The 144,179-nt window shown below is 41.5% G+C and overlaps 6 protein-coding genes and 2 non-coding genes across 13 annotated transcripts in view; 2 read left to right on the top strand and 6 right to left on the bottom strand.

The window, feature by feature from the left end:
• The window catches only part of rps12 (ribosomal protein S12), a 4,337-nt gene extending 2,919 nt beyond the window's left edge, over window positions 1-1,418 (bottom strand). The window contains exons 1-4 of the mRNA XM_076272114.1: window positions 1,358-1,418; window positions 1,187-1,233; window positions 444-560; window positions 129-231 (exon numbers count right to left, since the gene is read on the bottom strand). Of these exons, the coding sequence (XP_076128229.1) occupies window positions 129-231; window positions 444-560; window positions 1,187-1,200 (234 nt within the window). The 5' untranslated portion in view covers window positions 1,201-1,233; window positions 1,358-1,418. The remainder of the gene's footprint in view (window positions 1-128; window positions 232-443; window positions 561-1,186; window positions 1,234-1,357) is intronic.
• Window positions 306-389, bottom strand: LOC143110926 (small nucleolar RNA SNORD100). Its single transcript, XR_012984479.1, has one exon. It is a non-coding gene; the product is annotated as a small nucleolar RNA SNORD100 (small nucleolar RNA).
• Window positions 649-723, bottom strand: LOC143110912 (small nucleolar RNA SNORD101). The gene has a single exon (XR_012984466.1). It is a non-coding gene; the product is annotated as a small nucleolar RNA SNORD101 (small nucleolar RNA).
• Window positions 1,419-2,461: 1,043 nt separating the features above from the next.
• Window positions 2,462-7,550, top strand: LOC143109402 (SH3 domain-binding glutamic acid-rich-like protein 3). The gene is made up of 3 exons (XM_076272115.1): window positions 2,462-2,643; window positions 4,931-5,098; window positions 7,416-7,550. Exons 1-3 carry the CDS (start codon window positions 2,599-2,601, stop codon window positions 7,476-7,478), a joined length of 276 nt encoding a protein of 91 aa, XP_076128230.1. The 5' UTR covers window positions 2,462-2,598; the 3' UTR covers window positions 7,479-7,550.
• A 7,387-nt stretch (window positions 7,551-14,937) lies between these two features.
• On the bottom strand, window positions 14,938-23,053 carry LOC143109450 (Fc receptor-like protein 5). Its single transcript, XM_076272186.1, has 6 exons — window positions 22,830-23,053; window positions 20,245-20,601; window positions 17,279-17,560; window positions 15,714-15,959; window positions 15,524-15,625; window positions 14,938-15,396 (listed from the first exon to the last, which is right to left on the bottom strand). The coding sequence occupies exons 1-6, from the start codon at window positions 23,020-23,022 to the stop codon at window positions 15,332-15,334; spliced, it is 1,245 nt and encodes a 414-aa protein (XP_076128301.1). The 5' UTR covers window positions 23,023-23,053; the 3' UTR covers window positions 14,938-15,331.
• A 37,814-nt stretch (window positions 23,054-60,867) lies between these two features.
• On the top strand, window positions 60,868-112,824 carry LOC143110495 (sterile alpha motif domain-containing protein 9-like). 6 transcript variants are annotated; one of them, XM_076273406.1, is made up of 6 exons: window positions 60,868-61,018; window positions 63,951-64,040; window positions 65,304-65,405; window positions 79,383-79,454; window positions 79,692-79,780; window positions 107,316-112,824. In XM_076273406.1, exons 5-6 carry the CDS (start codon window positions 79,777-79,779, stop codon window positions 112,175-112,177), a joined length of 4,866 nt encoding a protein of 1,621 aa, XP_076129521.1. In that variant the 5' UTR covers window positions 60,868-61,018; window positions 63,951-64,040; window positions 65,304-65,405; window positions 79,383-79,454; window positions 79,692-79,776; the 3' UTR covers window positions 112,178-112,824. The 6 variants fall into 6 exon arrangements, with proteins under 6 accessions (XP_076129521.1, XP_076129522.1, XP_076129523.1 ...); XM_076273409.1 differs by lacking the exons at window positions 60,868-61,018; window positions 63,951-64,040 and adding exons at window positions 64,428-64,849; window positions 64,963-65,055; XM_076273407.1 differs by lacking the exon at window positions 65,304-65,405.
• LOC143109727 (uncharacterized) lies at window positions 81,763-86,579 on the bottom strand. The gene is made up of 6 exons (XM_076272537.1): window positions 86,415-86,579; window positions 85,978-86,077; window positions 84,636-85,288; window positions 84,343-84,551; window positions 83,904-84,063; window positions 81,763-83,188 (listed from the first exon to the last, which is right to left on the bottom strand). The coding sequence occupies exons 1-6, from the start codon at window positions 86,491-86,493 to the stop codon at window positions 83,037-83,039; spliced, it is 1,353 nt and encodes a 450-aa protein (XP_076128652.1). The 5' UTR covers window positions 86,494-86,579; the 3' UTR covers window positions 81,763-83,036.
• A 9,253-nt stretch (window positions 112,825-122,077) lies between the features above and the next one.
• Window positions 122,078-144,179, bottom strand: part of sh3bgrl2 (SH3 domain binding glutamate-rich protein like 2) — a 22,206-nt gene continuing 104 nt past the window's right edge. The window contains exons 1-4 of the mRNA XM_076272775.1: window positions 144,125-144,179; window positions 135,263-135,448; window positions 126,195-126,275; window positions 122,078-124,172 (exon numbers count right to left, since the gene is read on the bottom strand). The exon at window positions 144,125-144,179 is cut by the window's right edge and continues 104 nt beyond it. Of these exons, the coding sequence (XP_076128890.1) occupies window positions 124,158-124,172; window positions 126,195-126,275; window positions 135,263-135,448; window positions 144,125-144,169 (327 nt within the window). The 5' untranslated portion in view covers window positions 144,170-144,179 and the 3' untranslated portion in view covers window positions 122,078-124,157. The remainder of the gene's footprint in view (window positions 124,173-126,194; window positions 126,276-135,262; window positions 135,449-144,124) is intronic.

Consider the following 144,179-nt stretch of genomic DNA (forward strand, 5'->3'; position numbering starts at 1 on the left):
GCAGAGTTTAAGGCAAGAACATTTTTCAATTTCTCAACGACCATGTATATCCACAAATCTTGTCTGGGCCACGCCTGTATTCAGACACACTGCCTGTGGACTAAGCATTGCGATATTCTGAAACGTACCTTGATGAGGTTGATCTGGTGCTCAGCACAGAGGGCTTCCACCAGTTTGACATACATGGGCTCGTCACAGTTGGATGCCAGGACGCAGAGGTGAGCCTGGCGCCTGGAAGCCATTCAAACAGACCCATCAGAACTTGCAACCACCATAGTGATGTCAATGCTGACTGATAAACTTTCAGCATCTCAGACAAATATTGGGTAACAATGGCAATTATCCTCAGAGACTTCAGTAGAGGGAGCCAGATCATCATCAGTGATACTGCATTTCCTTCAGACATTTATCCTATAGAAAGGTGTAACTTCAGGAACACTCACTTGTCGAGAGCCTTGGCGGCCTCGCGGATTCCACGCGCCAGCCCGTCGTGGATGAGGGCGGTCTTGAGCACCTCGGGCAGAGCGGTGTTGACATCCATCACACCTCCGGCAGCGATGCTGTATGAAACACGCGAGATGGAAGCAATACATTACGATAATGTTTGCCTAGGCGAATTGAGCATACTAAGACTATTTAGGCCTCGGCATTTCAGATTGCGTCTCTCACTCATGATTAAGAGTGAAGGGGTATCCGACTAAAGAATGAAATCATCATATCAATGCCGGGGCTGAGCGATGTAAACTTCCAAGAGGCCAATGTTCACTTTCCACATTGGGTTAGCTTACTGGCTAACATCTCAAATAAAAACTATTAAGCAGCTTCTGTATGTGTTCCAATTAGAAGAAAAGAATACACCATAAGAAAGAAAACTCAAAGATGTACAGGGTTTGCATAGCACAAACATTCGACCAACGTCACATCAATGACAAATAAGCGGGTAAATTAGGTAGCACGCAACATCCCAATGGAGCAACGAGTGGCTTCCATCCTCGGTTCGGAACATAGACACCGGTTTCAACTTTAAGGTTACATGTCTGCTTGAATGAGCTAATATACATTCAACCCGTGTAAATATTTTATTAAACACACGCATTAATTGAGCAAAACCTGCAGCAACAATCTAATGTTGTACTTCTGTGTAGTAATCTATGTAGTAGTCTACGGCGATTTTGGTCACGCTTACCCTTCCTCGGCCATTGTAGATTTGTGATGGATGGTGGACTTAAAATTCTGCAATAGTCACAAAATATGATAGATATGTTATCACTCATGGTATAAAGTTCAATTTGAAGTTACTAAGCACGAAGATGGTTAATATTTTCAATAGATTGTCCTGGAGGTATAGAAAACTCACCCAATCCTATCTCTGACAGCGGGTAAAGAGGACGTCATCAAGGCGACAACATTGCTTTATTAGTCAAAGGGCCCCTGAGTCATTGAGCTGCCCAGTGCATTGCCTGTAGAAGAGTGTTGCTAGAACCAGAGCCCGTCTTATTAGACATTCTCTGCTAGAACTCAAATGACATAGGCTATCTTATGAACGAATGTATGCACTGCTATTGTGGTGAATGTAATGTAAATAATTGTAAACTTAATTTATTACGTGTTTTATCCTTTTAGATCAATGCAATCGTAGGTATTCTGCGTAGGCTACATGGGCCAATGTTCTGCTCTTGTAAAAAATTGGATTGGATTCTTTTCTAAATCAAATTTGTGACTTTTAATGGCATTTAAAGGCACTATATGATAAAAAATTAAAAAAAAGATTGATTGAATTCAGGGAAAGCACTTACAAAGTTGCAATAATTCCAACATATATTAGTATTTTGTTGCTGTTGTTGTTTAAGCTCTTAACAATAATAAGCCATTGAAAAGGCCCGCTTCAGTTCATAGATTAATCACCAAAAATATTTGATAATTCATTGTTATTAGGGAATCATTCAATTTGCTAGATTTTAGTGATCAATTATTAACAATAAATGATTTACTATTTTGAATGTTTATCAATCATATTACTGATCAATTTGTTTGGTCTTTAAAGAGTCTATCTTCTATTCCCCTTGGGGATCAATAAAGTATCTATCTATCTATCTGAGTCTGTCATCATCAAAATATATTCCAAAACACACATTAATTGAGTCAAATTATACTTGAGTGCTTATAGGACCTAAACAAAGTTACAGCAGACGATGCCTTAAAACCAGATGAGTGCAAGGGCCCAATTAGTTGTTTCATTTTTACTAAATCTGTAACTCTTGGGAAATCAATTGAGTCCACACCTATGCAGTCTTACATTCGCATACGCCAAGCTCAGACATGTCTGTGTGTGTGTGTGTGTGTGTTGTAGCCTAGCTATCCTTGAGGTATAACCAAAGAAGGATCTTGCAAGTTGTGTGGAGGTGTGGCCTCCCAAGTGAGCCATGTCAAAACCTGCTCACCTGGCTGCTGCTCCTACTCACACACACACACACACACACACACACACACACAAGCTTACACACCTCAGCACACGCCACGCCATCCCATTCCAACCAGCCTAAAGCTGCACTGAATCTTGAAACTCTGCACTAGTCGTCGTGAAACTCCTCTACAAACATGGTTCTCACAATCTACTTCAGCAGCGTCAGTGGCTCCAGGGAGGTCTGTAACTCAGTTGTTATTTATTTGTTTGTCATTTTTCTGTGTGTTTCAGTAAGGCTGTGTGGCCACTTGCTACACAACAAGATGTTTGGTCACAGTCAGTTCATTCAGGCTCTCAGTAGGATTGGTGAGCCACTCTTTTCTAAAAGATGACTCGTATGTCTCCTTCTTATATTTTTTCTGCATGTATAGTCACTGCTCTCTGGTAGTGGTTGTTTAAGTCCAAATATTTTCCCCCCTTTATTATTTTTGAGTGGCTGATTGAACTGAACTTCTTTAAAGATGAGTGCCAATAAGCAAATAAACAGTCTACAACTCTGTTTGACTCTGATTAGGATGCTCAGGGACCTCTAAAGAGACAGATGGATGGATGGGTGTCCCTGCTTGCATGAGCCTAGTCTTGTGATAGCTAGTCAGTAATGCTTACATTTGTAACAGCAGGCTTGCTGTGGGGCATACTGTATTCTCTCAGGTGCAGGTCATCTTTATGGCCCTGGTTATGTGTAAAAAAAACTGTTTTTGCTCCATGTGCTAAAAATGATCTTTGTATGCTAAAGGTCTTACAACCATCATTTTAAAGAGCCCATAAATGTTTTGATTGCTCATTTTTTTCATATGTCGTCCAGCCTGAACATAGAGGCTAGATGCATCTTTTAATGGATCCGCAAAACAGATAGCTAGAGGAGGGATTGCTTGTAAAAGATACTGCGTTAAGCTGGGGTTTCATCAGTGAGTCTGTGTTTGCCCAACCCTATAGCATTGTCAAATGACCAGGTTGAAATACCTCATAATTCTGGCTGCTGTTTGTGCACACCCACCATGTAAACCACATGAAATGGGGTTGATGCCATTAGCCTACTTCAGGCCAAGTTCAAGGACTGACTTGATGCATCTTGTTTTTTATACACTCTTAAAATGAATGTGTTAGAAACAACACAAGCTTTATTTTGCCTATCTGGACATAGAGATGTGTTAAAAACAACACAAGTGGTGTTATTTTCAACATATTTGTTGTAAGAGTGAACACAGTAACAAAAGCAAAGTTTTAGAAACAACACAAATTGTGTTGTCCCTATATCTAGACATAGATATGTGTTAAAAACAACACAAGTTGTGTTATGTTCAACACATTTGTTTTAAGAGTGTATGGCAGCTGTACAGTTTGTGTTGTGCTTGAATGATTGACTCAAACTGGATTGTAGCTGGCCCTGATGATGCCTGATGATAAAATCACCCCCTTGGGCTACCCAACTCATTTTCCTTCACTCCAATCTGTCGGATAGGTGTGCCCCAAACTGTCTAGACTGGTTCACTGGGTGTCTTTTGGATAGGGAGGTTGTGTGTTTTACTTGTCTAGTGGTTGGGAGACAGACATACATACAAACACCTGACTCTCAGCCACTTAACTGGCTCACTGGCTCAGTAATACCTTTCAAAGAGCTCTCCCAGTGTAGTCAAGCAACAGCCTCTATGTGCAACATAGGGGTGACAAAGATATACTGCAGACTAGTTTGTGCTTGTCAATACTGCCTCAAGGCTCACTCTCTTACAGTGTTTCCCATACATTGACTTATTTGTGGCGGCCCACCACAATATCAATATTGACCACCACACAATGATTTTCCAGGTTTTACTAAATTGTACTTATATATGGTTAGCATCATAATCACGCTGCACTAATTTGTTAAAAAACTGTTGCATTCAAGTTAATTCTGCCAACTTACCACCACAAATAGAATTCAATTCTGTGGGAAACACTGCTCTTAGTTGTGTGCTTGTCAATACTGCCTTAAGGCTCACTCTCTTAGCTGTTTCACTTGGTATCAAACTCAACACTCAATCACTCAAAGCTGTTCTCGTACATGTTATTTATTTTATATTATATTTATATTTATTTATTTTATCTCGTATGTGCTGAAAGCATGTTGTGAAGTAGAAACAGTATTGTAGTCTTTTTCTTGTCAATACAAGATATGCCTCCCTTATACATTGTGCTGTTGATAATTTATCATAAGATTTTCCTCCCATCATTTCAACTACCAATAATTGTATGTGACTGCTGCCATCCCTCCTCCTCCCCCTCCTCTCTTCTAATGTGACTATCCTCCTCCTCCACCCCCTCCTCTCTTCTAATGTGACTATCATCATTCCTCCACCTTCCCCTCCTCTCTTAATGTGACTATCATCCCTCCTCCACCTCCCCTCTCTTCTAATGTGACTATTTTCATCCCTCCTCCACCTCCCTCCTCTCTTCTAATGTGACTATCATCATTCCTCCACCTTCCAGCTGAAGCAGCAGCAGTCGGAGATCTTCCAATATCTGGATGCCAAGCAGATCATGTACAAGGCCGTGGACATCACACAGGACACCAGTATAAAGGATGAGATGAGGAAGCGGGTGGGAAACCAGACCGCCATGCCCCCACAGGTCTTCAACGGGGATGCCTACTGCGGGGTGAGTACCCCCTGACCCCCAACCACCTGACTACACTACTGCTGCTTATAGCAAACATAAGGTCAAAGGTCAGGCAGCTTGGTGCTGTAGAGGGTTGCAGTCAAGCTACGGTCAGGTCCACATCCATCTAAAAATGCTCTGCAAATGCCAGTCAGTCATGGAATTGTTCTGTTACCTACATTCTAGCATAGCAACCATGCAAACACTGTTACGGGCATGCACAGGTATGTGTTCTGAGAAAATCAAATGTGCCATATTTGGGCACAATCATGGCCTAACCCACTACTACATCCCCTCATTTCCTGTCTTACTCTCACTGAAGGGCAAGAGCATCCTTGTCAGAAGGACAGTGAATTTTTATATGTAGAGTTGTTTTCTATAGCAAGAGTATAGCACTTTGAAGTAAAGCAAGAAGGCAGTTTGTTATTGTACTGAAGGCATCGAAGGCACAATGAGATCAGCTCCCTCATTGTTTCACTGCATTAGATGAGATCAGCTCCCATATCGTCTCACTGCATTAGATGAGATCAGCTCCCTCATCCTCTCACTGCATTAGATGAGATCTGCATTGGATGAGATCAGCTCCCATATCGTCTCACTGCATTACATGAGATCTGCATTAGATGAGATCAGCTCCCTCATCGTCTCACTGCATTAGATGAGATCATCTCTCTCTTATCGTCTCACTGCATTAGATGAGATCTGCATTAGATGAGATCAGCTCCCATATCGTCTCACTGCATTACATGAGATCTGCATTAGATGAGATCAGCTCCCTCATCGTCTCACTGCATTAGATGAGATCAGCGCCCTCATTGTCTCACTGCATTAGATGAGATCTGCATTAGATGAGATCAGCTCCCATATCGTCTCACTGCATTAGATGAGATCTGCATTAGATGAGATCAGCTCCCTCATCGTCTCACTGCATTAGATGTGATCAGCTCCCTAATCGTCTCACTGCATTAGATGAGATCAGCTCCCTCATCGTCTCACTGCATTATAGTGTATGAGTGGAAGCGACTTGTGGCTGTTTCTTCTTGTTTGGCTTACATCATATGTGCAGAGTCTGTGATCAGGTGATTACTTACACAGCACACCCCAAACAGCAAATACCATTATATAGTGCACACACACACACCCAGTGCAGTTCAGTAAACACACACACACACACACACACACACACACATACACACACTTGCACACACACACACACACACACACACACACACACACACACACACACACATATAGACATAATTACCAGTCATTCTCACCATTCAGGTGTATCTGGAATTCTAGCACAGCAGGACACTCCCAGCACACCACACGGCTCTTTGAGTGTGTGTGGAATGTGGCCTTACCTTACCTTTCATAGGTGATGACTTTCCCTTTAAGACATGATGCCAGATCCCTCAGGGCGGGACCCTTTCTTACTGTGACACTCCCTCTGTTAAACCTGAGAGACATTCTGACAAGTGTTGGCCTCTCTCAGTAGGCGCGACTCATTAATAGAGTGACTTGAAAAGTATTTCATCATTACATCCTAACTGCTTCTTAATTACAGTGATGCCTATGTATTTTTCTGGATTAAAACACACAAAAAAAGCATACAGCCTGTTAATAAGCAATCAAGCCATCAAGACAATAGTAGAATAACAACAAATGCATTCAAATCTAATCAATAGGGGGCCGCTGTGGCCTACTGGTTAGGGCTTCGGCTTGAAACCGAAGGGTTGCTGGTTCGATCCCCGACCAGTAGGAAAAATGTGGGTGGGGGAAGTGGTTGAGCACTGCTCTACCATGCCCACATCCATGGCTGAAGTGCCCTTGAGCAAGGCACCTAACCCCTCACTGCTCCCCAAATGCCACTGTAAGGCAGCTCACTGCTCTGGGTTAGTGTGTGCTTCACCTCACTGTGTGTTCACTGTGTGCTCTGTGTGTTCACTAATTCACTGATGGGATAAATGCAGAGGCCCTTGTATAAAACTATTTTACATTACAATGTATTGTAATATACAGTATATACAAGCGTATTCAGTGGTGCTGCAAATCATCTTTCACTTGCATGCCTGGACATTTTATCTTCAACTTGTTTAGGCATGCTTTTGATAATTAGTATTTGTTTAACACTAGAGCTGCCAAGGATTTCAAAACTACTACTACCAAGGCAGCCATTTTGACCATTGGAATTTAAACCCAAAATTTCACCAGCAGAATTATTTTTCTATTTTAAGAAAGTCGTGTTTTGAAAAAAAAAAAATATCAGTGATAAAACTCTGTTGTCTTCCTTTTGGTAATTGTCTATCATTTACAGGATTACTCCCAGTTCTTTGATGCCAGAGAGGATGGCAAAGCAGAGGTCTTCTTCAAACTCTAATTATGAGCAGTGCAGTTTCCTCTGATGTGCAATATCATTTTGTTGTTTGATAAATAAACTGTTTGCCTTTGAGACATTTATTGACCCGTATTTTATATCCATATATACACACACATTGTGATATACTTAATTAGCAACCATATATATTTGTATTTGTTTAAATCGAGAACATGCTGTTGGACCTGGTTGACATTATTTGTCCATTCCCTTACAAAAATGAAATGTTTGGGGCAGATTTGCAGCAAACTTGTGGGTGATTTTGTGGGAAACAAATGAGTTCACTAGAAAACATTGCCAGAAGTTTGCTAATGTTGGCCGCTACAGGCAAACTTCCAACAAAGTTCTGGCAACGATGAGAAGTTTGTCACTAGTGGCAAATCTGTTTGCCGGTGATTTGCCACCACACTTGGCCAATAATAGACCTCTGAAGTTCGCCTACAAAAAAGCTGCCATCTTTGACATCCGGTATCTGGCGATTTTTCCTATGGGAAAATAACATGGGGATTTTGAATAATCGCACCTGTTAAAGTCTCGTGGGGATGAAAAAGTCTGAAATGCAGACGTTTTCCTGAACACACTTTTGTCCTCTGCCTTCGAGTGGATACTGTGATCTCCGATAAGTGAAGGCGGCACACTTAGATTTTTGCTACCCCAGAGCTAACTTGCAATGCAATTTGCCATAGGTAGTTAGCTTCAATTAACAACCGGATCTCCTTATATGGGCAAAGATGGCCGTTTTGGATCTTTTTTGTAGGCGAACTTCAGAGGTCTATGGCAACTTCCAATGAACTTCTGGTGACAAACCTAATTTGCATATGACATTGCTGCAGATTTGCTGTAACATTGCCAAAAGGTAACCGCAACTGTTCGCCAGAAACCTGACATTTCTGTAAGGGTTACCGTGTTTAATGTTTCACATCATTGCCAGTATTAGAGTATTTTTACAATCCAGCAAGCATTTACCTATATTTAAAATACTTTTTTCTTTCTAAACTTCTAACACTGTGATCTAATGGTGAGATCTAAACAGGGTCACATATCACTTACTTTTATTAAGTAAGTGTTTAGACATCTCAATATAAGATCAGTTTGCCTCTCAAGACAAGGATAGGACACAAATGCATAATAAAGTGTGTATATGTAACTAACCTGTGACAAGATCACAGCCCAAAGATGTTGTGCAAAGCTTTTATTATTATTATATTTTTAGAACTTTACAATGTTATAACTTTACAAATTCTCTGAATTTGTTTCCTCTAAAGAATTTTAGTAGTAATCAGTGATTATGAAATGTGATAAATGAAACCAATGACTCCAAGTGGTGTATAAAAAGTAAACACAAAGGGGAACACAAAAGCGTCGCTTTTTACTGTGTATGACCATAATGTAACTGGGAAAAAAAACATTTAACAACTGGCTATGTGTCCGATTGAATTGAGATTCAGCAAGTCAAGCGGGATTAAAATCGGAACACAGAGCAGGAGAAGCAAATGCGTTGCTTCAGACATGAACAAGTCACCAATGAAGCAAAGTGCCTTACTGTCACTAGAGGGCAGCATTGCACTAACCAGACACTAACACACAGTTAAAGGTGGCACAATATAAAATTACGATTATAGGGATTATATTATGATAGATAGGGAGAGCCGGGATGATTGAAACAACTTCACAACAATCAATCAGTCAAACAATCACTGCTCTTCCATTTCCCTTCTTCTACCTTCACATACTCCTCCTGCTTTCACTATCTCCTTTGACTAGACTATAGCCTTGATACTGATACTCAATTTAAGTGAATCCATATCCTAGCCTACTTCAGATATTCAGAGTAGCAGCCTACTTGCGTTTACCACTTGTTTATTTCCATGGCAATGACTGATATAGGCTACGAATAAAGTTTATCAAAAATAAAGGTCCAATATTATATCTGATAAGGTAGCATGTTAAATTGGCGATGTTTTTATTTATTTTTAACCACAAGCTCCGCGACCCACTTTTGGGTCCCGATCCACCAGTTACGAAACACTGCTTTAGAACATCCACTGGTAGGTGGAGTAAACAAACAGCACTCAAGTAAAAGTCATGTTACTTTATTATTATAATGGCTTAATGTTACTTTATTATTATAATGGCTCAAGTAGAAGTTCTAGTACTCACACAAATACAAATACATACTGGAGTGAGAGTAAAAAATTGTAGTGAGTAACTTCATATTTTGCTTTTTTTTTTGCAACATGTTATTTGCAGCGCAGTTATTGTCATTACTAAAACTAGATGTACCGCAGAGCGGTACAAAATATGACCGCCGCCCAGTCCAGCACATTTTTTCCACAAAAAGAAATCACGCTGAAAGGCCTATATGATTCTAACTGTCTCACTAAATTGCATTATCCACACTCAATTCTCACTGGTATCTGCTAGACAACAAGTCCCAAAACATGAAAACATTTTATACAACCCCACCTCCATCTTGCCTGTTCATAATTCTGAGAAATTCTTGATTGTTTGTGTTATGTTTATGTTATGTGTGTGGGTGTGTGTGTGTGTGAGTGTGTGTGTGTGTGTGTGTGCGTGCTTGTGTGTGTGCCTGCGTATGTGCCTGTGCATGGAAGCGTACATATGTCTACTGTGTGAGTATATGTCATACGTATGATTACTGTGAATGTGTGTGTGTGCGTGTGTATCTGTTTGTGCACATGTGTGCACATGAAATGGGTTAACATGACCCCTGGAGGCAAATATAAAAAAAAAAATGGTCATCCTAGGCCCTACAGTTCTCAAGATATTCACAGAGAACTGTGTCTGGCCAGGGTATATGCAGGAATCATAGAGTTGAATTTACTACTTTTTACTACCTTTTTTACTACCTCCACAATATTTTTTACTACCAACACGACATCAAGCAGCAGCCCTTTTTTTTTGGGGGGGGGGGGGGTACCACTTACTACTTGCTATAAGGTATAAATCATAAATATTAGGTAGACTAATAATTTCTAATTGTGATCATTAAGTATGGTCATTGTCAATGACAATGTTTTTTTGTAGTGTCGAGGAGTTCAGTTTCAGTTGTCCTTACCTTAACCCTAGCCCTTGAGTTATCCTAACCAGCCCTTAGCCCTAATAAGGTGAATGATAACCTTGGCACAAATGACGCTAAAACACCAAACACGTGTGGTGAAAAATGAAGAACAAACACCACCGACTACCCCGCCCCCCCAAAAAAAAAAAAAAAAAAAAAAACAACTCCAGTCTAAGGATAGGCCCAGAAATCTATTTATATGGATATATAAAGCCATTATTATTAGTATTGTTGTTGCACATTTGACACAAAGCAGTCCGTGAAAACATGCACATCAGTGGACTGCTTTACTAATGCAAAATTGAAAACTATGATTTCATTGCATTACTCAGCATGGATGCACGATGCTTGGATGATAAATACTTCCCAAAACAACAGTTAGGTAGGTAGGTAAGGAGTGTAAATCAAGTTTAATCACAATTTGATAAAATATAGATTATTTAAGCCAATGATTTGATTCTTTTCAATACTTCAAAATGTGTAGCAATGCGATTCGATGCATTACTTGTCTGTTGTCGATAGGAAATTATAGATTTTGGTTAGTTTTCATGGATTCAAATGCCAATATTATAGGCTAAATTATAGGCCAAATACTGAACATTGACTGTGGAATCAAGTAGGTTACAGAGTTTCTTTCCCCCCCTAAAACCTCCTGTCACTAGCTAGATGCTTTCAAATTTAACATGGTTTTAAACTCATATGTTGCAGTTTTCTGTCACTGCAATAAAACTAGCCTATTTGGAATATTTTGTAGGCCTGCTGTTCCTTTTATGAGAACAATTTAACTGATCAAGTTTTCATAGGCTATTGAATGATTTAAATGTGAATGCCATAAACTTAATTCGCCATTAACTTTAGCGTGGTTCTTCACGCAGTTGTCATCTAAATGCAGTGTTTTGTAGGCTATTCAAAGAATTTCACGTTCATCACTCAGTTGTGGTGTAGGTCTGTCTTGAGTGATCGCTTTCCCTTTAAATGTCTGGGACTTTAAATAACGGGACTTTTAAACTGCATGCTGGTTTTGTTGTTGGACAGTACCGTCTTTGATTCCGTTTTCTACCGTTTTAATAAATGACACGCGCACTTGCGTGGTTAAAACTAAGGAATTGTTTTCACTCGTTTTCTTGCAAATCCGTAACATTAGATACTAGGTCTAGGTTACGTTAAAAAAATGTTGTCGGTTACTATGTCAGTGACTAGTACGAACTTTGTTACTGATGGGATAGATGGAATTTTATTGCACGGTTCTAGATGATCACAGTCAGATGGCAGCGCTACCGTCAGCTGAACAAAAGCTTACACTAGTCAAGTCCACAGTTGTTAAAACTTCCAGCTGAAGTAGCCTAGTGTAAACTGAGAGAGTTGCCTCCTAACGGAGTGAGTGTAGCCTATATTTTTTTAGCTGCTATCAGAGTGATAGGCTTGCCTAGGCCTACATCTACCGCTCCTTTGCTACATGAACAAATATTATTAGATGAGTGACAGAAGCACCGGACACCGGACCAGCAGGCCCATATGATAAACGCTGCTCTGGTAGCCTGCGGTAGGGCCTAGATGACGTGAAAAACGCGAGAGTCGCCGAAAAGCATCCCTGCATCCTGTAATATCAACTGAAGCAAAAAGGCGAAAATGTTGTTTGTTGGCGTCGCTGATAGGCTGTCAACCACGGAACTCTACACAGTTTACTTCTACGTCATTGCTATCGACTCCGACTCACTCAGGTCCTGTTAGCACGTACAGTATATATTTTTTAATTAGGCAAGATGAAGTTAAAACATGTAGACACAAATATTAAGCAAAAAATGTAAACTCATATTGAGGTGGTGATGAAAAATTTACTACCAAGTCAAATTGCATTTATTACCTTTTACTACCTTTCAAGGGCCTTAATTTTGGTAGATTCTATTTACTACCTTTTACTACCTTTTACTACCGCGCGGACACCCTGCTGGCCTACCCTCCTTTCGGGGGGTCCAGTCCAGCGGGGGGGCTATCCATGTGGGGGTACATGCCCACCAAGTTTTGTGTACCCCGGTCTTTCAGTGTCCCGGGAATCCTTGTTGGTGTACGTCACTAAATGTACACATAAATTATTTTATTGTAAGGCCCCCCCATGAATGAAAGTACACAAAACTTGGCATGCATTCGGAGGGTGTCATAATGATCCTACACTTTCAATTTCGTGCAGTTTTGACCATATCAGCCAGAGATATTGTGATGAAAACACCTACATTTTTGCTTTTTAATTTTTAACTAGGTGGCGCTATACATGAAATAAGTGGTAATGGGATGGGTTGACATGGCCCCTTGAGATCAACATACAAAAAAAAGGTGGACCCCGGTCTTTCAGTGTCCCGGGACTCATTGACGGAAATTTGGACATGCGAAAAAAAAAAAAAAAAAAAAAAAAAAAAATCTGACTAAACCTATATGACCGCCGCTTCGCTGCGCGGCGGTCATAATAACATAACATGCCTTGACTTACATTTTAAACTATGATAAATCTAGCAAGTGTAACAAATGCTCCAAAGTAAATATCATAATACTTAAAAATACGAAAGTTCTGTGAAACAAGAGCAATAAACAAATATTATATTTTATCAAATTCAAAAAAAACTAGATGTACTGCAGAGTGGTACAAAATATGACCACCGCCCAGTCCAGCACATTTTTTCCACAAAAAGAAATCACGCTGAAAGGCCTATATGATTCTAACTGTCTCACTAAATTGCATTATCCACACTCAATTCTCACTGGTATCTGCTAGACAACAAGTACCAAAACATGATTAGTTCATAGATTTCACATGTAAAATTCATTTTATACAACCCCACCTCCATCTTGCCTGTTCATAATTATGAGAAATTCTTGATTGTTTGTGTTATGTTTATGTTATGTGTGTGGGTGTGTGTGTGTGTGTGTGTGTGTGAGTGTGTGTGTGTGTGTGTGTGCGTGCCTGCGTATGTGCCTGTGCATGGAAGCGTACATATGTCTACTGTGTGAGTATGTGTCATGATTACTGTGAATGTGTGTGTGTGTATCTGTTTGTGCACATGTGTGCACATGAACTGGGCTAACATGACCCCTGGAGGCAAATATACGGAAAAAATGGTCATCCTAGGCCCTACAGTTCTCAAGATATTCACAGAGAACTGTGTCTGGCCTACCCTCCTTTCGGGGGGTCCAGTCCAGCGGGGGGGCTACAGATCAAAACGAAAAATGACAGTTCCATGCTATCCATGTGGGGGTACATGCCCACCAAGTTTTGTGTACCCCGGTCTTTCAGTGTCCCGGGAATCCTTGTTGGTGTACGTCACTAAATGTACACATAAATTGTTTTATTGTAAGGCCCCCCATGAACGAAAGTACACAAAACTTGGCATGCATTCGGAGGGTGTCATAATGATCCTACACTTTCAATTTCGTGCAGTTTTGACCATGTCAGCCAGAGATATTGTGATGAAAACACCTAATTTTTTGCTTTTTAATTTTTAACTAGGTGGCGCTATACATGAAATAAGTGGTAATGGGATGGGTTGACATGGCCCCTTGAGATCAACATACAAAAAAAAGGTGGACCTCCTAGGCCCTACGGTTCTCGAGATATTCACAGAAAACTGTCTCCGGCCACCTACAGGCCAGTTGGTGTATAGTAACATAAATGAATTTATTGTGTGGCCCCCCATGAACGGAATTCCACGAAACTTGGCGTGCATTCAGAGGGTGTCATAATGATCCTACACTTCCAATTTCGTGCAGTTTTGACTATGTTAGGTCACAGATACCTGCGATTACAACACCTCATTTTTACTTTTTTGTGTTTAACTAGGTGGCGCTATACATGAAATGAGTGGTTATGGAATGGGTTGACATGGCCCCTTGAGATCAACATACAAAAAAAAAATGGTCCTCCTAAACCTTACGGTTCTCGAGATATTCACAGAAAACTGTGTCTGCCCTACCCTCCTTTCGGGGGGTGCAGTCCAGCGGGGGGGCTACAGATCAAAACGAAAAACGATGGTTCCATGCTATCCATATGGGGTTACATGCCCACCAAGTTTCGTCTACCCCGGTCTTTCAGTGTCCCGGGAATCATTGACAGAAATTTGGACATGCGAAAAAGAAAAAAAAAAAAAAAAAAAAAAAAAAAAAATCTGACTAAACCTATTTGACCGCCGCTTCGCTGCGCGGCGGTCATAATTATAAACCACTTTGAAAAACAATAACTAAGATATGAAATAATAAAATTAATAAAAACATAGATAAGAAACAATCAAAAGAGTAAAATATTACTAATTGGCTAAAATATATGTTTAGTTATCTAAGAGGTATCTTAAGGGACATAAAAAGACAGAATCCACAATGTAAGTGGGTGTTAAGTCATGAAGAGCTTTATATACATGTCTCAAGATGCTACCATAGATATTAGAAAGCTAGATAATGCATTGGGCTCCAGAACGTACGTAAATAGCGACGCCATCTTGGTGGGGGCAACAATCACTGGAGGCCAATGGAGAAACGTGTCTCTGATTGGAAATCAGACAGATGTCTCTGATTCCTGGCAAGTGTTGCCCAAAGACAGTAAAAGAGTTGCCCCAGCAATATTGCGGCCACGCTTATGATGCTACCTAATAGAACTCAACGGACAATGCAGTATCTAGCTTTCTAATATCTATGGGTGGTACATCATGAAGAGCTTTATATACATATTTTGGGGTGCTGCATCATGAAGAGCTTTATATACATGTTTCGGGGTGCTGCATCATGAAGAGCTTTATATGCATGTTTCGGCCTCTGAAACTTCATGTTTTCCCTTGTCTTCATCTACTTTGGATCGACCTGCAAAACGACAGAAGACAGAAATTCAACAACTGCAACACTGTTCACTGTTCATTCAGTATACTGGATCCTGTGTGGAAGCATCCAATCATTTTGTCAACCAAATATGAAGTAGTAGTTGTCTTACTCTTAGATTTCAAGCAATGGACCACCAGCATGACGGTTACCAGCAGATATGGAGAGACCACCACTAGAGAACTGACCAGTCTGAACACTGAGATGGGAGATCCTGAAAAAACAAATGGAAGACGTTCACGAGTAAACATTGATGTTTATGAATAAACTGATACATGTAGTAGTTTAATAAAGTGCCTCACTGATGACTATGACCCAACTGTGTGGTGTCCTTCCCAGCTCTGGGTGTTTGCACTTGTAGTGGCCCTCATGTGCCTTTGAGATCGAAGGGATGCTCATCTCTCCTGTAGTCGTGGTCTGGATGAGTGAATTCTCTTTATAGAACTCAGCACCGTTGACTGAGGTACCGTTCCGAGATAAACAGCGCAGAGTTAACGAATCTCCTTCAGTCACGGGGTGGGCAGGGCTCTCCAGAATCACAGTGTTATCTGAATAAGAGTGAACACAAATGAACACCCCTGGCGTGTCAGTGAAAAAACTAGGTGTGGTCAGGTGCATGATCACAAATGTACTATTTTAACGCCACTAAAATTGATAACCCCACTGACCAAGAAAAACCTGATCTAAAGTGAAATGTGCATGATCTACACAGCTATCGTGCTAGAGTGCACCGTCAAGAAATCTAAAAATTGGCGAGACCTTAACAATGAGTCCTTGGATGAATATCCTTAGGATTTTTATAATTAATAATATTATTTTATGTGTTGCTTTTTCCATGTTTTTGATTGTAACACCTTTTCAGTCAGTAGTGTAAGTAACTAGACTGTTTTGTAGTTGAAGTTCAAATACTAGACGAGTGATAATTATATCATGTCTTCTGTATTCTCCTATGTGTAAAAACATAATCATGTTGCCCCTTTCCCTCTTTATGTTCTGATTTGAACAGTTACAATTAACTAATGTTTGACAATAGTTTTGGACACCAATAACCAAATAATCACTGCTAAATTGTAGGCTATCTTGCTACCTGCTTGTAAGGCCCTATATGTCATTGATGAATACAAAATGATTTTATTTTACGGGGGCATCCATAGCTACTGGTTAGGGAATTGGATTTGTAACCAAAGGGTGGCCATTTCTATCCCTAACTGGGAGAAAACATTTGGGTGGGGGGAGTAATACAGCACCTTCCCACATCTACAGAGGACCTCCTGAGTCCTGACCTCCAACTGCTCCCCGGGCTCCAGCTTCAGGTGCGTATGTGTTCTCCTAATGTGTGAGTGCTCCTGATGATGAGCTCATTGCTCCTAGTGTGTGTCACTGCCTCCGCATTTATTAAAGGGACACCAGGTAACGTTTTCGTGTTAATTAATCATCTTCGTAAGTCGGTATATGGTTAAATGACTCAATACAGGGCGAATTAAGACTCTCTCGCCCGCCCCTACTACCTGTAGGAAGAATATCCCGTTTGCAAGTTCGGTGTATCCTACCCGCCGACCTTCAGTCTCACGAAGTCTGAGACATCGCGAGAAGCAGGATCAGTTTGCATCCTGCATCCCCAGCACAGAGGCAGGCTAACGAAACGCTAGTGATTGTTGCAAACGTGTGTATAAAGGCAGAGCCGGCGAAGAAGCAGCGAAAACCCTTGATAGAAGATGCAAAGAAAAGGAAAAGAGCTTCAGACCGAGCGAGGGCTCGCACACGTATCAACACGTACAGACGCAAGGGGGAGCTTTGTAGAGAGAAACTATCAGGCTTGCCTGGTGTCCCTTTAAATGCAGAGGGCAAATAAAGTAACTTAACTTACATTTTGTCACAGTAATGTGGACAAGATTGCTATATTGTCCAGATTCAGACTCACACCAGTACAGCCCAGTGTCATGAGGGGATAGGTGTCTGGTGCTGCATGTGAACTCTTCTTCTGAAGTCCACCCGGAAGGACACTCTGTAATTTCATATTGTCCTGTCTGCCATCTTAGCTTCCACCTGGTAGAGTTGTTCTGCAACTCACAGCTCACAGAAATAGTGCCATTTGCAAAATGTTGGGATCTGTTGGGTCTGATGACCAAAGAGGCTGGAGAAGACAGACCTGAGATACAGGAAAGAAATAAGTAAGGAAGGGGCAAATTCTCCCATGTGCATAAGTCAGGAAAAATGCGCAACTAAGCACTTTTCTACACTTGACTTAAATCTGTCATTTACGTGCCATGGAGGCAGTTACAGTACACGCTTTGGCAGTAGGCTACATGTTCAAAGAACTTTACAAAATAACATGCCAGTATCAAATGTGGTGCTTAACATGCTGTTGTTTGTCTGTTTAATAAAGTATCCTCATAACTAAAGTAATGTCAGGATATATGCCACCTTGTGACACAATAATGGGGGGAAAGAAACATAATGCAATTTCGGCATGTTAAGCACCAAATTGGGGAGGTGTGAAGTGGCAAAGCACTTTTCAGCCAGCGCACGTTCTGCCATTCACTTAAGTCTTCTTTCCAACTTGGCCGAAGTCATGCATACACTTGCACAGACGCCTGCACTATTGAGCAACAGTTATCATTTATATTCTTCTGTCTCTGATTCAATTATGCTATCGTTATGCCAGTCTCTCTACTGCAAGTGTCAGTCTACAGCAGGGGTGTCAAACTCATTTTGGTTCAGGGGCCACATACAGCCCATCTGATCTCAAGTGGGCCGGACCAGTGAAATCATTGCAAAACATCCTTTGACAACTCCAAATCTCCAGCTTAGTTTTTTTCAGTAGGCTATGCTTTACCCTTCAGCCTACATTTGTAGCCTACATAATCACAAGGGATATATTAGATTATTACACAGAGAGGCCAATGAAATTGAAATAAAATGCATTTCACTCTCATTAACAACTGGTTTATTTTTATAGTTGAGTGGATAGGCCTACATTTTTACATCTGACCACCTGAACCAACTCACCACACTAAACTCAAGTGGGAGCTATGAAGAAAGTTAACATCCTGCCTTAAAAATGTAAATGTTCAAATGTATGAAAAATAAAATGAATTTAACAAACATAAGTTAGCAGTGCATGAGCAATACGATCAACTGATACGATTAGGTTACATCAGATCAAATAATTTTGTAGGCTAGGTGGCGGTGCTGTGTAATAGGCTATCCACCATAAAGGCCAGATCCTGCACCCATTCCGGGCATTTAAATTGCTACTGGTCTGCCTTTTTTCTCCAAGAACTGTCCAATTTCCTCTCGTAGTTCAAAGAAACGCTTGAGTACGGCACCTCGGCTTAACCACCGTACTACAGCGTGGTATGGTAAGCCAGACAGAATGCCATTATCACTAAGAAAACAGTCAAACTGACGGTGAGTCAGACCTCGCGACCTGATTAAATTTACAGTTTGCACAACCACACTTTAACATGATCCAAGTTTAGTGTTTTACAACACAACACTTCCTGGTGCAAAATACAAAAAAATTACACCTGGCCGGCTATTTTCATAAACTGACATTTCACCCTCTCCGTTTTCAAAAATAATATTGTGCACACCTGTCAGTTTTCAGAAATGTTTTCGTTTACACTAACCCATGTATATATGCCCTCAAGAGCATGCCAAACCTGTAGGTGGCAGTGTAACAAGAAGCTCAAGCCCACGTTAGCCAATCAGAATCCCGAAAATAGCAACAGCAACAAATCACTTCCTCTTTCTCTTTTAAACTGTATTTGCAATTGCAAACAGACGAAAAGAGTTTGCACCAACAAAAATGTGACTGCTACTCTGAATACATCCTTGATCACCATAGCCAAATGAAAATGTAGGTTGCACTTTTGGCGCAGATGCAAGTTCTGACGCATAGGCCTACCTGACGTTAAACCTCCGTTTTTGTCAGTTTACATGCAAACGTGCAACCGAAGTTTTCCCAAATCTACACTCTGGAGTTTTTAGAAAGAATCGTTTTCAGAGGCGAATTTTCCGTTTGCGTGTAAACAAAGGGAACATCACAAACGAAGGGAAATGTCAAAATAACCATGTACGTGTAAACATGGCCTAGGCCTACTACTGACATCAACCAATATGCTGTTTTACCTTGTACCCTCAGAAGTGCTTAACGGAAAAGAAAAAGTGTGCAAGAAGCAGAATCCGCGCAAGAGTTGTTTACATTGACAGACTTAAGTGCAGATTGTGCAGAGGCTGAAAAGTGCTTAGCCAGAGACTTTCTATTCTAATGAGACACAGCACTCAAAAAATCCTCCATAGAAGTGCATGGGGTTAGTTTGTAACGTTGTCTACACATATCCCAACACCTTCCTCACCAAACGTCGACATGTGAATACATTGAGCCAATCAAGTGGTGTGATGTGAAGAGATTGTGCCAATCATGTGGTGTGATGTGAAGAGATTGTGCCAATCATGTCTTGTGAACTCGCCGCTGGAGCAAGGTTGGTGTCGTGAAGCCTTGCGCACGCGCATTTCTGCCGAATAGGATGCCCGATGAGTGCCCAAAAAGTGTTGCAATATGGCCGACGAGTGGAGGGACTTGCCTAAAAGGATTTTGGCTTAGCTTAGTAGTTTATTTATGTAGCACATTTTTCACTCACAGCGGTGAGAAACATCAGCGTACCCGTTACTAGACAACCAGTGAGGTACTTAAAAACACACATGACATACACAGGTCCTGAGCGATTTCTCCAGGCAGACAGATGCTGGAAAGCTAGTCCGAATATAGTGTACTTAAGACTCTCAAAGCTTTCAAACTCAAACTTTCATTTAGAAATGATTACTTACCACTAATCGAAAGAGGATGAACATTGCTGAAACCTGTCTGATAGGTTGGATCTCCTCCCTCTGCTCTGCACACATAAAACCCAGTGTGTTGAAGAGCAGCAGGGCTGAGAGTGTAGGAGCGTCCAGCTCCTTTGCTGCTGTCTGGGAGGAGCTTTGCAGAGTAATGTTTTTGTCTCAGGCCAACATAAGGCAAGTCCTTGCTGAAGGGAACAACTCTGTACCAGAGGAATGTCCAGTTTAAGGAGGTGTTCCCAATCACACAAGCCAGGGTCACTGAGTCCCCCTCAGTTACCCAGCTGTGTGGAAATATCATGAGTTGTGGTTTGATGCTCAATATTGAGGAGGGACCATTACGGACTGAAACACACACACACACACACACACACACACACACACACAAACAAACGCATTATGTTTAGTCTGATTATTTGTAGCACTTGTATATTTTAGACATGTACAGACTAGAGAAAAGAGGACTACTGTATAACAGAGCCACAGTGGTTAATCGGGAGCAGTGTGCATTTACTGGGCTTGTCACTGTTGATGTGGTAGAAGCTATCTTGCCTAGCTTGGGTAGCCTATGCTATGCAGACATAAAGTAGCCTTACTTTGCCTAAAGCCATCCTTACACCAGAAGACTTTGACAAGATTTGGGAAAGATTCTTGAAAGATTGTAGTCTTGAGTAGAGTAAAGCTTAAATGGGGGGCATTAGTTAATCTTTCAAGAATCTTTCCCAAATCTTTCCCAAAATTGTCAAAGTCTTCTTAACATAAGTTGTCCCCCAGATAGCAAGAGGCTGGCGGACTACTTTCGGCCCACTGGGCGCAGATCTGGCGGTCCGCTGGCGGGTTGCAGACAAATGGCCCAATATTTTGCCACTATTGGTCTAAAATCTTTCATTTGTTCAGTTACACTCCAAATATCATTTTAATAACATTTCATGTCTTTTCTTAATATTCATGACAAGTTAAATTTAAAGAAATAGTCGTCCAACGGTGGACCACTAGGGGCAATCCACTGGCGGTATACCACCAGCGGTCCGCTATCTGCCAATCTGATTTTGCTATCTGGGTCAATGATGGATAGGTAGCTACCAGGCTGCCAAAGTTCACATGCAAGAATAATCAAAAATGTCAAACTAGCAACAGATTACATGACATGTTTACATGACTCCATTGCCAGCAACAGTGTGTATTCCTATTACAGTTTTTTCTGATTGCTTAAGCACATTTTTTGTAACTATGGCTTTTTTTGCAAAACTCTACACACAAATAGGAAAACCTCTCACCCAATCAGCAAAACATTGTAGTTCTCTTGCAAAAGCCAACACACCTTGCTTAACTCTTCACACATTCATAAAAATTGTGTTTTCGTATCAAACAGTAAACACAAGCCATCACAATAATAAGCACACAATGTGCCAACTACACACTGATGGTATGAATAAAAAACACATCTGGCTTTTGCTTTCTCTGTGCACAAGGTAGACTATGTCAGTTTGAGGTCATACTTGTGTCATAGTTCTGTAAACATACAGGGATCCAAACTTCAAGTATTGGTGTTTATTTACACACATCAAAACAAACACAAGTATGTTTTTCCAAGTCAAAACACAAAATAGCAATTTCATTGAGACAAAAAAAATCAGTCTACATCGTGTCGTCTCTCTCAAAATTTCGTCTACATCACGCAATGTCCTAGTCCAAGGCACCAGGGAAAATATATTCTGGAATGCCGTATCCAGGCCTGACATGACAATAACCCCACATGTAGACTGATTTTTTTGCCTGTAAAAGGGCTATTTCTTTCTCTTCTTACCCTTCCTCTTCCCCCTCCTCGTCCTCCTCCTTGTCCTCTTCCTCTAACTTCACCCCCTTGTCCTTGTCATCCTCTGCCTCTCACTTCTTCACCTCTGCATCCTCTTCCTCCTCTTCTTCCTCCTACTTCTTCACCTCCACGTCCTATTCTTCGGCCTCCTCTAATTCTTACTCTTCCCACTCTTCCTGCTCCCTCCATTGTACCCATTGTACATTACATGTGGCTTATTTATAGTGCTTAGGCTGATTGCAAAGTGAACTAATTATCTAAAACAGTTTTCACATGAGAAAGTGTGCCAGAGAGTTGGCAAAATAGTGTAAATAGTGTAAATAATGTGTATAGATTTGCTAGGAGTGTGTTGATCATTTGGAAATTGAGTGTAAAGCAGTAAGTTGTGTTTACAGTTCCGCAAAAAGAGTGCTGTGCAGTGGATTGTGCCACCAGTTGTGCAAAGTGTGTGTTACAAAATTGCAAACTGAGTGCAAAGCAGTGTTTGTGCTTTTAGTTTTGCTCAGGGAGTGGTTTTGCTATAAGAATGAATAGTTTTAGAAATTGTGCTATAAGAATCACGGTTGTGTTTAAGCATTCAGAAAAAACTGTAACTCCTATCCAAAGACTCATACCCCACCTGTCTGACAGATAGTGAAGTAGGCATGCAATGTACTTTAGTAACCCCCCCATAATTTCCCGGTAAAATTAAGTGCCTCACTCCGGCTCTGCTGTATAATCAACTGTTTCAGTAAACAAGGACTGAAAAATATCTCACTGATAACTGTCTTCCAGCTCCCTGGTGACTGTCCCAGCACTGAATGTTTACACCTATAGGAGCCCGTATGTGCCTTGGACACTGCAGTGATAGTCATCTCTCCTGTGGTCTGGCTCTGAAGGAGTGAATTATCTTTATAGAAATCAGCAGTGGAGTTGGCGGAACTGTTCCAGGATATGCAGTGTAGAGTCATAGGATCTCCTTCAGTCACAGGGTAGGCAGGAATGTCCAGAATCACGTTGTTGTCTGCATTAGAGTGAACAAACAGAACACTCGCTGAGGTTGTCATATTAGCACTGTTCACCCGTGTTTTGACAGTATAGCATGCTAATCATCACACACACAATGTTAGTTATGACATGTTGTGTCCCCTCAGGTCTAGCAGTGTCTTTGCCGGTGTGGGCCAGGCTAAAGGAATTAGGGCACACCTGGAACAGGGAATACGGGTACTAATGCGGCCTTTTAAAGCAACAGAATGTAGTTCCTTTACCCTAAAATAATGACTTCTAACTCAATTTGATTTTATGCTGATGGAGAATGGAGTCTCTGATATTGCTGATGCAGTTCTGGAATGGCTGATGGTACTGCATTATGTGATGTTGTCACAGGTAGGAACATGGCCCTTTAATTGAGTAGGCTACCTCCTTAGTGCTAATTGCCCTTTAATTGAGTAGGCTACCTCCTTAGCGCTAAATGGCCCTTTAATTAACACTTTGAGTGCCAAAAACGTAATATTGCATTTTTTGCTCCCATGCGTTGAGTGCCAAAAACGCAATATTGTGTGTTTAGCTTTTTTTCTAAATTACGAAAATAGACACTGTAACACACCTTATGTAGCCTAGAAATCTAGACGCGCCCCTAGCGGCAGCAAATTACATTTGCTGCCAGGGCTAGTCTAGCAACTCTCCGTTAACTTGTGAGCTCTAGAAATCGAAACTAAATCTGGCATTGAAATCGTGTATAGAGTCGTTTGTTGGGCTTAACATAATGATTGATGGCAGAGTTGCAACGGTTTGGCTTGAATTCCCTGCTACTTGAAAACAAATATCGTATTGCGTCCTATTGCGTGCAGAGGGAATTTGAAAGACAACTGATTATCCCGACCCTCGGACTGAGCACTGCGAACGGTGAGTGTCCAGACCCTACATGTAAATGTGGGTCTGGCTCGCCAGGCTACACCTTATGTGCAATTTTGGGAACTCTATGATAAATAGAACTGAAATACATGACAATCGAAAACTCATGAAAACTCAGAAAAACTATATTTATCTTACACAAGTCCTTTGACCCAGAAATGTAAAGCGCATATAAAAGACGCTATGTCTCCATTTGGGGCAGTCGTGGCCTACTGGTTAGCGCTTCGGACTTGTAACCGGAGGGTTGCCGGTTTGAACCCCGACCAGTAGGCACAGCTGAAGTGCCCTTGAGCAAGGCACCTACCGCGTGGAATTCAAAGTGTTAAGTAGGCTACCTCCTTAGGACTAAATGGTACCCAGTATGTTTACACTAATTTATTACACGAATTGAGTAGGCTACCTCCTTAGCGCTAAGTGGTACCCAGTATGTTTAAAATTGGTGTAAAGGGGAATTCCTACAGTACATTGTGTAGAAATTGTTCCAATGGAAGAGGCAGCTTTATGTATGTTATGTGTGCCTTTGGAACAGCCTGCCACAGGAGAGCTGAAGTTGGCACAATCAAAACAAAACTTTTTAAATAAATCTTAAGACATGCCTTGGACTTTCTCCAACCTTTCATTTTCCTTGATCTATTTTCACAATTAATATTTAGCATTTTATCAGTTTAACCTACATTAGTATTAACTTAGATAATCCACACATATTAAAAAATCCAAACATTAATGTCCATAAGTAGTTATGAGTAAAAAAGTGGAATTCCACAGGTAAAAAGTATTGAACACGCCTACTGAAATTTCTTAAATACTTTGTGGAAAAGCCATTATTTGTAATGAGAGCTTCAACGCATTTCCTGTATGACTAAACTAATCAGTTGCAGTATTCATGTGTGATTTTGGCCCATTCTTTTAAACAGCTAGTCTTTTAATATTGAAGATTCCAGGGGTCCCTCTTGTAAATCCTGATCTTTAGGTAACTTCCAAAATTGTTCAATTGGATTAAAGTGAGGGCCTTGATTTCCTTTCTCTGAAACCAATTGAGAGTTTCCTTTGCTGAATGCTTTGGATCATTGTCCTGCTGGAAGGTCTAGCCACGTCTCATACTCATCGTCCTGGTGGATGGCAAGATTCTCCCGGGAAAAATCGCTCCTTCAACCGTGTGAAGTCTGCCAGTACTATGAGATGAAAAACAGCTCCACACCTTGATGCCTCCACCTCCAAACCTCACTGTTGGTATGGTATTTTTAGGGTGATGCACAGTGCCCTTTCTCTTCCAAATATGGTGTGTAGTATGACATCCAAAAAGTTTACATTTTCTCTCACCTGACCAGAATACATTCTCTCAGTATTTAATAGGCTTGTCCAAATGTTGTGTAGCAAACTTTCAACGAGTTTCGACATGTTTTTCTTCAGTAATAGAGTTATGTGGGGTGAGTGTGCATAGAGGCGGTGGAGTGCATTACCTATGATTTTCTCTGTAACAATTGAACCTGCTGCCTCCAAGTCTTTCTGGAGCTTTCTCCAAGTGGTCCTTGGCTCTTAGGCTACACTTTTGACTATCCTTCTGACTTCCTGGTCAGAAATCTTGTGAGGAGATCCTGTGCATGGCCGATTGATGATGCAGTGATGTAGGGCTGGGCAATATATCGGTATTACGACTACGACCGATATATTTTTGAAAACGATATGTAGTTGAGACAATATCGTAATACCGGTATTATGTCAAATAATGGGCCATTTTATCAAAGCCACTTGCTCTTCTGTGTTCAGACCATTCAGATAGCCGCAGCTCTGCTCAACTGCGCCCCTTGCGTGTGCACGTTCTCCCTCGCAGCCATGCTCGCAGCACTACAAACTTTCAAACATGACGGACACTGAGTCAGATTTTGTTTACCTTGATCAGAGGTTGGTGCTGATGCCTATTCCGTCGGCACATCAACGGCTAGACCGAGAATTCTCGTTGTGAAATCAAAATTCCACTGGAGCTCCAAGCGGTTTTGTACACGCAGATTTAAGTTACAACACTGTTTAGCAGCTACAGCTCTTCGACTCACGGTAAAATGTCATTTTTGGTACATAGCCTAGCTAATTTAAATACACTGATGAATGCTTGCGTTTAGCGACAGTAGCAGATCTATATGGAAGCATATGAGTAGCTTTATTCAAATGAGAATGCAATCTGCAATATGCAATTCAAAATGACATTACATTATGCAATTGACAATTCATTATGTAATTTAATATTGCAATTTGCAATAATTTCCAACAAATTGTATTTTAATTTGCAAAGTGACAATGCAATCCTAAAATCAATTTGAATAATTTTGGTTAAAAAATAGAATAAACATGGATTGAATTGCATTCCATTTTGCCATGGTACTTCAGTCTCAAAATTCAAATGGCAATTCCTTTTGCATTTCAATTTTCAATATTCAGTTTAATCATTTAACTGTCAATTCGTTTTGCAATTTAATATTTAAAGTGCAATGTAGGATTGCATTTTTAAAACATATTTGGCAAAACTGTCAATGCCAGCTTGAAAAGATTTTGGATTATTTTGGGCAAAACGTTTTGCCATCGTTTTGAGGCATTTTATTCAAATGGAAAAGAAATAGCGCCCCCCGTGATTGCATTGCACTTTGGTCACGCTCTTTGTGTTGCAAAATTCAAATGGCCATTCAATATGCCAAACGCATTGCAATCTGTCAAGTCTCTCGTCAAGGCGGGAACTAGGCTACGTCACTTCCGTGTTTACGTCTTACCCAGTTAGTGCTTGCAATGGAGAAGTTTGCAGCTGCACTAAGGTCTCTGGCTGATTATGTAGAACACCACCGTGTCAACGAGTCTGACTCAACGGACAGATTACTGAAAATGGACGACAGAGTGGGCTATCTAGCCCTACTTGTCCGATTTGATGTCAACCTGGTCCGTTCAAAGATTTCTGAGGCCTTACAGCTAATGGGCGCTAGACGGTGGGGAGACCTTCTGTGGATACCACTGGAGGGAATAGAAGGTTACCTCTCCTATTAGGGAGATCGCGGAGCTCTTTGGAGTTCACAGGACAAGTAGGGCTAGATCGCCCACTCTGTCGTCCATTGTCGTTAGTTAGGCTAAAACTCACAGCCTTTCCTTGCCCTGCTCTCTCTCTCTCTCTCTCTCTCTCTCTCACACACACACACACACACACACACACACACAACGGAGACTCCCCTCCGTGGTCTGGCTAGCCTCATAAGCAAACTGGGGGGTGCGGTCGCTCCGGGCCCACGTTTGGCCAAATCTATCACGCTGAATTGTTGTATACGATGGTTATTTGTAGGCTACTAATTGCTGGGGTGAGGGGATGCTACTAAAGATGCCGCTGGTTGGCAAAGTTATCAGCAGCAACATAAGAGCCTTAATAATGTAAGAACACAGCTGGGTCTCGCGGACACTAGGCCTACTCGCGGTCACGGTTAACATTATTCATCAACTGTGACATGATATGTTTGCGCCGCCAACACCCCCCCCCCCCCAAAAAAAAAATGTGCCCCCTTGAAAATCGCAAATGCCCCCTCTGTTACTGTACTCTACAGCCGGGTCTGTCGGCCAGAGACTGCAAACTCCTCCATTGCAAATGCTAACTGGTAAGAACAGAGAATGTCTAATAAGACATTAGCCCGTAGACGGGCTCTGGTAAGAAGACGTTAACACGGAAGTGACGTAGCCTAGTTCCCGCCTTGACGAGTGACTTGACAGATTGCAATGCGTTTGGCAGATTGAATGGCCATTTGAATTTTGCAACACAAAGAGCGTGACCAAAGTGCAATGCAATCACGGGGGGCGCTATTTCTTTTCCATTTGAATAAAATGCCTCAAAACGATGGCAAAACGTTTTGCCCAAAATAATCCAAAATCTTTTCAAGCTGGCTTTGACAGTTTTGCCAAATATGTTTTTAAAATGCAATCCTACATTGCACTTTAAATATTAAATTGCAAAACGAATTGACAGTTAAATGATGAAACTGAATATTGAAAATTGAAATGCAAAATGAATTGCCATTTGAATTTTGAGACTGAAGTACCATGGCAAAATGGAATGCAATTCAATCCATGTTTATTCTATTTTTTAACCAAAATTATTGGAATTGATTTTAGGATTTCATTGTCACTTTGCAGATTAAAATACAATTTGTTGGATATTATTGCAAATTGCAATATTAAATTGCATAATGAATTGTCAATTGCATAATGTAATGTATTTTTGAATTGCATATTGCAGATTGCATTCTCATTTGAAAAAAGCTACTCATATGCTTCCATAGATCTAAACTCCTCAGGGAGACAACCTAAACGCTGATTTTATTAAGAGGATATGCACGCGACTCGCGAGCAGTTAGGGCATCATTTTTTATGATTCCTGAAACCCCATTCAATCTTGCATAGGGATTTTCCTTACGAACCGGAACATGCAAAAATGAACGCATACAAAACGACGGTAGCGTCTATCACACTCTTGATGAGTGACTCAGTTACGTTGTTTAAGTAGCCTAATTTTTTAAAACTTTTTTTGTTGTTGATAGCAACATGTCTAGGCCATCATAGTCTACATTTGCTTGTCATCTAGGCCCTATCAAACCCTTACAGGTAAAAAAACTGCATTGTGTGACAAAACGGCAGGTTTTTTCAATATTGTTGTGCCCAAAATAGCCTATTGCATTGTGCAGTACAATGTAGGCCTGCGTTGTCAGTCAGGGTCAACTTTTGGTCTTTTGTTATTTGCGCAGCTTTATCAGAGCAACTGTAGCCTATGCCTATTGTAGGCCTATGTTATTGTTTACACTTTTTTGCACAGCTCTCTTAGAGCAGTCTGAAATTAATATAATTAAAACTGGCTGTGTTGTCATAATTGTTGTGTTGAGTGAATATATGAAGCACTTCGCTCTTTCTGTTTGAAATATCAATATCGTATCGATATCGTATATCGCCAATCAGCCCCAAAATATCGGGATATCAGTTTTGGTCCATATCGCCCAGCCCTACAGTGATGTTCCTTCCACTTGCAGATAATGGCTCCAATACTGCTCACTGGATGATTCTTAAGTTTTGAAATGCATCTGTAACCAGTTCCATTGATATGTGTTGCAACAATAATGTTGCAAATGTCTTGGAAGAGCTCTTTGCTTTTACCCATTATGAAATGTTTCTTGTGTGACACCTTGGTAATGAAAAACCTTTTTATAGCTCATTAATATGTACTAATCCATCTTATATTAATTTGCACAGATATGAGGGATAATTACTCTCTAACTACGTATAGATTCCAGCTCATTCCTTGCCATTCCTTGCCTTTGTGTACTGCTTTTTCTTAGCGTGTTCAATACTTTTTCCCTGTGCCATTCCATTTTTTTACTCATAACTCTACTTATGGACATTAATGTTTGGATTTTTTTATATGTGTGGATTACCAAAGTTAAGTAATGTCTGGTGAAAATTCCATGCAAATAGCCTCACTGGAAGTATACTTACTGAAAAAAATGTTGACATGTTCAATACTTATTTTCCCCGCTGTATTTTATTAATTAGATTAATTTTTTTAATAAATTGACAGCCCTACTTATTATTTATTTTATTTTGTTTTATTTATCTCAATTATTATACTATATCTCTTGTTCTTGCATTGTTACTGTAATCTCGGCTTCACTGAAAATGAGTACCCTCAATGAACCTCCGAGAGTAAATAAAAGTTGAATGAATGTATTGCACATACCTGTCACAATTTTGACAGCATTGCTATATTCCCTGGACTCAGACTCACACCAGTACATCCCACTGTCATGAAAGGACAGGCTTCTGATGCTGCATGTGGACGCTGCCTCTGATGTCCACTCCTGAGGACACTCTGGTCCTTCGGGTCTACCTGTCTCCCATCTTAGCTTCCATCTGCCTGACTTGTCCTGTGCCACACAGCTCATGGAGAGAGAGTTGTGTACGAAATGTTGAAGTCTGTTGGGTGTGATGACCAGAGAGGCTGGAGGAGAAAGACCTGAGACACAGTACGGAAACCGAATAGAATTATGTGAGACATGCAGACACATTCTTATCTCATGCAGAAATACACAAACAACTTTGGAAATGATTACTCACCTACAACCCAAAGACGCTCAGCATTGCTGTAGTCTGTCTGATAGGCTGGGTCTCCTATCTCTGCTCTGCACACATAAAGCCTAGTGTGTTTAGGAGCAGCAGGACTGAGAGTGTAGCGTCCAGATCCTCTGCTGCTGTCTGGGAGGAGCTCTGCAGAGTAATGGCCCCATCTGTACTGGACATAGGGCAAGTCCTCTCTGTAGGGAACAACTCTGTACCAGAGGAATGTCAATTTGGAGGAGGATCTAACCTTACATCCCAGAGTCACTGAGTCTCCTTCATTTACCCAGCTTGTTTGCAAACTCAGAAAGCTGAATGTTGTGATGCGACCATTATGGACTTGCATGAAAATACATGGAGAAAAAGAGAGAGAGAGACAGAAGGGGGGGGGGGGGGTGAGAGCAGAATCATTATTTTCTGTTTGCGTACTTTAAATACTTGTTTTAAGTATTTCTAACATGCTCATGAATATATTCATTTCAGATATGGAGAGTTCATCCACCTGAACAATGAAATGTGAGATCCTGTATAATAGGCTAGGCAGATATACTTAATTCATATGGACAACCGGCACATCTGGGAACTTTGTATGTGCTGCCCCCTTGTACCGTTTCGATTGAATGGAAACCTATGGAGCTGCATCGAAGTAGGGAGCGAAAAGGGCTTGTACTTACTAAATCTTTGAACAAACGTGAATAAAAGGCACAAAATAAGGTTGGTGTGAGAGTCATCTGTGTTCATGGGATTAAGGTGACCATTACATTACTATTTTTTGCTATTTCCAGTTTACTAACAGGAGTGTCACGAACGAGTAGGCTATAGTCACAGTCAAGCTGCCTGTGGCTGATAGTATAACTAAGTTTGGCAAGCTTAACTTTATGTCATAATGTCAACTAAACATAAGTCAACCCTTAATTCCATCACTTGAAATACAAACGTATTTCCTACAACTAGGTGAAATAATTGGCTATGTTATACTAAAGTTCCACAGTTAGCTAGCTAGCAAGCTAACGTTTTGCATTGGATAGTATGGTAAGTGTTAGCTACGGGCTAAATTTGTCCTCAACATTGGGGTATTGGAAACAAATTAGGTTGGTAATGTACATAGGTTCGACATGAGTCAGTTATATACATATTTCTTCCTAACCGTTGTGTTAGTAAAAGGATTAAATGTCTTGTGAATTAATAACTAGAAGTGATGTGTGACTACTAGCTGTCTTTCCCATTGGAATCAATGATATAATGCTAACTTGTCTTCCCCTAAAAAGGGGCGTGAACCTGTTTAAATGCATTATATGACGTTGCGCCAGTTGTGAGAATCCCCAAAGAGAAGTGTTCCAACAGCCATACAAACACAGCACTCACATACAGGGGCGCCTGCAGGAATTAATGCTATGGTACGCACACCCATCCCCCCCCCCGCAAAAAAATAATTCACTCGTGAACAATATTTGACCGTTTTAGGTCGGTGCATTGGTCTGTCAGCAAAAAAGTAGCCTACATAGCATAACAACATCCACATGCAATAATACAACGACAACGTCAACGACAAATAATACAACGACAACTTGATACAGCCCTATACAGGCTAAAGTTACCTTTAGTTTTGTTCTAGCGTAACGTGACGTCTGGCTTTAGTGCAGTCTAACGTTCTGACAAGCACACCAATTGCCTACCTTGTTCTTGTCCATCTGGAATAACTCCTAGCTTTGCTGCCTCTATCCTTTCTGTTTTCGTTGTTTAAAACTTGTGATATCCATGATGAGTATTGAGTTAGTAAATTAGCTCAACATTGTATGCTGATAACCATATATAGATAGCCGAGTAAAAGAAAACAACAAGTAGCCTATTGCGTGCCTGCGTGTGTATTCTCTCTCCTGCTCAAGCAAAATGTGTGCACGTTAATTTTGATAACGTGTTCACTAACTTTACGTAATAGAAAATGGTAAATAGCCTGATGGCATTTGGCTAATGGGATACTGTGCATAGTTGGGAAGGTATGGTAGGCCAATTTGGTGTGAATACACACACACACAAGGGAAATTTTCTCTCGCTGTTGAGTAGCCTGATGGTACGCACAGTGCGTACGGACGTACACCTGCAGGCGCGCCTGCTCACATACCACTCACATGTATTCATAAATTATTCTAAAAATATTATTCCTCTATAAAATCAAATTATTAATGAATGTGGCATCTGTTATATGAGAGAAGAGGGAGTGTGAAGTGTCTCACTCATGACTTTGACCCAACTCTCTGGTGACTCTCCCAGCTCTGGGTGTCTGCACTTGTAGAGACCCTCATGTGCCTTTGAGACTGCAGGGATGGTAATCTCTCCTCTAGTCTGGTTCTGAATGAGTGATCCGTCTTTATAGAAATCAGCACTGGAGGTTGAGGGATTGTTCTTGTATAAACAGCGCATAGTCAAAGGATCTCCTTCAGTCACAGAGTGGGAGGAACTCTCCAGAATCACATCACCAGCTGAATGAACACATAAAACAGGTCAAGCAAAACACACAGATAGATAGATAGATAGATAGATACTTTATTGATCCTCAAGGGGAAATTCAAGGATCAAATAAAAGGAATGGTCCGGTGTAAAAACAACCTAGGGTCTAATCAGGGAAGATAATGAGTCCAAACTTTAATTTGGGAGCAAAGTAGAGGTGGGTGATATGGACAAAAAATAACGATAATTGTTAATTAGTCGATATCCTTTAAAATTTTGTTTTTAAAAGTCTGAGTTACTTTTCAGCTCATTGTTTATGAATAGCATCATTACAATAATAACCAATAACCTGTGACTTTTTAACCAAATCAACCAATGCATTGTCACATGTCTATGACACATTTCCAATTCGGTCCCCACTTGTGTAGCAATGGCATGGTCTAGACCCAGTGATTTTCAACCACTGTTCCGTGGCACACCAGTGTGAGATCATCAGGGGGGTATATCAGAAAGGAGGTTTAACAAACACTGAGACTGTCTAAATATGTGGCGACTTACGTTATAAACTTAACCTAAATAGTCGGCTGCTGTAAGCTACAATCAGATTTTTTTGTATACCCCTGTTGTCTCAATGATAATAACATCTCATTTCAGACTATATTTCAAAGTTTGACGTTCATTTGGATTATTAATATAACATCGTATTTTGTCATTTTTGGCGAAGACATGCATTCCGTTAGGGATATTGAACATATTTAACATTCTCTAGCCATCGTGATTTCGAATTGGTGCAGTTTTCAGCACAAAAACTCATTTTATTCTTTTGCTCTTTTGCATTGCTCTATGCTGTTCTGTGGTGCTTTCTGCCTCTTGGTTGCGCACGCATGTTTTCGTGACGTTCCATAGAAATCCATGTATACTTGACCGTCTGCCAAGGAACGAGACCTTACTTGGTAGAGAATAGCCTAATTGAACGTAGTGTAAATGCTTAGAATAGCCTATTAATGTCAAAAGCACAATATATTGTAACGATTTGATAGCGACACACACAGTGGTCACCGCGGCACTCCTCCTCTCCTGGCGGGGCCCTAGGTGGCCTTTCCAACCGTCGACACTGTACCAAGCACCGGGGTTCGAGGGGGGTCAGATGAAGCTGCACCAACGCCGCTCCGCTCCGTCGATTCACCGACCAGGACAAATAGGCACCGACTCCGCAGCAACCGGACCACGCTGAGCTCTCCCGCTGCAGCTACCGTCTTCGGCATCCCTCCTCGTGTTGCCTCCTCGCAGAGCCGTCCTGCTCTACTCCCGGCCCGTTCCACTCCCTCGCGGCCTCAGCGAAGGCACGGCCCCCGAGGTGGCCATGCTATCGAACTCCACACCACAAACTTTTTTTTTTTTTTTTTAAAGGCGCCGGCCAACAGGCCAACTAGAACGGGCGCCCACACAGCACGGTGCCTCTCACACGCACCCAAACGTTTTAAAGTTCAGAGGGCCTTTCCGTCGAAGCTGCCCCACTGTCGTGAGTTCGCTGCCCCCAGCGCCTCTGCCAACCGTCCGTCATCCAGGAACCTCTTCCTCGCCGCTCTCCCTCGGCTCTGCTCACGCGTTGCGGCCACCGCCAGCTCCAGCCTCAAACCACCCGGCGCGGAGTCACTGCCCAGGTTCTTCAGGCCCCTCTTCCGGCAAGATCTCCTCCCATGGCAGCAGGCAGGTCCAGACGGCAGCACCTCTCCTCCGTCGGCAGTAGTGATAGAAGGCCCCGAGCTTTTTAGCAGCCCTTACAAGGGCTCTCTCTGGATCCTCTTGCATGGGCCTCCACCCAGTGGTGAGGTCTCCCGCTCCCAGCTTCTCTCGCTGAGCGTAGGCCATGTTCGAAAGTCGCTTCTGACACCAATGTAACGATTTGATAGCGACACACACAGTTGTCCAATCAAAAGGTTTATTAGCTGAGGAAACGAGAGCAGGGACACAGACCCAGAACACAATACACACGGAGCAGGTCAAGTACACACACACGCTACATATACAGGGGTGGACGCAGCCCCCACACAAAGAGGATCACACACGAGGGAGAACTAAAAGGGAAACATGTTACAATAACATTACACTCAAAACTAAGGAGAAATACAGACATAAACCCCAATTGTTCGCTCCTGCATCCCAGCATGCCCTGCGTGGGAGAACGCTACGCAATGTCTTGTGCGCCGACGTTACAATTAAATAATTTAGTGGACATATTGACTGCTTTGAATGATGCTTTCTTAAACTAGCCTACTGTACCTTGTCACAGATTGAGGGGGTCATAGACCCCTTGAGAATCCCAAATGTCATTTTCCATTTTAACGCGGGTTCTGCTGTGGGCCAAGTTAAACCTTGTTTACGCTCCAGCATCGGAATCAGGGTAAGATAGGGGTAATGAGTGTCGGAAGGCATGGGTATCCTCTATCCCCGAGTACCAAGTTCTCCTGTAATTGCACATATAACATTAAGATACAGCAGGGGTGGGCAAACTGCGGCCCGCGGGCCGGATCCGGCCCGCGGGCCGGATCCGGCCCGCCAAGCACTTTCATCCTAGCCTGGCCCTTACCGCCTGTGACTACGAATTCTCTAAGTCATACAGTCTGGAACAAAGTAATAATAATCTGTCTCCGTAATGGGCGGATGCTTATTTTGAGGTTTAAAATCATTGGAGTTCCCTTAACCAATCAGCAACGTTTGGTAATGACGTGTGCTGTGCGCCGGAGTTCAGGCTTTTACGCTTACCACTTCCGCTTCAGGCTCTTCTGCTCTCAGTAGTAAACAGACCGCTGGCTAGTATGCAGGCTACCTGACCGCTAGGGCAGTCTCTTCGTAGTGGATATATCTCTAACTTGCGCCAGCCACAGACCGAGAGTTGTATACCAAAAGCGTCACGTCGCCGAGATTATATCAGCTCTTGTCACACGCCAGTTTTCCCTGTTATCTCTTCTCGCCGCTTATCAGACGATTGTTGTTCTACGCAGCCCGGTGACTTCGTCGGAGCTTACTTTGTTCTCCACGGGCTGTTCAGACTACACTCTCGGATAAGTTGGATTGTACTGACGACCTACGTGTTATTTAACCTGGAGCTTGCCTCGGCATAAAACAACGCAGCCTACCTTGAGCCACGCTCGGTGACTGGCTAACGTTACTGTCCACAAGCACGGTAGCCTCGCCTGGAGCCCAGCTCGGCCACAGGCTAGCCTCTGTCAAACACAAACACGGAGCGGTTTACCTTGAGCCCAGTTCAGTAACCGCTAGTCCCAGTCAAGCACAATCACAGCAGCCTTATCTTGAGCTCCGCTCGGTAACAGGCTAGCTCACGTCAAGACACACCGCCTCGCCTTGAGCCCTGCTCGGTAGGGTAGCTAACATTCCATTCCTTAAGTAGGCCTAGGCCTATGCCGCATTGATTTTGTTAAGGTAATTTGAGAGTAGGGGGGAGAATAACGAGCAGCAAACGTTTATTTGAAAACATGATAAGTAGTGATGCATGTAGTAGCCTACACTTGTGCGTTTAGGTTTAGCTATCACCATCTGATAAATCAAACTTTTCCCAAAGCCAGTTGGAAGGAGAGTTATAAGACGTCCTTGCCATTTATAAAATTGACAAGACAAGCCTCTTGTTCCTGCTTTAATTGCGTAATGCCCTCGAGAGTTGAGACAACTTCGTGGATAGCTTCTAGCGTCTCTTCCTCCGTCGCCATTGTTGCTATGCTGTTGAACTACAAGCTTCGCTGGACTACAAGCAACTCGGCAGGCAAGTTCCGCGTCATCACTCAACTGTTCACTGATTGGCGCGGTCGTACGCGAACCGCATACTGTCGGTTGGGCCAGACTACGTGCGAGGCTGAAATCAAATTTTGGCCGGAAGTACGTAGGATGGTAACACCAGGCTACTTTCATCCGGCCCGCCGAGCATTTCATTTAGTGATCAGGCTGCTCGCTATTTTTTTCCTGCGATAGAGACGACGTTGGTTAGCTTTACTGCAAACTGCTTTTCACTCTCCTTAGATAACGTTTACAATGTCAATGTCAAAACATCATGTTAAATAGTTTTACATGATGTTATCTCTAAGTTAACTCTTAGTTATCTCCTTTGCAGCAGATCTAACGTGAACATTATGCAATCCATTTAATTGGGAAGGCGTCTGCACTCACGAGAGGGAGAGAGAGCCGCAGGTTCCAGCTGGCTTGTGATTGTTGATAATTGATATCTCCTTCTTATAAGAAAGTTTTAAAAGGAAATCATGAAGGCAACAGTAGTTCCCAATACTGACCATTTAAAAACTGTGAGAGCGCCCAGCCGTAGGTACAGCACTAGCCATAGCGGAGCAGGCAGAAGATCATGGCGAAATAAACGTGAATTAAAGTGACTGTCTTAAAGCGACAGTGCACAATTTATACATTTGTATACAAAATACTTTTCATGCTAAATTATAAGCTATAAAAAATGTATTTTTTTACGCGTGTGTCGTGGGGGGGGGGGGGGTTTGGGGTTGTGCGGCCTGCCGACCAATTTTCAAAACCCAATGTGGCCCTTGAGCCAAAAAGTTTGCCCACCCCTGAGATACAGCATACACATTAATTAGTCTGTAGTGTATCTGATAATATTCCAGTAAGGTATAGGCCTAACGCACCCTGTTAAAATGTGTCGCTCAAATTAGATTCCTGGTACATCCTGGCATTGTGTACTGGCCCTGGCCATTTCGCCTCCACGTTTGTGATAAGATGTGAAGCATCACATATCATCTGGCAATTATTAAAATAAGAATCCATTAGACCTACTTAGACATGTATGCTGTGGAAACCTTTTGACATAATCTGCCTTGCATCCTATCCATGAAGCAGATGATGTTAGGAAAGCCTGACATAGCCAAGGCCCATTAACTGAAAGCTCACCAGCAAAGATAACCTATTGTTGGTGCATATTTGGAAAATTTAAAAAAGTGACGCTGACCTGCCAGTTGGTGAAACTACACTTTAATGATCCTCGTGGGTTTGTGGCCAGGAAAATTAATGAAGTTGCGCAGGAACTACTTTTGCTTTGCAGTTTTGCTGATATACTCTAAAAAGTGATGTGTTAAAATGACATTGCTTAGTGTGCTCAGGAACAACACATTTTGTGTCAATTTCAACACCGCAATTATGTGAAGACAGCCAAATTGTGTGGCTGGCTGGGTGGGTTAAAAAATACAGGGTTTTTTTTTGTTAGATAGCTGAAATTTGTCTTTAACCTTTCACCCAGCCACACAATTGCTGTGTTGAAATTGACACAAAATGTGTTGTCCCTGAGCACACACAGCAATGTGTAATTTTAACACATCACTTTTTACTGACAAGGCTGAACGGCAGACGTGTTCATCTCACTGTAGCCTAGGCTTACTGTCAAGACAACCTTAACACGATTTCCGATTTAAAATATCTTGCTCCCAAAAGTTTGAACTTGTTATCATCCAGAAGACCTTATTTATTTTTTAACACCAGGTCATTCATTTAACATCATGTCCACACTATTTACCTGTCTTGTTAAAACAGCAGGACAAATATTGATATTGATACCTTGTCATCCAGAGTGACATGCAGTGAACCAATTACAACCCCCCCCCCCTCCCCCCAGGAGCAACTCAAGTTCAAGTCAACAGCTCAAACTCAAGGGTCAACACATCACAGTTAATTTAATCTCTACCTGTAATGTTTTGTACCTGTCACTGTAATGTTGACAACATTGCTGTACCATCTATTTTCAGACTCACACCAGTACACTCCACTGTCATACTGAAGTAACCTGATGGTGCTACATGTGAACTTTGACCCTGCCTTTTTTGTCCACCCCGAGGGACACTCTTGTCCTCCATATCTGTCTGTCTTCCATCTCAGTCTCCATCTCTGAGCGACTATCCCAGTAGAGCATCTCAGTGAGAGAGAGTCGCTTGAGAAATGTTGAGCTCTGTTGGGTGTGACTGAAGGCATGCGGGGAAACCATTGTGAATCTGAGACAGAGGAGAAACAGGTGCCATTTTTGATTGACTTTTGATTGACACATAGAGAATCTCAACACAAAACTCCTTCAGGGATGTTTTACCCACCTGTGACCCAAAGAGTCTCCGCATCACTGTAGTCTGTCTGATCGGTCAGTTCTCCTCCCTGTGCTCTGCACACATACTGCCCCGAGCGTTCATGGGTAGCAGGACCGAGAGTGTAGAGCCCTCCAGCCTCTCTGCTGCTGTCTGAGAGGGGTTCTAAAAAGGAACCGCTTAATGCATCCTTAAGATCACCTCTGACTCTGTACCAGAGATATGTCCAGTTTAAGGAGGAATCTTTAACCTCGCAGGACAGAGTCACTGGGTCGCCTTCATCTGGCCAGCGGTGTGGAGAAACTTTGAGAACTGGCTTGATATTCAGCGCTGAATAATCAATGAGGAGAAGGCACATAATCCATAAGATAGAATAATCAATAAGGAGAGGGCACATAATCAATAAGATAGGACATAACTACACACAGGATCACAGAATCATCACACACTCAGGCAAACGCACAAATGCACACACACACAGTTTTACAGGTGTGTTGTCAGGATGGGCAATTGTATTTTTCTGATTTGTCTGAGAGTCCCCTTTGTTTAACGTTTTAGGGGCCAGGCTGATTACTGCTTAAAAAACACAATATTGCTGTTTGCATAAGTTCTTTGCTGAGTCATGTCCTATAGCAGCCTGGAGTCCTGGACTATGCGATCGCAGCCCGTTCATTTCGTCAGACGAGACGAGGTATGTTCGTCAACAACCTTTTTTCCCATGACTAAGACAAGACGATGACGAGACTGCACCAATGTCCTGAAATACTGACTAAGACTTTATTAACATGCATTATTGTTGACAAAAAAAGACGAGACTAAAATGTTTTGCATTAAAGGAACCATATGTAAGATTGAGGCCAAAACTGGTACTGCAATCACTTTCAAAATACTGAAGAGCGGTGTATCCCCTCCCCCTCCCCCCTGACTCGAGGTTGCCAACCCTGATGGCGAAACACTACTGACTTCATGATTAGTAGATAGGTGGAGGGTGGCGCATCAGGCTAAAACACAACATGACATGACAAAACACAACATCAACACCAGTTGAGGGCTGCAACTTCACTTTTTAAATGACAATATCCCAGCCGTACTACTGTTGTCAGTGATATAAGTATTTGAAATGAACATGATTTCTTAATGTCTAGTGACATATCAGGGCCATTTTATGATAAATTGAAATATTTTTCTTACATACGGTTCCTTTAAATAAGAACTAAGATGAAATCTTTCTCCATTTTCATCTACAAAATGAGAAGACAGAATCTAGCTGTTACGCTTTCAAAATATTCCAAATTAGTTCATGTGCAGCAGCTTTCCTCTAGGCTAGGCTACGCGCTGTTGCTGCTACCCTGTGGCTGCAACACGAATCAGTAGCGAAGATGGGGCGGTATGCCAAACGCTTTCCAAATAGTATAATTTTTTCGACCAGTAATATTGTTCAAAACAGCACCAAACTTCTTCAGTAGCTTGCTCAGGGTTCCTACACATAAAACGAAGCACCAACGACCTAGTTAGCGAACCCAGAGTTTATCACAGAAGACTTTTAAGAACACTTACCATACTGACTCCCTACCAGCTCCTCTCGAAGGAAAGTCCGTACAAGTCGATTATCAAATGCTAAACTATAGGTAGTCCATTGAAGATTTGTTCCAGAAAACCGTGTATACTGTACATTTCACCATTCACCATGATCGTGAATGAAGTGTCAATTTTTAACTGGGACCCACTGTACTTTGTTGTTTGAGGTAGTTTGCCCAAATATAAGTTCATAACAGACTATAAAAACTTTGGAATTACACGGCTTATTTGACGTGTTTTAATGCAGAAAAACACCTTTTGGTCCATTTTCGCAGGAATTACGCTTTAACTGTAAACGCACTGACTTTAAAAAAGTCAGAAGGAGCCATTGTAACTGAAGAGATACTCTTGGGGAAAAATTGAGATGTGTGAAAGACTATTTTAAGTATATATACTCTTTTGATCCCGTGAAGGGAAATTTGACTGAAATGGTAATCAGAAATAATTTGTTATTAACAAAAGACTAAAATGTTTTGACTAAAACTTGACTAATACCTTGGGTTCTCTTTTGACTAAAACTAGACTAAAATGACGAGACTTTTAGTCGACTAAAACTTGACTAACAAAAATGATATCTGAATGACTAAATATGACAAAGACTAAAAAGGACATTTCGTCACAAGACTAAGGGCTGTATTTTGGGTCACCAGCGCATGGCGTAAAGTTCGTTATTCACCGGCGCGAAGTTGAATTCGTTATTTTGCACCTTTATTTTTTAAGCATTGCGCCCAGGGGTGTGGCAATTAACAACCTAGGGAGGGACCTGGCGCGTTGTCTAAAAATCGCTATCATACACCACCTAAACCTGGTCAGAAGTCAATGGCGAGTTGTTCATACCTTCTATCATTCATGAACGCACAACAGCGCACGTCCATGCAAAGCATTACAAATTGCACGATTACAATGGTAAACATAATTAGAATAAAGATATTACGAAATACTGTACATCTCATGATGAGTAGTTATTCACCATCATTTGCAAATTGTTAATGACGGTTAAAAGTGATTAGGGGAGAGGCGAGAGACATGTATGGAGCACAGCTGAAGACACACTGTCACGAGATATAAGCAACTCCTCTGCAGGATAAATGTTGTTTTATTCAGTCATTTGAGCAACATTAGGGTAAGTGTTGCTTTTTCCAGCCTATGTTTTCGATGGTAACCCATTGTCAGTCAATAGTGAAAGTAACTGCATATAACTGTCTTGTCGTTGACTGACTCCTTGGTGAAGTTAGTTTCACTTTGCCAATGAGTTCAAATAATAGACGAGTGCAAATGCGTGAAGGCTATGCTAGGTTTTAGTAAAGCATGGTTTAAGAATGACTATTCCATACGGTCTCGCAAGCAGCCTCCTTCAAATGCGCAGTTGAATGCCAAAATACCGATGCATTTATTTGACATATCGCGCGTTGCGCCATTAAAGGGAATGACAGATGTCATTCTCATTGGTTTAAAATGATGTTACGCCCCAAACACACCCATATGACTGATTAAAAGACCTAGGAACACCTTGTTACGCCATGCGCTCCACTTTTGAGAACGAAACCCCTCCCAATGTGAACTGGACATCCTACTAAATTTGAATAGACTTTTGACGAGTGACGATGCACTTTAGAATGTCATGATAGGGCCCTACGACTAAATTAAAAATAGGTGACAAAATTAACACTATGCAGCCCTTTTACTCCCCATAGCGCGGCCCCTCCCCACAGTGTTGGAAATGACGACGATGACCTGACATATACTCCCCACAGTGCTGGAAATGACGATGATGACCTGACATTTGCCATGCGTTCATGAGCATGGGGAAAACATTTTACCCAGTGTCAACGTCACCTCATGTGGGAATAATACATGGTTTCCCAGTTGTGGACTTGTTGTAGTTCAATTGTGCAATGATTTTAATGTGAACTTGGCAATTGACCCTTCGCTAAGCCACACCCGAAAACCGCCACAGGCCAATCGTGGCTTAGCAACCCGTCACTAGGCACAGGAGGTCTGGCAAGCTTTTCGAGTTTTGCCATGTTAACCTGTGGAGACTGAAGGACTGTGGGTCATGAAGGGCACTTATTTGGATGTGTGGTGCCATAACCCACGTAAAGACACAGTGAAATAACATGTTACACTATAGAAAAAATGGCATATTGCATGATATTTCCATAACCGCGAGATACACGCTTCACGATGACGGCAAGAAGTTGTTAACAGACGTTCACCAAGATATATAGCCCATCAGCAATCTATTTAAAATAACACCTACAGTATTTCAAGTACCATTCATATGTTGTCAAATATTGAAGTTGTGGGAAGTACATAGCTTAAATGGTATGTTTCTTTCGTCCCCCATGCCCTTCCATTCATTCTGGCTGAGAGACGAATGAAACAAAACGCACATTCGACTTCTCACGGTTTTGTTCAGAGTTGAAATTCCAACTGTATTTGACAGAGGACAGATGTAGGTTGCTAGTGGCAAAATATTAGCTTTCAGTGTGGTACGATGTCTTTGTAAATGACATTTCATTGAAAAGTCCCGGTCCCGGGACTTAGCGAAGGGTGAATTAGCAGTTTTTGTCACTTGAAAGCTGCAAATCCTTTCACAGACGTTTCTCAGGTTTGATGTCAATAAATAGCAATGTTAAGCTGATCGGCTGACTTACCTACTAAATGACATCTGAGTAATAGGCAGACATGTGGACTCGAGTCACATGACTTGGACTCGAGTCAGACTCGAGTCATGATTTTAATGACTTCAGACTCGACTTGATCAAAATCGGCATGACTTGCGACTCGACTTGGACTTGAATACTATTCACTCGAGGAGTATATGGCACTTACAGTAGGCTACACATGGCTGACTCACTTTGGGACTTTTTGGATTAAGAGATAAGACCCAATCCAAGCACATTAAAGGGACACCAGGCAACGTTTTTGTGTTAATGTGATATTGACCGTGTAAGGTTCGTGTAAGGTGTGATATTGACCTAAAGTGTGTTGAAACACGATACAGAGTGTGAACGTAGATGTCTCATAGCTCATCTCGTCTTGTCCCCTGCACTCAGAAATCTGTTTTAAATAGGAAAATTCCTGGAAATCTTGGCTAGAAGCTAATGGTCTAGTCAGATTCAATGATCTATGCTAGGCTGGAGCTAAAACTGGTATCGCCAGACTCGGAGAACGGCTGAATGAACTGGAGAAAGGTAAAAAATTGTTTAACTCGAGGGGAGGTGGAAAATGAGTGTATTCCCCAAATGGTGGAATATCCCTTTAAAGCCCTCCTCAGCATTCAGAGAGCATGTACCTTCAAACACAATAAATAAAAATATACACAAGTTAATACGTACCTTCAGCCTGTCTACACTGAAGAAGTTCAATGAGCACTGCATGAAACATAAGAACTAAGTTACTTCTTAAACATTCATTCAAATCTTTCATAGATTTATTTACATGGGTCATTCTATAATTCAAGGTACGTACAAGTGTAGAAAAACAGCTCAACTCTCTAATCTCAAACTATACCACATGGCATGTACAGTGTATAAAACCACAATTTCATGGATTTTAATCATATTAAAGGTAAACTATGCAGTATTTGCAATTTCCTTACTGTTTTCTCGGTTTTTGCTTCTTTTTCGCTGGCTCTGTCATGACGAATGTCTGAGAAACTCCATCACTACCTTCTTCTAGCCGGTGCCTGGCGTGTATGTGTATTTGAATGCAGTAAAGCAATTTGTTACACTCGTTATACTTCCTGACACTGCGCCGTCGGCCCGCCGGCCCACAGTTGCAAGGGTGGTTTTTCCGCTCACAGGCGCTAGGGGGAAGCGAGACGGCCACCATTCAACCCGAAAAAAGTCATATAACCATTCCAATGATTCTGAAGCTTTTAAATGAAGGTACATTAAGCTAATAAACTTGCATATTAAGCTAAAAAACCTGCATAGTGTGCCTTTAAAAAAATAATATCAACAAACATCTACCAATATCACAATAACAAAGTTGACAAATACTACACCTACTGTTGGTGAATCCTCAACATTCTGTGCAAATTACATTACATTCCTCACTGCCTATCCGAAATTTGAAAATAACAAAATGTTGATCTCGGAGACACGAAATGTACCCCGAATTATAGAATGACCCATATATAGAGAGATATATTTTACAAGTATAAAAGCAGTACAATACATGCAAGAACATGGGAAATTGTGACTCTGATTTGGTGAATTTCTGTAGACAAATGATACATTTCCCCTCAGCACTCATGACAGATTGTCAAATCCATCTATTGCTTAAAATGCATGTTGTGGCAAAATTTGAGCCAAAACATCCTTAAAAAGCATAAAGTTGTAAACCACATTGTGTTGTCCTTCTAAATAAAATAGATGTACCGCATAGCAGTACAAAATATGACCGCCACTCAGTCCTGTACATCTTCTCCGCGAAAATAAATCAAGCTTGTCAATTTGTCTCCATCTCCTACTCCATCCCCTACTCTTGCAACTTTTGTGCATGCTTGTATCTGCGTTTGTGTGCATGTGTCTGTGTGTGCCTGTGTGCGTACGTGCGTGCTTGTCTGTCTGTGCATGTGGATGCGTGTGTGTGTGCATGCCTGTATGTATGTGTCAATTTGTCTCCATCTTCTATAGAGCCTGACGAATATGGGATTTTGAAGGCTGATACCGATTTCGAGTTTTTCAAAAACTGATAACAGATATATTGGCCGATAGTAATTTTTAACACAATGTAAAAATTTTCTCCCATAACAAGGTTCTAATCAAGGTGGGGCATTATGTATTTGAATGAGCCTTACTATTGAGTTTCCTAATGAAAGGCTCTTTTTTTAAGAAATAAAAGAGTGTATAGAATAGAAAGAATAGTAAGAATAAAAGAGGTCTTTGTTCTGTGATAACCACTTTGCCACAAACTACTTTGTGAGCAGTTTATGCTTAATGACTCCTTTTATGCAAGCAAAACATTTTACAAGTATGATCAGTTACTTTACTTTATTTTTAGCTTTCGTAGCCTAAGCCGTGCTCTTCCTTACTTGAAATGCTGTCAGAGAGTTCTCATAGCGCTCGGAGTGGCATTTTAAGAATGTAACCAAAAGGGTCTGACACAGGCACATCAAAAAATTGTATGCACTTTTATCGCGGGCATCGGCTCAATTTGCCACTCAACCTGCGACACACACACACACTCACACAGAGAGAGAGAGAGAGAGGTGTCACTCACCAAGCAGCTGAAATGCGGAGGAGATCTCCATGCTGTGCTGATGCAGAATGGCCCTGACCTCATTGGGTGTGTGTGCTATTAATCACTCCATCTCACATGTTATCACCTTAGATGGCCAATCAGAAGAGGCCTCAGGTGTGACATATCAGACATGGGTGGAGTTAAAAATGGAAAGACTGAGAGAGGGCAAGAAAGGGGGAGTAAGAGAGGCTATTAGTCTTTGTTCTGATTGGCTATTAGTCTTTGTTCTGATTGGCTGTTCTGATTGGCTCTTAGTCTTTGTTTCTGATTGGCTATTAGTCTTTGTTCCGATTGAAGTGAAATATTGCTTGTCTTTTAATGTCTCTGAATGACAACATGATAAACAACCATGGTCCATGGTACTTGACTTGACTCAGTTATCATTAAGGCACAGCTATCCGGTGGAAATATTGGTGTGTGTGTGTGCACGCATTCCTGTGTGTGTGTTTGTGTGTGTGTGTGTTGGCATAGTGAAACAGAGATAGTGATGGTAAACCTATGGAGTACTGCATAAATCTTTGAAGTGTCAACATTTAATATTATAATGTCCACATAATCCTTAAGTTATACTAATTATTAGGTCATGTTGTGGGTTGACAACCTCAGGGTGTCCTGTTTACTGACACTTAGATTCACACCTCTGAGTGGAAAAACAGTACGGAGATGGCACAGATAAAACCATAAGATAAGGAACTATCTGCTATCTGTACATCTCTCACACGTGTGTGTGTGTGTTTGTGTGTGTGTATGCAGATGTACTTATATGAGTCTCAATGTGTGTCTGACTGCTTGTGTGTGAGTCTGTGTGTGTGTGTGCAGATGTACTTATATGAGTCTATTAGAAATGGCTGTATTTACAGATAAACTTTGTTTGTTTGGCTTTTTTATGCTTGGATTTTGTGAACACTAGCGTGTAAAAGACAAATAGAAAGCTCTTATTGTAACCCCAAAACACATCTGAAATATGAGCCAACTATATATATACAGATATAACTATACAGATATATCTAACATTAACAAGCAAGCTAACTACCCTCCACTGCACTCTCCAAACCTTGGGAAACACTGGCAAGCTTTGACTGAAACATGTGTTGATTGAGTCATCATGGGCTGAGGACTGGAGGGGCTGAATAGTGGGGACTTTTGTTCTTGTACTTTATCTTAATTATATTTACGTATGTCTTTGTCTTTTCCATCGGCTATTCCTTTTGTTTTTATTCGTGTAAAGTATATTGAATTGCCTCTATATGTTGAATGTTCTCTATTTGAATTTGCATTGCTTTACCTTGCCTTGTATGAGAGAGTGTTTAAATAGTGTGTGTGTGTGTGAGAGAGAGAGAGAGAGTGTGTGAGTACTGATAAGTGCTGACACACGTCATTATGGGCTGACTGCTGTTCCTATCTGTGATACTCTCCAGATTCTGCTGAAGGTGGCAGATGACCTCAGCATCCTTCTGAGGAACTAGAGCAGCTAACCTCACACACACACACACAAAGAGAGAGAGAGAGACTCACACAGAAATATTTAGACAGAAAAGTGGTGAGAATAGGCTCCAGGAGTACATACATACATGCAGTGATGTGGATTAGTGCAACACACACTCACACACACGCACACATGCACACACACATGTACATCAAAGGATAACTCCTTAACTCCCTTTTACTCTCTCAATTGCTGTTTTTTTACTCAGAGGTGTGAATCTAAGTGTTAGAAAACAGACACCACCAAATACCTTCTGTGTTGAACAGACAGAAGTATTTGTATAAAATACAGTATAGAAGTATAAAGTGATATGAAGCCAGCTCTTTAAATGTTGGATGTTAAACTTTAAAGATACTCAATCAAAAATGTATTTAATATCATATAACTTTCCCATCCCTCTCTTGGTTTTGCTGCAACAAAACACGCACTTGTGCGCGTGCACACACACACACACACACACACACACTGATGTGTGATGACTGTAATAATTTGATGTCAGTGTCTACAGAAAGAATAGCAGATGCTATCAGAACAGCTGTCAAAGCCATGGATAGCTTTCAGGAGTGTTAGGGCGCGTTTACATGAAACCAACGGGTGTATTTTTTCTTACCGCTTTCAAACCTTTAACGATTCCGGCAAGAAAAAAAAAAAAACTTGCGTGTACACACAGAGGTGAAAGTGGCTAAAGGTGCTGTAGTGCATATGCCAGGCCTGTATGTGGCACTGTAAGGTTTCTGCCGAAAAATTCCAAAACCCTGGAAGAAGGGGTGGAGCATGCACATAAAAGATGAAGAAGATGGCAAACGGACGTGCTAGAAATGACTCCTTGGACTGACAACGAAGTGGACTTGCTCCTTCGAGTCACCCTCAACTACAAAGCGAAGAAGTATCAGGAGAATGTTGACTGGGAGTCACATGCTGTTGTTAATGCACTGCCGCTGGTCGTCGAAATGATGCAGCATTTCAAGGTTTTGTTCGAGTAGCCTACTGTTAACAAATGCAGCAGCGCCTGCAGTACACACACGATTCTGTGATCCAACATTGTTGTTGTTGTGACTAGGGAAGACTCGAGTCAGGTGAGGTCAAGTGCGGAGGCAGGGTTTAGGTCAGAGGTTAGGGGTGGGGTTATGTCGTCATAAAATTGCCGGCTTTGCCGTTTACACGGCAAAAGTTAGCCAGCGTTTTTAAAAAATCCCACTTCGGAAGCCGGTTGCAAAAACTATTGGTTACAGCCTCCTAAAATGCCGGCGTCATGTAGACGCAAGGCCTAACCGATAAAAATAAAGTCACCGGCTTAAAAAAAGAACCGGCGTCGTGTAAACGGCCCCTTAGAGAGCAGCCATTGAGGACACTGACTCCATGAGCAGTTCAGAATTGTATGCAGCTGTTATACTGTAGTGCTTATTGAGATGTTGCTTAATGCAGTAACACTTTATCAGTGTTCTCCAACAAAACAGACAACATTACAGGGGAAGTGAAGAGGCCATGGGAGGATTTTCACAGCAAACTTAAAGGCCTCCATCCATAACATGATTCAGAAAGCTCTGGAGTGTGGACAGAAGCTATTTTCTGACAGACTCAAGTGCAGATGAGGAGGAGACAGGGCTCAAATCAAGCACCCCAACAAAGTGGTTGGTAATAAAGGCAGTAGAGTACGCTATGTGAAATATTTCAGTGTCTGTAGATAATGCTCATTCTGAGGCAAGAATAAACATTGTTGTTGCAGAGGTAAATGTTTGGTTTCATCTAAATGTATATAGATTCTTTGTTCCTATTGAGCTTTTAATGAGTGTGAATGTTTGTGAGGAAAGAGTTGTTGTGCTAATGTCTGTCTGATGAGAAGGGAGTCTCATACACAGCAACTTTGCTTTCTCAAATACAGCATAGTGCCTTACTGCCACTAGATGGCAGCTTTGCACTGCCTATAGTCATAGCTCAGGCATGTGAAAATATTGAATTTGTGCCAGTAAACCCCACTGCTGTACTTTCGAGCCATCTAGATTTCTGTGACTATACAGGCCTATGTTTAGTACAATATCAATGTGCTAAGAAGAAACCGAAACTTATTGTGATAAACAGAAGCAGCAACGCCTGCAAACGTCAAAAAATTTAGAAATGTATTTACAGCAAAGGTAGACCCACATACATTGTTTCCTGACTGTTGATGCTGTTTATTGTCAGTTTGTAAAGTTTAGGTGTTAAGGCGTTAAGTAGGAAGTAACATTAGGGATATCTGATCAATATGATAAGGCTGAACCAATGATTTCAAAGTTAGTGCCCGTCATGATGCAAGTGTTGCAAATGTTTCCCTATTGAGAACTGCCAGACTCTCTGTACAAATTAAATGTACACGAGAGTCTGGATATTTCCAGGCTAATTAAAGAGGGGATTTTTGTAAATTATTGTAAAAAAGGCCAAATTAAATTGATAAAAGCAGTAAAACTGTAAATATCCAAGAGGGGGGAAAACTTTTGCACAGTTAATACCATAATGTCTGCATGGTGCTGGATCTGATAGAATGCAATAAGACGATTGCGTGTGGTTGGGGATCATGAAGTATTGTTTAAAATTGAACAATGATAAAAGATATATGTTAAACATGAATCCATAAGTTTCTTATTATGACCGCCGCGCAGCGAAGCGGCGGTCATATAGGTTTAGTCAGATTTTTATTTATTTATTATGACCGCCGCGCAGCGAAGCGGCGGTCATATAGGTTTAGTCAGATTTTTTTTTTTTTTTTTTTTTTTCTTTTTCGCATGTCCAAATTTTCGTCAATGAGTCCCGGGACACTGAAAGACCGGGGTACACGAAACTTGGTGGGCATGTAACCCCATATGGATAGCATGGAACCATCGTTTTTCGTTTTGATCTGTAGCCCCCCCGCTGGACTGCACCCCCCGAAAGGAGGGTAGGGCAGACACAGTTTTCTGTGAATATCTCGAGAACCGTAAGGTTTAGGGGGACCATTTTTTTTTTGTAAGTTGTTCTCAAGGGGCCATGTCAACCCATTCCATAACCACTCATTTCATGTATAGCGCCACCTAGTTAAACACAAAAAAGTAAAAATGAGGTGTTGTAATCGCAGGTATCTGTGACCTAACATAGTCAAAACTGCACGAAATTGGAAGTGTAGGATCATTATGACACCCTCTGAATGCACGCCAAGTTTCGTGGAATTCCGTTCATGGGGGGCCACACAATAAATTAATTTATGTTACTATACACCAACTGGCCTGTAGGTGGCCGGAGACAGTTTTCTGTGAATATCTCGAGAACCGTAGGGCCTAGGAGGTCCACCTTTTTTTTGTATGTTGATCTCAAGGGGCCATGTCAACCCATCCCATTACCACTTATTTCATGTATAGCGCCACCTAGTTAAAAATTAAAAAGCAAAAATGTAGGTGTTTTCATCACAATATCTCTGGCTGACATGGTCAAAACTGCACGAAATTGAAAGTGTAGGATCATTATGACACCCTCGGAATGCATGCCAAGTTTTGTGTACTTTCGTTCATGGGGGGCCTTACAATAAAATAATTTATGTGTACATTTAGTGACCGTACACCATACATGGGCAACATACGGCCCGCGGGCCACATCCGGCCCGTTGGCTTTCCCTGACCGGCCCGCGTAAGGTCCGTGAAAGAACAATAGTCAAGAGCCTAGCATAGAGATAATGCATGCAAATCAATATCGTTGTTTTTATTTTGAAAGCGACTGCTATTTGTACGCCCATACATTTGTGCGTGGATGCATACGACGTAAACACCCTCACTGATGTGCTGGTGAATAGAATTTATGCTTCTGCGTCGACACAATGCAGTTGCCTTTACGTCGGCGTAAACCTTTCAAAGTTTTGTGTCTCTTATGTCTGCGTCGCTCACCACCGCAAAGGTTGTTAGAACGAACTCCTACTGCTGCTCGTTGGCGATACGAAGTGTTCATTTCAAAACGTTACTGGCAGATAGACAGTTTACAATCGGATAACCCCGTAATTGTAACCAAAATATGTCTGAGTTTATTTGCAAAGCTTATGTTAGCGAACTAGTATGATGCTACTACCCACAGGTTGCTTGAAGCAGCCGGCTCAACACACAGAGCGAGTTGACCAATCACAGTTATGTGCAAGTTAAAGCAAAAACATAGTCTACATTTTTAAAATAGTTTTCTTTGTGCATGTTGATTAACTAATGATAGCCTACAAATTTTTTGTAGTCTAATTCTGCATAGAGTTAATTTAATGATGGTAATGATTTAATGATGAAATATTGCTGAGTGTTGATGAAATGGTGGCACAGGCCTATCGGTTGTACTGACTCCTTCACATTTTCATGACCTAGCCTAATTATATAGATATTGTAGTACTTTTTTATATCAGTCTTTGAAAACTGAAAAAAATGTCAATGTCAAAAAATCATTTTCGAGAATGAGGATTAAATACTGGACATAGACTAAATATTGCTGTTTTTCCTTTGTCTCCCTCACATTTTCATCTGTTCTTACGACTAGTAAACAAAACCATATGATTTACTTAATGTTATACAAGAACAGAATAGAATTGAACAGAATTGAGTTCAGACTTGAGTTCGGTATTTTGGGTCCGGCCCTCCTCAACAGTCCCAGTTTGTCATGTGGCCCCTTGGGGAAATTAGTTGCCCACCCCTGCCGTACACCAACAAGGATTCCCGGGACACTGAAAGACCGGGGTACACGAAACTTGGTGGGCATGTAACCCCACATGGATAGCATGGAACCGCCGTTTTTCGTTTTGATCTGTAGCCCCCCCGCTGTACTGGACCCCCCGAAAGGAGGGTAGGGCAGACACAGTTTTCTGTGAATATCTTGAGAACCGTAGGGCCTAGGATGACCAATTTTTTCCGTATGTTTGCCTCCAGGGGTCATGTTAACCCATTCCATGTGCACACATGTGCATAAACAGATACACACGCACACACATACATTCACAGTAATCATACGTATGACACATACTCACACAGTAGACATATGTACGCATGCATGCACATGCACAAACACACATACGCAGGCACACACACAAGCACGCACGCACACACACACACACACACACACAAACGTGTACACGCACACATGCACACAATTCAAGAATTTCTTCTTTTTCAAGAATTATGAACAGGCAAGATGGGGGTGGGGTTGTATAAAATGAATTTTACATGTGAAATCTATGAACTAATCATGTTTTGGTACTTGTTGTCTAGCAGATACCAGTGAGAATTGAGTGTGGCTAATGCAATTTAGTGAGACAGTTAGAATCATATAGGCCTTTCAGCGTGATTTATTTTTGTGGAAAAAATGTGCTGGAGTGGGCGGCGGTCATATTTTGTACCGCTCTGCGGTACATCTAGTTTCTTTTGGGTTACGTTTATGATGGTTCATGGATTATTTATTTAAAACATTAATGAACAGTAATGCAGCATATTATAAAATGTTACCAGGACTATTGTGTTCTCTAGCTCTGTTTGTAGGCATGGGTCATTACTAATGTGACAGCAGCTTATTTGCTTATCATAAATAGTAGCCTAAAGTCTTTTATTGTCCCGCATGTTATTCATTTTCATACCCTGTCTGTTGCGCTTTTTCTTCTTCACCGTGGGATAGGAAGAAACGCTTGGTTCCTCTGCATGTCTAGTATATGTCTAGTGAAGAAATTGACAATAAAGCTGACTTGACTTGACTTGATTGGCCAACATAAATATATAACAACAATATACAGATATACACACAGAGAACATAACCACTTCCCATGGTCTTTACTTTTTAAAAAGGCAATGTAAAGGAGCAAGGTAGAAATTAGGCTATAGTATGGGTTAGAATAGAATAGAAACTTTAATTGCCACACAACAATGTTGGTGGTATTGGGGGGGGGGGGGGTAATAGTAGGAGGAGATAAAATAAATATAAATAAATAAATAAATAAGTAGGCCTAGTTGCAAATCTTCAGGAGTTCAGGAGTTTGCTAAAGGGTAGAATCTGTTGTTGAAACGTGTCGTTCCAGTCTTCAAAGATCTACAGTATAGTGTCTTCCAGAGGGCAGAAGTTGGAAGAGGTCATGGCTCGGATGTGAGGCGTCCCTGATGAACTTGTGTGGTGTTTTTTTTTCTATGACTTAAAGGATGCATTTATGGTTTTTTATAAGCTTTAATATTACTGCAGTTTGAGCGTGTCAAGGCTATTAATAGTCCAGGTAATCTGTGAGAAAAAAACACCCAACCCAAAACTAATTGCAACAGAAATTATTTTTGTTGTATTCAGTTCATGAAACCTTCCTATATCACATACCAAAAGTCCATGAAAATCCAAGTAGTGGAACATTGTCAAAATTGGAATTATTTGTGCATAGGTCAATGGCGAAAAGCTGCACCTTTGGCAGTTTTATTGAACTTTCATAGTACAGGGGATATGTGAAAATTAGGTCAAATTCTTTCATAAAGGCATGAAACTTGATGAACTTGTACAGTTTGGAGCCCTGAACATTTTCAGATATAAAACCATTATCAAAAAACCCTAATGGTCGCCGTGGCAGCCATTAAATGTTCCACTATAACTGAATTACGCCTATATTCTTCATTATATCTCCTGAAACAAACATGGTATCTCAGAACAAGGGATGCCTACAGGGATGAGCAGTATTTATTACATGTATTCCATATTTCAAATACAAAATATATTGTATATTCGTAATTTGTATTTGACTGGGTTGAAAAAAACAGCTTTGTATTTTGTATCAAAATACTTTATAGGTATGTATTTTTGTAGTTTAAAATATTGACAAATATTTTTGGTAAAACCAATACTTTTGGTGATGTGATGACATCATAACTGACTTGGGCTGACTTAGAAATTTGCCCACACTTAATAATATATTATAATATTGAGATTCAGGAAGATGATCCAGTGCAAGTTGAGTAACTTTAGGCGGGTCAATATAGGGTTCAACATCAAACAAATTGATACAAAAGGTTTTTTTATGGATTCTAGTACTGTTAGACATGCTAAATAACATACTAAAAATCTAGTAAAATCTGACCTTGAGAAATTATGGCCACCAAAATGGCTGCCAAGAGGTTAGAATGGCTATGGGCCCTATCATGACAGTCAACAGCACGGCGCAAAGTGTATAATCATTATGATGCAACACATATTTCTATTGTACACTCAAGTTTTTCGTCATCTGTTTTATTGAGCAACGCACTAAGGGGTGTAGCCATTAATGATGACCTAAGGAGGGGTCTAGCGCATTATCTAAAAATCGCTATCGTACATTACCTAAAACGCATTACGCCACTGACCAAGAAATACCTAGTCAGAAATCCATGGTGAGTTTTTTATGTTATTTTAAGAGTGCATTATCAACAGTGATGCGCGGGTGCACAACTACACACTGCTTTTCTTGTCCACAGGAACGTGCACCAGCGCACATCCATGCAAAACATTACAAACTAGATGTACCGCAGAGCGGTACAAAATATGACCGCCGCCCAGTCCAGCACATTTTTTCCACAAAAAGAAATCACGCTGAAAGGCCTATATGATTCTAACTGTCTCACTAAATTGCATTATCCACACTCAATTCTCACTGGTATCTGCTAGACAACAAGTACCAAAACATGATTAGTTCATAGATTTCACATGTAAAATTCATTTTATACAACCCCACCTCCATCTTGCCTGTTCATAATTCTGAGAAATTCTTGATTGTTTGTGTTATGTTTATGTTATGTGTGTGGGTGTGTGTGTGTGTGAGTGTGTGTGTGTGTGTGTGTGCGTGCTTGTGTGTGTGCCTGCGTATGTGCCTGTGCATGGAAGCGTACATATGTCTACTGTGTGAGTATATGTCATACGTATGATTACTGTGAATGTGTGTGTGTGCGTGTGTATCTGTTTGTGCACATGTGTGCACATGAAATGGGTTAACATGACCCCTGGAGGCAAATATACGGAAAAAAAATGGTCATCCTAGGCCCTACAGTTCTCAAGATATTCACAGAGAACTGTGTCTGGCCTACCCTCCTTTCGGGCTACAGATCAAAACGAAAAATGACGGTTCCATGCTATCCATGTGGGGGTACATGCCCACCAAGTTTTGTGTACCCCGGTCTTTCAGTGTCCCGGGAATCCTTGTTGGTGTACGTCACTAAATGTACACATAAATTATTTTATTGTAAGGCCCCCCATGAATGAAAGTACACAAAACTTGGCATGCATTCGGAGGGTGTCATAATGATCCTACACTTTCAATTTCGTGCAGTTTTGACCATGTCAGCCAGAGATATTGTGATGAAAACACCTAAATTTTTGCTTTTTAATTTTTAACTAGGTGGCGCTATACATGAAATAAGTGGTAATGGGATGGGTTGACATGGCCCCTTGAGATCAACATACAAAAAAAAGGTGGACCTCCTAGGCCATACGGTTCTCGAGATATTCACAGAAAACTGTCTGCAGCTTCGCTGCGCGGCGGTCATAATTACATGATTACAATGGAACATAATTATAATAAAGATATCAGGAAATACGTCTCACAATGAGTAGTTTCACCATTCACCATCATTTGCAAATTGTTAATGACAGTTAAAAGTGAATAGGCGAGAGGCACATATGGAGCACATCTGAAGACGCACTGTCACGAGATGTAAGCAACTCCTCTGCAGGATAAATGTCCTTAGGTTTCTTATTCAGTCATTTAAACACTATTGGGGTAAGTGTTGCCTTTTTCAGGCTATTTTGTCAATGGTAACCTATTGTCAGTCAATAGCGTAATTATGACCGCCGCGCAGCGAAGCGGCGGTCATATAGGTGATCTGTAGCCCCCCCGCTGGACTGGACCCCCCGAAAGGAGGGTAGGGCAGACACAGTTTTCTGTGAATATCTCGAAAACCGTAGGGTTTAGGAGGACCATTTTTTTTTTGTATGTTGATCTCAAGGGGCCATGTCAACCCATTCCATAACCACTCATTTCATGTATAGCGCCACCTAGTTAAACACAAAAAAGTAAAAATGAGGTGTTGTAATTGAAGGTATCTGTGACCTAACAAAGTCTAAACTGTACAAAATTGGAAGTGTAGGATCATTATGACACCCTCTGTATGCACGCCAAGTTTCGTGGAATTCCGTTCATGGGGGGCTACACAATAAATTCATTTATGTTACTATACACCAACTGGCCTGTAGGTGGCCGGAGACAGTTTTCTGTGAATATCTCGATAACCGTAGGGCCTAGGAGGTCCACCTTTTTTATGTATGTTGGTCTTAAGGGGGCATGTCAACCCATCCCATTACCACTTATTTTATGTATAGCGCCACCTAGTTAAAAATGAAAAAGCAAAAAATTAGGTGTTTTCATCACAATATCTCTGGCTGACAAGGTCAAAACTGCACGAAATTAAAAGTGTAGGATCATTATGACACCCTCCGAATGCATGCCAAGTTTTGTGTACTTTCGTTCATGGGGGGCCTTACAATAAAATAATTTATGTGTACATTTAGTGACGTACTACAAACAAGGATTCCCGGGACACTGAAAGACCGGGGTACACAAAACTTGGTGGGCATGTACCCCCACATGGATAGCATGGAACCGTAATTTTTCGTTTTGATCTGTAGCCCCCCCGCTGGACTGGACCCCCCGAAAGAAGGGTAGGGCAGACACAGTTCTCTGTGAATATCTTGAGAACTGTAGGGCCTAGGATGACCATTTTTTTCCGTATGTTTGCCTCCAGGGGTCATGTTAACCCATTTCATGTGCACACATGTGCACAAACAGATACACACACACACACACACACACATACATTCACAGTAATCATATGTATGACACATACTCACACAGTAGACATATGTACGCTTGCATGCACAGGCACATACGCAGGCACACACACAAGCACGCACACACACACACACACACACACACACACACACACACACGCATAACATAAACATGTACATGCACACAATTCAAGAATTTCTCAGAATTATGAACAGGCAAGATGGAGGTGGGGTTGTATAAAATTAATTTTACATGTGAAATCTATGAACTAATCATGTTTTGGTACTTGTTTTCTAGCAGATATCAGTGAGAATTGAGTGTGGATAATGCAATTTAGTGAGACAGTTAGAATCATATAGGCCTTTCAGCGTGATTTATTTTTGTGGAAAAAATGTGCTGGACTGGGCGGCGGTCATATTTTGTACCGCTCTGCGGTACATCTAGTTAACTGTGTATCACTGTTTTGTGTTGACTATGACACCAAGGAGAAGTTAGTTTTACTTTGCCAATGAGTTCAAATAATAGACTGCAGATGCGTTTATAGGCTATACTCTGCTAGCTTTTAGTAAAGCATGGTTTAGTGGAATACCTGTTCCATACTGTCTCGCATGCAAGCAGATTTCTGCAAATGGGCCGCTGACTATCACAATACCGATGCGCTGTTTGAAGTCCAACTGCTTGCTGTTAAAGGGAATGACAGATGTCACTCTCATTGGTAGGATGTAACTCCCAAAACACACCCATGACTAACTAAGAAACATAAGATCCACCTTTTTGCGCCAGGTGTCTGACTTTTGAAAACAAAACCACACCCAATGTGGACTGGACAAACCCCTAAGCTATTTGCTAGTAACCATGCGTATTAGACAAATATAACCCTATATCTCAATTACTATTCAGCCCACAGGGGTGAATCTGAGGACAAATGATGGTCAAATTAAACAATAATATGATTTTAAATGTTAACATTGAACATTTTGAAATGCTCTACCTTTTTCAGCGATATATTAAAATCAATGTGTTTTAATACAGAGTAAATGCAATACAGGAATATGTACCATGTCCAAGGCATGGAGGAAGATAATACTTAACTGGTATCATATCTCATCTAGAGGGCATATGCTTTTAGAAAATATATAGTTTAGGGTGTTTAATTTGTTTTCCATAGACAGTATAGGCTAAAATGTATCCGCTTTACACTAGATTCGCCTATACAGAATATAGGGCAATGTATTGTGCATGGCATGGAGGAAGATGGGAAATGTCTTAAATTGTGTAATTTCTCATCTAGAGGGTATATGCTTTCAGAAAATATATAGTTTAGGGTGTTTAATTTGTTTTCCCTGGACCGTACATGCCAAAATGTATCCACTGTACACTAGATTCGCCTATGCAGAATAGAGGGCAATGTGTTGTCCATGGCATGGAGGAAGATGAGACATGTCTTATCTGGTGTTATATCTCATCTACAAGTAATATGCTTTCAGGAAATATATAGTTTAGGGTATTTAATCTGTTTTCCATAGACAGTATAGGCTGAAATGTATCCGCTTTACACTAGATTCGCCTATACAGAATAGAGGGCAATGTATGTGCATGGCATGGAGGAAGATGGGAAATGTCTTAAATTGTGTTGTATCTCCTCTAGAGGGTTTTGTGCTTTCAGAAAATATATAGTTTAGGGTGTTTAATTTGCTTTCCCTAGACAGTATATGTCAAAATGTGTCGGCTTTACACTAGATTCGCCTATACAGAATAGAGGCCAATGTATTGTGCATTGCATGGAGAAAGATGGGACATGTCCTATTTGGTGTCATATCACTTCTAGAGGTTATATGCTTTTAGAAAATATATAGTTTATGATGTTTAATTTGTTTCCCTTAATAGTGCAGGCCAAAATGTATCAGCTGTTCACTTTATTCGCCTATACAGAATAGAGGAGTATGTATTATGCATGGTATGGAGGAAGATGGGACATAATTTGATTAATGCTATATTTCATGTAGGGCATATGCTTTTAGAATATGTATAGTTTTGGCTGTTCTATGACTTTGGTAAAACCATGACCCATGCATGGGCATGCATTTTAATTATTAATCTTAAACTATATTTATTAGTATAGCATGCACCTTTTGCCAGACGTCACAACACTAGTCACCTCTTTGGAGGCTAGCTGCAGTTATCTGCACCTGTCTGTCGAATTTGGACATTATCATGTCCATCTTCATCTTCAACTTTGCCTTTACAATTTTCATTCATTCATTCACTTACATAAACATACTGTGCTGTCTGATTACTGTTTTAGCCAAAATTGTGCAAATTAAAGAGGCATGATACAGGCCCCTCTGATTGGACAGACAGTCTATCAGTCAACCCCCGGGCAAGAGGTCAATTACTATAAGTCTTGGAAAATGATGGACTGATACTTTCTAAATCAGACCACCAAAAACACTTTCCTAGGCTGAATAATGCTTAACTATGTGTTTGTACAACTTTAACATTGTGGAACACTTAAATGCAAAAACACACTGGCTCTATTTAAAGACTGAACAACCATTTCCATTGATTCAAAGGGCCAAAAAAAAAAAAACACCAAACAAACAAGTCTGAAATAAGCCTGAGAAATGTACTAACTCTTTGAAAATAAAAGAATGTTCCTCAACAATGCAATATTCTAAAATTCCATGTTAAGTTAGATGGGGTCTGATATTCTTTAGAATGCTTATTCTACAACATTCTAATTACAGTTTTGTCAGTATTTGCTAAAGGATAATGCATAAAACAACCCTCATTTTAACATATTTCCACCAACTGGATTTTCATGGACTTTTACTATGGTGTTTAGATCACCAATTGAAATATAATAAAAATGTGAAAATAAATTCTGTTGCAATTAGTTTTGGGTCAGACCTTACTTTGCCTGGACTATAAATATCTTGAACAGACCAGACCAACAGTCAAGGAGTGGGGTGCAGGAGGATACAGTAGATACTAGGCCTCTCATTAGATGGTCAAGAGAGAGGGGATGATGTCAGCTGGTGAGGATAAGAGCAAGGACAAGTAACAGGTGGGCATTGGCTGCTATGAAGTAAACAAGATAAGAAAGCCCTGCTTACACCCAACTGGATAGAACCAGAAAGACCCAGAACTAGACAGTTTTGCATATATTTTTATGCATGATGGGAAGATGGTTTCCACCAATATCCGTAACCCTGTCAGATGCTGATTGGCCAAAAGGTGTCTTTCGAGAATGGCGCGAGGAGAGGGCACTTCTCGAAGGCCAAGGGGTATATAAGATAGGCCGCAGCCATCTTTAAGTCAGATTTCATCGGGGGCCCCAGCTGATGACATCTCCTCCCTATTGCTTTGATGGATGGTCTGGACTTTGGTTGGGCTGTGCTATCACTGCAATACAGAATAAAAATCAACAGTCTTCAGAGATCTCTTGTCTGCATTGTCTCCTTCGGATGTTTTGTTCCAGAGTGTTAATAGTTAAGTGATTGATTGTTAATTGGATTTGAGAGTGGACAGTTTTTCCATGACACTTACTTGCTTGGTTCAAGCTGCTTTCAGCATACAGAGTGGACTGATTGATGCCGCTGTTGTTGCAGGCAGCTCACTGCGCCGAGATTAGTGTGTGCTTCACCTCACTGTGTTCACTGTGTGCTGAGTGTGTTTCACTAATTCACAGATTGGGATAAATGCAGGTGATTGAAGATGTGATGATGCTTTCAATGATGGCTTTGTAGAAGAGCACCAAAATGGTTTTGTTGACATGAAACTTTTTCAGTTGTCTTAGGAAATAAAGTCTCTGATATGCCTTTTTGATAAGGTGGGTGGTGTTAATGTCCCATTTCAAATTATGGCTGATATCTGAGCCAAGAAATGTAAAGGAGTCAATCAAGGTTATTGGGTGGCTAACGCCTTTAGCTGTTCTAAAGTCAGTGTAATCTACGGCCTCTCGGAGCTTAAATTTGATAATTGCGTTCTTATCTGTGTCTTTAAGACTCCCTCACAGTCCGAGGAGCATCTCGCTGCAGCCTGCGCAGTCCGCATAGGCTACGTCATGGGGGGGGGGGGGGTGGGGGATCAGAAGTTTCGATTCGTCGAAAAAGCTTTGTGTAGTGAATTCACGATGGAAGAGTTGGGTTTCTGAGATCTCTTCGAAAAGAAGGGGTGCTTTTTCATTGTTGTGAATTGTTAAGAGCCTATCGTGTTAAGCCTAGGCCTAGGCTACATGAAGAAAATAGCGAGTGACATAGGTAAGTAGTTTTGTTGCTGGCATCAAATTCAAAATGAACATATATTTTCCATGAAATAGGATTGTCTAGGCCTATTTTTCCAGCTAAATATGGGTTTACGAGATTTGCAGATTATTCTGTTTTATTTGCATTTTGATAACGTCCCAACTTTTTATGATTTAGGCCTAGAGTTGTAGCCTAATAACAACAATATCAAATACAAACAATGCAAATAATGACAAAGATAGGCTAATAGAAACCTTAAACATAACTGTTCAGGATTAATTCATGATGCCTCAAATTCAAATGTCATCAAAATATATGTAGGTGACCGTTAGCTCTTCCGCACAAAGATAGGCCTACATTATTTTGATGGCCGTTTCAGTGAGCCAGGGCGTATATTCATAACGAGATACAGCGTTCAAATTCAGCAAAGCAGCAGAGGCACAAGAGGAAATGCGCTGCTGGGCTTGTCACTGTTGATATGCAGAAGCTGTCTTGATTAATTCACTTCGGTAAAGTTAGACAGAAATTGGCAGATTCTTAAGATTCGCGTTTTGCGGTTCAATAAATCATAGGAGAAACGTTTTCATTGCACAATAGAGAGCTCTATCTAACCGTAGTAAGGTAGACAACAAGCTACAACCCGGTTTTCATCCGAAAGAACCGTGGACATATGTGGATAAATAAAACGCATCCCTATGAGCATTCGGCTGTCAGCCGAGCGCCTCGGGACAGTCTACAAAGTGCAAAAACGAAAGTGGATACAAAGATACATTTAAATAGCTTTACTGTTATTGAGCCTAGTGCTTCCAAAATCATAACACACAGCTACTGCTTCTCAACACACTACACCTGCCAATTACGGGAAAAACGGACTCACCCTATTTATAATATATTTTTTAATGAGGGCGAAATTCACTGTAATTAAGCCTAGTGCTTCCAAAACCACAACAGACATCTAGGGCCTCACTAGCAATATACTACACCAGCTAATTATGGAAAAACGGACTCACCCTATTTATAATATTTTTTATGGAGGAAAAATTCAATAGCTTCACTGTTATGGAGCCTAGTGCTTCCAAAATCACAACACACATCTAGGGCCTCCCAATCAACATACTACAGCAGCTAATTAGGGACAAAATGACTTGCCCTATTTATAACATATTTTAATGGGGGACAAATTCAATAGCTTCGCTGTTATTCACTGTTAATTCGCTATGTTTCCAGATTCCCCTCAGAGGGATAGCTGCAGGCCAACAGAGTGGGCCTAAACGCACAAGAACAAACAAAAATGTCAAAATAGCAACTAGTCATTACATGCGAGGTATATGAGACAGATAGATAGATAGATAGATAGATAGATAGGGGAAATTCAAGGTCTCAGTAGCATACAGACATCACACACAACATGCACTTACAGCAGAAAGGGTAAATAGTATATACATATAGTATAACAAAACTCCACTGTACAATAGAGACAGTAGAAGATAAGAAAAACTAACAAAACTAAATACTAAATATACTATTTGTACTACTTGAGGGTGATCAAGCATGAGACACTTGCAGTGACAGGGCCGGGACTGGCCTGTAGTTCTGTGTGCATGGTAAGGTGCTCAAGAGAGTGAGTGTCATGGTGAAGGTGCAAAAAGTAGTCCAACAGTAGTCCAACAGTGCAACAGTGCAAGAATAAGGTCTAGAGACCAGCATAAATAATAAGACAAATAAGAGAGTAAAGTATAATGTAGACAAGGTAATATAAAAAAACTATGTCAGTGCAAGAATAGGTTGAGGTAATAGGGTTACATCCATTCAGTATTGTAGCAGAAGCCATTGGTCATGTGTGCTAATATAGCATGAAAAACAGTGTAGCAGTAAAACAGTAGTAAAAACATTAGGCTGTGGACAGTAGTAAAACAGTAGTGGGCAGTCAGTGCTGTGGAGTGGATGACATTCATTGTCCAAGATGTTGATCAGTTTGCTCAGGGTCCTTTTATCTGATATTGAAGTGATGCCAGACCCGGCGGCAGACACAAATTCACGGACGGGCATTACACCTTTCCAGGGGGGGCACGGGAACTTAAATTGATCACGGTAGTTTAAGCTCACACTTGACAAAACATTCTAATATGAAAATGTAGATGCAATTGCTGTAAAATGGCGCAGGTCCTTTAAGAGAACCCCGTGCGCAGGGATGGAGAGAGAGAAAGTGAGAGGGGATATGTGTTACTGAGATGCGTGTGGGAAAAGTAGACGTGCTGTTAAGACTGGAGCTAGTCATATTCAAAATAATGCAAAAATAAATCCGCAGATAAAACCAAAATCCTCGTTCATTTGCTAACCACTTTCAGATAGAGTGTTAGGGAGTTAGCCCCGAAGTTATGGATATCTTCGGCCCTGGAGTGGTAACAAGCTCCCTGTTCTTCGACTAGGTCAGAAGAAAAAACAGTAAAGGTTAACGCTATCAAACAAACCCAGAAACTACTAGGCCTACTTCTACTAACTACGATATGAGATATAGTCTACCCGCGAGCCGATAAGCCATATTTGTCATCGGATGACAGGGGTTAGTGCAGAGTAGCTTAGACTGCGCTACGTAACCTCCTCTCCATTTAGGTGATGGACTTGACTAATGTTCCTTATTGATTAGCTACGGAATAATACAGATTTTACAAGTTTTATTTGCTACTTGCTAGATTGACAAACGTATAATATAGGCCTACATTTAATACGTGTTCAAAATCAATCTATGGGATTGGGGTTGGTTGGTGTAGCCAAGCTCGTCCAGGGTGGGCACAGATGACTTCCAGGACGGGCCTGGCCCCCCAAAGCCCCCCCATGACGCCGGGACTGAGTGATGCACTCCAGTTCGGCTCCCACGACACAGCCAGCTTTCCTTACTAGCCTGTCTAGTCGCCCAGCATCCTTCTTCTTTGTGCTTCCTCCCCAGCATACCACAGCATAGAAGAGGACGCTAGCAACAACAGACTGGTAAAACATCCTGAAGACTTACTGCAGACATTGAAGACATTGGTGATTGGTGATTATCAATATAACCATGTTTTATTGGTGTAGGGGGAGGCTATTCTTAACCTGACTCTCCGCCTAGCTCCACTCATCCATCTGGGATCGATCCATTGGAGAGGTGTTTCAGAAGGCTGGGCCTTATCAAACATCCTTGCATATGATTGGATAAGCCACTTGTCCGTCATCTATTGACGTGCTACTTCAGCCACCCACATCGAAGCCAACCCGTGACGCTGAGAACAGTCTCACAGTCGCTTCTACGCTACGTCACATCTATGAAACTCCCGCCCTGCGTTCTGATTGGCTCTACCATAAAATCTGGTGCCGAAATCACTCTCAACGGAAGCGGTCCCAGATGGATGTGAGTGGAGCTAGGCGGAGCTAGGCGGAACGACAGATTGTGGTTAGGTCACAATCTGGTCTTTATACATTTGTTTAAATACACAGTGTATAAGTACAGCTTTAAGGCCTATCGGATCACAGCCCTCCATCAAGGCAATATCAGTAGTGAAAGTGAAACTAAATTAGGTCAGTCATCCCATGAGTCAGATCAGCTCAAAAATGGCTGATAGTTTTTCCATCATCTCTTGCACAGACAAACCACACTGAAAACATAACCTTCATAGCGGCAGTAATAAGGGGTACTATACTGAAGTAAGGAACTACTGAAGTAAACTATAATCAATATTGACAATGGCTTACTACATACATGTAATCATTAGTGATTGAGATTATTGCAGAGGTGTTACCAGGATGTCATCATATGGTGCGGATTTGGCTTATTTGGAAACGGGGACGGCAACTAAGAAATTGGCTCAAAAGGTAGACTACAAACACAATCTATCGTCCAATTCACAATCTATTGTCCAACACTTTAGTTTAGGGAAAACATTTTAGCCATTAATACAGGGGTTCCCAAACTTTTCCTTGACAAGGCCCCCCAAATACCACTAGGTTCTGGCCAAGGACCCCTTGATGTGTTATTAAACCCATCGACAATACTACGGCAAATTTAAAAATACATTAAGGTAATCCTAATAATTATTTTAGCCACAAGCACTTTGTGATGGAGCATACAGTGTGTAAAATTACATTTGGGGCTTTCTGCTATATGAGAGCTATCACTCTACTATTATTCCCAGTCATTATCATGGAAAATAATGTTAAGATATGCGACAAATTATTATAATGGCATTGTATAACAACCCTCATAGTAATGGGTATATTTAAAATTGTTCAAATGTATTTATTTGTTGCTTTTATTTTTCTTTCCAAGTTGCTGAGGCCCCCCTGGCACCCCCTCGCGGCCCCCACTTTGAAAACCACTGCATTAATACATCAATGATAACAGTATGCATATGTATTAGTGCTCCACAAGGTCTGTATAGCAACCTTGCACATTTATTAGGGCTTTATTGAACAATTTCTTATTCTTAATCAATAGGCCATTTATTCTTGGTAAATCCTTAATAAGCAACAAGTTGGTCTTGATCAAGGTTACTGGTTACTGGCTTTTGTCCAAAACAACTTATAGAATATGAACATTACAATAGTTAAAACTAGAAAATGTAATTCTGTAGAATTACCAGTGCCTGAAAATGCAAAAGTTGTGATATAAAATATCATATATAGTTAAAATAGATAATGCAGAGATGGTTACAAAGATGATGCTAGGATAGACATGGTGGTTGCAAAGCTTAATAAAAGTTGGTAGTTTAAAAGTAGACAGTTTAATAGTTGAATGTAGAAGTGGTTGATAGACTGATAGTTTATTTTTTTTAAATATATTTGTTTGGCCTTTTTATGCCTTTAATGATAGTGACAGTGGAGAGTGACAGGAAGCGAATGGGAGAGAGAGCAGGGGTGGGATCCGGAAAGGACCACGGGGCGGGAATCGAACCCAGGTTGCCGGGGTACGGTGCAGGTGCCCCAGCCAGGTGCGCCACAGCTGGGGCCAGACTGATAGTTTAATGCATGTTGATAGGCAGATAGTTTAATGGATGTTGATAGACAGATAGTTGACGATAACTGACAGTTGGAATGACATTTTAACTAATGTTGCTAATTAGTTATCGGAACTCCCCCTATTACCGTCGGTCCCGTATTTCCGGCGTCTTGCGTGTATGTGTCACTTAACCTTCTAACACTGTTCCGGTCAAAAATTACCGATTTACATATTCCCTGTACCATAAATATGGCATTTTTCATCAGATTGCCTCAAGATCTTATGATATCCTTCACAAAAGGCTATTGAACACATATAATTTATTGTGACTACTTTCTTCCAATTTTGAGTGATTTATTCAACTTGGAAACACTTCTTTTGTTTACGGTCGCCATAGGAAATGAATGGGAAAGAGTATAATTTTCATCCAGGAGATCCAAGAGTCTTTATCCACACACACACAGTTCATGTTGTCAGTTCATGTTGCTAATTGTGCGTGTGAACCACCAATGTTCGCACACATATGCATTCACGCACATAGAGAAACACACCCACCCACACACACACAGACACACACACATGTACACCCACTCACACACACATAATATACACACACACACACAAACACACACAATTCATGTTGTCAGTTCATGTTGTCATGTTGCCACTTGTGCATGTGAACCACCGATGTTCGCACACACATGCATGCATGCACACACAGAAACACCCCCCACACACACACACACACACACAAACAGTCGGGCTTTTCCCAAATCACGGGAGTAACGTCGACGCAGCGGTATAGTAGCAGATAGTAGCATCCATCAGGCAAGTGTCCTTTAAATAAACTCCTGGTGTACAAACTTTTCAATGCCTCGTTTTATAAGTAAAGAACATAGTTGTACTACTGTAGAAGTTCCGTACCATTCAGGGCATTACTAGTGGGGTAATTTACGAGATAAAAGAAGGTTCCATTACGCCTGCAGAAAGTCATTAGTTTCTGACAGCGCTACTCGACCAGGGTTCGACCAAGGGAAAACAGGTTCTGGGAGGGTGTTTGGCTCGGGGTCATTGTGCAAAGGACCCTAGGGTGAAATTACTCCGAACCATCGCGAGACACACAATAACACATCAAATCCCAGAAAAAGTGTTTTTTTCATAATATGGCCACTTTAAATGTGTTGGTGGTTATACTATAAGTCTCAATCTGTCATTTATTTGCACAAAACCTGCAAGAAGTCATAATTTAAGGGGTTATTGCCTTTTAGCACACCCAACTGCGACCCAGCTAGATAATATAATGGACGCCTATTTTTTCCACTTACTGTGAGTGGTTCTGTGCAGAAATACAAGACCATAATAGTCATAATTTGTGTTTAAAAGGGGAAGTATAAGGCTACATGTGTGCTATAATAAAACTAGGGTGACCACCAACCAGACTCTGAAAAGGAGGACAAGTTATCTATAAAGTGAGGACAAATTGGCCAAAATGAGGACACTCCCAATGTCTGCTCATAGGCCTATTCCAGTTGAGTGCCTGTAGCTAGCTGGTACATATCTGTGTAGTGTGTATGCTGTGTGAACTTCCTTCCCAACACCTTAAGAGTTGTGCTAGTAAGAGAGCCAGCAGACCAGGCTTTTAGCTCGATTGTTAGCACGCTTGACTCCCGAATCCAAGGTGCCGCTGTTTGTGGGTTTGAGTCCGGGCGAGTGCAGGGCTGAGCCATGCAAATCAGCACACGGCATTGGTGCCATGACTCAGCTCAGGAGTGAGGTTTAGACATGAACACGCAATTTGTGTTGAAAAGGGGAAGTGGGGGCTATGTGTACCATAAAGTAGCAGAAATAGCTAAGTACCACAGTACCATAGTACCACAACACAAATCTTTGGGCCATTCGCTCAACCCAGCTTATATCAAAATAAAACATCTTTCATCTTATTGATTAAATTCAAAGCTAATTTTAATAGCCTAGAAATCTAGACGCACCCTAGCGGCAGCAAATATGTTATTGCTTAGTCTGGCTTGTGAGGCTATAATTTTAATGTTTATCACAGTGAACCCAGGCTGTAGCCATGATGTCAACATTGGGGGGGACCAAATCTGTGGTGCGGTATGAATTTAAATAACAGAATTTCAATACATTTCCTGCCATGCAAAAATATTATTAAAATCACAAACAAGTCATTAGTTAAGTCAGTCAATTAGGATATACCAAACTTTTGACGGACATAGGCACGGATGGATTATGAACCCCTGGGCATACAGTAGATGCAAAAAAAACCCTCCCCTGTTAAGATAGGGGGGCCCGGGGGCATACTTTCCCGGAAGACTTTAAAAAAAAAAATTACCCTTTATATTATGACGACTTTTGTGGAAATAGAAAAGAAGGGCGGAGAAGCTTCACACAGTCTTAGGCTTCAGGGCCCCCTGAGCTCTTGGGCCCAGTAGGCCCATTCAATAATCCATCCCTGGATATAGACCTGTGGTATGACTCCATTTGTCTCCAAAATGTATATTTTAAAAGAAAATACAAACTAGAGTATCTGATAATATTACATTGAATGCTTACTCATAGGTTTGGACCTAGCCCAATCATATTTTGTATTTTGATTTTATTATTCTGGCGGCTAATCACACAATTTTAAGGTTGTTTGAAAGGGATGGGATTCAATATAGGCTACTAAGACAGGTCCCTCTTCTGTCTGACTCACCTTAAGTTACCCTATGCATTATAGGCTGGTTTCTGACAGAAATTATGTTTTGTCTTAAAATGTAGAAACACAGCCTTTATTTGGTGAATGGAGGTGGAAATTCCTTTCATTGGTTAATGTCCGTGATTCACATGAACTGTAGGCTATCACCGCCATTGTAAACGTTTTTTCAACTTTTGTGCCGTCGCCACATTAGAGTGCTACGTTTTGCCTGCATGGATGTGCGATTGAGTGCGCATCTAAATGTAACATGCAAGATGCAACAGCCATTTCTAAGAGGCTTATAAACCGGTTCATTTCTGACATTACTACTAGCATATGAATGCATTATTTATGTTGTAAGACATGTGAAAGAAATAAATGACACAGGCACACACAAATTCAAATGAAAGGATACTACGTTTACTTTCGCTATCATTGCGAGAAAATAGGCTACAATATGGAAAATGCTTCAAAGTTACCTTTGAGTCTGATCAGCTTCAAAAATGAATGGGGTTTCCTTAGACAGTGCACTGCAAAAAATGAATTCTAACCAAATGTTATTGATCTTATATTAAGATTAAAAAATCTATTTGGTATTGTTTTTAGTATGAAAAGACTTACCTACCACCCTCTCAAAAGATCATTTTGACTTAATTTAAGAAGACTTATTTTAACTTATTTTAAGGAGTCTTATCAAGACACATTTGCTTGTTTATAGGACAAATTTGCTTAACGCACTGGCAGACAAATTTGCTTGTTTTCAAGATGAGATGTCTTAAAATAAGTCCATTTTTTTAAAAATTAAGTCAAATGATTTCACAAGAAAGCACTAGGTAAGTCTCTTTATACTGAAAACAATACCAACTAGTTTTTTTTTATCTTGATATAAGATTAATAACACTTGGTTAGATTTTGTTAGATAAGCAGTTTTTGCAGTGTGCTACACCTTTCCAACAAGTTTTGTGAGAATTGTACCGGTATCTTTTGCGATATTGTTGACAGCCTGCACCGCAGTAGGGTGTAGGGCTGGGCGATATATCGGTATTACGACTACGACCGATATATTTTTGAAAACGATATGTAGTTGAGACAATATCGTAATACCGGTATTATGTCAAATAATGGGCCATTTTATCAAAGCCACTTGCTCTTCTGTGTTCAGACCATTCAGATAGCCGCAGCTCTGCTCAACTGCGCCCCTTGCGTGTGCACGTTCTCCCTCGCAGCACTACAAACTTTCAAACATGACGGACACTGAGTCAGATTTTGTTTACCTTGATCAGAGAGGTTAGTGCTGATGCCTATTCCGTCGGCACATCAACGGCTAGACCGATAATTCTCGTTGTGAAATCAAAATTCCACTGGAGCTCCAAGCGGTTTTGTACACGCAGATTTAAGTTACAACACTGTTTAGCAGCTACAGCTCTTCGACTCACGGTAAAATGTCATTTTTGGTACATAGCCTAGCTAATTTAAATACACTGATGAATGCTTGCGTTTAGCGACAGTAACAGATCTAAAGTCCTCAGGGAGACAACCTAAACGCTGATTTTATTAAGAGGATATGCACGCGACTCGCGAGCAGTTAGGGCATCATTTTTTATGATTCCTGAAACCCCATTCAATCTTGCATAGGGATTTTTCTTACGAACCGGAACATGCAAAAATGAACGCATACAAAACGACGGTAGCGTCTATCACACTCTTGATGAGTGACTCAGTTACGTTGTTTAAGTAGCCTAATTGTTTAAAACTATTTTTGTTGTTGATAGCAACATGTCTAGACCATCATAGTCTACATTTGCTTGTCATCTAGGCCCTATCAAATCCTTACAGGTAAAAAACCTGCATTGTGTGACAAAACTGCAGTTTTTTTCAATATTGTTGTGCCCAAAATAGCTTATTGCATTGTGCAGTACAATGTAGGCCTGCGTTGTCAGTCAGGGTCAACTTTTGGTCTTTTGTTATTTGCACAGCTTTATCAGAGCAACTGTAGCCTATGCCTTTTGTAGGCCTATGTTATTGTTTACACTTTTTTGCACAGCTCTGTTAGAGCAGTCTGAAATTAATATAATTAAAACTGGCTGTGTTGTCATAATTGTTGTGTTGAGTGAATATATGAAGCACTTTGCTCTTTCTGTTTGAAATATCAATATCGTATCGATATCGTATATCGCCAATCAGCCCAAAAATATCGGGATATCAGTTTTGGTCCATATCGCCCAGCCCTAGTAGGGTGCAGGAAGCTTTTGATAGCGCACGCCTCAAACGATAAACGCACCACTCACAGTGTACTCTCTGAAACCATGAATAGGTCACTAATTTGTGTGTTATTTACGTTTGATTGCATTTCAGATGGCGGGACTTTTTGGTTTCCTGTAGTAGCCTATAGCGTTTTTTTCTTTATTTTTTTTGTATGTCCGAATATTGGGGGGGACATTTTGGTCACATCTGAAAGTCTATGGTGACTACGGCCCTGCAGTGAACTACCACCATTAGCAAGCTGGTGTCTTGCAGATTCACATGCTGTGTGTGTGGCCACTGAGTGAAATGACGCATAATGTAGCCTACTGTAAACAGAGAACGATGTGTGGAATTGGGTTAGTTAAACAACTACAGTAATAATAATAATAATAAATAATAATAACTTGGTTTTATATAGCGCCTTTCATGTAACCCAAGGTCGCTTTACAAAGGAGATAGGGCAGGGGAATAGAGAGGAGAAGAGAGGAGGGGGTAGAAGTGGGGTTGAGGGGCAGGGTGGTTAAGGACCATAGGCCTCAGTGAATAAATGTGATTTTAGGTGCTTTTTGAACGTAGCCAGTGTGGGGGCTTGGCGGATATGGAGAGGTAGACTGTTCCAAAGGGTGGGGGCAGCAACACAGAAGGCTCTGTCACCAAAAGTCCGTAGCCTGGAACGAGGGATGACAAGCTGGTCCTTGCCAGAGGACCTCAGGGACCTTGGCTGGGAGTGATGCTGGATGAGATCGGAGAGGTACTGGGGAGCAAGAGCATTGAGGGATTTGTAGGTAAGGAGTAATATTTTGTAGGTGATGCGTGACTTTACCGGGAGCCAGTGAAGCTGCTTGAGTGTGGGGGTAATGTGTTGCCATCGCTTTGTGTGTGTGAGGATCCTGGCAGCCGAGTTTTGGACACGCTGTAGCTTGTCCAGTGCTTTGGTGGGAAGACCATAAAGGACACCGTTACAGTAGTCCAGACGGGAGGTGATGAAGGCATGTATCAGAGTCTCCGCAACAGTGTCTGACAGTGAGGGCCGGAGTCTGCAGATGTTTTTGAGGTGAAAGAAGGCGGATTTGGTGATGTTACTGATGTGAGCTTGGAGTGAGAGGTTGCAGTCCAGAGTCACACCCAAGTTACGCACTTCTTGGGAGGGCCTGATGGTAAAGCCATCTACGTTCGACGTCCCCAACTTTCTTGGACAGAGACGGAGGGGCCACCACCATGAGCTCTGTCTTGTTGTTGTTGAGTTTGAGCAGGTTGGTGGCCATCCAAGTCTTAATATCATGCAGGCAGTGAACTAGTGATAGGGGAGGGAGATTGGTAGATGGTTTAGCGCTAATGTAGAGCTGGGTGTCGTCAGCATAGCAGTGGAAACTGAGCCCATGCTGACGGATGATCTGGCCGAGAGGGAGCATATAGATGGTGAACAGCAGGGGGCCAAGCACTGAGCCTTGGGGCACGCCGTGGTTGACTGGAGCTGGGGTCGAGTTGGAATCCTTGATAGTGATGTATTGCGTCCTAGTGAAGAGGTAGGAGTGAAACCAGGAGAGAGCGGAGTCAGAGAGTCCTAAGTGTTCATGAAGACGGTGAAGCAAGATGGTATGGGAGACTGTGTCAAAAGCTGCAGATAGGTCTAGGAGGATGAGAAGGCTGATGAGGCCATGTCTGCAGCTATGAGGAGGTCGTTCATGATCTTAATGAGCGCTGTCTCCGTGCTGTGGTGGGGTCGAAAGCCAGATTGGAGGGGTTCATAGAGGTTATGGTGGGACATGTGGTGTTGAAGTTGGGCAGCCACCGCTTTTTCCAATATCTTGCTGAGGAAGGGTAGGTTGGAGATTGGGCGGTAATTTCCAGGATCGTCAGGGTCCAGGCTGGGTTTTTTGAGGGTGGGAATGACCACAGACGTTTTAAAACTAGATGGCACCACACCAGATGTGAGAGAGGTGTTAATAATGTCAGTCATGGTAGGGCAAAGTGTGGGCAGACACGCCTTTACCAGGGCCGTGGGCATGGGGTCCAGTTTGCTAGAGGTGGATTTAGCTTTTGACACAAGATCCATGACCTGGTCATTACTGAGTGGTGAGAATGAGGAGAGAGAGCACTGATGTGGATGAGCAGAAGAGGTGGAGTTGCAGTCCTTCAGGTGAAAGGCAGGTGGACATGGGGCGCCTGTCTGACGGAGCTGCAGGTGGATGTCGTCCACTTTCTGCTGGAAGAAAGTCTGGAACTTGCAGCAGAGTTCTGCAGCATCTGATGGTTGGGGTGGATCTGGAGGGCGGAGGAGACGGTTTACAGTTGAGAAGAGCTGCTTTGGTTGATTCTGGTGTTTACTGATGAGAGTGGAGTAGTACAGAGTTTTAGCCCTGGAGAGAGCCTTTTTGTACTTCCCCACATGATCTTTGTAGGCCTCTTGATGTACAACCAGTCCAGATTTTTTGTACAGCGTTTCAAGCCGGCGCACAGCTGCCTTCAGATGGCGGAGCTCAGGAGTGAACCAAGGCGCGGGCTGGCTAAAAGTGACAGACCGAGTCTTCAGGGGGGCTACAGCATCCAGACTGTGAGAGAGAGCTTTGTTGTAGTGCTCAGTAAGGGCATCCACAGAGTAGCTGAAGGGGTGGGAGGCAAGATGTTCTGCCAGAATGCTCGACAGCACAGGTGTGGATACGCGCTTGATGTTCCTGAACGTGATTGTTCGATTCACACGCAGTCTGGGTGGGGGCTCAGGTACCGAGAAGAGGATAGCACGGTGATCGGAGACAGCTAGGTCCAGGCATTGGAGATTGAGGGGAGTTATGCCAGTGGAGCAGACTAAATCCAAGGTGTGGCCTTTGTCATGTGTGGGGCCATGTACATGCTGCGTTATGTTTAAACACTCAAGGATAGATAAGAACTCTGTTGCAAATGGGCAGCTTTGTGAGTCCACATGAATATTAAAATCAGTGGTGAGTAACTCTGAGAGTTCAGATAGAAACCCACTGTTGGCTTTGGGAGGGCGGTAGACAAGTATAACTTGTAGCTGTGCAGCCCCAGTCAACACAAAGTGCACGCATTCGAAGGTGCTGGAGTTCTTTGACCATGATGTCAGAATTGTATATGACAGCCAGCCCGCCACCACGGCCCAAGGAGCGAGGCTTTTGGATGTATACATAGCCTGGGGGAGTGGCCAGATTGAGAGAAGAAATCCTGCTGATTTTGCCATTTCTCGGTCAAACACATGAAATGGAGTTTTCTTTCAGTAATTATGTCATGAATTAGTTCTGCCTTGTTGTTTAATGAGCGAGTATTCAGGAGCATAAAGTTTGCCATCTTCATGGTGGACCAATGGTGGACAGTAGCCTATGTCGTCGGCTTATGACGATTTAGAAAAGGTTTGCCTACTCTGTTTTATGAACTAGGTCTACTAACTTAAGCTACTATAACATAGTAACCTAAACAGAATATGTTATGAACGTTCAGCCTTAGATTTTCGAAGCTGCCAGGTTATTGAAATGGATGGACCATGACATGGTTAAAACGGGTTTGATAGCCTACTTCGTTAAACATGAAACAACTTTAAACATTTTATTCTCTATCTCTAAGCTAAATACTATTGCATGTTCAGATAGGCTAACTGCCAAGTGACCGTACCGTGCTCCCAAACGTCTCCTGCAGCACTGTGCCTGCGTGCACCTTCTGAGTTCACTGAATGTATGACGTCACGGATTGGTGGCCGCAAGCCATTTCAATTAACACAGAAATTTTTTATTTTTGTACATTTCTAATTTCACAAACTATTAATGAGACATTTTAGCGAATATTCACGTTGGAACTAGTGGAAGTATTACAAATTTTAAAAAGTAAAAAACGGGTCTTGTCAAAAGGGAACTTGGACATCAAAGGGGCAAAAGGGCAGGTGCTAGAGTCCCTGTAGCCCCCCTTCTCTGCACGTGCCTGCTGCACGCAGTTTGCAGTGAAACCAGCGTGAGAGACCATGGAAACAAATGGAGCGTCTACCAGAAAACACAAGGAATTAGAAGAACGAATGGAGCCAGAGCAGGGAGCATAGACTGAAAGAGGAGGGAGTTAGCCAGTAAAGTAAAAAGTACCTAACACATACATAACACAAATACATAATGCATTACAAAATATTAACGCATTGTGTTTACCTATTTCCTTTGTGGGGGGGCTGATGTCATGTAACAGAGGCCGCAAAACCTGAAGCAGCAAGATCGTTTATTTTATTGTCTATGGAGTTAGCTGAAGATGTGAGGAGCTTGTAGGCGAAAATCTTCAGTTTTAAAAAGGTAGCCTGATCAGTTATCACCACCACCACATGCATCAGGCACTGTGCTAGGCACCAAGAGACAGAGGAGGGACCAACATTTAGCCAATAAATAGTAGCTGTACTGCAAACTGTTTTTCACTCTTGTTAGAGAAAGTATACAATGTCAACATGCACCAACAGCATGTTACATAAAGATGATACTTTTCGGGTCCTCTCTATAAAGATCCAACTTGAACATAGGCCCTATGCTACTCCATTTAATTGAGAACGTGTCTGAGTGCGCAGGAGAGGGAGAGAAAACGAGTGGCAGGTTCTAGCTGGCTTGTCATTGTTGATGATAATTGATATCTCCTTTTTATTAAGTTAAGATTAAACTAAATGCGGCAGTGGTTGGGACAGACTTATGGGGGCGAGAATAGGAATAAAGCAGGGGATGAGGATATCGACAGAGAAATAGATAGAGATCCCAAACATGAAATGAAGTGTTTGCACTTTCTGTGTATATTTTGTGGCATGTATTCATGCCAACAATGTTAATAAAATGACCAAATGCATTCAGTGACACTCATCTCATAAACTCATAATTCTCATATTTTCACCGGAAAAAAATTGGCTAATAGAAATTCTGATTGGCTAGTAACTTTAGAAAGTTACCAGCCACATTGGCTGGTGATCAAAAAAGTTAATTTAGAACCCTGGTTATGGACGTAACAGTCCTGTGTGGTAATTGCCCTGATCATTATATAAAGCTCTGTTCTCGCTGTCTAGCTTTCTCCCCTTTGAGCAATCCATGATTTGAAAATAACTTACTTATCACTAACTTACATATCCATCCGATTGTTTCTCGTCCCATCTCCTCTCCTCGCTCGTTTTCCTTGTCAGGCTATCAATGAGTCTCTTCACCATAGTAACTTTAGGCCTACTCACTGACTCGACTTCATCAGAATGCACAGATTTCACTGGCTGAGTAGCAGCAAGTGAGATGATGGTTCCTGAAGCTGTTATCCTAACCTACGAAACATTTAGCGCAGCTTTGAAATCTTCTGTGAAAATCTAAATTATTATGGTCTGGATCTGGATAGGATCACGTCAGGCTCCAGACACGGACCGCGGTCCGCCATTTAGTGACCCCTGCTCTAGACAAACAATGGCATTAGCTAATGCTATCATTGTGGCTAACTACTTTAGCTGCTGTCAGTAGCTAGCATTATTTTACTGTTGGATGTACAGTAATGTTAAGCTGGAAAGACAATACTGGAAATTTAAATGAAGGATCTATATAAATGCAGATACTGATAGATGAGCAAATAGCTAATAATCAGCAGATAATATCAGCACAGAAATTCATCGGTCCGGCTCTTGTTGTGAGCCTGCTCAATCTACACAACATTTTGGACAGACTTGATTCAAAAGTTTGTCGGATCCAACTGATTCTGGACTAAAATCAGGTCAATATCATAGTGTCTGCTTGGCATAACTCATAACATAAATCATGCAGTCAATATACAGAAAATTAAGATAGACCCAAGTTGGACACAGAATGCAGAAGACACAATGCCAGTATTTTACCTACTAAATAGGCCAATTTGCACCCCAATACACACTCACAAACACACACACATAGTCAAGGGCCTTTTCAATACACTTTTTTCTTTATCAACTCGTCTGAACCAGACTTAAAGGGTCATGCTCCTACCCGGGAGAATAACATTACATAATGCAACAGAAGGCATTCTGGGCGAGCACTGGCATTTTCAGACATGCTATTCTCCGTACATATCAGTGTAGCATCAAAATTATCTTGATTGAGTCTTTTTTATTCAATGTATTTAATATTTGAGTTTTTTATTTTTAAGTAATCCAAAAGTATTCAGATTACGTTACATTATTTTTGTAATCCAATCCTAATACATTACTGATTACAAAAATTGGTGTGTAGTCTGTACTCTGTAATGGATTACATTTCAAAGTAATCTGACCCAACACTGATAATAGTAATATTAATAGATATAAAATATCAACAATCAAAATAATGGGTTTTATATGAACAAAACCATAAACATACAAACCATAACTCAGCAAGGAAATTAATTAATTCAATTTAAAGTCTTTATACCCCTCTTGAGTCCCAATACTACAGCAAGAATGCAGAACACTAAGCAACTCATTCTACTGTACCAATGAAGAACTGAGGAAAAGAGTCTTGAATATGACCTCTTAGTGTTAATGGTTGGTCGACACAGCAGATGCTCATCAGAAGGCCGCAGTGGGTGATTGGAGATGTAGAGCTGGATCATGGAATTCAAATAGCAGGTAGCGCAGTAAGTGTACTATAGACCAGTGAGGGATTTGAATTTGATTCTATTAATGCTACTATAGAAAACCAATAGAGTAAATAAAAGAGGAGTTACTTGTGTCCTGTTTGGCTGATTAAAGACCAGATGTGCTGCAGCATTCTGAGTCAACTGTTTCACTACACAAGCAGGCCAGCTAACAATACATTGCAATAGTCCAGTCTAGAAAGAACCATGGCTTGCACAAGACGTTCCGTGGCATATTCTGTCAGATAACGTCTGATCTTCCTAATGTTGTAAAGGATAAACCAACATCATTTTGCAATTGAGGCTACATGCTCAGAGAAATGTAGCTGTCAATTGGGACGCCCAAGTTATGTGCTGATTCAGTCGGGGTCAGTTGAGGTCATGGATGAATATGTTTGGGAGAGATTAAGTTGGAGGTGCCGAAATTGAAATGGTTTATGGAATATTTCAACAGTTTACATTCCAAGAGCTGAATGCTAAATTAGTTAATGAACATCATAAATAGAAGACCGGTGACCAATGAAAATGTTGGTGGACAGCCTTATCCTAAGGGACTAATTTAGCCTAGTTCAGACTTCAAGCTAGCCTGGCTAGCGCCACCACTTCTCAATGAGACGTGGTCTGGGAACCAAACGTTCATTTTCTCGTATTTGAAAAAAATGCCCAGATCCGTTTATTGGGTGCCACGGATGTCTATCAAATGCTTCTGTGCATAGCTCATCATCGTCTTGCTTTCCCCCCTGTTCTGTGATTGGTTCCCTATCTGAGGCAAAAATTAGGGCGGTAGTTTCCAGGCTGCCTTAGCAGCGTGAATCAAATCGCGCGCAAGGCAGCATGGGAACACCCAGGCTAACTTCAAGCAGATTATGAAAGACATTTGAAACTAAAAGTAAACAAAGAGCACCTCTACATCAAAGTCGACATTGAAGAGTCTTGAGATTAAAGTTGGTAAAATGATTTGATAATTATACCTATTCATACATGGTCTTTAACTCATTGAATGCCAAGCTGTTGTCGGGAGCTTTGTCCTAGAGTGCCAGCAATCTAGACCATTGTTGATGATTTTTGTACAGCCACAGCATATTCTGTGTTATAGCTATGAACACATACAATATCTCGATTAAAAGGTGAGACTTTAAGCTCTCGGTGGGTGCAAACTGTGTATTTCTACACGCCTCTGTTCCTGAGAAATCCCAAGCTAAATAGTGGCTAGTTTTCATCAAAATCGCTGTTTTTTTTCTAGAAATGGAGATAAAACGTCTTTCATGAAATATGAAGTGTTGCCTGTTACTTGTGTAAACTTTCCGGGAAGTGATCAGCGAGACCTGGCGAGACTGCCACCTTGTGATAGACCCACGAAAATGGCCTGGTTTTGACCTGACGTGCATGCGTCACTGATTCGACTCAAAGCGGCAACCGAGTTATGATAAAATGTCCAGATAAAATGTCCAGATTGTGTGTTTTCATGAGTTTCACGATCGTCATATATTTCATTTCCATTCATCACAGAGTTCCCAAAATCACATATAAGATGTGTTAGAGTGTCTAGTTTCGTAATTTAAAAAAAAAGCTAAAAACTTAATATTACGTTTTTGGCACTCAACGCATGGGAAGGAAAAATGTAATATTACGTTTTTGGCACTCAATGAGTTAATGTCAGGAACTATACATTACTCACTACATATTTTTATGAATTGGTGAAAAAGGAATTGATGTTGATATTTGCTATTACTGTAAATGTATTGTATTATATACTATTTGAGCTTTAACATAAGTACTAGGTGACATACACTGGTGTGTAGATGTTTGTGATGCTGTTGAATGTTGTGAAGTGTGTGAAACAGTGGAGTATGAATGTATAATGTGCATAATGTATATTGTTGATGCAGTGCTTTGGAGCTCAAGACGTACTATACCTTACCTTACCTTATATTCTCCCACCGCTCACCATTCATGCTCAGGTAAGTGTGTATCAGTAATGACACTGTCATGATTCACAAAAAAAAAAAAAATCAAGATGAAATATTTAGTTATTGTTTGTTGTGAATTAAGTTAGGATATTATGGCATTCATTTAACAAATTATCCAAGGGAAAAGACAATGACATTTAGATATTAGAAGTTACTGCAGTATAATACAGTTCATGTAAATGCTAAACAGGTACTTAACAAACATTCCTGTGTGAACACCCCACCTAGATGCTGAAAAGGGTCCTTGAAGAAGACTAACAGTATTGGCACTTAAGACCTCTTAGCCATTCCATGGATTGTTGTGTTCTACAGAATGGGCAAGTATTAGAGCATGACATTTGAGTTTAGGGACCGTTCGTTATTTATAAACGGGGTCACCGGAGGAAAATAGGGGAGGGTCATGTATTTTTATTCTTTGTTGAGGGGAGGGTCACCTAACTTTTTTTCGTCTAGGAGGGAGGGTCACCCATCTTTTGTATTAATGAAAACAGCAAAAAATCAAAGTGGCTTGTTTGATTGTTGATTTCTGTCGCCATATAACGTTCTCTTTCGTTCCATAGTTGAACAATGAAAATAAGGGAGATTTCCCGGGTTTCTCACACAAAATACGGAAAATGTCAGCATTCGTTCCCATTAACGTTGGAAGGGTTGGAGCAACAAAGTAGCCTACTTTATTCACGCCTTACAGCCTATATCCATTTGGTCAACTTTATCCAGCCCTAAAAAAGCTAAATTTAACTTTGGTTTACTTGTAGTTTACCGTGTAGCCTAACTTTAAACAGTGTGCATGCTTAACATAAAGCATACTTGTGCTTCATTCATCCACACATCCAGCTAACGTTTTGACAAGCATTTCTACCAATTGACCTTGTTCCTGCCCATCTCTAGCTTTGCAAAAAAATATATAGTATTTACTGGTAACCAGCAACAAGTGCAATTTGTTAATCGCTGTCATTCTCTCTCCTGCCAACAAAAATGTGTTACGTTCCAAGTAGCAGTGCGTAATTCTGCTTCATAAAGTTGAACAAATACATTTGGTCAAATAGCCAGTTTATGGTCTACAGTGTAGTTGGTAAGTTATGGTAGGCCAACTTGGAGTGAATATACAGGGGGAATTCTTTGTCTAGCTGAGTAGCCTGGCAAGTGCGCACGTAGGCATAGCCTACGGCCGAACACTGCAAGCCGAACACTGCAAGCTTAAGCGCTCTCACGACAACCACGTCGTTAACTTAAACAGGCCTAGGTTAACATCACTCTGAGTTCACATTCAAGCAAGCAAAACGATGATTTGAATACATCTGTTTCACTGGAAGGGCAAGGGGTAACAACAGGGGTAACAACAGGACTACCCAGATAGCAAAATTGTTCCGGGCCTTTTATGGCCCAAACACTGTTTTTAGTTTTGGCAATCATACCGCCAGGAATGCAGGGCCAAAACCGGCCCAAACAATTTTGCCAAAAGCATGCCAGAAAAATGCCAACGCTTTACCAGAAGAGAGCCAGAAGACCCTAAATTGGCCCATATTCATGCCATAACTATGCCATAACATCGCCATTGAAAAGCCAGATGTCTCCCGAGCACAGGCCACAACTCTGCCAGATTATATTAAGACAACTAATTTGGCCCATATTCAATATCTGCGCCCAACAGCAACCATGCAATTCAAAGAGAATCAAACCAGGAAACCATAACTGCTGAAAATTAGTGTTTATTTTCAATAAACATAAACATATGACCTAAATAGGTAAACATTTACAATAATTATTTTAAATATAAGAAAATAAAATTATTTATTTAAAAAACATTTATGATACAAAAACATTTATGATACAAAGCTTGGTTTTAGAAATCACACTTAGTTGTGTAAACCATGAAAGACAGCAAACTTATAAACGGTAATGTATGTTAAACTGTGGCCAGAAACAGGCCAGAGTGGAATGTGTATGTGTGGCTGACTTTATGTGTTGGTGTGTGGCTGACTTTATGTGTTGGTGTGTGGCTGACTTTATGTGTTGGTGGGTGGCTGAGTTTATGTGTTGGTGGGTGGCTGAGTTTATGTGTTGGTGGGTGCCTGACTGTGTTGGTGTGTGGCTGACTTTATGTGTTGGTGTGTGGCTGACTTTATGTGTTGGTGTGTGGCTGACTTTATGTGTTGGTGTGCCTGACTATGTGTTGGTGTGGTGTGTGGCTGACTTTATGTGTTGGTATGTGGTGTGTGGCTGACTTTGTGTTGGTATGTGGTGTGTGGCTGACTTTGTGTTGGTGTGTGCCTGACTATGTGTTGGTGTGGTGGCTGACTATGTGTTAGTGTGTGCCTGACTATGTGTTGGTGTGTGGCTGACTTTATGTGTTGGTGTGTGGCTGACTTTATGTGTTGGTGTGTGGTGTGTGTCTGACTTTATGTGTTGGTGTGTGCCTGACTATGTGTTGGTGTGGTGTGTGGCTGACTTTATGTGTTGGTATGTGGTGTGTGGCTGACTTTATGTGTTGGTGTGTGGCTGACTTTATGTGTTGGTGGGTGGCTGACTTTATGTGTTGGTGGGTGGTGTGTGGCTGACTTTGTGTTGGTGTGTGGCTGACTATGTGTTGGTGGGTGGCTGACTTTATGTGTTGGTGTGTGCCTGACTATGTGTTGGTGTGTGGCTGACTTTATGTGTTGGTGGGTGGCTGACTTTATGTGTTGGTGGGTGGTGTGTGCCTGACTTGATGTGTTGGCGTGTGCCCAACTTTATGTGTTGGTGTGTGGCTGACTATGTCTTGGTGGGTGCCTGACTATGTGTTGGTGTGCGGCTGACTTTATGTGTTGGTGTGGTGTGTGGCTGACTTTATGTGTTGGTGTGTGCCTGACTATGTGTTGGTGTGTGGCTGACTATGTGTTGGTGTGTGGTGTGTGTCTGACTTGATGTGTTGGCGTGTGCCTAACTTTATGTGTTGGTGTGTGGCTGACTATGTGTTAGTGGGTGCCTGACTATGTGTTGGAGGGTGGCTGACTATGGAGGACACTGACTTTGTGTGTTGGTGTGTGGCTGACTTTATGTGTTGGTGTCTGGTGTGTGGCTGACTTTATGTGTTGGTGGGTGGCTGACTGTGTTGGTGTGTGCCTGACTGTGTTGGTGTGTGCCTGACTGTGTTGGTGTGTGGCTGACTGTGTTGGTGGGTGGCTGACTGTATGTGTTGGTGGGTGGCTGACTTTATGTGTTGGTGTGTGGCTGACTCTATGTGTTGGTGTGTGCCTGACTATGTGTTGGTGTGTGGTGTGTGGCTGACTTTATGTGTTTGTGTGGTGTGTGGCTGACTTTGTGTTGGTGTGTGGCTGACTTGATGTGTTTGTGTCTGCCTGACTATGTGCTGGTGTGTGGCTGACTTTGTGTTGGTGGGTGCCTGACTATGTGTTGGTGTGTGCCTGACTTGATGTGTTGGCGTGTGCACAACTTTATGTGTTGGCGTGTGGCTGACTATGTGTTGGTGGGTGCCTGACTGTGTTGGTGTGTGGCTGACTTTATGTGTTGGTGTGTGGTGTGTGGCTGACTGTGTTGGTGGGTGCCTGACTATGTGTTGTGGAGGGTGGCTGACTATGTGTTGGAGGGTGGCTGACTATGGAGGACTAGGCTTCTCCTCCTTCTACCCCCCTCTCGATCGCCAGACAAATAAAACCAACGCCTCAACCATTGCTCCACCTCCTGGTCCGTGGATTCTCTGCATCCAGGATTTCTCCGAATGGCTTCTAGAAACATAAATAATTAAAGATATCAGGGCAGGTTTCAGAGTTGAAATATAAGACTTTTTAAAGACAATCAATGCCATTTAAACTTAAATTTCATGTAGGCCTTTAAGTTAAGTCCCATTCTTCTGTTGACTTTGTGTGACAGACTTAAGGGAAAGGGACAGCATAATTATACATTATTATATTTATTATTATTAATATTATTACAGTTTCCAGTGTTTCTCACAGAACTGAGTTCTATTTGTGGTGGTAGGTTTGCAGAATTGACTTGAATTCAACAGTTTTTAACAAATAAGCGTAGCGTGGTTATGATGCTAACCAGATTTAAACACAATTTAGTACAACCTGGAAAATCATTGTGTGGTGGTCAATGTTGATATTGTGGTGGGCCGCCACAAATAAGTCAGTGTATGGGAAACACTGGTTTCTTTACCACTGTGGCGTTAAACAGGCACAGACCTTACAAAAGAGATGTATACATAGCCTGACAAGCCAGACTATATCATAATGTGTAGTCTGACCACAAATGATAACTAACAAATGATGACTAACACCCCTTTCACACGTACATGGTTATTTTGAAAAACAAACAAAATTTATCTGCGTTTATGCCCTTTGTTGACATACAAACAAAGACTACAAAGTTGGCAAATTAACCTAAAAATGTTTCCTGGTACGTCTAATGTACCTGTAATGTAATGTACGTCTAATCTACCTGTAACAACATTCCTGACTTCTAGGCCCTGGAATGACGTTTTGCCATGGAGGCCTGTCCAATTCATTTTGCAGGCCAAGTCATTCTGAATAAGCATCTTCATGACCCTCCATACAGTGTCCTTGAGAGTCACGCCCCCGGCAAGGCCTAGTATCAGCACCTGGAAAAATAAAAAATAAAAGTTTTGAAAATATGAATGTTCATTGCGGAGCCGGGGCAGTTCATTCACAACATGGGTGGTTTGTTCTTTTAACCCTCTAGAAGCCAAATAGTTAATAGTGGGTCAATTTATATTTTCTTAATGTAGAAAATCTTGATCTAACAGACATTTAAGATGAAAATCCAGTGTGAACCCTGCATGTATTCACACAAAAATGCTAAGACAAAAACAGTACAGAAAAGATCTGGTCCAAATACTAATGATAAAAGTAATTATTACCAAGTCCTTTCTCTTCTCTGGCTTGGTCTTAATGTCGCGGTCCAGCGCCAAAAGAGCCTCAGCATCCCTCAAGGGCAGGAAACTTCTGTCCATGTGGTGTCCATGTGGTGTAGGTGTAGAAGAGAGATCCTGAACAATCCGCAGCAGATTTCTCTGCATATCACACATCACCTCCTGCTTGGCAATGATCTCTCGGAGTAATGCTGCAACTAGAACATTTTAAAAACTGTTCAGTCCTTGCTAGCTATAACATAGAATTGTAATGTAAATGGGAATAGAGCATAAGGTCTCACCAGAGGGCAGGTCCATCTCAGAAGCAGCATGAGAGGCAAGATGGAATGGCTCAGGAGTTCCATGGTGGCGAGACGATTGAGGGGCAAGATGGTAGGATGGCTCAGGAGTTCCAAAGGCGCGAGATGGCTGCAGAGAGGCAAGATGGTAGGATGGCTCAGGAGTTCCATGGTGGCGAGACGATTGAGAGGCAAGATGGTAGGATGGTTCAGGAGTTCCATGCTGGCGAGACGATTGAGGGGCAAGATGGTAGGATGGCTCAGGAGTTCCATGGTGGCGAGACGATTGAGAGGCAAGATGGTCGGATGGCTCAGGAGTTCCATGGTGGCGAGACGATTGAGGGGCAAGATGGTAGGATGGCTCAGGAGTTCCAAGGTGGCAAGACGATTGAGGAGCAAGATGGTAGGATGGCTCAGGAGTTCCATGCTGGCGAGACGATTGAGAGGCATGATTGTATGATGGCTCAGGAGGTCCAAGGGCGTGAAACGGCTGCAGAGAGGCAAGTTGACTAGGCGGAGATATTTCTGATGAGGAAATGGCCTCACGCAACACTGACGGCAGAGGTGGAATGGAAGGCGCCTTAGGGAGGACTGGCTTGCGCTTCACAGGCTCCTCGTTAGACTCCTCCTGACTCGAGAGGAAGCGCTGGTTTGGTCTTTCAGAGAAATATAACAAAATATTTAGAACCCTGCAGCCATGTAAGTTTACACTGCCTACTATGAAGAGACCCATCTATAAATGAAACTCTATAAAACTGAAGTTAAAGTAAAACCTCAGTTGCTACTTCAAGTGCTACTTCTTACAGAAATTTGGCAACTTAAATGCTTAAATCTTTTTACATGCCTTAGTTTAGAGACAAACATAATGAAGACCAGGTGTGTCAAACATAAGGCCCAGGGGCCAGATCGGGCCCGCCAGCAGGTTCTTGCGTAGGAAGGGAAAATTAGAAAAAAAGAATAATCCCATCCAATTGTCTTCAACAATGTGTAATAAGCAATATTTCTATGATTTGATAAATTGCATTATTAAAAAGCACTATAACCATCTTAAGGAAGGAAGAGGCTGAGAAAACTGACATGGAAGTAGGGTATTTCAAGAGAAAAAGAGCAGTATATGATAGCAGTACATGATTTGTACTTGCTTGTAAGTGAGTATAGTAGAAGAGTATATCAAACAACAATCTGATACCCATGCAGAAAAATGATAATGACGGCCCCTACAAGGTCTCATTCCAACAAATCCAGCCCACTGCCCAATAAGAGTTTGACACACCTGATGTAGACAAACTGAGCAAAATCTGAGGGCAACAATCATTATCCTGGATTCAGCAGATGTGTGACATACCTGGTTTTTCTTTTTTCTGGCCTCCCCTCCTCTGCTTCTGACTGGAGGTCTGTGTCATCTTCTGCCCGGCGAAGTTTCAACCTTGCCTCACTAAAGCTATCTGTCAAGAATGGAAACCAAGTGAAAAACAAAGCTTTACCCAAACCGGTTTTAGTGTTGTGAGATTAGATCATGATTGTTATATATTAAATCATTCGGTTCTTGTAATGTCTGCATCCCAGTGTCAACTTTACATTACAAAAAAACAAATAATACACTTAATGGCACCAGTCATAAACATAAAAGTGTCATTAATGTTGTGCGTCATGCTAATAGGGCTCACTCTTATGTAGACACCTTCAAATAAAGTGTTACTGTTACATTTAAATTTTAAGAAATACATAAAAAAGGTGGCTTGATTTAGTTCCCATGAACAATGGATTAGAGTGAACACTCACTTGCTTTGTAAAGAACCCTGATGTCATAACTTGTCCAGGTCTCCTTAGGCATCTCACAGTTCTTGATGGCCTTCAACATGGCATCGAGTTTGTAGTTAGGCCATTTACAAGTCTCTGCTTCCACCCACACACCTGGCACCACCTCCACTTCATTCGTCTTAACGAAGCTCACTATGTAATACACTGAGGGTTGGGGGGGGGGGGATTGAAGTTATTTTAGATGTAAAAGGGGAAAGACAACGAAACTGCCCTGTTCCCCAAATGGCATCCTGAAATATTTTAATACGTCATTCAGCCTTGTACATTTTAAATCTGAAGACAAATTTGACACTACAAAAACTCCTACTTCATGAGAATCAACTGGGTAATGAAAGAATGTCTCCATCTTTGCAAATTCACGGTAGATGATGTACTCCTGGTCTTTATAGACAATTATATTTTCCACCAAAGCAACAATCTGATTGATTCTAACACAGTTGTCTCCTTCTGTAATTCTGACGCGCACATCATTCACTACCAGTTCTCTGAATTGTAGAACATCCCCTTCAAACAAGTCTGGTACAGGCCCATTTCTATGCTCTATATTTACTTGCATTTTTGGCCACTTAACCTCAACGCTAGGTTTTTGGTTGTGAACTTCAGACACTCTACGGATCACCTGAGTAAGAGGGCTGTGTGGTTTCCTGATCATTTTTTTTAATGTACACAGGTAATTTTCGAATGGAAACCCAGAGATCACATCTAAATGACCATGAATCTTTACATCATCACTAAGATGAATCAACCCATGTATATTGTAGACAACAAACTCAGGACCATACAATTTACTAAAGTGCTCCACAAATGACACAAGTAACCTTTTCGCAAAACCATTCAGAGCTGAACAAAGGCAGGGATTGGCTAAAATCGAGATGGCAACAGACAGCAGCATGAAGTTGTTATACATTTCCTCAGGTAACACACCCCTAAGAACAAGAGGACCGGTGTACAGAAGGAACTGCCTGAGTTCAGTTGCCTTCCACCTTAGTCTTTCTGCCAGACTCCTTGGCTTCCTAGCAAATTCAACTGGGACGAATGCTTTCAAACTTACCAGCTTTTCAGAGATCTCCTGCATGTCACGACCTGAACGACGACACCGAAGAGGACCAGAACTGCCAAACCACAAATCTAAGAGCCTCCTCATTACTCCCAAACAAACCAAATGCATATAATCGTGAGGAAACTGACTGACCATACCGATACCTGCTTCAAGTAGAGGGGAAACTGCTATGTGATGTTCCTCATCTGTGCCCCTCGCAAATGACTCATCAGTCCTATCAGCAGGACTTACCTCTGGGAATGTCATGCGGTGACGAGCATAAACACCTGGCTGTAAACACTTATCACATCCTGCATAACCTGAATGGCCTTTCACCTGTTTGATAAAGGCTCTAGCAGGAGCATCACAAATGACCGAACTTACCTTCAGGAACATGGTTTTTGAGCCTATGACAAATCCCTCTTTCAGCATTGTCAATTCTTGAACAAGGGCTCCAAGATACTCCTGCAATGAAGTGGGTTTAGTCTCACCACAGAACAAAGCAATTAACAGTGGCCTGCTGGAAACATAGTCTTTGTGACGCAACATGCCTAACACTGGCCAGAACTGAGTCAACGAACTCTTAAACAGCGGCAATCCATCGAAATTAAGCTGCAACATAAAGACGTTTCTATCTGGAAATTTGGACGACAAATGCTCAAAGGTTTTGCGAAACATGTTCAAAATACCAAAATAGAAAAACACCCCACCAGCCAACCTTTCTAGAGTGTACTTGGTTGCCGTTTTTAAAAGGGTTCTCCCATCCTTTGGAAGAAAGGGGTGATGCACTCTAAGGATGCACAGAAGAGCAGACAATGCCACTAATGACACACCATACTCAACAGCCCAGTCAGACAGAGCAGTGGACAAATCTAATGAAGGAGAAACCTCATCATCCTCCTCATCATCTTCGGAGAACTCATAATTTTCAGAGACCTCATCCTCGCTCACCATCTCATCACTCACCATCTCAGTGTCCACAACTTCACCAAAGTCACTACTAACCATCCCACTGTGCTCTACAACACCTGTGCAAAGACTTCTTTGTACCTCTAAAATTCTGTCGTTTGTCCTTTTTATGGCTCTCTTGCGCATGTTACTCCACTGGGACCGCTCCATTGTGAACTAGGGGAAACCAAACACATCAGACATTTGTTAACGCTACTGATTTATTTAGAGAAAAAAGAGAAGAGAAAGGTCTTTGTATGTCTTGAACAGTGTATGTCCCAAGCAGTCTAGGCTGTACTGTAGGGTAAACCTTAAATAGTCACATAAAAAACAACTCCACTGCTCATTTGATTTATTTGTATTGAAATTTGAAATCAAATCTTTCAAATGTCAATAAACATACGCTGTTCGAGGCATACAATGTTACACTAACCAAATAAAACAGCTCCGTTCAAAAATACTTAGAGAAGGTAATGAAACATATTTCATGTTGAAGCCTGCAGCTTATTGATAATTTCATAGATTGTAAAAATCTGTCAGGCTCAATTGTGGAATAAGATAGCAACCATGAAATGAAGAACATGGAAAAAGACATTTTTTGTTGGTGAGGCTAAATACAGTCATATTAATATAGCCTAAAAGTATTCACCCCTTGCAGACACGTGACTTAAGTCACGTGACGGCTCCATGCTGGACAGCAAAAAGATAGGAGACGGACGGCAAATTACATTGTCATAATGATTATGATGAACTGAACACCATTACTATCATATTTGTAGTTCAATGTATTGCTGTTTGGGGTCTGACAGTCAAAGAAAGATGCCAGTGGTGTTAGATGAAATGGGTAATGATCGCAAATGTAAAGTTATTAAAACTGGTGGTAACAGCAGGGGGAGATAACGTTAGGTCGTAACCTTAGGCTACTGTAATTAACATTATAGTAAATGAACACCCATAAGTATTTCTGGACTAAAATATTGCAAAGCGATTTGGTTACTTTATTTGTCTTGCTTTTATCAGTTGTAACATAGTCACAACGTTAAGGATGTCATATCAGAACATGAAATAATAACTTAGCTGCCACACTTAGAACAGAGAAGGTTTAAAGCGGAGCATCAAGGATCTTTGCTTAGAAGCTAGCTATTCTAGCTAACGTTTATCGTAGCTCATAGTGCTAGGGCTAATGTAACTCGTCAGTTTGTACGTTGCCCAGCGAATAAACTTACTTCTTACATGTCTAAAGTTAAAGAATTGAAAGAAATAGGAAATTTAAAAAAACCTTGAACGGTATTATCTGTTTACATTCAGATCTTGCCATAGACTTTGCCTAAATGCTTGTAGTCTGCCGTCCTGTTCAGTCTATGGTTGCCATAGTAACCGCTGCTGTGCTTCTTACACTGACGAGATAACCATGCAATTGTGGTTGAAATGGTTATGGTTATGGTTATGGATTTAGCAGACGCCTTTGTCCAAAGCGACATATAAATACAAAACAACATAATAATATTTAAAAATGAACAGGGAACAGATTAAAATCTAGGTCAAATATAGTAAGGAGAATAGTTGTAGTACACAATAATATCAATTCAATCAATAGCCTAATAAAAAAGCAATGTAAAAAAGGGGAAAGGCAATAATAAAACAATAATGTCAATTCAATCAATAATATAAAAACAATAACATGCTAAGACTACATTAAGGAGAATATCAAGAATAAACAATAATGTCAAATTAATTAACAGCCCAATTAAAATAAAACAACATTATATAAACCATAACACATAAGCGCTTAAACAACTAAGTATATGTTGAATAGGAATGTCTTTAGACCCCTCTTAAACGACCCAAAACTACCACAGGAACGGAGACCACTGGGCAGTTCATTCCACCAACATGGAACCACTGAAGAAAAGAGTCTGGAATTAGACCCAGTTTTTATGATAAGATAAAGATCAATATAAGATCAATAAAATAAAACAACAGCAGTGATTGGCTGCAAAAATAAATAATGTCACGCATCTTGCACCTCTCAAAACTGGGCTATCAGGTAACCTAGAGAAAAATTTGAAATTTGAAAATTATGAAATATGACTAAGGCATTAAAATGCTGCTTGTTTGTCAGGATACTTTTTCACTGATTTATTTTAAAAAATATGAGCTATGAGTGTGAATGTTATATAATCCATCCCCTAATTCTGTTTTACTGGTTTATTTGACAAATAATCTATATAGATTTGCTCTATAAAGACCTTATGTCTGTTTGGGATTGTTTTGAGAGCCTATTGATGTATCTCAGAATAAAGGAATGTCCACAACATTAGTGATGGTTTTTTTGTGTGTGTGAATGTATTTTACTTAACTCATTGAATGTAGCTGGATACTCATGAACGCATGTCTCTAATAGCCACAATAGGAGTAATTTTAGCAACACCGTATTTTGTGTGGCCCATAACGACCCAGTGGATCATGAAAATGTGCCAAAATTCACATTCCTTGCTTGTTGTTGGTACATTAATCCCATTCAGATTTCCACTTATCTGAGATGTAAGAGTTCAGTATAGGTTTAAGGTCTGGGGCAGGGATTTGACATTCTGTGACTTCTTTATTGAGGGTTTGCTTAGAGGCACTGTCCGCTTTCTCATTTCCCCTCAGACCAACATGGCCTGGGACCCAGCAAAAAACTACACTCAAGTTCTGGTTCTTTAGACGTTCTAGTTGATCAAGCTCAGCTTTGGTTGTACTTTTTGCGTGACATTAAAGCTGTAATTACATACATAGTTATTCTACTGATCTTTATACTATTCATCCTGCACATAGACTTATTCTTACTACTCTTATAATGTTGTTTCTGCACTACAATGACACTGTTTCCACACTGTACATAGCTGTATGTTATGTACATCTGTTTTATTATATTCTGTTAATACACTGCATATATCTATATTATTATTTATACTATTATAATGTTACTGCTACATCTACATACATTATTCTACTTATTGTATGAGATAACTGCTAATACACTGCACATATTTATATTTAATTCATATCACTCTAAACCACCTTCTCACCTCACTCCCGAAACACAAAGAAAACAAACCAAAATATATCTATGCAAGAACATGGGATGTCGTTGTATTCCAAACAATAAGCCAACAGTCGTGGAAGGGCATTACTACGGTTAAATCTCACTATAATCTCCTAGCTGTGCGATATGTCCCATTACAACCCATTGATTTGATTCGTGTTCTTGCCGTCCACTAGGTTATTTTGCTGTGGCGCGAACAAAACGTGACGTCACATGCAAGGGCTGCAGGCTCACATTGCTTTGACTGTGCTAGAAGGCTACATCAATTATCAAACAACGCGAACTTCACCTGATCTCACGAAGGCAGTAATTTTTAAAAAGCCCAAAACTAAATAGAAAACATGTGAAACTCAAATTTAAAATTAGACTGGCGCATCCCTCATGTACACTAGTAGGCAGAATGCAGCAAGTACCCCTGGCTGCAGCTTGCAGATCGGGGCTGGGCTCAATGTGAGGCGGAGCTGCAGCTAGGGGCTTCTCGAATGCAGCGGGAAAATGTCTGCCTCTTGCATTCTTTAGGTGCCATCTTGACCACGCCATGCGGTGTTAATAGACACGAAGTAGTGGCTTTTATACGGATTTCTTCAAACAACCATTGAATACTCTAAAAATGTGCATATGCTATTTTAATACCAATAAACTGCCTATCCATACATCATATGCAATTTTCTCATCAAATTTTAGTCATCTAAAACTGATATGACCGTCTGCCTGGTGCTCATGAGGGCAAGTTAGGATACGAAAAAAAATCTAAAGTTACTTAGCAAAGACGTTTACACAGCCTAACGTTACGCAAAAACAAACAAAAAAATGCAACATAGAACGAGAGTTAAAACCATACAGAATACAGCTTACCTTACTTTTAGTTGGCTCTTGGTAGTCACAGGTGAAATCTCTGTCAGGAAATGTACAGGAACATTTGGTTTTGGTGAACATGCTAAACCTAGCAGCTAGCTAAAGTAAGTGCTACGGTCAGGTACAACTATTCAAAAAAGGGAGTTTAATGCTTCTCATATCATATAATGCCAGTTTACACGGAACTTACCACCTACAATATACAACAGAAAATATAATTAGGTAACTGGCTATTTGCACGATAGTTAATGGAATTACTAAAAATAAAGCATGGTTAAGCTTAAGCAACACACTTTACCTCAGCGATCGGTGACAGGTACTGAGGGTGAGAACATGGGTGAGAAGAATAGTCCGACTTTGTTTTAAAATGGCGGCAGTAAGGTCAAAGGGTAAATCACAAATTGTTTAATAAGTTCGTTTTTTTCCATACTTAAATATCACGTATCAGTGTTTATTACATTTATTATTATATTTATTATGTCAAGTTAATTATTGTCCGAGTCTACCTTTACATACATTTAAAATACGATTTCAGTAAAATGTATTTACCGGTATTATTAAATGAAATTGTGTAACTTTCGTGTAATTTCGTAAAGTTATGACAAAGACAATCTTGTCCATTAGAGACTATATTTTCTGATAAAACCATAGGATAAAACTGGAGAGGAAATACTTGTCTAAGACATTTCACAATCACTCCCACAACAGCAACTGAAAAATACGTTGAATCTGGCATGTTTCCTATTTGCCAGAAGAGAGCCATAAAATAATGCCCCTCCCTCCACCACCTCCAGCTGCCGCCACCACCTATTCCGGAACTCTTCAGGGTTGCCATCCATTTGCCGACATCGTACACAAACCAAACAAATGCCAGAAGAATCCAGAAAAGGCCCGGAAGATTTTGCTATCTGACAGAGACAGGCCAGAATGCAGGACTAATGTTATAAGAGTATTACAGTAATATGGGATATTCTAGCCTACGGGGAAATATTAAAACGGCAAGACAGCAGGGAAACGTTAAAATGATAAACCCGGAAAAAGTTGGCATGTTAGGTATTTTTCGGTCACTGTGATTATTTGTGAAATTGTGCAAACGGCCTTTTCAAGTCATTTGAGAAGGAAGGAGTGTAGCAAGCTCCCAAATTGACGCTCGTCTGAGAAATTGAGTTTTGGATAATGTTCAGCTTCGGCAGCTTTACAATGACTGAGGAAGCCTAGAGACGAGTCCATAGCAACAAGTTCATGCGTTGAATTTGTTATTACCCAGTGTGCTTTGTTGAATGGTCTCAATGCTTTATTGTTTTATTTCATGTGAATACTTACTAGAGGAGTAACTTTTCAAGTAGGCTAATGCAGTTGCAGGAAGTGTGCATTTAGGGGCCGTTTACACGAAACCGCCGAGTGGATTTTATCTTACCGCTTTCACACCTTTAACGACTCCGGCAAGAAAAAACCTTGCGTGTACACACAGAGGTGTAACCGGCTAAGTGTGCTGTAGTGCATATGCCAGACCAGTCGATGGCGCCGCTGTGCAGAAGCTTCACGATAGTTTCGCTGAATCGCGTAGAAGAAAACATTGTTGAAACAGTTTGTTAAGCCAGAGAATGTCTAATAAGTGCTCTGGTTAAGCAGTTGCATGAAATAAGGAGACTAATTAAGTTAAACTAATAAAGTTAATTTTCAAGGTATGTGACTGCTATGTGAAATTTCAAATGCTTAGCCTACGCATTGCATTAGGTCTGAGCACCACTGGAGAAAAAACTAACATGCAGTAAGCTAATGTTTAACTAGGTTAAGCTAACGTGTGCTTCTAACTTAGCCACTAAAGGCTGATAGGCATATAAATCATGACAGGGGAAAGAAAAACATTTTAATATGATAAATAAATGGTTCGGTTTGTTTTGACAAGCAACATGTCAGGTCGAGTGCCCTGGCTGGGTTAGGGGTGGGGCTGGCTATGTCGTCATAGGATTGCCGGCTTCACACGTCTACACGGCACGGTCTAGCTGGCGGTTTCAGAAGTTCCCACTTCGGAAGCTGGTTTCAAAACCTATCGGTTTCAGTCTCCTAAACTGCCGGCGTCGTGTACATGCAAGGCGTAACCGTTAGCAAAACCTCACCGGTTTCACAAAAACAAGATCAGAAAGCAGAGGTTGATTTTTGGACGGTAGCATATGTTGATGTGTTTTCATAGCGCGTAAGACTGTAGGCGGAATACATTGACAGTAGGCCGGGGAGGGTCATGTCATTTTTGAAAATGCTGCTAGAGGGTCGTTGAAAATTATATTGCAGGCAGGGGAGGGTCATGTAACTTTTGATCGAAGCACTCAAAATCCCTCCGGTGATCCCGTTTATAAATAACGAACGGTCCCTTATATGTCTTTATTTGGTGTATAGTGTTTTTTTACATACACTACAGTCAGAATTACACTACATTTTCATAATCGATTACTCTCTTGATTATTTCTTCAAGGATACAAGGAAGTTTATTGTCACATGCATATAGTTACTGGATGTAAGAAATGCAGTGAAATTATGTCTGGTGTCAGCGTATTTGTGCATTTATGGGGGGGGGGTAAAAAGTGCAGTAGAGGAGGGGTTTAGTAGATTAGTGGCAAGGGCTGCATAAGAAAGGTATAGGGGAGGATTGGGATGGGGGGGTACCAACAAGGAGCACCCAAGAGCAACAGGGGCAAGGAAAAACTCCCTTACCAAGGAAGAAACCTTGGGCAGATCCACGGCTGGTTATTATTTTTTACCAAGTCTGCTTACGGACCCCCAATGGTCTGTGGACCAAGCTTTGAGAATAACTGCCCTTGTTTTGTCAACCCACCAACAATATGCAATTCAAGAAGGTGAAATCTGAGATTTTGAAAGTTTTTCTTCCTAGAGAAATACACAAATCACATGTAAATCTGCGAGTGTTTTCACAATGGGCCTCATTCACCAACCGTTCTTATGAAGAAATTTGTTCTTAAAACCCACTTAAGCAGTTTTACGGAGATTCTGTCATTCACCCATACAGTACTTTCTTGTTCTTAGGTAAGAACAGAATCTACGCACACTCAAGAGCACTCTTACGCACATGAGTACTGGCTTGTTTGTGTGAAATAAATGGTTATTGCATTTTCATCATTTATGCAGGTGTAAAATATTATACCGTAATTTCCACCCTGGATGTATTATATTGCTGCGGGACAGCCTCCAGGTCAGTCACGTGACTTTGTTGTTATAATGGTCTCGAGGATAAGTAGAAGGATGGCATCATTCAATGTGTAGACCGTGGTGATGGTCATCGGTTGGTCTCATAGATCCATAATTATGGACATAACTTACGTTTTAAACTGATAACTACTAACTTAACAATCTAAACCAGGGGTCCCCAACCCCTGGTCCATGGACCAGCGCCGAGCCGTGGGCTGGACCTTACCGGTCCGCAAAAAAAGAAACAAAAGGAAAAGACACAGTGTTTCCTCTAGATTTTTTTTTAGGAGTGGGGGCAGGCCCTCAAAAAGAATAGAATATCTTTCTTAACCTCTATTTGTAAACACACAACACAATGGCTCTTTAAAAAAAAGAAGAAATTGCACAAAAATAAATTAATTAGGGAGATGATCAGGCAGCCTGCCGAGAGACCTGGCCCAATAGGCGGCATTTGACCATTAAACCACACAATGATCCAAAACATACAGCCAAACAAGGCAAAGAAATGGTTAACAAAGAACAATATCAACATTTCAGAGTGGCCCAGCCATAGTCCAGAGCTCAATCCATCAAAAAGTGAGCACAAGGCCAAAGTGATGGCAAATAATCATTCCTGCCTCAAAACTCAGATTGCTGCTAAAAAGGTGCAGTCTACAATCATTGTGGAGACATGGAGAGGCTTGGTAGGCAGTGTTCGAATTATACCGTGAGCTTCGGGGGGTACAGCTATTTCGAATGGTGACGTCACTCTCCATTTTATGTAAGCTTACACACATGATTTCACACTTGTGGTTCACAGTCAATTTTCCTTCGAAATATAGGTCATGACCGTTGCAGGCTGGCCGACAAGTTAAAAGAAACTAATCATAGCCAGCACAATATACCTTACACGTTATGGGAAGGGTTAAATTTGGGTAAATACTGTTTCAAGGTGCGCCCCGTGCGTAAAATTGCGCGTCACAGTCAAAAAATATTTTTTGGTATAATAGTGCAATGCATACATGGAAATGCATACAGACCAATAGCACGGAAATGGCAAACATACTATTTCAATTTAAGACCCAGAATTGTTTACAGATGGGCCACAGAAAGTCTCCCGTTTAATAGCCAAGTTCACCTAGCCTAATACAAGGCCAGCTTTTGGTTCATTTGATTTGTTTTTCTTGGATAGCCGAAGCCTACCAAACATCAAGCAAATAAAAAAAAAATTACTTTTAAAACAAATATCTTCACGTTGTTTAGCCTAGGCATTTCATATAATGTAGCCTAGTGCATTGTGCGCCTGATGTTATATCACAAATCGTTTGCGCAGCAATACGCTTTTAAGAAAGGCTGATCTCTAATAATGGCAACGAGGAAAGACATTTCAGGTCCAATTGATTATTATATGTTCACGTAACGTTTCAAACAAACTGCAGGTAATGTTGCAATTATGGGTGTATGAGCATTTGCTTGAAAAGGTTGAGAACCACTAATCTACCTGCGAAATTCCATGGCCATTAGTGCAGATTCCCTCTTGTTAAGACATTAAGAATGAAATTGCACAAAATGATAAATCGCCTCATTAAACCTCTACCCGTGTCAGTATGTCTATGGAACTCCTCCTATGGCGTGTGATTGTAGGCCTGATTTTTAAGCTAAGCAGAGGCGATGGTCGTGGCCGCTGAGTGGAAGGGAGACCCCAGGTTAAACCATAGCGATCTTGCTACTCAATGTTTTTCTAAGGTTGGCCATCACTATGTTACAAAGGCAGTAAAATATTAAGACAAATGTATGGCCAGTTGGCCACCGCTTGTTAACCCATGTTTCCATGTAAAAATTCAAAAAAGATAAAAACGATTATTTTTTTGATTCCATGTTTCTACCACATTGTCTTACAACCATTAGGCATGTAGCAGAGTCATTTTCAGTCAGAACAAACATATCAGTCAAGAGAAAATCAACTTTAAATCAATATTTGCAGGGGGTATGAATAATTTTGTTGTTAACTGTGTGTGTGTGTGTGTGTATATATATATATATATTAAGAATATGACCACTGTTGTTCGGTCCGTGTAATGAAAAAGGTTAGGAACGTTACAGACTTTTTCTGTACTTTTACAGCAGTCTTCTTGAAAAGTTGAATTTTACTGTATTTTACAGGTATATTCTCTTATTATTAAAAATACAGGAGAAATGTTTTTTTTACGGTAAATGCCTGTTAAAAAAATCTGTTTTAGAGCCCAGTAATCCCGACCTAAGAAAAACACTTTTGTTGATAGGGAATGATGTGGATATGTTGTCCATTTTATGTGGTCTCTATTCAATCAGTATTACAGTTTGGTCTATTATTACCTCTTTTCAATCCATTATTATTAGCTATTTATTTTCTAAAGAAATACATCTATCCCTCATGTCATGCCAACATATCTAATTCACCTGCAGTAGATAGAGACTAATGGACATCTGCTGTCAGAGTGCAGTCTATCCCTCAACTCACAACAATAACTCACTTTTTTTATAGCCTACATTCAATGTATAGCCTACATTCAATGTTAAATTATTACCTGCTGACTAATGCAAATTACTGATTGCTTTTAAAGAATTGCAATTGCACAGGCTCTCAGTTTCTTTCAGATGGCGGTGCCTTTCTGCAATCTGTAAGGCTGCAATGATTACATTATCCCAACTAAAGAGATAGGTGCGCAATCTCTGTCTGGAAGCCTATTATTAACCAGAACAACAATGATCTATGCTCCAAAGAAAAAAAATTGAACTCATCAATGAGAAGCTCAAAATATTTAGCCTAGGTCCACTTTCAGACTCGTTGTTAATGGCTGCATTTGGCCTTGGAAAAGTTTGCGCTCCCTGCGCCTTTTAGCTATGAAAATGTTAACCATCAGCGACACATGGGAATATAACGCTAACTGAAACAACTGATGAACAAGTAATAACTTTCCAAGACTACATCAAACTATTAGGCCTAGGTGAATTCACAATCACACTCAGTTGAGATTTTTTAGTTTCGCACGACACCTGGGAGAACGCAAATTTGCGAATGAACACTTGTTAAGCTCACCTCATCAAGTCTTTCGTGTAACCCACCGTTGGCTGAAGAAAATATAGCGAGAGGCCAGTGGTTGTTACGCAAAATGCGTACAGGTTGGCAAGTCTGAGTGAACATCCGCCAACTGGTTGGCTTACCATGACATTTTACATCATCATCATCACTTATGTGGTTGTCTCAGGAAAAGAAAACAACTTTGCAGCTCTTGTGGCTGAGGGAGTTTGGTTGAATGAGAACAGCTTCAATGTGCTTAATTAGGCTATAGTAACACTGTGAATTTTATTTTCAGTAACGGTAACGGCGTTGTGATGATGGAAATAGTAATTAGTTAGATTACCCATTACTGAAAAAAGTAGTAACACCATTTATTTTTAATGCCGTTATTCCCATCACTGATAATATACGGTAGAAATAAAAGCATGCTGCCTCAGTCTCAATTTGTAGTCCGGTGGACAGCCCATAGAGCCCCATTGTGGACCCGGAAATGTTGAGTACACCAAAGTTTTATGATGGAAATATATAGTATGGGTTCCCAGCATGCAGAAACTGCCGGATGCTAATTTGCATATGTTGGGCAATTTGTGTAATTGACCTAATTAGCATAAATTAGCATAATAGCCTATATTGATCATATTATAAGAGCTGCTTGGCCAAAATGGACAATGTTAGTATGTTTTTAGGGGTTACTGGAGATGCTGAGTCCATACCTGACTTTTTTTTTTTTTTGTCATCTACTTCCTGAAATTTTATAGGGATTGTCAAAGTTTTTTTTTTTTTTTTTTTTTCCGTCATCTACTTCCTGAAATTTTGGTCAACGATACCCGGGGCACCGAAACACCGGGGCACATGAAATTTGGTGGGTATGTAGCCCCACTAGACTTTTACGGAAAAATTTCGTTTGGTCCCCGGGGGCCACTCCCCCTCCGCGCTGGGCCCCCCGAAACCCAAAAAATGCAGTTTTTCCTAAATAACTACCTGAACCGTGGCACCGAGGATGAAGAAATTTTTATGGTATGTTGGTCTCAACGGCCCACATCAACCTAGCCCATAATCACTCATTTGTGATTTGCACCCCCCCGGTAAAAAATGAAAATGCAATATCATTCTGCTTTAATCGCCCCTCTCTTCAGTAAAGACGTTCAGAACTGCACCAAATTTTATGTGTATGATTAACCTGACATTCTCTGGGGGTATGCCAAGTTTCGTAGAATTTCATCCATGGGGGGGTCTAAAAAATTAAGTTATGTGTACATTTAGTGACTGTACACTCATTGGCCTGTAGATGGTGGTGCACACATATACATATGCACACACACACACAGGCACCCTCATACTATCGGTATTAGAACGGCCGATACATAATTACAAATTCAGTAGGATTAAAAGAAAGCCAAAATAAATATTCATCATTATCATCATGGCTGCATTTCCAGTATTGGCGATAAGTAGTCGTTTGTCCACTAGATGGCGCATCGTTGCAGTGAGACGTAATTTTGTTGGAAGTTAATCTAAAGTGGGTTGGAAAGACACTACGCTTCCTACAAGGACAAGACTGTAGGCTACAGTAGTTTACCGCAGAGAACGTCTAAGGGTAGGATGATTTCTGCATGACATGTAATTCCCATTTCCTCTTGAAGCCGAAATAAATCTGAGAATGTTTATCGGACATGCTTGTTTTTTACTGCAGGTAGGCTACGTTAATCCTATCAATAGCAGAACGTAGGTAAAATAATGTTACCGTTAGCATGGTTGAGTGATGGAGGCCAATTTGATTATTGATGTATTTGTAGAAAACCATAAGTGCGTTTATAGGCTACCAAGCAAATCGATAACAGCACTAATTGTATCTTTCGACTGTCATCTCATTTGCTTATGACCATAACCTAGGCTACTAACAGGAGCTAAGTGAGCTAGCCACAACACGTTCGCTACGTGATGGTTTTTTAATGGAAAATATATAGGCTACCTGAAAGATAACCTGTCTATGATGCACCCTAAACACCGGGCTGGGACATTTCTGCTCAAGGTCTCAAAAAGCATCTTAGTCAACGTTCATTCCCAAACACCCATATAGGCTACTTCAATCCTCTATTTTCAAAGGTGATTCAAGTAAGGAAGAGCATGGCTCAAAGTAAAGTAACTGAAACTACATAAATTCGTCAAAGTGAATAATTTGTGTCAACTCGCCGCAATGTAGATTTATTAACGCACCCGTGATGATCTACATCTCCATTTAAACCAGATGTTTTAGAGCGCACGTTGAGATGTATTCAGGGCAGGGCTGTACCTACACATATTTGTTGCACGTGCTACAAAAATCATTCTTTGCGATGGATGATTTAGTACCAACGTTACACCGGTCAGATACAGTTTTGCCTATGGCTATTCCGTGAGACTGAGGCGCTTTTTGTTTGTTCGAAGTGCGTGTTTAGGGTGTGAGAGGGGAGTCGATGTGCTTTGATTCCAGCTTGGTAGTTGTAGTCTATGCGATTAAAAAACACGTGTGTGTGAAGTATCTAAACAGTGATAACGCTTTCATTATGGCTGCTTTAGCCACAGACCTTGAGCTACTGTACAGTGGGTTGGGTTCCATTTAGAAGTGTCCACTTCATTCGCCCTTTCCGTGATTCACAGCTACGTGAAATGTATTACTACTGATATGCAAAACTATTAACTTTTCGCCAAGAGGTGGCAGCTTGATACTGTAAGGTGTAAGCCATTGGTTCCAAAGGAGATTTTATTATGGTCGCCAGCATAGCCTAGTGACAATTTGTGTTGTGTAATAGGCCTAGCATAGGGCCTACCTTATATAGCTTATAGTTTGTTAACAGTCACGGTTTTGTCATAACTCCCTCTATGCATTTTTGCATTTAGAATAGCTCTAAAACCGGGGGGCGAACACGTCAGTGCGTGGATATCTCAATCGCAAAATTAAACAATATTTCTATCGGGCGCCTACCATGGACTAGGCTGGGTGAAAATCAAAAGATTGCGTCAAAAGATTGAGCTTAACCATGGACCTCATGGTTGCAAAATGCAAGGGAACATGAATCAGCATATTATTTGCACAAACAATAACGGACAGTAGCTCTTCAACTTTGCCCGTTAAAATGTGTATGAACAGTCTCGCAACGCATTTCATGAAGGCCCTTTTGGACATTTTTTTGGTCAGTTATTTGCATCACTGGGTAAAACGGCATTTTGTTTTAGACTACTGGTATTTAATTTGTGCATTGACAATAAAGCTGAATATCATTTGAACTAGATGACTAAACTTATGCATATGTAGAAGAAGAAACATTCACAAAAATCCATGACATGACCTCTCTTCTTGATAGCTGTTGAAAACTGCATGGAACTGACAGGGATTGTTTTGTTTAATAATAAATAAATAAATACATTATGCTGCTACCTTCTGCTTTCCCCAAATACAATGTAGCCTACAGGTGTACCTTTCATCAGTCCAGTTGCAATGGATGGACTGTGATGAACTGCCCTACTTGTGATTGTTTAGACATGTTAAAGGTTTTATAACAATGTTACAGATTTTTTGGCCCAGAAACAAATCTATTCACCTTTGCAGCGCCAGTAGGCTACTTTGTGTGCGGAATGTGTGCAAACACACATTCCAAACAAGCATACACACAAAAGTTTCAAGAGTGGGGGATGGAGTAGAAGATGGAGACAAATTCATTAATATGATTTATTTTCGCGGAATGGATGTGCAGGACTGAGCGGCGGTCATATTTTGTACCGCTACGCGGTACATCTAGTTAAACTTGGTTTGGTCACATTTTACTCTCATTAAGCTGATTTTGCTGAGTTTTTTTGGTCCAATTTAGACAGATTTTTGGAGGATAGGGCTGTAGCGATATACAGTAGGGCTGTAACGATACACCAACCTAACAATTCGATTCGTATCACGATTTTTGACCCACGGTCTGATACGAACCTCGATTTTTCTTTTTTTGGATGGGGGGGGGGGCTAGACATTTTTTAATAGCCTACCTTAGAATACCAGAGGATTACAATGTAATATATCTGTATTATTTTATATCTTGATATAAAAAGAGAGAATACTGAATGTCTGATATTTATGACAGCAGTGTTTCCTCTATGTTGATTTAGTAGTGGCGGCCCCCCACGGTTTAATTTTCTTCCCCCGCGGTATCAGAAATGGGGCAGACGCACAATAGTCGCAGTTGCCTTTCAAAATTCATTGTGCAGACCTGTTGTAGATTCTCCAAATATACAGCTCAATCACAACTGAAAATAATGCCTCATTGTGTGTGAATAGAGGTGAATACTGTTTGTGTTGCAGCGAAGTGTCAGTTGTCAGTTCTGTGGGACGGGGGACGGTGGGGGGGGGGGGGGGGGTAGTTCGGACAGGCCTGCCCCCACTGCTTAAAAAAATCCTAGAGGAAACACTGATGACAGCACACTTTATGCAGATTAGCCTATAGCTTAGGCCTACTATTTATATTACAACTCTACCACATTCAGCTGTCTGGTTGAAGCCTGGAAACAAAGTAGCATAGTTGGCTAGCTTATCCTAGTCTACTGATTGGACTGTTCAGTTTCCTCATGTGTGTTTAAGGTAATACTGTTCTCCTTGGGACAAGCCTTTTGGGAAACATTGGTATTGAGATGATCATTCAGTTCTCCCAGAATCCCCAGCACGAAACATCGTGGGAATCTCAAGCACAGTCCAGCACGCTGGCGTTGCACAGTTCCCCCACAAGCCATTGCCGTCCTCGGCGCGGGCGTTCCCACATTCAGTCCAGCAATTAGTCTCTGGCACTGCCACACAGCAGGTGGGGTGCACACACCACAAGAGCCCTACTCACCCTGGGAACCACAACCACCAGTGGCCCAATGCAGGGCGTGCTAGCAGTCACCTGGTCTGTCGCCTCTCGTCCCCAGCTCCCTTCAGAAAACGCCCTCAGGTCGCACTTTCGCAGTGTGTACCACTGCAACGTTCCCCCAACACCTGGCGGGGCCTAGCCTCCACTGCCACAGACTCCCCGGCGCTGAGCACCGTAACTGGCACTGCACCTCCGATGCTCCACTCCGTCGTCTCGCCAGTCGGGGCAGCAGACTCCAGTTCCATCGCAGCCGGACCACGCTGCACACAGCTACAGCTACCGACGTTGGCGTCCCTCCTCTGCTGCCTTGTCGCAGAGCTGTCCTCCACTGTTCCGGCCACTCCACACCGCCACGATCGCGCCAAGGCCTAGACCAGGGGTCTCAAACACCCGGCCCGCGGGCCAAATCCGGCCCGCGTCCGGCCCAATTCCGGCCCGCGACGTATGTCAAAATAATAATGTAATCCGGCCCTTGAGACTTTTTAATTGTGACAAACAACGATACTGATTAAAATAGACGATAGTTCCAAGTACGGTGACAAATCTCATTTGTACTCTGCTCCACTATGTGCTAGACATCCAGAACTTCATTCAAACCCAGAATCGCTGCGCAAAGTTTTCAGGAAATACTTGTATTAGCCTACACGCGAGAAACACTAAGACGTGCATTTGTAATGACGCGGAAGCGATGCAGGCCATAGTGTTGCATAAGTTGAAGCAGAAATTCAGCAGAAATAGGCCTACACCAAATGTTGACATACGTTTACGTGTGATAGATAGGCTATGTTATTCACCTATTCTAAATCTGAAGGAGAATATCCTTTTGGAGATTATGATCGATCGTTTATTGAATGGAGGTGCGTCTGCGTGTATACGACAGTGTCCACTAAGCATACCATGCTTATTTCGACCCTCTGCCCAACATAGCTTGGAGGTTGCAGTGGTAATCGTGATGATAGTGTCCGTAATGGACGTGGTACAGACAGCAGGGCTAGTAGAAATAGGGCTCTAAACTACAAAGTCACCCGCAATATGATGCGAACTTCTGGGTACTCCGATTACCCGCGATAGGAACTCATTTAACAAGAGTACTTTATTGTAGGCCTTGTGGTTTAGAAACCATATACATCTTAGGTGTTGGTATACATCTTAGGTGTTTTCCTGTTAATTTGTTATGTGGGTAATATGAAAAAAGTAAAGTAAACCTGCTCAAATATGTTCATCCAGTATTTATTAAAAGGTGCATAATTTGAGGTGCTTGCCATCCAGTGGCAAATTAGATGGGTAAATTTACCCCCTTCATAAACTTTTGTTTTACTCAAAGATTTTTACATTTACAGTAGGACTTTATCTCTGACCACTTTCAAGCCATGGCCTTTTGACATTTTGATATAAAAATCCAATAGTGTTGCTTTCTTAACCCTGACGCCTATAGTTTGCCAGGTTTAAAAAAGTTATTTGAGGAAAATATTTTTATTTGGTGTGAAACACACACATACCTGTTTTTATGCTTTTCATTTGTTTTATAATTTGTATTAATATTTATTTTATCATGATTTTATTTATAAGCTAAGGTTGCTAGCACAGGTGTCTAAAACTAGATAAAAACACTTGCACTTTCTGTTTGCAGTTTTGTGTGGTATTTGAAAAAAAGAACATTGCATTTTCAGAAATAGCCGGCCCTCCAATCAGATGACGTTGGCAGAATTGGCCCCCAGCTCATTTGAGTTTGAGACCCCTGGCCTAGACCTTCTCTCTGGCTCGTGCCATCGGATTTCACATAACAAACTTTTTTCCCCCTTATTTTTCTAAAGAGCACCGGCGAACAGGCCGACTCGAACAGGCTCCGCCAACCGTCCGTCCTCAAGGCACCACCTCCTTGCCGCTCCACCTCTGCTCTGCTCCGCAGCCAGGGCCACCGCCAACTCCAGCCTAAAGCTGTCCGAGGGGCTCAAGGTCTTCTCTAGGTGAAGTCAGCGCCCAGGCCAGCGCCACAACCTTATTTTCCAAGGCCGCTTCCTCAGACCGCTCTCCCAGTCGCGTGAAGTCCTTCTCCGCCGTGGCCACTGCATCGAGACCCTCTTCAGGCAAGCATTTCTCCCGTAGCTAGGCCCAGGCGATGGCTGGTCTCCTCCTGCGGCTTCTACTGAAGGCCTCTGTAAGCTTTTAAGTACCTCTTACAAGGGCTCTCTTCGGATCCTTTTGCTTGGGCCTCCACCTAGCGGTGAGCATGGACGGATTATGAACTTTCGGGCCCCTGGGCCCAGATGTATTAAGGGCCCCCCATTAATTGTCGCATATGTGGAAGGGGGGTTTGGAGGTCCTTCCTCAGAAATTTTTTAATTTGTTTGATGTGATTTCCTGTATTCTGGTGCATTTTGGGGATGGCCAATACTAAATTCAATCAAATTCATAGCCTACATCCTGATGTGTTGATATTGAGGCAATGATTTCATGCAAAGGCTTGGGCTTCAGGGCCTCCTGACCCCTTGGGCCCCTGGGCCAGGCCCGGTAGGCCCGTGCAGTAATTCATCACTGGCGGTGAGGTCTCCCACTCCCGGCTCCTCCAGCACTGAAGACACTGTCTCCTACAGAACGCAATTTGCTCCTCCATGGAAAACGTGCCCATCTACAGGTGCTGCTTTGGAAAGCAGCAGACCGTCCTGATCCACCGGCTGTGGATATAACCACGTTTGGAGGGAGTTAGAAGACAGGTATGAAGAAAGGAGAGGAACTTGCCCACCCTCGATTCAAGTCCTGTTGCTCCTCCTGATTTGTTAGATGTTATCAGCTGCAAAGCTGGGTTAAAACTGTATACATGTATCTGGAAAGTGCAGCTGTGCAGCTGTTACTCAATTGTGGCCAGTGAATATCTATTTCCAAAATAATTGTGGAATTCAGAAATAACTTGAGGATCCAAATTATTCCTAAACACTGAACATTTTTATCCTCCAAAAATCCGTCTAAATCGCCCCCAAAAACTCAACAAAATCAGCTTAATGAGAGTAAAAACGTGACCAAACCAAGTTTAAATAGTGATTTTGAATCTTGAAAATGTCAGATATGGACTCAGCATCTCCAGTAACCCTTAAAAACATACTAACATGGTCCATTTTGGCCAAGCAGCTTTTATAATATGATCAATATAGGTGATTATGCTAATTTATGCTAATTAGCTCAATTACACAAATTGCCCAACATATGCAAATTAGCATCCGGCAGTTTCTGCATGCTGGGAACCCATACTATATAATTATTTCCATCATAAAACTTTGGTGTACTCAACATTTCCGGGTTCACCTTTCTGTCCACTGGACTATTGTGTGCACACAGCCTTGCGGTATCATGCTCTTTAATGGGGAATGACAGGGAATTTACCTACAGTATGCTAAATAAGAACAACTGGCACACCCTGTCAACATAAGAAGAAATTGGATTCAGCATAATAACAAAACTGCAAACAATTCTGAGGTTTAAGAACACCTTTGTGAATCTGCTTAAGAGTTTTTATAGAACAAATTTAAGAATATTCTTAGAAAGATATTGGTGAATGATGCCTATTGTTCTTAAGCTTGTGAAACATTCATTAAAAAGGGACTTTATGAACTTCTTAGGCTGACAAAGCTGCTTAGAACCCTGCTAAAACGATTTATTTTCCGTTTTTAGAGATCACATTTTTATGCACTGTGAAACACTGTTGCCTTCTATCAAAATGTATCCTTTCAATATGAGAAAAAAACTAACTGGTACAAATGATAGGTAGCTCACAGTGTGTTCTCATGTGTATTATAATTTTCTTTTTCTGTCTTTTTTTTAGATATAATCAAGTTGCCCATTGAGAAATGGACAGAGGATCAAGTGAGCTCCTGGCTATGTGGCATAGGAGTAAAAGAGAAGTACATTAGCAAACTTTATGATGAGGAGGTGGATGGACCAGTCCTCCGTGACATAACTGAAGACTATCTCGTAAACAAAACGGGAATGAAATCTGGGCAAGTTTTTTTGATCCTCCGTAACAGAGATCTGCTCATACAGTCAATTAAGAAAACTGAAATGGTTAAAGGAAAACACCAACAACTCACAACAAAAAAAATCTCAGTCGGTCAGGAGGATGCAGAGGAGCCACAGATTGGAGAGACAGAAAACCCATCTATGCTTGGCAAAAATATCTTAGGTAGTCAGAAAGACATAGAAAGACCAAAACAGCAATATCCCATCATTGCTAATAAAAACACAGGAGGCCAAAAAGCTGCAGAAGAACCACAACCTGACCAAACACCTCCTGAGGAGGACACACAAGGCCCATTTGTGGTTAGCAAAAAGATCTTGGATAGTCAGAAGAATGTAAGCAAAACAATACAGAAATGTCCCACTGCTGCTATTGAGACATTGGGCAGTAAGGATAGTGCAGAATGCAAAGCAAATCCTGCAAAGGAGACCGTGGTCATGCCATTCACAAAGAGGGACTGTAAACGGAGACCATTTGGGAAAGAGGGCATTCATTTCACATATATCATGTCCAATGTCCTTCAGCCTGAAACTGGCATTTCTGATCTTATTTCTCCCTGTCATGAGTACAAGTCATTTGCCATTGCTGCCAAATTAGACCGCCCTAGATTACAGGCAAAGTTTGCCAGAGAAATCCTCAAATTTGGTACTGGTTGCATGAACATCAGATCTAATGGAACAATCCATTTTGGAGTTATGGATAGTAGGGAGGACACAGGCTACATCCATGGTGAAATTATTGGCATACTAGTGCCAGACAAAGACATTTATGTCGATGCTCTAGATCACATAGAGAGATCTTACTCTCGTTCTCATGCTGAAGATGTAAGGCGATGCATACGTCCGCCAGAGTTCATTGAGGTCACTGACATATATACAGATGAGAAGAGGTATGTTGTGGAAGTTGACATTGTACCCCAACTAAGCATTGTGAAGAACATAGTTTATACTGTTCGCCTGCCAAACTTTAATGAGAAGACCAACAAGGTCATACATGAGAAGGACGCTATCTTTTGTAGGGTGGGTGCTACAACCAAGCCAGTGGATGACCCAATTGAGTTTTGCCAGCGGGTCTCTACTCGGGATGCACAAAGAGAAGCTGCAGAGAACCGTCAATGTGTCACCATGCCAAAAGTCTCCCCAGATCTGGGGAGGAAACTCGTAATGCTTATAACAGGTGGGAAGACATATATTGAGAAGGGCAAATGGTTTATCCTGGTTACAAACAAATTCCGCAGTGAACACTTGAGCAGCATTGACTTTTTACTGAATATGAGGATCTTCTGTGTCTTTGATTTTGATTCTGACTCCAATGTGTGTGGACTCTGTCATGAATACCTGAAACATCATGCTGCAAACTTGCACTTCATGCACGACTACATAATATCAAGTAGTTTGACCTCTGAGGAATTTCAAAAGAAAATGCATTTGTTTGAACAAACCAGCTGGATCTTCTGCAATGGTCGCAATGATTTCAGAGGAAAGGAGGAGTGTGATGACCTGACATGGTTCAAAACTAAAAAAACTCAACTCAAGGAATGTGCATCACTGATCTTCAAACAGATCCTGCCCAAAGGTACCTTCACATTGATCTTCCTTCTTACTTCTCCAGTCGAGAAACCTCTCCTGCACACCTACAGTGAATTTTTCTCTGACATGGGGGGTCATGAAGACATCATCTGCATATCAGAATCTGAGGATAACTTTGAGAAGTGGCAGAGTTTTGCGCAGAGTTTTTGCGACGAAAGCATGGTGAACCATTCAAGTGTTGTCGGGATGAAAATGAGCCATGTTAATGAAACACTTCAGCGCATCCAGTCTGTAGCTTCTCGAACCACCAAGCATCTACCCACTTATGCAAAAGGAGAGTGTCTTCTTGAGAGTCGAGAGGAGGAGAGGATGTATTCACTAGAGATTCTCTACATGGACCACTGTGATGAAACCAGAGAAGATGTCATCGAAGCTGAAAAAGAAAACATTGAACAGCACTTCTACCATGGTGGAAAAGTGAACTGGATGAATTTCTGGCTGGCAGAGAAGAGGCATGTTGGGGAGGTCATTCAAAGGGATGTTTACCAGGTGATCTCAAATCTCCTCAGTGACTGCCTTAAAAACAGTGCAGACCAGTTGTTTATTAACAGCTTCAACATATTTCATCACCCGGGCAGCGGGGGCAGCACTGTTGCCCGACAAGTCCTGTGGAACAACCGGAAAAAGCTCAGATGTGCAGTTGTGAAACCATCATATTCTGTTGTCATAGTGTCTGAACATGCATATCGGCTTCGGACATATGAGGAAAATGGCATCCAAAAATGTGTGCCAGTCCTTTTGCTGGTAGAAGACTGTGATGATGATTTTTTGGGTGACTTAAAGAATGAGTTGGAGGTTGCTATTACCAGACAGAAAATTGCACAAGGAACACTGTGCTTCATTGTCCTGAGCTGTAGACGATCCTACAATCCAGCAAAAAAGTGCAAGGAGTCACCACTTCACAATGTACAGGTGACCCACAAGTTATCAGATGAAGAAAAGAAACAATTCGCTGGTAAAAGGAAGATGCTTGAAAAACAATACAAGCCAGAATTCATCTTGACATTTGTTCTGATGAGCGAAGGATTTGGAACTGAGTATGTAGAACAGTTTGTGAAACATTTGCTTCAGGATATTGACCATGACCATGTTGTCACTCGTCTCATCCATTATGTGGCACTGCTGAACACCTATGTGCAGAACTCTTTCCTCTCCCAGTCCCATTGTGAAGCTCGACTTACTCTCTCTGTATATCTAGAAAAGTTCCATTTACTCCAGAGTGATGTCAAGGAAGAGTTTCGCCAGCATGCTTTTGAGGAAGCACTAACTGAGCCTGGCAGACTGGTTTTTATACACCTGAGAGATGAAAGAACATACATTAAATCCATCAGAATCATTCACCCCTTAGTTGCAAAAGAAATACTGCAGCAGCTCTTGCATCATCAGAAGCAGGAGAGTGGATTGGCTCTGGAGCTTCTGGGTGATGATGTCTTGTTTGGGCACAGGTTTGGGAGGGAAGACTATGTGAAGTTTCTGCGAGACTTGTTCATGAGGCGTGACAGGATCAGCAAAGGAGACGAGGAGGACAGTTTCTTCTCCCCCCTTATTGAGCATGTGAGAGATACAGAAAGTCCAGAGATGGCAGTTAATCTCCTCACAGAGGCTTATAAGCGTTTCGACAAAGATCCTCTATTTGCTCAAAATCTGGCTAGACTGAATTACAGTCAGGAGAAATTTGAAGAGGCAGAATGTTGGGCTGAACTGGCTGCCAAAAAATTGCCAAACAACCCATTTATTCTTAACACCAAAGGCCAAGTGTACAGGAAATGGTTCTACAAAAAGGTGTCAGGACTAAAGAAAGAGAATAAAACAGCAGAAAGAATAGCAGATGCAGTCAGAACTGCTGTCAAAGCCATGGATAGCTTTCAGGACTGTCAGAGGGCAGCCATTGAGGATGCTGAATCTATGAGCAATTCAGGATTTTTTGCAGCATCTGAAGTGGGATGTCGCTTATTGCAGCTATTTTCCACTTCATTTGTATTCTCTAACAAAACAGAATGTGTGAAATATTTACTCACTGACCACATTCCAGAGAAAGTGAAGAAGCCATGGGAGGATTTTCACAGCAAACTTAAAGACCTTCATAACATCATTCAGGCATCTCTGGAGTGGATATCAGAGGACCTAAGCTATTTTCAGACAGACCCCAGTGCCGATGAGGAGGAGACTGAGGATCAAATAAAGCATCCTAAGAAGTGGTTGGTAACAAAGTCAGTAGAGTTTGGGAGATATTTCAGTGTGCATGACGCTCATTCTGAGTCTGGATCAAACATTCCAACCCCTGCCATGACACGGATGAAAATATACCAACTTGGTGGTGGAAACATGACCAACATCTTCTCAATTTTGACTGATTCCAAAAGAAAAGATAAGGTCAAAGTTCTGGAGGGCCTCATATGTTCATATGCTCATTTGTACAAACTACTGGGTGGAAAGATGGATCAAATGGATCTTGCCAACTATATAGCATCTAACATAACTCTTAGTTGTCTCTCAACTCAGTCTAAAGCATTGGCCTCTCTTAAAGAGCTTCAAGATCTCAGCCATAAGTTTCCCAAGGACAAATGGAATTGTCAACCAAATGCTCTCTTCTTACTCACACTCCTGTTCTGGCCCGAAGACCAGGACAGTGAAGAAGTCAAGGAGAAAAAATATGAGTTTGTGCTGTCTGCAGTCAAAGTTCTTACAACCTGCTACTTTGACAAAAAGAAGGACATTCCTGCAAGAAAAAGAAGAATTTACACACATTTTTTCTTGGGAAATGGAAAAGGATTGGAGAAGATTGTTCACAAGAGCAAAGTATTAGCAACCACAAAATCCCTGCCAGTTTCAGAGAAGAGAATAAGATGGTACCATGGAGAGGGGTGGAAGATGGAAGAAACAGCCAAACTGTTGAGACTGGTTTCTGGCAGGACAGAAAATGGAAGCGTTTATCTGGAAGGCCCACAAAAGCTTGAATTAATGATCACTCCCCTGAACGCAGCCTCTGTGCCTTATAATGAAAATGTCACATTCTACTTGGGCTTTACTATGAGAGGCCCTGTGGCAATCAATGTCACTATTAAGAATAGATTAGCATGAAATGGGACCTACTGCTCTTGTACAAGGAACTGACAAGAGTATTCTGTCTTTCTACTGAAGTTAATAAATAACCATAATCATAAGTAATTTTGTGATTGTGTAGGGCTCTATGTCTTTTGACTTCAAAGCAAGCAGGTTATGACAATTTTGTATATTTTCATATAATCAAATGCATCTAGCATTAATATGTCTGTATTGATTAATTTTCCTGCCTTTTGAATAATCATATGCATTATATAGACAGAACAATTGACACTTTATCGCTCAGAATGAGTCTTCATTGGGACTGCCACCTACCATTTGGAAGGTCCTTGTAAAAGGTGCATTGCACTATAATGCACAAGTCTCACTATCAGCCTATCTCAGCTATTGTTGCTCTGGTAAATGTTGGGTTTCCTCTTAATGTGATTTATTGTTTTGATTTTGAATTGAATGAAAAATCTTGATTTTTTTTACTATACATGGAAGTATATCCTATGTAATGATCTGAAGTGTGGGTTGTGGATTATGTCACCAAATGTCTTAATGTTAATGCAACTTTGGCAGTCAAAATGGATATGATACTAGAAATGATTAAAAATCTACTAAGCAAAACAGAGATTGTATATTCAATTGCTGTGTGAATGTTTGATCTGTGACCATAGGGGTTGTATTAGCCTGGCCCTTACCGCCTGTGACTACGAATTCTCTTCGTCATACAGTCTGGAACAAAGTAATAATAATAGGGGAGTTCGACTTGCGGCAGATCTGACTTGATGTGATGCATGCTGGGATGGACGCAATGCATACTGGTTAGAAATTCTGTCCGACTTCTGTCAGCCGGGGAGGGACTTACCACCGTGACACCATGTCACATGGCCTTAAAATATCGCGGGAGTCTTAGCCTGCAGACAGATCTTGCAGTTGCCTTCCACGAGCTGAAACACGCCCTCATGACGTCAGTTCAAAGACGTGATAGGGCCATTTGGGAGGAATGTCCTCATGACGATTATGACTGGAGGCTCATGCTGCTTCCTTATGTTGGAATATGCGAAAATAAACAGAAATCGAAGGGATACCTTCTTATACGTGATTTCTGCAACAATGGTAGGCTAGCCTGAAAACGTTTGGATATTCTGTTATTTTCTGCTGTTGGCTAAATAGATAGACACACATATAGGGGAAACACTTGATATTGAATTTATGTGCTACAATGCAGGCCTGTTAACTGTATGACAACAGTGGTTTATTTAAACTACATCATAAGAATTTATTCCGTCAGTCATCATGCTCATTTTAATGAGTAAGAATGAAAGTTCTGCTGTGTTTATTGCAAACAACATTCCGCGATATCTCCCGCGAGTCACGTCAGGCAGACTGTAGCCTTTCTGTCCGGGATGAGCTGCCCTCTGTTGTAGCTCCTCCCGGCTAGGCTCTGAAGATCACGTTTACGTAGTAAGCCAGACCAAGTCAGACTCAGCCGAAGTCAAACAAGCCTAATCTGTCTCCGTAATGGGCGGATGCTTATTTTGAGGTTTAAAATCATTGGAGTTCCCTTAACCAATCAGCAACGTTTGGTAATGACGTGTGCTGTGCGCCGGAGTTCAGGCTTTTACGCTTACCACTTCCGCTTCAGGCTCTTCTGCTCTCAGTAGTAAACAGACCGCTGGCTAGTATGCAGGCTACCTGACCGCTAGGGCAGTCTCTTCGTAGTGGATATATCTCTAACTTGCGCCAGCCACAGACCGAGAGTTGTATACCAAAAGCGTCACGTCGCCGAGATTATATCAGCTCTTGTCACACGCCAGTTTTCCCTGTTATCTCTTCTCGCCGCTTATCAGACGATTGTTGTTCTACGCAGCCCGGTGACTTCGGGCTGTTCAGACTACACTCTCGGATAAGTTGGATTGTACTGACGACCTACGTGTTATTTAACCTGGAGCTTGCCTCGGCATAAAACAACGCAGCCTACCTTGAGCCACGCTCGGTGACTGGCTAACGTTACTGTCCACAAGCACGGTAGCCTCGCCTGGAGCCCAGCTCGGCCACAGGCTAGCCTCTGTCAAACACAAACACGGAGCGGTTTACCTTGAGCCCAGTTCAGTAACCGCTAGTCCCAGTCAAGCACAATCACAGCAGCCTTATCTTGAGCTCCGCTCGGTAACAGGCTAGCTCACGTCAAGACACACCGCCTCGCCTTGAGCCCCGCTCGGTAGGGTAGCTAACATTCCATTCCTTAAGTAGGCCTAGGCCTATGCCGCATTGATTTTGTTAAGGTAATTTGAGAGTAGGGGGGAGAATAACGAGCAGCAAACGTTTATTTGAAAACATGATAAGTAGTGATGCATGTAGTAGCCTACACTTGTGCGTTTAGGTTTAGCTATCACCATCTGATAAATCAAACTTTTCCCAAAGCCAGTTGGAAGGAGAGTTATAAGACGTCCTTGCCATTTATAAAATTGACAAGACAAGCCTCTTGTTCCTGCTTTAATTGCGTAATGCCCTCGAGAGTTGAGACAACTTCGTGGATAGCTTCTAGCGTCTCTTCCTCCGTCGCCATTGTTGCTATGCTGTTGAACTACAAGCTTCGCTGGACTACAAGCAACTCGGCAGGCAAGTTCCGCGTCATCACTCAACTGTTCGCTGATTGGTGCGGTCGTACGCGAACCGCATACTGTCAGTTGGGCCAGACTACGTGCGAGGCTGAAATCAAATTTTGGCCGGAAGTACGTAGGATGGTAACACCAGGCTAGGGTTGTATGGCTTCTTGAATGAAATACAAATAAAGCAAAGCATCTTACCACCACTAGATGGTAGCATTGTGCTACCTAGACAGACGAAGTCACATTCCTTGATATTTGAACCAAGCACCAACAAAACACATACTGAACTCACCAATCCCCTTGTAGTAAAGGCAGAGAGCAGTCACCCCACCTGGTCTTGAACCCAAGTCTCTGGGGCACCAAACCTGCAGCTTGACCACAATGGCACCGAGCAAGGCTTGTTGGTATGGCAGTCAGAACACATACTCAACCGTAGTGATGGTACTCTGTCAAAACCCTGGAATAATTTTGTGATGTTTGGGGGAGAGGCTTGGTCCACTGTTTGTTTGCAGTTCATGGAGCCAGGGATGATGTTATGAGTTAGAATCGTTGAAGGTACCTTTAAATGAGTGTAATGGATCGGCAGAAGCAGCACCTGCAAACCCTGCTGCACCTGCACATCCTCATGATGGGGATTACTGTATGTGCCATCAATTATACTAACACCGTTGAATGTAATACATGGTTTGGTTTTAAGATACTAAAGGAAAGCAACACACAATTTATGAATATAAAGCATAACTGCAGTGCTGTTCAGACAGATTGTTTAGTTTTGAATTACTTCAAATCCTGGGAAGTCTTCTTTGGAGCAGGAGAGTGAGAGGATCTCAGGACCAATGAATGTGTAAAGTGAACACACAAGGATACGTTGATGAGGAGGAAATGTAGCTAGAACTGGACATACTGAGTTTATCTCCACTACAAAATATAAAATCTAGTGTTATTAAAGGGGTGGTTCAGGATTTTGGACATAAGACCTCATTTCCAAGTAAGCAAGTGTGATATTTATCAGTGGAGACCGTTTTCAACACGTTTCATCCAGTCCTTGTAATTGCAGAGTTCGCAGGTGCTAGGCTAGCGCAAGTCAACGGTATGTGCTAGCCTGCCACTAAAGACAGTCTTACCCACTCCAAAGTACACCCGAGGCAAATTCCAGACAATCGATGTAAATGTCTGTGTTGATAGAATAGTGTAAGAAATACAACTACCCTCGCATCGCGTTGCAATAGTTATACTTTGGTCCCTGAAGTTGGTAGTAGTCATTTTGCATCTCAGCAGCGGACTGATATTACCAAGGCTACTACTAAGTATCCCCATTGGAGTGTGCTTTACTGTTTACTTTTCGGCGCAGTACTACTAACCGGAGCAAGTATAATTCCGTCGTGGTAAGAAACAAGTCCCTCAAAATGTAATGCGATCGTTGAAATGCAAGGATAGAATAACGTTAGAAATAACAGTATCAATACAGACATTTACATCGATAGTCTGGCGTTATAATTGATTTGCCTCGGGTGTACTGTGGAGTGGATAAGACTGTTTTTAGTGGCAGGCTAGCACATACCGTTGACTTGCGCTAGCCTAGCACCTGCGAACTCTGCAATTAGAAGGACTGGATGAAACGTGTTGAAAACGGTCTCCACTGATAAATATCACACTTGCTTACTTGGAAATGAGGTCTTATGTCCAAAATCCTGAACCACCCCTTTAATCTTATATTAAGATCACAATATCTATTTGGTATTGTTTTTAGTAGAAGAGACTTAACGTTCTCTCAAAAGATCATTTGGACTTAATTTATGAAGACTTTGACTTATTTTAAGGAGTCTTGTCAAGACAAATTTTATTTATATAGCGCATTTACAGATGGCTTAGCCGCACCAAAGTGCTTCACAATAAAGTGCAATAAATTATTTTCAGGATGAGACTTCTTAAAAGAAATCAAATGGTTTTATGAGAAAGCACTAGGTAAGTCTCTTTATACTGAAAACAATACCAACTAAGATGTTTTGATCTTGATATAAGATTACACTTATATCTTGGTTATGCTTATATCTAACACTTAGGTAGATTTTATTAGATGAGCAGTTTTTGCAGTGTGGATGTGACCTTGTTGAATAGGGGATTGATTTTGAACATTCAAACTCAAGTCTGTTGCTTTACACTACTATAACATAAGGAAGCAGTACATATTATTAATGTCTTCCAAAGGAAGCGGTATGTTATAAATGTCTTCCAAAGGTAGGCTATCACAGATGATTGTGTAGCTGTTTTGCACATGCTGAGCAATTCTGTAGATTCCCCATCCCTACCCCACAAAATAACAGTAACAAAACAAAACAAAGTCAATAAGACAAAGTTTCAATTCTGTGTTCTGAATTAATGTACATTACGGATTAAGGTGTATTCTGAATTACTGTACATTACGGATTAAGGTGTGTTCTGTTTTCTGAATTACTGTACATTACGGATTAAGGTGTATTCTGAATTACTGTACATTACGGATTAAGGTGTATTCTGAATTAATGTACATTACGGATTAAGGTGTATTCTGAATTAATGTACATTACGGATTAAGGTGTATTCTGAATTACTGTACATTACGGATTAAGGTGTATTCTGTGTGTTCTGGGGGTCCCATTGAGGTTGTTTCTCCGTCAGAGGAATGTCTGCCTTTTGGTTCCCACGCTAGGTCAAACAGGGGGGGGGATCACGCAAGACATTTTAACTGACAGACATGCTCTCAACCAATCAGAGGCAGCATTTGGGGAAGGACAGTGAAGGGTTACCAAGGCAACTGCTATTGTGGGCAGGACAAGAACACTATATTTCCATGCAGTTAGTGTGTGATCTTAAACCCTTCAGCATTCCACTGGTCACTCTGGGACTTGTTCTCAGTGAAAAAACAGCATAGTTAAGTTGTGTTGATGGTAGACTAGATTATGTCACACAACCTGCTTGTATCTTCAAACTGTGCCATATCAGATCAGACATGATGTACTGGTAGAATTCCTCTCCATGATAAAATGTCATCCTGCAATGTTAAAGATGTAGGTGATGACGTATTTACAAATGTACTGAAACGTAGAACAAGAACAAGCATGGAGAAAGACCAAGCTCAAACCACAGGCGAGCAAGAAGAGCTAATCGCTGATGATGCTCAGGATTAAGTTTTACTTTTATGTGTTTGCATTGTTCTCAAGACTGTCAACTGTTGTGACTTGTGGCTAAGAAGATAGTTGTGAATGCTCAACACATGGAATGTCATGACGGTAATTTTAAATCGATATTGCTCGTTCCCACTTCAGGCCAATAACGAAGACAGTCTAATCATCAATGAAATCTACAGTTGCTACTTGCAACAAGACAAGCAGATACATCATGATGTCACATCATTAGTGCAATTGACATTGCTGAGTATGCTATGTTCTTGGGGCAGCCGTGGCCTACTGGTTAGCACCTCGGACTTGTAGCCAGAGGATTGCCGGTTCGAACCCCGACCAGTAGGCACAGCTGAAGTGCCCTTGAGCAAGGCACCTAACCCCTCACTGCTCCCCGAGCGCCGCTGTTGAGGCAGGCAGCTCACTGCGCCGGGATTAGTGTGTGTTTCACTAATTCACGGATTGGGATAAATGCAAAAAGACCAAATTTCCCAGACGGGATCAAAGAGTACAGTATACTTATACAATACTTATATGTTCTGAGTATGCTATGTTCTTCAGACACTTACCATTCAGTTGATCTACTTTTTCTATGTTCTTCAGACACTTACCATTCAGTTGATCTAGTTTCTCTTCTGTGTTCTTCAGACCAGTGGCGGAGCTAGGGGGTGGCTTAGGGGGCTTAAGCCCCGAATCTTTTTTCAAAAGCCCCGAATCTTTTTTTAGTGTTTTAAATTCCCGGCAATTCTTATTTCCAATATAACTTCCCCTCGGTTTCTCTATAAATGTCACAAAATGCTCTATTACTGAGGAAATATATCCCTTATTTTCAAAGCCCAATATTGAAAAATAATTTGACTTGCTACACGATCTATGCCAGGTCTCTGGGCTATCCGCTATGGTGATTTCAATGGTTAGATTGATTTGTTTAGATCCAGTGAAAATGCTGCCTTGACAACGCTACGTCATGGCTTCGGTGTTCCAAAAAGCCTCTGTCAGAAGTCTGTCACTTTTATAGTCTGTGATAAAACACTTTGTGTACATGTTGTTGAAACGTTATGGATATTAGAAAGTTTTTCAAAAGACCACCCAGCTCCGTTCAAGCAACAGCATTGCCCAGTGAACTGACGGATAGTGTTGTTTCAGGTTGGTGATTTCACGTTAAGAGCTTTCAGTCAGTTAGGCAGGCTAACGTTAGGCTACTTTGCTAGCTCCCTAGCACTAATGCTTAACGTTAACGTTAAATGTCCTCGTTCGTCGGCGGAAAAGGCAAATTCAGCACTCTCATAGGTTAGCTAAGCCTACTGCAGAATAAGAAATTCCAGCTCCTAAAACAAAGTGATCCTCGTCTTGTAGCTAATAAATTAGGCTACACTGTTTTGAAATGTCAGAAAAACCCATTAACAGTTATCTGCCCATGTCAACTTTTCAGTGTCATATGTTGCACAAAAGAATGTTAACTGTTAGCCTACCTTAAAACCTTGTTGATATCCTATCCACCACCACAGATCTTATAATCCAAGAGTCCACATACATATAAAAGTCATGTTATGTTGTTTTGGCTGCCTAACTAATTATTAACTAAAAAAAAAAACATTACAATGATATATTGAGAGGAAAGGGCCCTTTCCATAAGTTTGTTAATCAAGCACCATGCAGTCTGCATTCATAATTTATGCACCTGTGTAAAGGGACCTGATGAAACCTATGAATAATCTTGCTAAATTACAAAATTTATATAATTTAGAAACGCCTATGTCAAGATGATAATGCATTCCTTCTAAAATACCCTTGTATCATGATGACTGGCCATACTGTAAAATATATCATAATATTATATAGTATAAGATATTCTATATATTTGTCACACAGATGAGATCAGGGAAGAGGAAGAAGGAGAATAGCAATAATAAACAATAATGTCATATCAAACAATAGCCTAATGAAAATAAACAAATACTATAATATACAAACCATAAGAAACGCTTAATTAACTAAGACAACTTCGTGGATAGCTTCTAGCGTCTCTTCCTCCGTCGCCATTGTTGCTATGCTGTTGAACTACAAGCTTCGCTGGACTACAAGCAACTCGGCAGGCAAGTTCCGCGTCATCACTCAACTGTTCGCTGATTGGCGCGGTCGTACGCGAACCGCATACTGTCGGTTGGGCCAGACTACGTGCGAGGCTGAAATCAAATTTTGGCCGGAAGTACGTAGGATGGTAACACCAGGCTATCTTGAAAGACCCAAAACTATAATTTTACACAGTGTAGTGCCAGTCAGATACCTTGAATCTATTGAATGTGTTCAATGTGTCCATTAGTTTACACAAAATTCACTAGAAGTCATTATTTAAGATAAAGTTATTTTAAAAAAAAAATGGGCTAAGCCCCGAATGTTTACAATGTCTGGCTCCGCCCTTGCTTCAGACGCTATACCATTCAGTTGATCTAGTTTCTCTTCTATGTTCTTCAGACACTTACCATTCAGTTGATCTAGTTTCTCTTCTATGTTCTTCAGATGCTTACAGACGCTTACCATTCAGTTGATCTAGTTTCTCTTCTATGCTTTTATTTAAGTTACTCAATGGACCATATGCACGGAAGGCTCCTCAGCCAGCTCATTTATTTGGAGCGTTAACTGTGTTGTATGGCATCTTCTGTTATATTCTGCTCCTTACATCTTCACTCCAGGCCCGGAGTGGGTAATCGGGAGAATCGGGAGGATTCCCGGTGGGCCGCTTCACTTTTGGGCCGGTCTAGGGAAAAATATTGACATTTGCCACGTTGATCTATCTTCTCTTAAAGTTGGCTTACACACGTTCACATTCTATGCCTAACACCGCAGCCTCTGCATGGGTTGTTCTCCCCTCCCAAGAAGAGTTGGTTGGGTCCATATAGCCCGTCTTTTCTAAAAAGTTTTCTCAGAGACCATAGCCGGGCCGGCCCTACCGTGGTGATAAGCGTCAGGGAGGATGGATGGTACAAAGAGGCCACGAGGGACTGAAAAGGGCAGGTAAAAAAGATGAAAAGTATTGGGGGGAAATGCTTCCAGATACAGCTTCCGGACAGACATAAGTGGCAACTGGTAAAGAGACATAGCCATGATTATTAGCGGCGTAGCCTAATTAATGGGCTAATACTGGACGTTGTAGCGTTGTCAACCTATTCGCAAGCAACATATTAAATGAATTAAAATATTAGCCTTTTTGTATCATCCAATATGGCGATTCATATACTTTGCAAATATTATGCAAATATGGATAACAAATCTCAAGCTTGATCTGTGTGCAGCCTAGGCCTAAAAACAAAAGTAACCTCTGAGCAGCAGATCAGCCAGTCCCCCGCTGAAAATGATGAGTCCGAAATTAGCTATAACTAGACAAGTAGAAAGGATAGAGTTAACCATATGAATTAAAGTTATTTAATGTAAGAAAGAACAGTATATGACGGCAGTAGGCTACATGATCAACCTATATGCCTTGTTTGCTCAGAAGTGGGTGTAGTAAAGGAGTAAATCACCAAACAACAACATGATAGCTGACCCATGCAGAAAAAACATGTAAGAAAAAACATGTAAACAATAGTTCAATATGCCTCTTAGTGGAATTGCGGTACATTTAATGCTTTATTTCTAAACTACAGGATAGTAAGAGTGGAACTGTTTCCAATTTCCACCACCACTAAAAAAGTGGGCCGGTCTTGGACCTGAAACTCCCGGGCTGAAAAGTGGCCCCACCCCGGCCCTGCTTCGCTCCGACACTGAATATCTTGTTTGCCCAATAATAAAAATTTTAACACACACATAAATCATTCTACAACGGAACATGCTGATTCACTAGGTGCAACACCCAACCAGGTCCGTGTACACACTAATTAAGTCAACAAGAAGTTACATTAAAATCACACCTGCCTCGACCGGAAATAAATGAGCCAGCTTAAGAGCCTTCCGAGCATATGGCCCATCTACCGATGAGAGATCAGATCCATTCATTCCATTCCTTCTGTCTTCACTGAATTCCCAAGAGGACTTGGTTGCATTCACATAACACCTGGTAACACCTGGGGGCCATTCTCACATCAGTGCCAAAGTAAACAAACCATGAGGGTCCAGAAGTCTGCCAGACGCAGCTTCACTGAGCAAAGAACTGACCCACGGCGGACAGGCATATACTGTTTTATTTACAAAACAATACAATATTTCATACTTCTCTGTGATGGAAAAATAGTTAGCATCTTAATCAGCATGACGGTCAGTGGCCACCAGGGGGCGTTTGGCTAATCTGCAGTTTAACAGTGAGGAAGAAAAGAGGAGTGTGATGGAAAGGCTGGGTGGGTAGAAGAGATAAGAGAGAGAGAGGAAGGGAGAGAGACATGAAGACAGGAAAAGAAAGTGACATAAAGGGGCAGGGAGTGAGAGAGGGTGAAAGCTCTACAGAGGGAGTGAGAGAGAGAGAGAGAGCGACTGCCTTTGAGTGAAGGAATAGGAATAGAGGGAGAGAGAGAGAGATGACGAGGGAGAGTTCTGTATGTGTGTCAGTCAAGTGCAAACATGAATGAGGAGCTCATCCACCCATGATAATTTAATAAGAGAAAAAGAGAGAGAGAGAGACAGAGAGAAAAGGCCGAGAGGATCACAGAAGGGTGGAAGGGATGGAAGAAGCGATGAGATGAAAAGAATAAAAAAAGAGATGGATGTAAAGAAAGAATAGGGATAAAGAGTGGGGGGACAGATGGAGAGAGAGGGGTTAGGTAGGGAGAGAGAAATAGAGAGAGAGAGAGGGGAGCAGAGTGAGAGAGAGAGAAGAGAGAGAGATGGGGACATATAATGGAAAGCAGTGACTGTCTGCCACACTAATCTGAGGTCAAAGAACATGTGACTCCTATTCCATCCAGGAAAAACCACCCGTTTAATCCACATAAAGTGAGTGAATATGTGTGTGAGTGTGTGTGTGTGTGTGTGTGTGTGTGTGTGTTGGGGGGGGGGGCAGACAAAGCAGATGTCCAAATAATGAAACACTACCACAGACCAGTAGAAAGAGATGCTGCTTACTACCCATTACTACCCATTCATAAGTCGACAGTCACAAACTCTTGTCCACTCGTTATACTGCTGAATGCAGGACAGACCTCAGCAAGTGCGTGTGTGTGTGTGTGTGTCACTATAGTGTTTCATGCTACATGTGAATAACCGCCTGAGAAAGAAAGAGAGAGAGAGAAAAGGACTAACCACTAAGAAGAGAGTTAAAAGAGAGAAATACATTCTTCAATTTCAACACTAATGACAGGCAAGCAAAGACAGACAGACAGCAGACACACAGCACGGAAATGACTACGGTGCAGGGATTTAGTTCAGACAAATATTTACGAAAGAGAAGAGGCAGAAGGAACGAGAGAGGAGAGATATACTGAGAATTAAGGCTGTCAATCATTTCAGTCATTCTTGACAAGGCCTTTCGGAGTAAAGCGAGGGGACACAATATTCATCACATTACAGTTCCTGGAACGTAACGGCATATCTGACATTAACAGTTAGAGAGTGACATCGAAAACAACACGACAAAACATGGAGGTCTTCATGCCTTACTTATCATCACTCTAGACTTGACCCTCATTGAACCCAGATAAAATCTATCACACACACTCTCTCTCACTCACACACCCATATACACACACACACACAAAGCGTTGTGTGTTTGTTAGTGTCCGGGTGTGTGTGTGTGTGGACCGACACGCGGACACATTCAAACAGACCTGCACGGCAGGTCAATCATATATTCTGTTTGTCAGTGAAACAGATAGAATTCTGAACTTCACCACACACACACACACACAAACACACACACACACACAAACACGCACACACACACACGAGCACAAACGTCATCCTATTCCCATCTCTGAAGCCACATTATAGTCTAATATTTGAGCATAGATAATATCAGCTACATCCCACCGGTCACAAGTATACAAGTCATACAAAAGACAAAAAAAGATAAGTGTCTATTGTTGAGGGCCAAACTCCTCTGTTGCCGCAGTTGTCTGTGTGTGTGTGTGTGTGTGTCTGTGTATATGCGTATGTGTGTGTGTATATGTGTCTGCGTGTGTGTCTGTGTGTGTGTGTGTGTGTGTGTGTGGACAGCATCATCATTTGGCAAGGCTTCAGTGTGGTCTGGGTGAGATCCCCGAAACAGGAAGTGATGCGGCACAATTCTATCCACACACTCTTCCATGGCAACGCTTATGATTCGGATTCCTGTCGAACAAAAACAAACAAACAAATAAACAGGTGGATAAGTGAAGCTCAACCACACAACCACACGGACAACCTTGTAGCCCCCTAATCACAAGATCAACAAACAACACAAGAGACATACAGCACATGTTTACTACTCCCTCTTTCAACTCCTTCAATAACTTAAAGCAACAATATGCACTATTTATAAGGCACAGTTAAATAAATTCATCAACATTCTGAAACCTAAAGCAACAGTATGCTTTACTGTGTTGTAGGTGTAGATAATTAGTTGCATCAATGAATACATTTAATGATCTGAACACTGATTTTTATTTGTGTAGTGAGTGACTTACATATGGAAGACCCACATCATTTTTGTTGTTTTGTTTGGGGAGTTTATCATGACAAATGCCAAGGAGACAAATGTGAAATCCCACCTACATCAGCCTGAAACCTACTCATAGTCTATGGGCTAGTAAGGGTCCACATGTCCTTTCTTGTCCTTTCTAGATGGTTCTGCTGAAACCTATTTACACCTGTCCTTTCTAGATAGATAGATAGATAGATACTTTATTGATCCCCAAGGGAAAATTCAAGGTCCCAGTAGCTTAAAGCTGCAGTTGGCAAGTCTGACAGATTGAGGGGGTTTACAACTCTCACACCCTCCCCTACTACCATGCGAGCACCTTCTCATCGAGTTTGTGGTTGTCAGTGCGCACCAGACTGCACCAGACTGTGATTGACAGTCAGATCTCACACAGCCCTGCTCTGATTGGACCAGAAGAACTGGGAGCTGTGGATTTTTGCAAAATAAATAACAGGTTCTATGTAGAGGTAGAAGTGCGGGTTTTTTTTCTAAAACCGGCTGATTTATGTTGTTCTGTCGGAGCGTAGTGTCGGTTTCAGTGAATATGATCAAAAAATGTATCTAAAATCTAAAGATGATTTAGATGGTCCTGAACTCTTCGTCCCCATCTCCTTCCTCATACATGTGTTTCAAGAACAGGGACACTTGGGCAAGATTAGATTAAACTAATTATAGTTAATTCTTCCTGTCAACGGAGACAATGGCAAATAATCAGCGACATCAACATCGTTTTTCGTTTTTTGTCACGGTCACAGTCGACAATCGTCTTTCATCATCTCCTCAGTTACCACTGGTCATGGTAGAATCCCCGGTCTGATTGCCCACTGAGGACGTTGCTCATGACAGAATGAAATGTCCCAAATGAGTATTGATTGGGAGCTAGACGACAGACAGGCAGAGACGCAGTCGTCCAGAGGTAATCAGATTAGATTAGATGCTCACTCCCAGAGCTCTGTCCTTGCAGTCTCACATCATTAAAGGGGATGCAGACTCACTCCCAGAGCTCTGTCCCTGCAGTCTCACATCATTAAAGGGGATGCAGACTCACTCCCAGAGCTCTGTCCCTGCAGTCTCACATCATTAAAGGGGATGCAGACTCACTCCCAGAGCTCTGTCCCTGCAGTCTCACATCATTAAAGGGGATGCAGACTCACTCCCAGAGAAGAGGGGGAAAGACAAGAAGAGAAAAGGGAAAAAAGAAGAAAACGAGGGAGTGGCAATCGGAAGAATGTGTTTAATTTAGAGAGCCACGGGTGTTTTACTAAGAGGAGCCATAGACCGACTTGCAGAAAAGAAGGAAAGGAACAGAAGAAGAAGAAGAAGAAGAGGAAGAAGAAGACTGGCTGCTGGATGAGTGGGTTGATTCTGGACATCGGAGGGAGTTGTATTGGGTGGAGGTGGGGTGGTGTTGGTCTGGAGTGGAGTTTTATTGGGTGGAGGTGGGGTGATATTGGTCTGGAGTGGGCACTCGGAGATGGAGACCGTTTTGGCCCCTAAATTGCTGATTGTGTGTGTAATAGAGTTGCAGCAGTTTATATCAGACAGAAGATAACACTCATAGAAATGGGATGAGTAAGTGTGAGGTGTGCCTATGTGTGTGTGTGTGTGTGTGTGAGTATATGAACACACACACACACACACACACACACACACACACACACACACAGCAGTACCTTCACTGAGGGGTGGGAGTTGAGTCCCAGGAATGAAAACACAGTGTTATTCTCCTTCGATTGGAAGAAATCCTCATAGTCCTGTCAAAAGAGATATAGAGAGTCTGCAATCAGACAACAAGGCTGTACAGTAGCAGAACAATAAACACAAAACCATATACTGTACCACTGTATCTGGATTCACCCAAATCCCAGTGGATTACTAATCCCCGTCATCCCTCTCTCTACCTACTGGTCTGTCATCCCTGTATAAACGGTCAGATTTGAGGAGGTAACATGGGACTGCTGATTAAAGGTGCCCTGCCACACAAAACCGTTTTTACTTGTATTTTTTAAATATGTTAGGTCCATATCTGTTTGTGTTATGTCGTGAATGTGAAAATGAACAGCTACCTCCTCTGTCAGCTCTAGCCACTGAAAAGAAATAAGCGGAGAAATCAGGCCAATTGCAAAAGCTCTTCAGTTTGTCGTGAAATTGATTAAGCTCATTACTATTCATGAGCTTGCCCAGTTGAGACCGTGCCCACAAAATTCGTTTAGCTCGTTTACAGTTTTCGTATGCAAGGATGGCTGAATGTCAACGGGTTTGTGTGCTATGCACGAATAGAACTTCAACAATTCATTTTGCCCAAGAACCCAGACTTGAGGATCAAATGCCTTCAGTTTATTTTTTGGAACAATGCCACAGGCTTTGCAAAAAGGTTGCTGTTGAAGCCTGGAGCAGTAGGCTACAATCGCGGCAGTCTACGACTAGTGCCCAGTCCGTAAATACAACGTTATTGTCAACTCAAGAAGTGCTATGTTATACAGGTTTAATGCACTTGCTAGCCTAGCAGGTTTTATTCATCCCCATTTGGACAATGCTAGCACTCGCTAGCCAAGCTAAGTTCATGCCATGAAGCTAAAATTAGTTGTGGCGGCCGGTGGTTAAAAAAATAACGGAGGAAGAAATGTCCGCTTGATTGGTGTTTGTGATGGTGTTGGTGGCATCTGTGAACGAATATATAGGCCACCTACCCAGACACATTTATAGCAGCAGAATGTACTATGTAGCATTTTAACTGGCAATGTTGTGCAATAAATGCAGTTCTGAAATTCTTAGGGGGGGGGGGGGGTTCAATTCTTGGCTTCCACCATTGTGCATTTGAGCAAGGCACTTAACCCCAAACTCCTCCAGGGACAATAGACTGTAATATAATTTAAATATACAAGTCACAAGATAATAGTGCTAAATTAATAAATGTAAATGTAAATAAATGTAAATTTAGGTCTAGGAAGCCAGGGAAGATATGTAGGTCTAGTTATGAAACACTGTTTTCCTGATGTGCAAAATTATGAAAAGTCTGGAGGTTTTGCTCAATGTAATACATTTGCAAAAAAGTCTATAATACTAAAAATAGACACTTGTTTTATAAAACCATGTAACTATTGACCATTAAAAATAGACCTTAAAAGTGGTTATTTATAACATGCTAATGTTTTTAAAGCCAAATTGCTATTATTTAAAGACAGGTTGTAATAGCTAAGTGGGAATTTATACTCGAAAGGCAAATGTCATTAAAGGAATGCATCATGGTCTGAAACATTCATTAACAATGTAACCATCCAAAGATACAGTTAGAACGGTGAAAACAAGAGCATATTAACAACAAGAACATCATTTAACAATTGTTTAGTTGAGGCATAACTTGGATGATTATAACAAGGCATAACTATCCGAATATGTTTTTATCACCAAATCCCTGAACTGTCCACGTTTGTGACAGACCAGTGCTAACGTTACCAGTTAGTCACGAGTAGGCTATTTGTCATACTAGCCTACGTAGCATTCAGTAGCCTACACTAGCCTTTACCATCCTTCATTTTTGGATCTGGTCTTCCTGCTTTGATCCTAACTTTTGCACTGTATTTGAATGTATAAAAGATGGACTTTGTCCTCTGATTCCATTGTACTGTTTATTTCAGGAGCAAAAAAACAAGCTTTCCGTTCAACACAAGATTCTTAGTTGTATGACTGCAGATAACGTTCTTGCTTGCAGAGCAGCTAGCTGCTCATTAGTTCACCGTTGCCGCTAAAAACAGCACCCCCTATCGCAATTGAAAATTACTGTACGGAGGAGCTACCTCCCTTGGCCATTGAAAACGACGTGATTCACGAGCCGCTGGGGTCCGAGGCATTTATAATGGACTTCAATGAGGGGCTTGAGGAGGAAGCTCCTCCATACAGTAATTTTCAATTGCGATAGGGGGTGCTGTTGGCATTTTGACCTAGGGGAACGATTTTGTTCATTTAAAGTGTTCAAATAGTAATATATTAACAGTAATTTATCAGAATAGTAATTCACTTTATATATTTTTTATTTTTCTCTGAAATTTTAGGGAGGGTGTTCCTCCCTTTCCTCAATGAAGGAGCCTCCTCTGGTTGATAACAGCTACCATTGCGGCAGTCTACGACCAGTGCTCAGTCCGTAAGTAAAACGTTATTGTCAACTCAAGGAAGTGTTATGTTATTCAGGTTTAATGCACTCGCTAGCCTAGCAGGTTTTATTTATGCCCATTTGGACAATGCTAGCACTCGCTAGCCAAGCTAAGTTCATGCCATGAAGCTAAAATTAGTTGATAACGACTATTATGTTATGGACGAAACCGACTAGCTGTTAGCCAATCAGAGTCAAGCAGCTTAGCTCATTGAATATTAATGAGCACTGGCGCAAATCGAGCGGAGTCTTCCGGCAAGCTTTACCACGCTAGAATGGCTTGAAAGTAACCAAGGCATGTTTTTCCACAAAAAATGTCCCTGGTAGAACTTCAGACATTACCACAAAGTAATGAAATACGTGTGGCAGGGCACCTTTAAAATGAGGATGACCGGACAAGTACTGTCAGTCATCTATACTGTGTCCTGTACAAACACCACAGACTGTGTAAAATAAACACACACACACACACACACACCTCTATACATACTCACACACACACACACACATACACACACGAGTGTGCACACAGATAAACACAGGGACTACTACTAGAGGGTCAAACTAGTTCAATGTGACTGTGCCCCATTCAGTTCAGATCAAGAAACACTGCTCTCTACTAGATCTACCTCTACTAGAGTTCACCTGTACATACTAAAACCCCACATACAGTTCACTTGGACATACTAAAACCCCACATACAGTTCACCTGTATATATTATAACCCCACATACAGTTCACCTGTATATATTATAACCCCACATACAGGTCAGTCCTACTCTTTATGGATAAATACATCTATGGCCTCTGCATTAAACACAATGCAACAACACACATCTTATGTTTGATGGACAATTAGGATCAGAATCTGCCTCTGCCTCTGCTTTGCTGTGATTGGCTCCTGCTGAGTAGGCATGACCAAAGGATATAGATGATGCCGTTTCTATTGGTGGAGGAAGGGGAGAGATAGAGTTGGTGTGTGTAATCTCTTTAAGAGATTGATGGGATTTCGGCAGGATTACGGCAGGGCATGCACGCTCAGTGAGACGCATGCGGCCTAATGCAGGCTGTGCCCATTCACAAACCATCAGTAGTACGCTCACTGGAATCTCACACACACATTCAAAATAAAACACACACATGCACACACACACACACATACACACATCTAACTCTTTGTGTATTATAGTGTGTGTGTGTGTGTGTGCGCGATATGGTCGTACACACTCACACACACATGCATACATACGCCCCCCCCCCCACCACACACACACACACACACACAGTACATGCAGGCATAACTGGATGCACCTCTACTAACCACACATTGTTGCTACAAGGGGAAGTCTAAAGCAACACAAGTTTCAGTGGGTACCAGTAGACCTGAGAAACATCAGTGGAGATGAGATCAGATGACCCTCAACAATGTGTTTGGCCACACTACACACATCAGTGGAGAATCAGATGACCCTCAACAATGTGTTTGGCCACACTACACACATCAGTGGAGAATCAGATGACCCTCAACAGTGTGTTTGGCCACACTACACACATCAGTGGAGAATCAGATGACCCTCAACAGTGTGTTTGGCAACACTACACACATCAGAGAGGCTGACAAAAATATTTAAACAGTGACAAACAGATTGCTTCACTAAAGTAATCATGCTAGAAGCATACGCAAGCAATCCAAAGTGTCTTCAAACTTCATCTAATCAACATGGTTTACAAGGGGAGAAAACAAACCCATGTATGGTAAAGGCCTTTATTTATACTAAAAATGTTTTATTTATTTATTTATTTATCAGGTCAATTGTCCGAATCTGCATGGACTCAGTGTACAAAGGCCTTAACTCAAATGATGGATAGAACACAGACTCAGTGAGTCAAAGGCCTGGTTCATAGTCTACACAAGCAACATTGGCGCAGTTGAGAACGCAAGGCTCACACACATGTTGAAGTGCTTCCTCATAGTCTATGCAGGCTACGGCGATGACGATGCACCCCCATTGGAAACACATGACATGACACTCGCGCTTACATCACATCAGAAAAAACTCGGCCTAGAATCAGCCTAGATCAGGACAATGATCAAATGACAAAACTGAAAATGCACTGGTTAATGTTGGGTGCCAAACTGTCATTTTGGCCAGTGTCAGTGGCCTATGCTCCTTCTCAAAGTAACAGGCCTAAGCAAAGTCCTTTTAGGCAAGTCCCTCCACTCGGCGGCCACATAGCAACACTTTTTGGGCACTCGTCGGGAATCCTATTCAAGGCTTCACGACACCAATCTTGCTCCAGCGGCGAGTTCACAACACATGATTGGGAAGATGTCTTCACAACACACCATATGATTGGCTCAATGTATTCACATAACACCACATGATTGGCTCAATGTATTGACATGTCGACGTTTTGCCGAGGAAGGGGTGGGGTATGTGTAGACAACGGCCATATTAACCCCCATGCATTTCTATGGAGGATGTTTTGAGTGCTGTGTCTCCTCATTAGAAAGTCTCTGGCCTAAGTCATTACATTACATTTGGCTGACACATTATTAACCAAAGCGACTAACAACATGGTAAATAGTTTAAGTTTTAAAGCAATTCTCTCAATTCTAGGACCATTTAAAAAAAGGTAGAGTACAGTAAGAATAAGTGCATCAGTGAGTGCTGTTTTTAAACAGTTGAGTGTCAGTTCAAGACAGGTGGTAAGTGCTAGGATCAGCAAGACTAGTTGTAAGTAGTGCTATGAGAGGAGATGTTCTCTGAAGAGCTGGGTCTTCAGGAGTTTTTTGAAAATGGAGAGGGATGTCCCTGCCCTTGTAGGAACTGGTAGTGCGTTCCACCAATGAGGAACAACAAATGAGAAAAGTTTGGATTGGCCTGAGCGTACCGGTGGTAGAGCTAGACGTTGTTCGTATGAGGAGCGCAACGGTCTGGAGGTAGTGTATGTCTGTATGAGGGCATTCAAGTAGGTGGGAGCAGAACCGGAGACTATTTTGTAGGCTCTACACGATCAGTAAGTAAGTAAATTGTTTTTTAATGTTCTCTGGAAATAAATGTTGTTTTTCAGCTGCAAAACTGCACAATTTGTGTAGGCTACGTAGAAATTAATTAACAGAATGCACATGAATTCATTAATTTAATTAATTAATAGATTGCACCACATGACCACTGTTACTAAAAAAATATGATCAACAACAACTTACAGTACTGTTCACTAGTATTCAAATGTACACCTACACCCATAGACCAATGTGTGAGCAGTTTTTGAAAAGGCTACACATTTCTAAACAAGAGAAGCCCTGTTATGCCTCTCTGCACACGGAAGAGAGGTATGCATTTTTCCCTCAGAAAAAAAGCCCATGCTTCATACTCCATCCCTGAACATGTAAACATGTGACCCAGAGGCGTAGAGGAAAGGTACAGTACCGTGTAGAGCCTGCTAATGCTCCCTCTGGAAACGGACCCTTAAATATCAGACTCTAGATATCAGTGTGTGTGTGTGTGTGTGTGTGTGTGTGTGTGGTAGGGGTGTGAATCTCTCATGTAAAAGACGATACGATTCGCATCTAGATACATGGCCACGATTCGATACAAGAAAAGATACATGTTCATAAAAAACGATTCAGTGCGATGCGATTCGATGCAATTCGATGCAGTTCAAGAATGGAAAGCATTCTGAAATATTTTTTATCATTTGCTCAAGGTGCACATTAATTTTATATTATTATATTATAGTATTATATAAAATTATATTATATTATTATATAAAATTAATGTGCCCCTAATATTATATCGGTTATCATGGTCATGGTCAATTAGGCAAAAAATGTGTGAATATGATTATCTAAACTGAGGTTTGTTTCATATACTGTATTGAAATTAAAAAAGAATAGTCTACATTTCAGTCAAACATAGCAGCCAAATACAACATAAAAATAATTTTTATAGACTTTAAAGATTTTATAGAGTTATATCTGATTGATTTCATGGAGCTGTAGCCTTGTTGAGGTAAGACAATACCGAAATAAAATAAAACAGTGCTTAAGACACTCTTGGCCTTTTCTCATATAGCCTACCCTACAAGAATAAAATAGGCCTATAAATCAATAAACTCTGGGCTTATTTTGTTCCAACAGTAGACCTAATGCAGAAACCTATAATGCCACAAGTCTGAGTGAATATGAACAAAATAATTGGCTAATAATTTGTGCATTGTTTTAGCAGCAAGGGCCAAATTATTATTTAACATTAAGGAAATCCCTTCATCAAAGGTAAGGTTATACTCTACAGACTAGGCTATTGCTGCTGCTTAGGCATGCTATAAGTGTTTAATTTCGCGCTGGATTTCGAAAAACCAAAGCCGACCGAGTGCAAGTTGTCACATGCTTAAGTTGCAGTAGATGGGTAATGAGGTCATTTGACAACTTTGGGCAATGAATGTAACCAAAAACGAACTGCATTACCCACAATTCCGTGTCACGTATAGTTTCAAAACCGGAAGTGGGATGAACGCGCTGCTTGGAACGTAAATGAGAGTCTGAGCCAAGGGGGCAGGCGAACGTTCGGAGAGCGTAGACCAGGTGTCCCCAACCTTTTTGGGAATGAGGGCTACCTGAAGACCAAAATCATATGGAGGGCTACTCAACAGAAACAGACCCTCACCCCTTTTGTCCTCCTAAATAATAGGCCTATGTGATTTTTACTTTTAAATTATCAATATTGTGTAGGCCTATAAGTATATATTAAGCAACTGAATTTTCATCTGATTCTTCAATACTTTAATATCAATATGCAACACTACCAACATTTTTGTTCAGTTTGTTCATTTCAAAGTTTGCATGGGGAATCTAATCTAATTTTTTTTAACACAAAAAAAACAAACAATATTTTTGTGCAATTAATAATTTGGGTTACAATTTTTACCCATTATACCCACCCACCATTATAAATTCAGGGGTTGTTTAAGTTCTGATTTCAGTGGACAATTCGGTTTTAACATTTCAATAGTAATGGCCCACACCACCCTAACATATGAAAACTCCTTTTAAAGTTATTGCACACTTGAAATCTCTCCATGATCTGACAAAAAAAGGTAATGCACGGTCCTGCTCAGTCATGCATGCCACAACATTTTCAGCGCTATTATACGGCAGTAGCCTACGAAGGAGAAAAGGCCTGTGAGCTAAAGCAATTGTTTTTCAGTCCTTGAACAATCAAGAACCGTATTTGACGAACATGGAATGGCCACAGAACTTTTGCAAAGATATGCTTCCATTGGCTACACCAGACAAGGACGTTTTTCCCCCTTACTGTCTATGCGTGCAAGCAGCGTGTATGCGCTCCGCTTCCGTTGTTGTTTAAAGATTGAATGGGAAACGGATTTGGAGCCAAAGGCTAAAATTTAACGCAGCTACAATTTGTAAGGTATCACCAATATCAATTTAATGTTACAGATGTATGGCTCCATACATTCTTAAAATGGTTCTGGTCTAGACTTAATATCTATTGAAAACTTTACAATGGAGCGTGTTTTTAGAGCGTGATCTGCAGGCGACCTGTTGGCTATTTTTAGAAGGTGCGCTGGGGGCGCCTCATAGCCGTCCCGCGGGCTACCTGGTGCCCGCGGGCACCGTGTTGGAGACCACTGGCGTAGACACTATGGCTGATCTGAGGCTAAATAGTAGACCAGTTCACCTAGCCATCCCATTGAAGCCCATTCAATTTTGGCGCCACTTTGACATCAAATAACGTTACAGCTGAAGCGTTTTAAGCCTTTATATGAACTTTTTCTATTTTCGGAGTAATACAACATTGTGTAATTGGCGTCATAACCTCGTAACTGACTTAACGGCTGAGTAATAAACTTTTTTCCGAAATCAATGCTAAAGTGACGTAATGAGCATACAACCAGAGCGGGTGAAAGCGTCGCACAGGAGCAAAATAACCGTATTCTCTGGATAAGAACGAAAGCATCGGAGCACATTTCTGCGAAGTTTTGATGGATTGACAGTAGCCTAGGCTATGAATGTGGCAAGTGGCTACATACCCAATCTCTCGGTGCAGCTATTACAAGAGTTACACGAGTCAGACTACGTGCCTACGTTACATTTACGTCCCCTGAGCCTGCGCAGAAAGCCTCGTCGACCAACAGGAAACGGTTGAAATTTGCTTCACCCGCCTCGATTGACGTCTACGTGATGACTCTGTCCATATCTTTTACTGTCTATGGTCTGAGCGAGCAGAAAAGGTTGTGAACGATTCATAACAAGTAAATCGATATAACGACAGGTTCATTTCAGTTTTTTTCCGATACGGGGCTTAACGTATCGATGTAGCCGTATCTTACACGTTAAAAACGGATACCGATACGTATCGGTTAATCTTTACACCCCTAGTGTGTGGTCATTATGCTCTATGAAGCCAGACTGTCAGTGCAAGCCCTTGGAATTGTCCTAACTTTTCACTGCCTAATAGCGACCCTGTGTGCATGCATGCGTGTGTGTGTGTGTGTGTGTGTGTGTGTGTGTGTGTGTGTGTGTGTGTGTGTGTGTGTGTGTGTGTGTATACACTGTATAAAACGTACCCCACAGTACTCCTGTCCGTTAAAGATCTGCGGGGGCATGGGGTTGCCCTTCTCAGGGTGCTTCTCCTGCGGAATGTTCCGGTACATCCACTGCCTCTCGTTCTCCAGCATGGTGATGTCTACTTCCTCAAACGAGATCCGGTTCGCCTCCAGGAAGCCCACAATCGACTGCTGCCTCTTTTTCACCTACGGGCAGGAGATGGAGAGAGAGGACGAGACCTTCAGAAGTCAGACCTTTTAAGATAATTGAAAGTGTATATTTGGCTTGCAATGGACAGCGTTTCCATAAAACAGCACCACCGTGCAGCAGAAGAACTTTCTATAAAAACACACTCAGTGCCCGGCGAAATACTTTCACAGCAAAAACAGAAGTTAGTAAACTGCACACGTCTTTAGATATTTTATATTATAATGTTCTAAGTTATAATATTCTTGTGTAATGTGTGCCACTACTTATTTTTCTGCGTAGAGTGTGCACTGAAGATAGCCTTGTTCAAAATATACTGGATATGAACATTAACCCTCATATTTTGTGGTTTATGAACTTCATCATGGTGTTATTTCTGTGTAGTTTGTCATGAATATAGCCATGATAATCAATTTTATTTTATTCAAATCTTCAGACATTGTGGAATTATAGAAATCGTCCATACCACATGGCTGTCCATGTAGCTTCCCAAATAGCCCTAGGTTTCTCCCAGGCCCATTTTAAATGTTAAAAAAGGTGCAAAGAGAAAACTTTCAGAACAGGGAGTGTGGAATTCAGACTGCAAGCATTTGTGTGTGTGTGCACACGTGTGTGAAGTCATGTCTGAAGCATAAGAGCTGCTACAGGAAGACTTCAGGACTCCCTTGCCCTTCTGTTGCAGAGCCTACTGGGCAGACGTGACTTGAGAGACCCCCCCCCCCCCCCCGTCTCTCTCTGACAAAGCCTTCCTTACGGTCATGATCAGTCCCTCACTTTAGCATGTCTGTAATCATACAGGGCTATTTGTGTGTGTGTGTGTGTGTGTGTGTGTGTGTGTGTGTATGTGTGCCTGTGTGTGTGTGTATCTCTCTCATAGACTGCATACAGTATGTGTGTGTGTGTGTGTGTGTGTGTGTGTGTGTGTGTGTGTGTGTGTGTGTGTGTGTGTGTGTGTGTGTGTGTGTGTGTGTGTGTGTGTGTGTGTGTGTGTGTGTGTGTGTGTGTGTGTGTGTGTGTCTCTCATAGATTGCATACAGTATGTGTGTCAATGAAGGTCAATGACGATCAGCACTATTATCCCCTCCTTATTCACCAGTGACACAACACACACATATAACACACAATTTCACACTGCACACACACTAACACAACACACACATATAACACACACAACTTCACACTGCACACACACTAACACAACACACACATATAACACACACAATTTCACACACACTAACACAACCACACTCAGTTTTACACTGCACACACTAACACAACCACACACATTTGCTCATGCACACACACTAACACAACCACACACTTTTGGTCATGCACACACACTAACACAACACACACATATAACAGACGCTGTTTCACATTGCGCACACACTAACACCCAGCACACACACTCATTCACTCACGCACACACACACACACAAACACAAGCACACACTCATACACAACTGCATCTCTGGTGGCACAAGATGCTTTTAGAGTAATCCTTACCCAAATGTGTGCATGTGTGTGTGTGTGTATGTGTGTGTATGTTGGCCTTTATGCACATTTGTGTCTGTGTGCATGTGAGTGTGTGTATCTCCATGCATGCATATGTGTATGTGTGTCCTTAAGTGTGCATGTGGAGGGTCAGTGTTATGTTACAACATTGATTTCTGTCAGGCACTGACTAGGACAAGATATCTACTCTTGGCAACTGAGAGCTTTATAGTTCACATCAAGAGGTCTGTAAACCAGCACTGCCAGTAGACCAGTAATGTCAGTCTGTCTTAGTTTAGTAGACCAGTTATGTCAGTCTAGTTCACTGGTTCACTAATGTCAATCTGTGTTGGCACTTTATTGCTGTTCACTAATGTCAATCTGAGTTGGCTAAGGCACTTTATTGCTGTTCAAGTCCTTTTTGAGTCCCTGTCCTGCACAGGAAACTACTGTGGGGTTTGTTGCCACAGACGAGCTCAGCTGGGGTACGTTTAGCACAGAGGTGGTGTGTTCTGTGTGTGTGTGTGTGTGTGTGTGTGTGTGTGCTGTATCTAAGGGGAAACCCGGATTTTTTCTGTGTACTCTCACCAATGACTGTATAGATGCACCGTGTGTTCTGATGGTCAGGTAGGTTCCATAGAACTGAAACCACCGTTCCGCCATCATTGTCACATTTGGAGCAATGCTGATGTACGCAATATATACAGTCATTGACTCGTACATGCAGAGATAATTCAGCATCATAGTGGTATTTTAGGATCTGAAATCTCAGCTTTGAGGATGGCCTTAGCGGAGGTAGTGTGTGTGTGTGTGTGTGTGTGTGTGGTCGGCAGACTGGCACAGCACAGAGCGCCATGGCAGAATGAGTGACCGCCGCCTGCCAGACAGAAGCTGTTAGTATTGATTCAAGTCTCAGGGACTCAGGCAGAACATCTGGCACTGGTATAATCTGACTGTGTGTTTATGTGACTGAGGAACAGAGAGAGAGAGAGAGAGAGGGAGAGAGAGAGAGAGAGAGAGAGAGAGAGAGAGAGAGAGAGAGAGACTTACAAACATTTTAATATATATACTGATGAACAGAAACATTCCATATCAGTGATGCTCCCACAGATTAAGATCAAACCCCGTCAACCCCAACCATCAGCAAAGCTCTCCAAACATATTAGATTTTCTCAATGTCTGACACAAATGGAAAGAGCACTGTGATAACATTACACTGTGTGTGTGTGTGTGTGTGTGAGTGTGTGTGTGTGTGTGAGTCGTATGAGTGAGTGAGAGAGAGAGAGAGAGAGAGAGAGAGAGACTCACATAAATATGAATGTTAGGCCAAACAATTTATGGTAACCTATTAGGCTAATAAATCTGACTACAAATTGCCTTTGCCTTGGAGTGTGTGATGTATGTGTGTTGGGGGAGTATGCAAGATTTACACCGAATTCTGTCGCTGTGTGTATGTGTGTGTGTATGTGTGTGTGTGACAGTAAGAGAGTGTTTGTCACTGACAACAAGGGAAAGGGAAAGAGAGACAAGAGAGGAAGCACTCACGGGCACAGACTCACACACTCTCTCTCTCACACACACACACAGTAATTGCTGAGGATGCAGATTGTGTTGCTGGGCTCCGGCTGTCATGCTGTTCAGCTGGATTCAGTCACCATGATTAAAACAAACAAACACACACACACACACACACACACACAAACACAAACACACAAACACACACATAGATACAGAGAGAGAGCAAGAGCAAAAGATGAGAGAGAGGGAGAGGGAGAAAGAAAGAGAAACAGAGAGTCATCATCACTGAACCAATTAAAGGTTTCATCCCACTGAAAGATGAATACAGGGAGTCACTAGCTCATAAAGAGACAGTGAAGGGAAGAAAAGGGACAGAGAGAGAGAGAGACAGAGAGAGAGAGACAGAGAGAGAGAGAGAGAGAGAGAGCTTGACCACTTTGACTCTAGTCTAGACTCTGATTGTATAACCTTGGAGAATTATGCAAGACCATACACACACACACACACACACACACACAAACAGAAACACACGCACGCACGCATGCACGCACGCACAAATATTAAATGTTTTACTAAAGTTTTCTGCATTTGTGCCTGAGGAGGTGGCCTTGTTTCAGCCCCTGTACTTTCTAACCAGCCTCACTAACAAATGATCAAGGTGGGAACAGCCATGCAGTTAAAGACACACAAGGGCAAACGTCCATGTCTGACCCTCACTTATTATACACACACACACACACACACACATACACACACACGCACACACACAAAGACATACACACACACTTAAACTCTCTCTCTCACACACAGGGACTAAAAACAGGTCAGTAACATTTTTTGCCTACAATAATAAACCTGTGGCTGCTCCACAGTCATCCTTTAAACATTAACTTGGGTCTGCAGTATCTCCCCGTGCTTTCCAGAGATAGAGCACAAACACACACACACACACACACACACACACACACACACGCCTTCAGCCTACATCACAGACCAGCGACCTGTTCTGCAAAGGGTGCGGCTGGCCTCACAATGCTGCCATTGTCTTAAAGTGTGGGTTATCTCCAAAGACAAAAGCACAGAGTGCTCTTAGGCTAACACTCAGCTGGAGTCCTTCTTCGTGTGTGTGTGTGTGTGTGTGTGTGTTTATGTGTGCCTGCATGTGGGGCGAGGGGTGTGAGAGCGCTTTCTGGGCACAGGGGATGAGGGGCGAGGGGTGTCTCCAGATACACAATGAGCATGATTTATATTAACCCAGATATGCGCCATTACAATGCATCATCATCTTTGGGGTAATCGAGTGAAGCAATTTGCAATAAATGGGGTCATTGTCTTACTGGTTGTTATTTGCTGTGTATGACCATTGTTATTTACAGGATAAATGGTGATGACCTTTGGGAGATTTGATGAAACAGCTTATGACATGTGAGGTCTTTGTGTGTTGTTTCATTAGGGCTCTGCATGGGAGTGTGGCCTGCACCGAAGTTGCGACGTTCTATTGTTTCTGGAAGGATTCTTTTCAGGGCCCGAGCACCTGATATTTAATTTTGTGTCAACGTTTCCCAGGACACTGAAAGATCGGGGTGCACAAAACTTGGTGGGCATGTAGCCCCACAAGGATGACACGGAACCATTGTTTTTCGTTTCGATCAGAAAGGAGGGTCGGGCAGACACAGTTTTCTGTGAATATCTCGAGAACCGTAGGGGCTAGGATGACCAATTGCTTTTTGTATGTTGGCCTCCAGGGGCCATGTCAACCAATCCCATATCCACTCATTTGATGTATAGCGCCACCTAGTTAAAAATGAAAAAGCAAAAACGAGGCATTGTAATCGCAGGTATCTTTGGCAGGTTCAAAACTGCATGGAATTTGAAGTGTAGGATCATTATGACCCCCTCTGAATTTTCATGGAATTCTGTTCATGGGGGGCCATACAATAAATTAATATATGTGTACATTTAGTGATTGTACTCTACACATGTAAACACACACGCACTCATAAACACACGCAAACACACACATAAAGATACATACACTTACATGCAGGCACACACACATGCAAACACGCAAACACACACACACACACACACACACATGCGCGCACGCGCACACACGCATAAACACATCCACAGTAGACATGCAGACATAGGTACGCACACACACACGTAAACACACAGGCACGCACACACACTCACACGCACACACACACTTACATACTATACCATACCAACTAAAAAATTTTTTTTTTAAAAAAGCACAGCGGTGATGGATCACTGTGCCGCCCTCATTCCTCTGTAATGCCAACTGGTGATGGTTTTCCTGTTTGTATCTGTGTAATGTGATGTATATGTGCTGTTGTGATATATGTGCTGTATATGTGCTGTTAACATCTATGTGGGTGGGGTATGTGGTAACAGGGTGGTGGGTGAAGAACCGTAACTGTGTGTATCTATGCATTTCATGTCTGTGAGGCTTGTATTGTATGGTAGGTGAAAACAAATTTCCTATATAAGGACAAATAAACTAACTAACTAACTAACATAGGAACGCACACAAGCACACGCACGCACGCACACACACACAAACAAAAACACATACACGAACACATGCACAAACACACCCACACGCACACAGACACATAAAAACACACACATGCAGGCAAGCAGGCACACGCACACACATAAACACACACACACACACACACACACACCCCATTACGCCCACACACCCACTCACAAGCGAACACACACACACACAGACACATATAACACACACATGCAGGCAAGCAGACACACACACACACACTCACACACACACACACCCCATTACCCCCCCACACACACACACATTCACAAGCGAAAATAAACACACAGAGAAGCACACATACACAAAAGCAAACGCACACATGTACACACTCATTTACATACACAAAAGTTGCAAGACTAGGGGATGGAGTAAGGGATGTAGACAAATTGACAAGCGTGAGTTATTTTTGCGGATAGAATGTGCAGGACTGAGCGGGGTGGGGGGGGTGGGGGGTATTTTGTACCGCTTTGCGGTTCATCTAGTTACCCCATAGCATCATTCTAATAAGAGTCCCATGGATGGAGTGGTTCAGTTCAGGGTATGAGTGGGATGTGTCATTTAGTGTGTGTATTTGTGATGGGTGTTTCTTTTTTTGAGAATTCGTACAAACTAAAGGGCTCATCAGCTGCATTCACATCTGTCATCTGTGTGTTTGAGTATTTTCATCTGTCATCTGTGTGTTTCAGTATTTTCATTTGTCAGCTGTGTTTTTGAGTCTTTTCCTTAAAAGGTTTTCATGCTTGTGTCACAGCCCACACAGTGCATGGTGTGAGTGTGATTTTGTGTGTGTGTGTGTTTGTGTGTGTGTGTTGCCTGGACACTGAGGGCATCTGGGCAGATGTTAAGTAAGGATTCTCCTGGCATTACCCAGCCTGCACTGAACATGCCCAGTGGCTTCACTGTCTTACAGTAACAGCAGGACTGAGGGGCACGGATGGGCAGGGATGGGCACGGATGGACAGACAGACATGTGCAAAGATTGTTTGACAGATAAATAGATAGACAGACAGACAGACAGACAGACAGACAGACAGATAGATAGATAGATAGATAGATAGATAGATAGATAGATAGATAGATAGTGTGCAAGAGAGAGTGAGAGAGAGAAAGTAAGAAAAGAAAAGAGACAGTGTATGTGAGAGAGGCATTGACATTGGCATTATGCACAACCAAGAGGTGGCTACCCATGAGTCCAGATAAAAAATGATCAAAGAGAGAGGAGATTATCAAATATTGTGGGTAATTCTCACCTCATCTGAAATGACCATAAGCCTCTCGATAATCTCAGTGCTGCTCATTTCATGGTGTATGTATGGTTGTGTGTGTGTGTGTGTGTGTGTGTGTGTGTGTGTGTGTGTGTTGCTCATTTCTAGGATTGGAATCAGTCAGCCGTTTGTGTAACAGAACAGCTGTGTGGCTAAGAACACACCCATCTGTCTACATCTGTGTAATTAGTAGAGAGGTGTGTGTGTGTGTGTCTCTTCTGCTTCAGCCACCAGATAGCTTTTTTTAAGACAGATATATATATATATATATATATATATATATATATATATATATAGATAGATAGATAGATAGATAGATAGATAGATAGACTTTGCCACACAACAATGTGGGTGGTAATTGTTTACAGAAAGTAGCCCTCAAACCAAAAAGTGAGAAAAGAAAGAAAAATTAAGAAGAATAAAATATAAATACATAAATGAATAATTAAATAAATAGTTCAGATCAGTTCTGTCTTCGTGTGTGTGTGCGTGAAACTACTGCATACTGGGCTCAACTCTAAAAATAACTCGTTCTGTAAACAAGAATGAATTTAGTTTGAAAATGGCGATGTGGGAAATCTCAGCCTTACTTGGCCAAGCCATTACCTAAGGCTCTCATTATTCCTCCACTTTAAGCGCGAGGCACTGTTATAATCACGACCAAACACGGTCTGAAGTACTGTACACCGTGCACACACACCCCTCCTTACAGAACGCGCGCGCGCACATACACACACCTTCTCAATACACAATATTCAGAATGGTATGTAGTGCACTAGCCCAGTGCACAAAGCATTTGGATTAATGATTGACATGTCTCCGATCGAAACGGCATTAAAGTAGATATGTCAGAAACATGAAATGTTTACTCTGTCTCTATATCAGTCGTGCAGTGCTGACGCCCTGACATATCTACCTTCATCACACTTGCTGCGCATGTCCATCTTTTCACACTTTGTCAGATTGAGTATCAGACTCCATACAACTCGTTTTTACGTGTATTTACTCAGGCATGATTGTTGCTCCTCAATTCGGCATGTTTTAAATAAAGGCGTGTGACAGAATGAATAACCGCTGTATGTTCTACACGTCAGAAAGCAAACTACATCGGACATGCACTTTGACCCTTCATGGTTTCTGCTGCCGTGATTCACAATATAGATCGCATTGACACAGTCAGACTATGTGAACAGGCTAGAGACGTCAGAGGTCTATCTGGAAGTGTAAGGGAATTCTTATTACGCGTGATTGGTAAACAATATAATATATATTAATATGACTTGCCTTGAATATTTAGTAGGATGAGACAACAATGCTGCATACACAATCTGAACATAATGCCACGCACTAATGTGTGTGGTGTTTACAATTGTAAAACAAATGTTTTAAAATCCGAAAATGTGGATGTGTATATATGTGCGTGTGAGTGTCACCCGCACGAATGTTTTCAGTTTAAAAGAAGTAGCCTAATTCATAAGCAAGATCAGGATACCTCAAATATAATGCAGAAACACCTTAATATGATTTGACCATCGCGACCAAGTCTATCCCTCTCTTTTAAAGTTTGCATAAGCCTGACAGGTACATGCAAAATATTTCTGATCTGCACGACTCCGCACGAGCGAGCTGCCCATGTCCACGCAGGGAAGTTACATAAACAACTGTTCCCCTGTTCCCATGGTCAGCAGTCGTGAACGGATACAGTGCAGTCTTCATGACTGCGCAAGCTTGGGTTTTCACTCTCCCTTTCAGTGGATGCTACTCAGAAATGACTACTCCCAAAAATCTGGATCAGTTCCCCTTCTACTCACCGCGACAGACCCGGAGGAAGAGGCGATGTATACCCTGATTACCATCCTATAATCC

This window comes from Alosa pseudoharengus, unplaced genomic scaffold (assembly GCF_046254945.1).
Source record: "Alosa pseudoharengus isolate Yale_2024_CS ecotype anadromous, Long Island Sound unplaced genomic scaffold, YU_APseudo_1.1 YU_APseudo_1.1_scf_7, whole genome shotgun sequence".
In the NCBI taxonomy this organism is placed as follows: domain Eukaryota; kingdom Metazoa; phylum Chordata; class Actinopteri; order Clupeiformes; family Clupeidae; genus Alosa; species Alosa pseudoharengus.

What these genes read in the sequence shown, in the direction of transcription:
- LOC143109402 (XM_076272115.1), top strand. Translation starts at nt 2,599, where the DNA reads ATGGTTCTCACAATCTACTTCAGCAGCGTCAGTGGCTCCAGGGAG. An exon ending in GCGTCAGTGGCTCCAGGGAG is followed by an intron (nt 2,644 to 4,930) that starts GTCTGTAACTCA and finishes TCCACCTTCCAG; the next exon opens with CTGAAGCAGCAGCAGTCGGA. An exon ending in ACGGGGATGCCTACTGCGGG is followed by an intron (nt 5,099 to 7,415) that starts GTGAGTACCCCC and finishes TATCATTTACAG; the next exon opens with GATTACTCCCAGTTCTTTGA.
- LOC143109450 (XM_076272186.1), bottom strand. Translation starts at nt 23,022, where the DNA reads ATGACTCTACACTGCATATCCTGGAACAGTTCCGCCAACTCCACTGCT. An exon ending in TCATCCTCTTTCGATTAGTG is followed by an intron (nt 17,561 to 20,244) that starts GTAAGTAATCAT and finishes CCTGTATCTCAG; the next exon opens with GTCTGTCTTCTCCAGCCTCT. An exon ending in CAGTTGGGTCATAGTCATCA is followed by an intron (nt 15,626 to 15,713) that starts GTGAGGCACTTT and finishes TTGTTTTTTCAG; the next exon opens with GATCTCCCATCTCAGTGTTC.
- LOC143109727 (XM_076272537.1), bottom strand. Translation starts at nt 86,493, where the DNA reads ATGTTGAAGGCCATCAAGAACTGTGAGATGCCTAAGGAGACCTGGACA. An exon ending in CAGAGAAGAGAAAGGACTTG is followed by an intron (nt 84,064 to 84,342) that starts GTAATAATTACT and finishes TTATTTTTCCAG; the next exon opens with GTGCTGATACTAGGCCTTGC. An exon ending in AGTCAGGAATGTTGTTACAG is followed by an intron (nt 83,189 to 83,903) that starts GTAGATTAGACG and finishes TTATGTTTCTAG; the next exon opens with AAGCCATTCGGAGAAATCCT.